This window comes from Pezoporus occidentalis, unplaced genomic scaffold (genome assembly GCF_034315485.1).
Source record: "Pezoporus occidentalis ecotype Australia unplaced genomic scaffold, CSIRO_AGI_Poc_V1 ctg20, whole genome shotgun sequence".
Classification (NCBI taxonomy): domain Eukaryota; kingdom Metazoa; phylum Chordata; class Aves; order Psittaciformes; family Psittacidae; genus Pezoporus; species Pezoporus occidentalis.
In genome coordinates, this window is record NW_026913856.1 from 3675007 (window position 1) to 3819185 (window position 144179).

Consider the following 144179-nt stretch of genomic DNA (forward strand, 5'->3'; position numbering starts at 1 on the left):
ATTATTTGGCTGCTGTGCTGGAGTAGCATTTAGGCACTGAAATACCAGCTTGTGTTTGGTGGTAACTGCAGCATAACCTTTTACTGAAGAAAAGATGCTGGAGTTGCACTCAGCTGACAGAAGGGGACCAAACCAAATTGAGACTAAAATCAATGCAGATCTTGTAAGGACTGAATTTCACTTTGCCTCCTCTCCCTGCTACAACTGTGTGAGTGGTAGGTATTTTGCCTGAAACGCTCTTCATGCTGTGGCAACATCTGCAGTAGGATTGAGTGTACCCTCAGCAAGTTTGTCAACAATACTGAGCTGTGTGGTGCAGTCAAGATGGAGGAGGTAAGAGACCTTGACAAGCTTGGAGGGGTTGGCCAGTGCAAACCTCAAGAATTTCAACAAGGCTAAGTGCAAGGTCCTACATCTGGGTCAGGGAAATCCCAAGCACAAATATAGACTGGGCGGAGATTGGACTGAGAGCAGGCCTGAGGAGAAGTATTTGGGGGTATTTGTTAATGGGAAACTCAACATGACCCAGCAGTGTGCCCTTGCAGCCCAGGAACACCCTGTGTCATGGGCTGCATCCCCAGCAGCATGAGCAGCAGGTTGAAGTAGGGAATTTTCCCCCTCTACTGTGCTTTTATGAGACCCTGCCCCTCCAGTCCTGCACCCAGATCTGGCACCCCCAGCGTAAGAAATGTAGGGACCTGTTGGAGCAAGCCCAGAGAAGGGCCTGCAGGGGCAGGACAAGGAGGAGTGGCTTTAAACTGACAGAGGGGAGATTTAGCTTAGACATTAGGCAGAAGAAGTTCTTCCCTGTGAAAGTGCTGAGGCACTGGCGCAGGTTGCCCAGAAAAGCTGAGGCTGCCCCATCCCTGCCAGTGTTCAAGGCCAGGCTGGACAGAGCTTGGAGCAACCTGCTCTAGTGGAAGGTGTCCCTGCCCATGGCAGGGGGTTGGAACTGGATGAGCTTTAAGCTCCCTTCCAACCCAAATCATCATTCTGTGATGATTCTAGAAAGTACAGGATTGGCAATCAGAATACTAAGTTGGAAAAACCCTCAAAAGTTAGCCTAATGTCTTGCCACGTAAAGATGGAACCAGGTACATGATAGTCTGATAAGTACAAGTTTTTTTCCTTAAGTTTCCCTGGGCAATCTGTTGTAGTCCTTTAGCCATGCTTTAGAGCAAAAGGGGGAGCAGCTGTTTTTCCCTGTTACTTTCTGCGCTTCTGGAAACTACATCACTGTGCCTTCCTCAGGCATTTTTAGACTTCATGATCAGGTTTTTTACGTCAGTCACATTTTCCATACGCATCTTGTCATTCTAGTTGCTTTCCAAAATCTTCAGTGAACCTTCCTCCTCCAATTCCACCCAAAACCCCAACAAGTATGTGATAACTAAACCAAGCCTGGTCATAGTTTTCTAGTAAGCATTTGTTTGCGTTGGATAGGACAGGATTACTCCAGAGCTCCTTTTTGCATAACCCATTGTTATTGCTCTTTGTGAAGCAGCATAATAGTATTGACTCATATTCTACTTCTTCCATTAAAGCTGCCTTACCCTTTTCTGAAAATGCTGCCAATTGTTCCTATATTTATTGCATTCTTTATTTGAACAACTGATTATTCCTACCAAATGTAGCATTTTGCGTTTGTCCTGATTGAATTACATCCTGATTAAAAAAAAAAAAAAAGAAATAAAATTGTAATGATCTACTGCTGTTTTTCAGACATTTCCATTTTGCTGTTATCCTCACGTTTAATGAATATATTTTCTGTTTCATTTACAACTTAGAGTAAGCTCACCCAGAACAGGCCTCTGCAGAATCCCAATTGATAACTTGCCATTTTGACAATGAGCTACTATGTAGTTTTCTAATCAGTTGCATAACATACTAATATTAGTTCTATGTAGACCAGCCCTTCTTAGGTTGCACACAGGAACATTGGGCAGGGCTCTATCCAAAACATGAGGATTTCTACTTCTCCCCTATACACCACGCCTGTTACCTGGGCCACAGAGCGAGTAAATACAGTCGTCAAAACCAGTTCATAGAAAAAAGACGAACAGTTGCTGCACATGTCCTTGTTAATGAAAGCACTTACATAAAGGTTACTTCTCCGGATACCTTACAGGAATTAGTGGTTTTTCAGTTCTTTCACAGGACACTGTTTGCCTTTTCCCAGCCTCTGTTAGGGAAGAAGATACAGCTCTGAGTTTCAAACACAATTGCTAATAACATTGAGATCAGTTCTTAAGAGAGTGGCTGTCACATTGGGACGTTTCAAAGATGCACCCAGTTTGAACATTTTAGCATATCTGACTGCTATCAAACCTGTCATTTTCTCACATTAGCTCTTTTTGTGCCTGTGTTAATTATATTTGGTATATGTTGACTTTTTAAGTTAAAAGAAAAAAAGACTTTTTTTTGATTTTTTTCGCTGAGATGAAATCCTTGGAGAAGTAGTAGCCACACTGATGAAGAACAGCTTTGTTTTTCATTATTAAACACTTACGAAATTGTTAAAAGCTTAACTTTAAACTCTTCATCATATTATGCATATCCTCAGTGGCTTCTCTCAATGATAATGTATGCAAGAAAAGTAACTAATTAAAATAAGTACATTGTTAATTAAAATAAAGCATAGCAATTAGACCTTTGATTAGTAAACAAAACAGGTACCAAGAGACATAATTACTAAGTTACCATCGTCTTCTGTTCCCAGCAGACTATTTTCTCCTTCATCTCTCAGCCAGATCTGGCACAGAAATTGTACAAATTGTACAAATCCAAACCTTAGTTTGTTTTTATTTCTCTTGTTTTAAACATCATTGTGTGGAGCTGCAAGGACAGCAACAGCACTTACAGCTGTTGCTCCTTTTAGCAAATGCAAATTTTTTTGATTTTTGATTCGAATCAGCCAGTTGAGCTAGTTGAATAACAAAAGAAGTATAACCAAAAATCCTTGAGTGATTTGCAGTAAAACCACTGGGGCTTCATGCTTCACATTAAGCATCCTACAAAATTTTACTGACATTTGTTTTGAAATTCAGGAAGTAGTTTCTTACTGCAAGACTCATTCTTTATTTAGTTATCCATCTGGGATTTGAGAGCCTGAAGAGCTCCTTTGAGCATAGAAGAAAATTTAACTGCTTGTTACTAAAACTGCAGTTCTGCCAGTCCCACATTTACTACTGAGAAATTGTTTCCTTGGGCTATCTTCGGATAAAATTCTTCCACAGTTTTTGATGCAGAAAGTACAACATTAGTCCCTCCAACCTTGGCAGCCCTCCTAACTGATCCATGTCGTATTCACAGTCTCAGCCCCTTCCAGATCTGTCTTTAAAGCCATGTAACAAAGCACTCATCAAGATCTGGGTGTCCCAGTGGTCTCTCTGACTGGTCCTGTGTAATACCCGAATACTATTAAAACAGATTTGTATCTACTTTTGTTTTGAATGTAGTAATTGTAAAGAACTCCTTTACTTTGAATTAAAGATAGCAAATGCATTTATGCCTTGGGATTTTTTAAGCATGGTATTTTAATATAGCTTCCAGTCTGAAAAGGTGTTTCATACATATATATTTATATATTTATGCTTTGCACTTTTTCTTAGAAACCAAAGCCATTGCTCAGTTGTAAAAAGGTATGAAAAATATATTCCAAATTACATTCTCTAGCTATGAAATATGTAATGTTAGCATGAAAGCAGGAGTTCCAAGGCTTGTATGAGAACATGAGCATTACTGAAATGATATAAAATCAACTAAAGTGGCATACAGTTTAGTGTGAGTTGTTAGTCATTCTTTTAATTCATGTGCAGTGATTCAGCATTTAACATTTCTACATTTTTGAATGCTCAAATAATCAGACTTTTGGTATTTAACATTTATGTGAACATTTAACATTTATATATTTTTGATGTATAAATTGATATTTAACAATTATAACCATACCAAAAAAAAAATTAAAACTCCTTTAAAAAGGGTATGGTATCTATACTTGTTTACAGCAATGCTGTGTGAGGGAAAACATAAAATGCTCACTTCATTTGCAGAAGGTCAGTGTGTACTGCTCAGTTAAATTGAATGTCACTTTCTCGTAGCTAGAGTTTCTGCAGGGTTAAGGCAGTTATAGTTAGATGAGAATGTAAATATTCAAGAAAGGAATTATTTATATTCAGCCTGTGCCTAAATCACATATATGAAATAGAAAATCTGGAGATGTTTTTGTCATTGAAGAAAACCCTCACGTGAGTGCTAACATGTCAATACGTATGTGATGTACCTACAGTGATTCTATTTTTTTAGTAGGTTGCCATAGCAATGTGGTTTTCACAACAGTACATGTTAAACCATCTCCAGTTAAATAAAAAATAGTTATAGTAAAAGGGATTATTAGGTAATCCCGCTGTCCCTCAAACCTTCTATCTTCACCAAATGTAATATAAGAAATAAGGGAGACAGAAAAAGGAAATGCACCTGTTTGTGATCCCTTGCAGAAGGTACATTTCTGCAGTCAGAATGCTCACTTTGTGGATGGGTTTCTGAGTTTCAGCATAAATTTCTTTATGCTTTATAATGTAAATTAAATTTACTGTACTGTTTGGTTGCCTGTTACTTAGTCCTTCATGTTTAAGGTAGGTTTGGTTTGGTTTTCAAAATGAAAAGTGCTAGGAAGAAAAACATCCAAGTAATAATGAACCATTAATGTAGAATAATCATACTGTTTGTTCAAATCTGCCTCAGGGTAAAGATTGTTCACTGTCTAGCAACAGATTTATTATTTTGAGCACATTTACCTCTTCTTATACTGAATTCTGTAATCCTTTAGACTGTCCAGTCGTGACCATTTATTGACCTATGTCTGTCTTGATCTCCATCTATTATAATGTTTAGACATACATTGTATTAAAGATGTACCTCTGTAATTCATCCTGCAGCTCCTGCAGTGCTTGACTGCTAGCACAGCTGTTTTAAAATATGTGCATATCTGTTCTTAATGAAGTGCTGGCATCCCCTTTTATGCCTATAGTAAAGTCCAGAGCTACTAGCAGCAAACAAGAACTATTCCTTAGAGGAAAGCTGAATTTGTCTTGGAGCCCTGTGGTCATAATGCCCCTCCAGAGCACCAGTAAGAGTCAGTTATCCAGTTGTTGAAAGTGAACAATTCCAGGCAAAAGAAGGTTTGAAGGATTAAGGACATAGTTATGTAAATCTGTATCCAGATGGATTTGTATATAGAAACAAACACCAGTAGAAAACGGGTTGACAAATGGGACATTTAAATAGTGTTTATTTCATTCTCTCTTTTGGAGATAATTAATTAAACTATTTTGTTTTTCTAATAGTTTAATTGCTGCAAATCTGTAGTTGGCATAAATTACAGTAATTTCACTGACCTTAGAACAGTTGTGCCAAAGGACAAGCTCTGAGGCTTCAGTTTACACTGCACACCTACTTTAACTGATAATGTAAATTATCTCAACTACATTTTATCTTGCATCTCCAATTCATTATTCATTTCTTAACATTTGCATTCAGGTGCAATCAGTGGTTCTGCTTCATAAATCAGTACTTTTAATGAAGCCTAAGTTCGTTTAGAATATTTGTTAGTTGTTCTTAAAATATTAGGGTGTAATTCTGAATTTAAAAGCAACATCTTTTTAGATCATCTACAGTATTGACTTGCAGATATTTATGTGAAACAAACTGACTAAAATGGGAGTGCTATAGTTCATTGCCATGTTTCATAGCTAAAAATGGAAGTCATACAGAATGCATTATTTGTGGATTTCAGCTATTAACTGTTGATTAAAAATGCAGTAACGAATTAATAACAGATGTAAATGAAGGTCCGCCAATGCTTGGAAAACTGGGAATACTGTTAAAAGAAATGAAGCTGATGTTATACACCTGGCATGAAATTGTTCCTTACTTGAAGAAAAGGTGTGTGCAATGGATAGAGCACATTCTCTGCAATCATCAGGCTGAAAAGGGTTGAAAGACAGCTGATCTGATTGGGACCTTTGTATCTGTGAGAGCCTGTTAACCTGGACAGAGCTCTACAAGGCTGAAAAAAAAAGAAAGATTGAGAAAAAAAAATTAGATTGATTATTTGGATGTAAGAGCATAACAGTTCTGTGATTAAGGAACAGAATCTATCATCTGGTGAGGGGAAATAGCAGAGGCTATGGTTATATGTCCCTTCCAAGAAGGTGAAAAGACCAAAGGATTAGAAACGTGCCTAATGTCAGGGAAGGGATGTGTGTCTGGTGAAAAGAAGGGCTGAGCAGCCTGCAGCTCAGCAGAGCACTGCAGGAGAAGGGCACTACCAGGTGCTCCAGGGCAAGCCTTGCACTGGCTGCTGTGTTTTGTGGGGCTGCTGAATGCGGGCTACCCAAACAGCATGATTTATGGCTCTTTAGAATGAGAGCATATTCAAGTGTCTCCTTAGCACCACACAACTGACCACTTACAGCTTTCTGGTTTGCTCACATTATGGCATCTGGAATGAAGGGCTTACCAAATAATTCTCCTGGAACTTTATCTAAAGTGCTAGAAATAACAGTATTCTTCATTCAGTCTGACTATACATTGATGGCTGAGCAACATAGAAAACACCGTAAGCCTGGATTCATGCTTCTTTTCAAGAGCGAATGAACAGCAGATCTCAAATATCTCTAGCCTGCCTGGTTTACTCTGTCTTGCCAGTCCAGTATGTGGCTGATTAGTGAAGTCATACAAATAGATAATTGGTTTTCTAAGAAATTAGAAAACCTAATTAGAAATTAGCCCTAGAAATGAGCACGAAAAAGTGCTGTGCTAGGAAAAATATCTCAGGTAGAAGGAAAAAATCTCTTTGTTTTGAGAACTGTCTTCCAAACACATTCCTGTTATTTAAAACTGTAATACTGATTTAGTTATTAGAATTTGCAGTGGAGTTTACTCTAACTTTGACTAAAGATAACTAATTAGCACGATAATTTAGGTACTACATAAAAAATTGCTCTGAATTTAAGAGCATCAGTCAACATGAATGCTCCAATAAAACTTAGTACTGAGTAGTGCCGTTGGTTAGATTCTTCCCAGATAGCCCAGATGGGGGCTTGTATCTAATTTTGCTGATCTGCCACATTTTGATACATCCTTCATCTTAACTGTCAGTATAGAGGATTTTTACTGTCCAAGTTGTGTCTTTTATATCTGAACTGGTTATTCACAGATGTCCAAGCTGAAAGGTTTTAGGTGAGCATTTTTACTAGCTTATGAGTGTAACATTAAGAAAAAGAAGTGCATTTAGAATTCAAAGAGACAAGCAGGGAAAGATGGAGGATAGTGAATGGGAACAAAGTGGGAGAAAAGTTTCTTAGTAGCTTGAACTACTGTTACTATTTATTAATACCTACATTTGTGTCCAGAAGCCTTGCTGAAGACACAAGCATCCTTCTGCTGAATAAAATCATAGGGAAACTTCCTGCTCTTGAGGTTTGTTTATTTGCAGTATCTGAAGGGGGCCTACAAGGATGCTGAGGAGGGACTCTTCATTAGGGACTGTAGCGATAGGACAAGGGGTAACAGGTTAAAACTTAAACAGGGGAAGTTTAGATTGGATATAAGGAGGAAATTCTTTACTGTAAGGGTGGTGAGGCACTGGAATGGGTTGCCCAGGGAAGTTGTGAATGCTCCATCCCTGGCAGTGTTGAAGGCCAGGTTGGACAGAGCCTTGGGTGACATGGTTTAGTGTGAGGTGTCCCTGCACATGGGCAGAGGGTTTGGAACTTGATGATCTTGAGGTCCTTTCCAACCCTAATTATTCTATGATTCTATTAAGAAATGTTAAGTTCAGAAAGTATCTGGCATCAGAGGACAACCTCGGCTACATCCACAGAGGCAGAGATGCAGCTGTGTACATTTTGTTGGCCACTTTGCACTTGGCAACTATGCTGCCTGCAGCCTGATTTCTGTAAATATTAAATATTTCATTTACTTATTAAAAATGAAGGCTTATTAAGCAGGACAGACAGATGGTTCACAATTTGGTGTGGTGGGCAGTCGTATGGTTCCTGGAGATGTATTGTGGAGCTCAGGGTATAAAGACATTTCAGTTGCATTTAGGCACTGTGAGTCAGATCTGCAGCTGGTGGAAATTAGTGCAGTTCCAGAGATCCTGTGATTCGTCTGCAGCATGGAGCTGTCCATTAGAAAAGCAGGCATGGTGAATTCTAACCTTATTCAATACAGAAAATGGGCTTTGTTCGAAAGCTTGAAGAAGTTTTCCTTGTGTTCAGTGAGACTGATCAGATAAACAGGACCAGAGCTCTTGCTGAGTTGGTAATCTGAATTTTCTCCAGGGTACCTGTCAGCATGAGGCCTTTTACACTTACACAGAATTCAGTGTCTTTCAGCCATCAGGGACTTGGAGTCATGCACTACCTTGCAAAGGCAGACAAAGCAGATGAGCACCCAATTCTTTCACACCATCCTGTACAGCAAAACTAAAACTTCTCACAATTTCTCTTGTAATGTTTCTGAAATTCTTCAAAATAATCACTGATCTTTTATTTCTCCTCTGTGTAATAAAACCTCCTCTGGGCTGAATTCCTTTACTTTAGCACTTTGTATTGACTCTCAGGTGTACATGCCTGAGAACAACAGGCTGAATCCTTAGGCTTCAAGCTTTCACAGTAGTACAATGGGATGATGCACTTTGAAAACAGTCATAACATATGTCTAATCTCTTAAAGTGAGGGTTGTATCTTAACTAAATGCTTAGTTCATCCATCATTCTCTGCTTGAATCTGACAGCCCAGAAATAAGATACTGAAATGTTATCTTTTGAGATACACTATTGAAACCTTATTTGAGGTTTTGGGGATGATTGTTGCTGGGGTTTTGAGGAAGCAGTTGGCATTTACTCTCTATGTATTTTTAAAGCAGGAGAAATATTGAAGGTAGAATCATTTCCTTTTTAAATGTCTTTAAAACAATTTTTTAAAGCAATGCCATGTAAAACTCAGAGAGCTAGACCGTTCAAACATGTCCTGGTTGAATCAAAGATGACTTGAGAGAAAAAAAAATCTCCATTAAAAAAAAAATAGTGTTTAATTTTAAGCATGAACTTGTATTCCATTAGAAAAAAAACACCAAGGCCAAGAAGGACAAAAGTAAGTGGCTTAAATGCTTTCCTGAATGAAATCCTATATTACATTATTCAGAATTCCTATCACACTATTGGATAAAATTCACCCCAGTGTAAACTGCTTTGCACAGAATAATGCAAACCAGAAAATGTCCACTTAAGTATCTTCTTAAAATTCAAATGCGACTATGCAATGAACATTTCCCTGGGCTAAAAGAGACTTTGTCAGAAATATGATGCTTCTTTCAGGATCAAAAATCAGTCTGGCACTATGATGTGACAGGGGTGAAAATAAGGATAATGGTGCTAAGAGCTAAAGTCTGTAAGATGCTCTGATAAGACTATGGATTGTACCTTTGTGCTTTAGCTTGTTATTTGTCATCCATCTTCCTTCTGGTTTATGCCTTCCTTACCTGGGCTCTATTTATTGCTGTAAGTGCCGCACTATATTTTCTGACAGATAAAATATACAGTAGGTAAAAGAGGAAACATGAAAATAGGTTCTTTCCAACATGAAAAAAAAACAACATTGGTGCTAGGTGTTTGCAGGTGGATGTTATTTATTCTTTACATTGCACTTTGGACCTCAACATGCAGTAACCTCAACAACTTTATAATATGGAACTCTTCTTTTCTATCTGTTCTTTTCCTTTGTGCTTTGCTTTTTGAGGGAGGTTTTGGAATAGTTATTTGTTTAGGAAGCAACATTACATGCCTTTTGTAGTGAAGGCAATTAAAACTTAGTTGTGACCTGAGAATTCACTTAGATAATGTCAATTATTCCAGAGCTCATAGATCTTTGGTGAGTGGGGCTATCCAAGTAATCTAAGTTCCTATACTATGTATTTCTAAAGGAGCATTCATTATCAAAACCTCCTGATTCAAAGACAACATCAGTCTGGCTGTTATATTTGATTGCCCTAGTTCTTTGTGTGAAAACAGATTTTATCGGCAAGCAGGTAATTCACTGCACATTATCCAATCCCTTTTTGCTTTAATTAGAGTAGAACTTGAACCCAGTTCTGGAAAGTTGCCCTCATCAGCCAGCCTCAAGGTGAGAATGGGTAGGAGTGAGAGGAAGGGGAAGATGACAGTGACTTGACTTGGATTTCTGCACTGTCAGAAGCAGCTACACTCCTGTAATGGTGCTGGGTGAGGTGCTCAGAAGTGAGCAGTACTGTGTGGTACCTCACATTCATCATTGCCTAGCTGGAAGGGGAGGAGGAAAGGCAAAGGGCTGGGGACACCTGCATTTGCACATACACTTTGAAAGCTTTGTGCTGGGGTAAAGATGACTCTGCTTCACACAGATATGTTTATTTAGTTGAGTTGTCATGACAACTGCTTCATCTAAACTGCTACAGTGTCACTGGCACCTGATGGCTCTACACAAAGTATTACACTCTCCAACAAAATTGGCAAACTCTATTCAGTCTACTTAGAACTAGTTTCTAAAAATGTAGGTTTAACAGCAAAAAAACCCCAAACAACTACTTACTTAATAATTACTTACTTTATAGGAGGTCACCACAGCTTAATTTTAGTGAGTTCAGCTTCAGGCTGGAAGCAGTCTTCTGGCCCATCCAGAAGAGTTGGTATTTCATCTTGTAACCCATAAAATATGAAAAAAAACAGAATGTTCAGAACCTACAAAATAAGCCAATAAAGAATCATAAGAGAATGATGATGCTCAGAAGAGCCTCTGAGTATATAATGTTGATGACTGACTGTTCAATGTTGAATACACTGTAACCTGAAGGGAAGATAGAGCAGTTTAAATCTGAGTCAAGAAATAAAATCTATCATTTTTTCACATGAAGTGAATATTGTTTCATTTACAGGGAGCTGGGATTCATTGTGATAACGCTTACCACTGAACAAAGCATTTTCCTTTTCCTAGAACAATCTGCCAGGTATTCACAGCTAGAAATCCACATTCCTTGGCACAACTGGCACATCTTCAGTTAGAGTCCAGAGCTAGATAGCATGCAAAAAGGGGTGCTCATGGGGATGCTCCTTTTGTTAAGCAAAGTGGCACAAGTCACAGTGGTGATTTTCAACTTTAGAGTATCCTTGTCTTCGGGAATGCTCCTTACTGAAGCCTGTTTCCTTGAGTTTGAAATCTCAGTATTGATAGATGGACAACTGTCTGGAAGGTAGAGGAAGAGCTGCAGCATCAGGCCCAGTCCTGGCTGAAGAGTATCTTTGTAACTGCAGGGAGAGTGAAAGTATTTAACAGCAAAGAATCCTGTACCTTCGCTTGTCCTCAGTTTAGCACATAAGGTGATGCTTTATGGAAGATGGTCTGTGGTATCATATAGGAAATGAAAAGGTCTGGGTAAGAGACCATTGAGTGAAAAAATATGGAAATTGTTCTTCTAAGTTGTTCTTGCACTTTTTCTTGCAAACAAATCCACTCTTTCTGGACTAATAATGTGCTCTTTTCCTACCCAGCTGTGAGGTTCAGTGTGTTAGGCTGGTTGAAAAAGAGTACCTCACAGTTTGGGTGATCTGTGGATGTGCAAAATCCATTACAGCAGCTCAGATGGTAGGAAGGAACTCAGCAAGGCATGATATCAGTCACAGGGATAAATCAGTAAGAGAAGGACTGGAAGTTGTGACTTAGGGGTTGTTTTAAACACTGTCACTGGTCAGCAGCATACACATACAGGCATCATGAAAACACTGGATAGTGTATTACAAGATATACAGCACAAGCACTTTCTTCTTAGATGGCATAATTCAAACAACGAGAGCAATGATAAAGGGCAGTTACTATCAGAATGTGTCATTAAGCATATCCTGTCATTCTGCCAAGGAGCAGATACGTTCAGGGTAAGGATATGCTGGTATTAGGCTGGACCAACCCTCTAAGAATGGCTTTTTCCTGATGAGGGAATCTCCTGCTCTCCATTCTAGGAAAGTAAACCCAGGTCCTGGATGAGGTGCTCGAGCCTGGCAGGAGCCTATGCCCCCAGGCTATTCTATTTCCTGCACAACAATACCATAACATATGGCTAATGTACTGTCAGTGTTTTTGACATTGACATGTCTATGTCACAGTTTCCCAATCAAAAGCCTCTTAATTTCTTCTTGTTTTAATGATTAAAGTGATATCTTCCCTTTTAAATGCAGTCATTCAATTTCTGATGTTGCCCACCAGCAGCATGGGTTGTGATCCCTGTAACTGTCCATCAGAATCTTTGCTAAAATTCTTGGCGCTTCCTTCCAAAACTTGACAAAACCTGGCTCTGTATTTTCATATGAGTACGGCTTTGGTGACAAACCCCACAGCTGCCTGGTGACCCAGGAAGCTTGCTGGTAGACGTTCTGTGCAATTGGTTCTGTACAACTTCTGTAAGTCTCCTGCAGAGGTCAGTCTTGGGAGCTGTGGAGCAGGAGCATCACTAAAAGAAGTATTGTTACGTGTGCCTGACGGTCCTCCCTGAAGTACCGCTGTTCAGACCACTGAACACCCCTCCTGCTACATAAAATATTTCTTGCCTATCTAAAAGGATAGGGTGTGCATTTTCAAAAGTCACCCATGAACACCCATGAACCTGTTTTTCAACAGGTTCATATGGATTTCTCTTTTGATGTCCTTGCTTCCCATGAAATGATACCAGACTCATTAACTTAGGTTTGTCTGTAGGGCGCTGCCTTCTCTCTTCATTCCTTCATGTTCTTACCCAGGCTTCTCTCAAAATACGGAAAGTTCAACACCCACCCCACCACCACCTTGTTAAATATATTGTTATAAGAGGAAAATCCTACAATGTTTACTTTCTGGAGCACTGTTCATCTTTTCTGAACCTAGCTAATAATTGTAGATAGGTTCTTGCTCCTCTTTCAACTTGATTAATTCAAACATAGCTTTATTTTTTTCTAAAATGGAGAAATTAAACCCTTTAGTTAAAGACCTGAAAGAAGTTTAGGCCTCTTCCATCTTACTAATAAGGAGGTGACTTCAAGGTAACAAGAGGTCAGGTCTCATATTGGAAAAATTCTTTTTTTCATAGTTTTTGGTGACTGCACATGCCTGACAAGCCAAATCCAAGGTCCAGGGGAAATTTGGGTGACATTCAGGAGAAATAATTCTGATGCTGCAGCTTAACTATGATAGTATTGGTATTTGGATCTGATTTAGTAACACAATCTCCCTTCTCCTCTACCTGAGATTCCAGATACTAGTCAGCATCTCCGCATTTAAAGACAGATGCTGGCTGGTTGCTTACCATGAAAGTACATTGCTTAGCTCATGGTTAAAATATCAAACAGAAAAGTTTCTGATTATTTTTCATACGCAACAAGGAAAAAAAAAAGTGCTTTTACATTTGCACAGTACAAAATACACATTTCCCTAGAAATCTCAATTTTTTTTTTCTCCTGACTTCATCCTCCATGTTAGCCCTTCCTGATTTTTATTTTGAACTGAAGATGTAGGCTGCATTTTGAATTATTTCTTTAAAGAGTAAGGTAAATGCCAGTACTTTTGTAGTCCACCTTGTGCTGTGATTTCACAGAGGGACTCTAAGCTGCTTTCCAAACTCCTGCCTAAAATGGTTTCCAATTTTAATTTAAATCATCTGACATACCGACCAACAAGACTTTAGATATAAAGTCATCCCAGAGTGAGGGGGAATCAAACTGCACGTTCAGGAGTTAGTTGTGGTCCTTCCATTTTACCATGAAAGAAAAATATTTATCCAGAGTGCACAAAATTTCTTGCTTTTTTTTATTAGCCTAAACAAAAGATCAAGCAAATGGTTGTTTACTTGGATATCTAACTGTGTTAGCTCATACAGGAAGACAGCCGGTATGGTTTAAAGCTTCCACATGCAAAACCATTTTGTCAGGACTTTGAAGCCCTTTAACAATGTCTCAAGAAGACAGAAATATTTGAAATGGAGAGTGATCACAATCACACCATGTTGGGACTTCAAAGTCTAAGATCTACTGTGGCCAAGTCCTACAATTCACGTTTTCAATACTTTCTCTGAATACTGATACCAAGTTATCAAAATTAGAATCCATCTGCACAGCTTCTAGAGGGAGAACAATATTTCTAGAGGGAGCAACAATATGTTGTTTCCCTTATGCAACAAGATATGTTGTCTGCCTTGAGTCTACAACCACATCCCACCCTGATACTAAGTGTGTCTATTACTGCACAGACCTAGTGACAGTGTAAGAAGTGTGAGAAAGCTCTATGAGCACTCTGCTCCTCATCTTTCCTTCCCCAAAAAGGTTCCAAATGCATTTAAAAAACATGGAGTCTGTTGGACCATATCTGATTTCTCAGAGGACTGAAGCACTGATGAATCATTTATCTCAGTTGCTATGAAGGTTTGCTATGCGAGATTTACATTAATTTAGTCTCCAGAAATCACTTTTGCCTAACATTTAGATGATTACTATTGAAAAACACATTCAAAATTAAGCCAATACTTCTTCAAAGCCCTAAGAAACAGAATGGCACAGTGAGTCCTCTTCTGTAGTAACACGGGTGTCAGAAAATAGTCCCATTTCAGACTACAACACTTGTTTTTCAGTTATCTTCCAGTACAATGAAATGCAGCTGCAGACATAATAAGTCATAAAACTAGAACACTTTGTCTAGTGCTATTGTAAATATGGTGTACAGGGCTCTTATCACTATTACAAGCTTACCTAAAGTACTTCACTAGTATGCTTAACTGTAGTCTAAGGAACTACTTCCTAGGTGGAAAAAGCATTAAGATTTTTCAGGTCTGTTTCCTAATTTACCAGCTGACCTGCTAAAATGACTATAAAAAGAAGAGAGCTGTCTTTTTGATTGTGTTGTGTGTTAACTCCAACAGGCAAATAAGCTGCATACAGCTGCTCAATCTCTCCCCTGCTGTGTGGCAGGGGTGGGAATCTGAGGGTCAAAACGGAGAACTCAAGGTTTGAGATAAAGACATTTTTATAAGTGAAGCAAAGCTTTGAATGCAAGCAAAGCAAAATAAGGAATTCATCCACTGACTCCCAGGCAGGCAGATGTTTAGCTATTTCTGGTAAAGCAGGGCCTCATCCGTAACCCTGGATGTAGCCCTTCTCTCCTTTCCCCCTACTTTTATTGCTCAGCACTGTCATACAGAATAGGATACCCCTTCCATTAGCTGGGGGCAGCTTCCCCACCTATGTCCCCTCCCAGGTTCTTATGCCCCCGCCCCCCCCCAAGCCTACTTGCTGCTGGGTCAGCATGGGAAACATAGGAGGCCTTGAGGCTGTGTAAGCACTGCTCCGCAACAGCTAAACCACCTGTGTGTCATCACCACTGTTGTGGTCACAAATCCAAAACAGCTGCTGTGAAGAAAATTACCTCAATTCCAGCAAAAACGAATACAAGTTCTAAACCTTGCCTGCAAACTCATATGTTTTTATTCAGAGAAAATCCATGTTTCTGCTACCCCAGGTGAGATCCAACCTAGCAGCTTTGTAATGAACAGTTCCATTAGCATCTTAGGAGCGCTCAGAGAAAAACAATCTCCTAATAAACTGGCATTAGTAGTTTTTGTTATGGGCATATTTTTTCTCCAGAAGGAAAGTAGAAGAGAATACAGCAGCACAGTCGGTTTATTAAAATCAGTGAGTTAGAACACAGTAACTAGCTATGGAACTGACAAGAAGAGACCATTAATAGCCAATGATAAAGCACCCCATAGGAAATGCAATTATGCTAAAGGGCATTCTGTTCCTTTCTTCAAAAGGCCCATCACAGAGGGCACAGCCAGAGTGGTACTGAACGCTGCACCAAGAGTTTGGGGGGGAAAAAGAGAACTCTTTGTATTGTAAGCCCTACAGAAATTCTGTGCTGTGACAGAGCTCTTCAAGAGCTGCAAACTAATATCATGCCTTTAAATTTAAATTCAAGCTGGAAGCATCGCTGCTTACAGAGCACAACGTTGATGTTGCATGCTCTTGGACTGCAGCTTCAGAAATATGCAAAACAGAGCTCAGCTTAGTAAACCTAAAAGCTCACTTTTGTTTTCTTGAGCAGATTCAGAAGCTACCTATATTATGCATATAAATACTTAATGAGAAAAAAAGAGTCACAAAAAAGGTAAAATAGGTTGTAATTAGGTATAAGGCAACTTTGTTCAAGGCCACAAATGCATTATTTGATGTAATTAGTCTGGAATATAACATTCACAGACAAATGTTCCTGATGATACTGTGTGCTGTATAGCAGCAGTGGATAACAGCTGGAGATAACCAGAATAACTACTGGATATATCCAGTATAACAACTGGCTATGCTTTTCAAACTTATTCTCAGTATTTAATTCATTGAATTCTTATTCTTCTGTACACCAGCTCTGCTGTAAAGTTCAGAGACATTTTTTTCAGAAGCTTCTAACAAGTTACTCTGGATCTGTAATTACTGAGACCAAATTGAGTCAAAATGCCAAGTGGGATTACTCTTTCTCAATGCCTGGAGTCACACAGAATGAGTAAGTACATAAAGCATCATGGGTATCCCCAGATATATAACAGTCTAGTTATGGACCACAGTACTTTCAACAGGACATTTAACATGTGCAATAGTTTTCTGCATGTTGCATGAATTGCATGAATTGCCTTAAAGAACAAGGTAAGAATAATATCTTGAACCTGTTGGAATTCAGGGATGGCATTTTAATATCCTAAAAAAGTCTAAGGGTACTTTGCGCTTGCACAGTACTATAAGTGCACTCTTAAGTAATATGCTCATCTCCTGTAACTGCTCACTGTGATTTACTATCTATCTCTGTAACCATTTTCTGGCCTTCTTTTTCTTCATTTCTCAGAATTGAGTCCAGAAAGACCATACAGCTTCAATTTTATGATCAAAAATGATATAAAAGTGGTTTTTTTTCCAATGCAAAAAATACCTAGAGCTTTCAGAAAACACATGATAAGTGTTAGAATGTGCAGAGAGCAGGTAAAGATGCGGAACAGAATTCTTTTTTTTAATTATATTGTTAGCAGAACAAATGGATAGTAAGGCTCTGAAAATAAATATATAAATGAAGCTTTGTTAAGGGGACTTATTTTGGTCTTCCCATTTTTATTGATGACTATCATCAGCATGATGTAAAGATTTCAAATCCATTTAAATTCTCCTGAATTGTATTATTTCTTGATCAACAACAATGTGATCCATTTATTTAATTCCTATTGTAACCATCACTAAATTATCTGAGCACAATTTCCATGCAAGACAAACAGTAAGTAATGAAGTAACACAGTAAATGGGCAGTCAGTAGGATAACTCATATTGGCATCTATTGGCTTAGCCAAATCCTCTGTGAATGCTTTGATTTCTTTTCCCCTTTAGTTTAAAACGCAACACATTTTCATTACTCCTGATGATTCTGAGGAGCTTTAAACTGCTTCTGTCTACTGAAGGGAAATGTACAGTTCTTTTCAGTGTGACAATAAATAGAGAATTGCTTCACTGCTGCTGTAATTCTTATGTAGCTCCCCTAGTAGGAGAAAGCCCCTGGCTAAAATAAAATAAAATAAAATAAAACAAAACAATTATCTCAATGTGAATTAACCTTAGGAAATAGAGGTCTCCTTTGTTTTTTGAAAAGCCCAAATAGATCCAGCATCCTATTCTCTCAGAGATTCCTTTGGAAATGCCTTTCTTTGTTAATACATTCTACACATGGGTACAAAAGGGGAAAGTCACTAAAATCATTTTCCTATTGTTAAGAGACGTTGTGTACTATAGGTTATAACAGAGTCTGAAATGGGAATTCTGAACATGATCTCAAAACATAATACATAAAATGCATCTTCTGTCAAGCAATAGGGATGTTTTATAGCACACAAATCTGTAGGGGGAAGATGTTGAATAAGATTGAAAAGTTAAGAGAGTCCTGAGGATTTTTCTGTCCCTGCACTAAACAGAATTTCATAATAGTAGACTGTAAAGAAAGCAACATTTTGGAGCTGAATGTATTAAAAGCTGTCCCATTTACGCGTTAAAACAGAAAGAACATATATCCTGTGATGTTACTAATGTAATTTGTAACTATTAGAAACATACATCATTTAGCTTAAAAATTTTTTTAATACTTTATTCTCTAAGGCAAAATGTGATTTATGCCCCAGAGATTAAGAAAAAAAAAAAAAAAAGGCAAAATTCTCCATTCTAAGGGCTTGGTTTTGCCATTTACATGCCACTTCCTTTGAGCAGAGTGATTTACCATTATTCAGGGTCTCAAATGTTGTTCCTGCTAAGAAGGAAAACTGATGATACAGTAAGTCCTTCTTGAACACAAACCTCATTTTTCTTCTTCCAAACCCCTTCTGGTACAGAGTACATAATAAGTATCTAAGGAAGGATAGTTCTTTTCCACGAGGGTCCCAAGCTGGTTTGGTTTGGGTTCTTTTTTTCACCCTTGCACAGGTTAAAACTTTGCATTTAACTCATCTACTTTAGGTTTTGATTGACCTTGCCCAAGGTCCATGTTTCCAGTAACAACTTCAATTTCTTCAGCTATCATACTCCAAAAGAATGGCAATGCTACAATTCGATTTACCTTGAATGGCTGCTCCCTCCATGAAGTTCAGGCATGAACCCTCGAAACAGTATCTGTGAAAGATGACTGTTTTGTCCCTGATGTAGTCATAGATAGGTTCTTTTGCTGAACAAATTATTATGTTCTGAAAATAAAGGATCTGAATCAGGGAGAGAGATTTTCTGTAAGTGCCAGCATTTATCCATGAGCACACTGTTCCATTTACCTTCTTTTCTACATAGCATTTTTAAAAATTGCTGTTGCAAAGAACAGCTGCCACCTACTTGACCCTCAGATAAAGATGGTGACCAAAGAACTCTTCATTCCCTTTTGTTCAGGTTCTCACAGCATGTTCTTTAATATTATCGGTACTCAACTACACCCATCTACTTGAGTCCTAGCCCTTCACTTTTGCAATCTAATCCACTAGCATGGAAGTCAGTGGAAAGCCAACAGTAAGATGTTTTTACTGTAGTCTTAAGTTATATGAATGGCCACCCCACAGCCTATTGCTAGAGTGGTTAAATTTGCAGCCAACTGTTAGAATAAATCCTGCTTTTACATCTTAGTGTAAGCTTCTGTACTGCATCATCTAATATTCTTAGAGAAGTGGTTATGAATTGAATCAAAATAATGGAATCAGGATTATGCAAAAATACCTGCTACATGTTACTCCAGCTGCCACAACAGATGTATGTAAGTACTGGCTCTGCCATAAGCAAGACATTATGTTCCTACAAAATGGCCATCCTTCAGTCATTTTGGCTTGCCAACAGTACATGGTTGAATCACTTGGGATAAATTATTTCTGGTTCAGGAGGATTAGAGACAGCTTTAAATCTTTACAGGTAGGGTCAATCACAAGTCTCCCAAGGCATTAGCATAAACCAGCATGACAGTAGCAGACAAACCAACATAAAATCAATGCAGCATAGAGATCCGAATTCACTTCTTTGGGTTCGCCAGTCTGCTGGAGCGATGGAGTGAGCTGCCCCCCAGCTTCTTCATTACTCTGGATGTCACACAGGTGACACACTCTGTCGGCTTCACTTTCCCCCACCCCTCCACACTTTACCAGTCATTTGAGTTAGAACTATAATAAGACGCTAGCTGAGTGAATCATTTGGAGTCAAACGCATGTTACTCTTTATTCAGCTGCTGCCTGCCTGGTCCTGCATTCAAATGGCCACATCTAAAGCGACAGAACTTTGTATTCCCCATTGCAGCACTGAATTAGCCAAGGACACGGAACAGGGAAGAGAATATTTGTAGTATTACCAGGGGAGCAAGGGAAGAAAAAAGTTTCCTGACCTTTAAAACAGTTAGATACCTCCGCAAGCTGTTACATAGAATGAAGTGGATGGCATCACTTTAACACATCGCACAGAAAATTCTCAGTGGTGCTTAAGAGCTGGTTTTGAATCTGTGTCCAAAACATACTTTAAGAGCAATGTAAGAGGCATCAGACTTCACTTCTGATAAAATCAGTTTGAATTTCTGGAGATGATGAAGCTAGTGGAGCTTCCCTATGGCTAGTACTCCTCCTCTACTCCCAACCTGTGTTTGTTCACTGCTTCATTTATGATGGGCTTAGATGAAAAATTCTCAGAAACAGGCTTTAGAAAATACTAAAAATACAGCCTAGACAGAAAATCCCCCAAAGTATTACATACAAAGTGCAAAGAAATAGGAAAGCTCTACCCAGTCCTCTATCTCGCTTTGTTAGTGTGAACGAAAATGTTCTACCCCATTACTTATCATAGCTAAGGCATTTCCAAGGTTTTTTGCTTCCTCTAAATACAATGCACTGAATACATAGCCCAATATGAAATAAACACATATTGTAGATGAAATAAATGCATATTGTGAGATTAAGGACTATCAATGGACTTAGACCGCAACAAATCCACAGCCCAAGGAGGTGGTGGTGATAATCTCTACCGTAAGTCAGAAAGGTCCTGGAACTTCTTAACCTGATGCAGGGGGGTTGGTGGAGGAACTGCATTCACAAAGAGGTCTTCAGGAGTGCTCACTAGGTGCAAGAAATCCTGCAACAAGTTTTGAAACTCCAAATATAGGTGCATAGGCTTGCAGGAAGGGGATTTATTTAGACCAAGGGGCCATCAACAAACCGATGCAGGCACCTAATGCTGAAGTCAACAGATAAAAGTTTAAACACCCATAGAACCACAACCAGCGATCCCCCAAAATCCATGTTCAGCTGCCTGGCTCCTATCACCATGAAGAGAGCTACTGTATAAAGCCTTAGGTGTGCGTTACAGCAGTTTCAAACTTGGGTCTCTTGCGCACAACTCATTCCCACTGTGATCATCCTGATGCTGAAAGCATTCACTTAGTTGGCCCTAAGAACAGCTTCAGGACCAGGAATGATCAAGCCCTGATGGCACCTTAATGAGACGATTTAAGTCGCGATGCCATCAGCTGTGGGGCATGGAGGGGACCAGGGTGTGTGAGGGAGGCCAGCCCAACGTGACAGCCTTTCAGGCGTTCCAGAGTGCACACCAGCTCCTCGAGGGCTTCGGGCTGTGCCTATGGTGACAGTGCGTGAGGACTGTCCGGCTGTGCCCCGGCCCTAGGGAAGGTTTCAGCACAGCCCTGGCCCCCGTGGCTCCCTCCGCGAGGGGCGGCGCGGTGCCGGTGCGGCCGCGGCGGATGGTGCTGCGCAGCTAGTCGGTGCATTGCGGCGGTGGCGGCCGGGGAGCGCTGTACCGCTCCGCGCCTGCGGCCATTGCACACCGCGCCTCGCACCGGAGCGGCGGCGGGAGTCAGCGGCGCAACTCGCCATGGCCAAGGAGGGAGCGCAGCGTGCGGAGGAGACGGAGCAGATGATCGAGAAGGAAGGCGGCAAGGAAGCGGGCGAAGGCAGCGCTGCCGGCAGCCTGCGGGCTGCGGACACGAAGGAGATGAGAGCCGTAGTGCTGTCCGCCTTCGGGGGGCTCAACAAGCTCCGCGTGTCCAAAAAAGCCATGCCGGAGCCGCAGGACGGGGAGCTGAAGATCCGCGTCAAAGCCTGGTCCAGTATCACCCCTTGCCCTCTCCTTGGCGCTAGGGACGGGCGGGGCCGGGGGCTTCTCTCCCTGTGCTGGGGTTCGGAGGGGCCGGGTGCGGGGTGATCGCGGGCGGGCGGCTGCTGCTCTAGCACCAACTTCCCTCACTCGTGGCTTCCTCTCGGCGGGGAGCCCCGCTCCGAGCTGCCGCCGCGGCTCCTGCCCCGGGCCGCCAAGCGCCCGGGTACCGGCTGATGCCCGGGCAGCGACTTGATGCTCAGCGGTGGGCTCCGAGCCGCTTGGGCATGGGGTGAAGCCGGGGTTTGGGTGCTGTCAGTAGCGGCTGAGGAGGGAAAGAAATGTAATTGATGTTCACGGTACCAATAGGGGTAAATGGGGAAAACCTGTTTAACTGCGCTTCAGGGTTTGTTATTTTCTCTCTGAGAAATGTGGGAGCCAGCTTGCATGTGGTACTCAGCACCCGTCCCTTCCCCTTCTCATACAGGCTGTTATTTTTCTCCTGGGGATCACTCACTTTACTTATCATAATTTTTCTTCAGCGCTGGTGTGGTGGAGCAGTGGAGCTGGGGGTAACTCTCCAGTGTTGGATGTCTGTGCCTGGTTGACAAGTGGTTAGCGATCTGGTAGCATCTTGCAATAAGCTTTCCTAGAAGGCTTATTTTTGTTTCCCCCAGACAATTGGAGCAGACTGTGCTTCCTCGATAGCTGGTTCTCACTGCACTTGTTTCTCATGAAAATGGGGTTGTTTTCACAACTCAGTATGTACCAAAACCCAAATTAATTTAGCCTAGGCGGGGATTTGCCTTTTGTTGTCCTTTTATGCTACATGAAAACGTGGTGCTTCTGAAAGACAAATTTCAAGGTGAAGGCCAAGTTGTTTATTTTGGAAGTAACTTTAGTTAAAAACGATACTGGTATGGGGCAGTGAGCTTGTTTTGAGGTGCATATCTAGTGGATCTTGGAACATCCTGGTAGGTTAATGCAGCCAAATATCTTGGCCTGTTCAGACACTGCACTTTCCGTCCTGTACTTAACAGGAATCATAATACTTACACAAGTCACAAATGACCTGTGCAAGTATTTCCCCCCACCCTGAGGTGTTGTCTATAAAAAATGGTGATATCCATGACTCTAAATGAGGAATAATAGAGCTGAGGTGTTTTGCATTCTCATTTGATTATTTTTTTCTTTACTAAGTCCAAATGGGAAATGCAAGAAATTCCATGCTAAGTGAGTATAAGCAATAATGGTAACACAGTAGCTGCTGGGTAGCTCGTTTTTCTTTCAGACAGGGCTGTAATTCTGTTTGAGAATAGGCTATGTTGTTTTCAATGATTTTTTTTTCCCCAGCTATTGAATTAATATGCAAAATTAAAATGTTCTGAGCACATGGACATATTCCTTTAAACACGTGGGGGTTTCACAGCACTGTCTAGTACCAGTGTGACTCTCCAGTACCAGTATGAATTACAGTTTCATCAAAGCAGTAGATAATGTTTGTACCACAAATGGCAAGTTACCTGCAAAAGAACACTTGGCTGTAAAATAGGAACAGTTAGCTCTGGTACAAATATAGTTGCTTTCCCAGGTTGCATTATCACTAGTGAGCTGTGCAAGTTGCGCACTTGCTGTTTAATGCCAGCAGACCTGCTTGACTGCTTCATAGTTACTGCCAGGTTGCAAGATGCCATGTGTGTTTTGGAAGCTCCCCTTCATGCCAGAAGAGCCCGTGGGCTGTATAGCATCTGTTTGCCATTCTATCTGCTTGGCAGTCTGGGCTGGAAACAGCCATAGGGCTGAAATGTGATCAGGTCACCAAAGCGTGCTTCCAAATAAGGCAAAATCAATTTGCCGATCTTCTTGATGTGAGTCTGTAAATACAGAAGATTGACCAGGATGATGATGGACTTGCAGTCTGGTCTGGGAGACTGAGCAAGAAAAACGACTGTTGTCTCTGCCCAGTGTAGTATGCAGTACACATGTAGTTCATATGTATGCACGTGCTGAACATGCAGAGCTGGGCTCTGCTAAGCCATTTTGACGACAAATAATGTTTTAGTTGAATCAGCTGTGTAGTTGACAGTCATTATAGATAATGATTATTTTTCTCCATTAACTTGTGGGGAAGAATAATCCTAAGTAAAATATGTTCATCTGTGATAAATAGTATATATAAATGACTAAAGCCCAAGTTCTGTGTGGTCTCTGCATCCACTGGAGGGTGAAACCAGTTGAATCATATGTATACATTTTGTAGTGCGGTACTGTAGATGGAGGAGAGGGAGGCCTTGTTGCTATTCACGCTAAGACATGCAATGAATAATTCTTTTGAAGGTCTGGAATATCAATGATCCAACTGAAAATGTGTCAGCTGAGATGAGTCATGTGTTAGCCTCATTCAGTGACTAAGAAATGGAACAGCCATCAATGTCCAAGCTGAGTCACAGCTTCTGCATATCTCCTGAAATAATTTTTGATTGATAATGATGAAGTAGTCAAAATTGCTGTATTTGTTTGTGTGGTAATTTGCAATCTGCAGAACACTGTGCATAGTTTAAAATATTAAACAAGTAGCTAGAACAAACCACAGTATATTTCAGGTAGGGTGTGTGAGTAAGGACTGGTGTCCTGTGAGTAAGGAATGGTGTCCTGTAATTAACTCCCTATAATTTATTTTCACTGTTCTGATAGTTTCTTACTTGTGATACTGTATGTGTACATCATGAGGAATGAGGCAGAAGTGACCCTGCTGGCTGTGAGATACAGCACTTTAAAAAACTGGTAGTAAATAAAAGAAATCCTAGGTATACTAGAGTAGCGGACAGATAGTGTATCGATTTTGTTCTTAAAAGCAATCTTGTTCATATACTGTTAGTGTTTCTGGATGAAAAGCATGAGATCTGATAATTTTAAACTTTTCCATTTATCTATCTATCATCTATCTATCAATCAAAAGATTGGTAGGCAATTTGCTGGCCGGGGTAAGAGGAAGGATTATAAGAATGTAAAACTCAGTGGTCCTCTTACTTGCTCTGTTGTATTTCATTAACTTCAGTAACTCATTTCATTGGACTCTTGTGGTGAAATAGAAGAGACTGATCAAAAGCAGCACCTTTCCAAAGCAAAGTGTAGAGAATGGTCTGCCTGATATGGTAGTTTGCAGTGGAAGATACTGGGCATCCTTGAGTGTGTGGGACAGAGCAAGTTGGACCAAGCTGACTGTTGCTGGTCTGATGACGAAACAAGCCTAGAATACAGCTTTCTATCCACAGAACTTTTCGCATTTAAAGAAAATAAAAATACGGCAAAGCTAAACCACAAATACAGAAAAATGACACTCAAGATCCTCAAAATTGGTGTTAGGGTGGAACATTGCAGATTTTGACAGTCAGATGTAAAGATACTTCCATGTTTGATAAACTCTGCCTCCAGAGATGCGCAGATAATTCAGTCTGTGCAGTTCACACTAATATTTGTGCTCTTTCACAGACGGGTTTTTGCAGAACCCCAGTGTCAGTGTATTAATCTTGATAATTCGCATGCTTCCGTATCTTCATTTGCATCTAGCTTTTTATTTCAGATTAAAAACACAACTGCAAGAAATTGTGCACTTTTTGTCACTGGATCTCTTTGCATTTACACTCCTACATATACCCTTACTTAAAGTTCAACCAGTTTTTCTGGCTACCCACCAGAACAGGGTACTCTGTTTTGTACTGATACAAGAAATAAATTGTGCTTATTCTCTGAAACCATCACTCTTCATGAGGTGCATTTTCTTGTGATGTTCTGTCCATCTAGACTTCCCTTTTCCTGTGTCAGCTGCAGGTTAAATCTCAGTGGGTGACTGGGTAAGGTTAGGTGTCTTGGAGATAATTACTAAAGTAGCCATCCATCTTTGAATAACCTCCAGATTATTCAAAGGGAAAAAAAATAAAATGCTGGGTTTACTATGCAATGTAATTGTGCTTTCAGGTCTATTGGTGTTGATAAGGCTTGTTCAAATTTGGAAGGTAAAATAAAACAACTTATTTCTGTCCTTATTTGAAAGGGGAAAAGAATGGAAATAAATACATGTATGAGAGAAATAGGTATATGCAACATATAAACATATAGGAGATAAAAGATGAATCAAATGAGGAAGAAACTCCCAGAAAAGTTGCTAGAAATGATTTGAAATGCTGATCAACACTCTATGTTCCAGCTGGTAATTAAAATGATAAAAAGATGTGATTAGGTACATACCTTGTGCAGTGTCTTTTCTTCCCTTATCACACCTGTTCTAGTATCTAGTCTTGTAAGTTCATTCTAATAGAGATGAGCTCTCTATTTTGTTTAACACTGCTGCCTTTTATTGAGGATAAAGACAGATGAAAGAGAAATGGAACTAGAATAGAGCAGAATTGCTAGTATTATGTCGTGAGGTGCAAAACTGAGTATGTGCCCTTTCAAAAATTGTCTGACAAGTTATTTTGCAAGAATGAATATTTCTAGGAAGAGCATCAGTAATGTATTTGTAATCAAATGTCATTATCAAATGGCTATAGTCTTTTCCATATCCATCTGTCTGCTTGTTTTCTGCTTGTTACAACGTCATGGTTTGTGTTCCTGCACAGGTTTTCACATCACGGTTCTGCCTTTGGCTGCCCTTTCTTGCAGGAGTGTAGGAAAAGTTAACTGTAAAATGTGTGCGCTGTGAAAAGACGTATTAAAAAGGTCATCACTGAAATTAATGTACACAGGTAGCGGTTGCACCATGTATGGTGTGGGGTTTTTGGTTTTGTGCTGTGTTTTCTTTTTTTTTCTCTTCCCAAATGATGACTGCCTAGCAGGCATTTTGTTATTTGGGATTTCTCTTTTATTATGAACATTACAGTGGTAATGTAGGAGGTGGTCTTAGCCACTGGATAAGAAGTGACCTTCCTAAAATCATTCCAGAATTCCCACCTTAATTGTGCCAAAGACCTCCTAACCTCTCATGTGGTTAATGTTATGAGCTCTGTGTATGAGCATGTTGGGCTTGGTTTTTTTTTTGTTCGTTTTATTTTTCCTTTTTTGACTGAGTTTGTCAAGCTAGACTGCGAAAATCATCTTTTTCAAATATAATCCATAATCTTGCTTTTACAGAGCTTAGAGTTGTGAGCTCAGGTTGCTCTTAAACCCTCCACCACAATTACAAATATTTACATTTGGTGGAATTTCCTTCCCCCCTCAGTGACCTACATGTTATGAATGCTGTCTTGTCTCTGGGCTTACGTCCGTACTCTGTCTTTTTGTTTGTTGAGTCTGTTCAATCTGTTTGCTTCATTAGTATCTGACTAAAGCTCTGTGCACATCAGTAATTTCATGCATCCAAGCAGTTGCCGGTATCATATGCATGAGTAGGACTAGCTGTGTGCATAGCTTTAGAGAGTCGGGGGAGTTAGTATGCGGCAATTTTGGCTAACAATAAATACAGGGCTGTGTTTTGCAACAATGGATTCATGCTGAAGCATTGGCTAGTTAGGAGTTTGAGGAGTTTTAGCTACGTATGGCATTTGTGCCAGTAATCGGTACATATATATGTATATAGAGAGTAGATAATGGTACCTTTTTTGGTTGTGTTTTTTTGTGGCTTCCTAGAGAACAACACAATTTTACATAATAAAGTTGGATGGTATGCATAAGACAAAGCAAAGATGCTTCAAGATTTTTGCAAAACGGAGGCTACAGGGAAAGACCTGTTTTTTTTCTGAGCAGGAACTCTGAGGCTCCAAAGACCTAAATAACCTTTGCAAAACTCTGTAAAAGTGATCCAGGAGGAAAATGTTTTAAACAACAGCCTATCTAATACTTGTTCATGTCAAAGTGTGGGCTCCTGCCTGGAATGAGCACAAAATTCATTCCTGGAGTCATACCAGAGGTTAGAGGAGTTGCATCAGGTTGCTCTTGGCTCAAAACATCTATAATGCTTGATGTTTGGGGTTTTCTTAAGTTGCACTGTGTTTACTTGCCAAGTAGTAATGCATTCATAGAAATCATAATGTTTCACTGTATTGACTTTTGAAATGCCCTTTGTGAATCTCTTCAGGTGACTTCTAAACAGTCTTGTAAACTTTGGAGCTAACGTATGTGTGTTTTTCTTTCCAAGGCCTGTACAGCACAGTGTAAAGTCAGACTGTTCCACACATGAAGAATGTGAATGTCTGCTGAGTCCCTCTTATGCGGTGGAGCCCAGCTTTTTAATGATGGGCTTAAGTCTTCTGTCTTTCCCATCACTCAGGTCAAGTTTTCCTCCTTATATTATCTATAATAATAGTGCTGATTTTGTTTTTTCTTGTATTTTACAGTGGTTTGAACTTTATTGATTTGATGGTGAGACAGGGCAATATTGACAACCCTCCAAAGACGCCACTTATTCCTGGGTTTGAATGTTCTGGAATTGTAGAAGCTCTTGGAGATAGCGTGAAAGGATTTGAGGTAATAATTTCTTTCATTTCAGAGCAAGGAGACTAAATAATCACTGGTTCACTGTGTATGTTGTCTCTAATCCCTTCTGGTCTACCAGTGACAGCAGCCTTCACCACCCTGTTGAGATTTGAAAGGGCAATTTTTCCTTGCTGCTTCCCAAGCATGAGAATTGCCTCTTGATTTAGTTTCTAAAGCTACCACTGTCATTTCCATCAAACAGTTCCTGAAAAATCACTTGTGCCATGTGTATATCTTGATGGAATGGGAAAGCATGACTTAAATGCTTCGCGAAAGTAAAAGAAATTGAGTTAACTTGTTTTCTCGGCCATGTTTGCTGTCACTATTGCTCTGTCCCTCAAAGCCCGTGTGCTGCTGATTGTAGTTCCAGCTTTTGATCTCGAGTTAACAAGACCACAGTTTAAAATAAGCTTGGGTTCTTACAACCATGTGCGTTCATGAAACACAGATAGCACCGGGACTCTGATTCTGGGTGTATGACTTACAAAGCAAAAGGGTCTGTTTCACCTAGCAGAATAGCAATAAATGACAAAGAGTTAATTTATATAATAAAGCTTTCATAACTGGTTGGCATTATGTACTCTTTTGTATCTCTTACTACATATAAACAGTATTCTGTCATCTCTGCTCTTCAATCATTGATGTTAAACATCCCTATTTCCCCCCAGTCTAGCATTTTATTTCCTAAGTAGATAGAAAAATAGTGAAATAGAAACTGCATGTCAATCCAATCTTATTTATAGAATCATAGAATAGTTAGGGTTGGAAAGGACCTTAAGATCATCTAGTTCCACCCCCCCTGACATGGGCAGGGACACCTCTCACTAAACCATGTGACCCAAGGCCTTGTCCAACCTGGCCTTGAACATCACCAGGAATGGAGCATTCACAACTTCCCTGGGCAACCCATTCCAGTGCCTCACCACCCTCACATTAAAGAACTTCCTCCTTATATCCAATCTAAACTTCCCCTGTTTAAGTTTTAACCCGTTACCCCTTGTCCTGTCACTACAGTCCCTAATGAAGAGTCCCTCCCCAGCATCCCTATAGGCCCCCTTCAGATACTGGAAGGCTGCTATGAGGTCTCCACGCAGCCTTCTCTTCTCCAGGCTGAACAGCCCCAACTTTCCCAGCCTGTCTTCATACGGGAGGTGCTCCAGTCCCCTGATCATCCTCGTGCCCTCCTCTGGACTTGTTCCAACAGTTCCATGTCCTTTTTATGTTGAGGACACCAGAACTGCACACAATACTCCAAGTGAGGTCTCACAAGAGCAGAGTAGAGGGGCAGGATCACCTCCTTCGACCTGCTGGTCACGCTCCTTTTGATGCAGCCCAGGATACGGTTGCTTTCTGGGCTGCGAGCGCACACTGAAGCCGGCTCATGTTCGTTTTCTCATCAACCAACACCCCCAAGTCCTTCTCCGCAGGGCTGCTTTGAATCTCTTCTCTGCCCAACCTGTAGCTGTGCCTGGGATTGCTCAGACCCAGGTGTAGGATCTTGCACTTGGCATGGTTAAACTTCATGAGGCTGGCATCAGCCCACCTCACAAGCGTGTCGAGGTCCCTCTGGATGGCATTCCTTCCCTCCAGCGTATCAACCGAACCACACAGCTTGGTGTCATCGGCAAACTTGCTGAGGGCGCACTCAATCCCATGTCCATGTCAGCGACAAAGATGTTGAACAAGACCGGTCCCAACCCCGATCCCTGAGGGACACCACTTGTTACTGGTCTCCGGATGGACATTGAGCCATTGACCACAACTCTTTGTGTGCGGCCATCCAGCCAGTTCTTTGTCCACCGAGTGGTCCATCCATCAAATCGATGTCTCTCCAATTTAGAGACAAGGATGTCGTGTGGGACGGTGTCGACCGCTTTGCACATGTCCAGGTAGATGACATCAACTGCTCTAACTCTGTCCATCAGTTCCGTAGCCTCATCATAGAAGGCCACCAAATTGGTCAGGCAGGATTTCCCCTTAGTGAAGCCATGCTGGCTGTCACCAAGCACCTTGCTGTTTTTCATGTGCCTTAGCATGCCTTCCAGGAGAATCTGCTCCAAGGTTTTGCCAGGCACAGAGGTGAGACTGACTGGTCTGTAATTCCCTGGGTCATCTGTTTTCCCTTCTTGAAAATGGGGGTTATATTTCCCTTTTTCCAGTCATCGGGAACTTCACCTGACTGCCATGATTTTTCAAATATGATGGCCAGTGGCTTAGCAACTTCATTCTCCAGCTCCTTCAGGACCCATGGATGGATTTCATCAGGGCCCATGGACTTGTGCACATTCAGGTTCTTAAGATGGTCTTGAACCAAATCCTCTCCTACAGTTGGCTTAGGGTCTTCATTCTCACAGTCCCTGCATCTGCCTTCCAAGACTTGGGTGGTGTGGTCAGAGCATTTGCCAGTGAAGACTGAGGGAAAGAAGTCATTCAGAACCTCAGCCTTCTCCAAATCCAGGGATCTGGATTATTTTAGTCATGTCATTAAGCAGTTGCATTTTCTTAGTTCTTACTGCATCTTAAGTAAGGCAGTTGCTTAAAATATTTTTATTTAAAGGTAACATTTTTGCTCTTCTGGAAAAGATGTGACGTTTCTCAGTTGAGTGAAGATAATGGCCTGTTTAGTTTCTGGTAGGAACTCAGTGATGAGACATTTCTCTGCCTTCCCCCTCTTGCCTCATCTCTGCCTCAAAACAAGTCATAATCTTCCAATGTTTTTTGTGACAAACAATAACTGAACAGTAACTTTGCTGCTTTAGAAACTCTACTGCTTCAGTTGTTCCACTCTAGTATCTGTGCTTCATAGTTACACTCCATATCAAAGAATTTTCTATGAAAGGAGCACAGTCTCTTCTCTAGATCAGCAGTCTCAGTTTAAAAGTCCCATCTATTTTTAAAGGGCATTGTGAGGCTATAGCATATGGTGCTTTTATGAATAACGTTGCACCTGACTGAATATAGTGGATCTCTTTTCAAGTTAGGTCTTTGTTCTGACTGCAGAATGCATTTGTGCTATGGAGTACTCCCTGAAACTGAAACAAGAGTGGTATTTAATTTTTTTGCATGTAACCTGCATACCCCATGGTAGTGTTTGAGTGACCTAGAGGAAGGATCAACACTCAGAATAATTCTGCAGTGATATAAGCCCGTAAGCAGGAGGAAGTGCCACGAAGAAGATACAAAAATGTTCTGTCAGTTTCTTTATGGATTTATTGCATGGAATAGGAGCACGCCCAATGCTTGTTGTCTCCTTGACCTAAGCTGTTTTCACTGTCAAGAGCAGTGACAGGAATGACAAAGATTGTGCCCTACGTCTTCTGACTTCCTTTCCCTTTGAAGATCTCTTTCAGTTGAAGCCACATTGAAGTGGGCATTTCATGCTCTGGAAAAATGTGCCTTACAGGCCCTTAGCTTGTATTACCTGAAATAGCCTGTAATACCTGAGATATTACCTAAGAGGTTGCCAGCCATTTCTTGTCTTCGTTTGCTGTGATTGTGTTATTGTATGAGAAATGTCATCATTGAATGGCAGTCCATTTTGACAGTGAAAACATACCTTACAATGAAATAAAGCCTTTTTTTGTGGAATAATGGTGTAATGCCTATTCCTTCTCCCATTAAAAGGAAAAGCTGATTTCTGCTGAGCTCAACTGTATCAGGCCTTGTATCTCTAGTTGTGGGGACGATTCTCAGGAGCTAAGGCCTAATCTCAGATGATGACTAAGCTCTGTATAGTGTTTGTGGTAAAATAAAGTATTTAATGTTACTAAGAAATCCCTCAGGAATCACCAAGAGGGACTTCTCTACATTCTTTTTGGTAACCATTCATATTTGTTTGCAAGGATATAGGATGTATTAACATCTTCACTAATAAATCCTAGCAGACTTTAGATTTTAGGTGCTTCTCTAAGAGCAAAAGGCAACCACAGAGTGGTTACCAGTGAGGCACTACTAATGTGAATGTCTTTTTCAAAAGGAGGAGGCATTTTGGTGAAAACTGGAATGTCATTTCTGTTTCGGCATCCTCACTCTGAACCTTTCAAATCAGCAGCACCTTAGTTTTCAGCAAACCTGCAATAACCCAAACTGATGACAGGTACCTGGGAGACTAAAATGAGCTTGTGCTATAAATGTGTCCCTGAAGGTAAAAGTGTTGAGCTTTAATCCATTGCTGTGGAATATAGCTGAAGTAGTCCAAGAACAACCTATAATATTTCTAAAACATTAGTGGGTATTAGTGGAATGTAAGATGCAGAATATCAGGCAGATAAGGTATTTTAGAGGGACAGCTGCTGTTAGTTTTACTTAAAACATTAAATACTGCTATGTGTGATGCTATTCCTGCGTTATTACTTACACTGTGGCCCCAGTGAAGAGCTCCTTTCATGGTTAAGGATGCTATTTTTGTTGGTGTGTTACAGAAAGGCAAAGAAGTCTAAAATAAGGTAAAAGGTGTGCAGGGGCTGCTGGTGACAAGCAGTTATTGAGAGCTTTGCCTGTGAAGGTTTACACACTGTAGCTCTCCCTAGTAGTGCCAGCAGACCAATTTCTGCTTTTACATGAGTTGCTTTCCAAGTCTGATTGTGCCTCTGCAGGAGCCTCACAGCTCCAATTGCTTTGTTATTATTCTTGCCCATCTGTGGGGAGTCACTATCTGCAGTTTAAAAACCTGGTGCTGCAATGAAGGCCATTATACAGACGTATAGATTTGATGTGCCTGGAGGTTCTGAGAGGTTCCTAGGAGCAACCAACCATATCTAATATTAACATAAAATCTTTATTTCTCCATAGTGAAATACCCTTTCACTACTATGTATTTTCCAAAGGAACTGAGTAATGTTTCAAAGGAAGTATTTCATTGCTCCTTTAAATCCTGTCAAATTAATTTTGTAGGCTTAGTAGTGCCTTGGAATCCAGAGGTATATTTTTTGACCTTTAAGATGGCTTATTTGAAGTTGCAGGATCAAATTCTGGTCTGACGTGACTGGAGAAATTATAGTCATGGAAATGTATTGCTAGAATCAGTTATTAAGGTAATAAAAGTAGAGAGTAGCTACAGATGGTGTTATCTTCTAACTGAGTGGTGTCTGAACCCTTTCATGTACCTGAGTGCAAGGCCTCCCCTTCTCGATCCATGGAGAGCAAAAGTAGGTCTAAATTACTGTGAAGACTGAGAAAGCAGAGTGAAAAATATCTGTGGTGTACTTTTGTTTATTCCATGTATTTAATAGGTTATATATAACCCTTTTTTTCCTGGTTTTGGGGGTCTTTTTTCTGTAAGCAAATTTCCTGGTTATTAGTAAGAATGCTCTTTTCATTGTTTACAGCCCCATTTGTTATTTAGGGTCTCTGCTAGAAAAAGATAATCTGTGTTTGTGATGATGAAAGTCTGCTCATAGAAGCAGTGTAGGAAAAGACGAGGTGGCTTTATTTGGATATTTTTGTTAAATCCAGACTTTTAAATAAATACAATTAAAACTTGGTAAAAACCCAGAGCTGAGCTTAACTGCTGTTTTGCAAAGATGGGGAGCACTATTAACTTCACAGTCAGTGACCCACAACTTGAGCAGGAGAGTTGCAGATCTCACAAGCTGCTCTCTACAGTCTCACTCGCAGCCATATCCTCAACCTTTTCTTCCTTGTTTGTAGATTGGAGACCGAGTCATGGCTTTCATAAACTACAGTGCATGGGCTGAAGTAGTTTGTACCCCAGTCGAATTTGTCTACAAGATCCCAGATGACATGAGCTTTTCTGAAGCTGCTGCGTTTCCCATGAACTTTGTAACTGCCTACATGATGCTCTTTGAAGTTGCTAACCTAAGAGAAGGCATGTCTGTGCTGGTCCACTCTGCAGGGGGTGGAGTGGTAAGTTGGAACTTTTCTTACTTTTCTGTCACCAAGTAACTGGAAAGTCTGATGCATTTCTGAAATGAGCCAGGCCCTATAGTTTGATTCGAGATCAGACTTCCCTGTGGGAGGGATTGCAGTGAAACTACATCTGTTTTCCCTTCAAAACACTGATGCAAATGGTTGGCAGGAGCTTTGGGTGAAATAAAAGTGTTATGACAGTAAATTTTACCCCAAAACCCCTCCCAAACCCCCTGACTGGTTGTCAAAGATCAAGGAGCAAGTGCTGTCCCAAACATCTCACTCCTGAACCTTTATGAAGCACCTTGTACTCCTGTGTAAAAGAAGGCTGAAAGGAATGAAGAAGTAATGAATGCAATAGTGAAAGGAATAAATAAGTCAATGTCCTGAACACAGTAGTTGTAGGTAACCATTATCCTCTTTGCAGTAAATGACCCTCTTGGAATACTCCTGCAAATGCTGTGTGTGTGAGAGAGATGCTTTTTGTGTGAAGTTCTTCCCCTTTGTTGTAGAAGGATGGAAAGCAGTGAGAAGCAGCATTGTGGCAATCAATATACAAAAAATATACAGACGCTGAATCTCGTCAGTGGTGGCTGCTACATGTCATAGTTTGGATCATTAGTAAGGGATTGCTGTGTTACGTGGGCAAAGAAATAGTAGGATGAGTTTGGTGGAATGCCTGGCCATGCAATGAAATAAGAAGTCAGCATTTTGTGTTACCAGTTCATCGAACTATCTTTTACTAAAATCTCTCTCCTTTGAAAAGTACTTAAGCTTGTGCAGACTATCAAGATACTGTCAGGGGAGTTTGTTTGAAATTATGCAGTGCTTTTCCATAAAGCAGCTTTCACAACCTGAGAACACTATCAGATCTCAGCCTTCCAAACTGCAATACCTCTTCTCTTTTCCTGTTATGCCTTATTTACGCTGCATTAATATTCTGTTGTCTGTTGAGGTCTGGTGAGCAGCCCAAACACCGTATCCCTACTTGTATGCCCTTAGACCTTTTTCAGGTTCTCATGTAAAAGAAGGCTGTAATCAAAGGAATAAATTCATGAGTTCCCTGTACAAAGTATTTTTAGCTAACAGTAATCCTACTTGCAGTAAATGGTCCTCTTGGAATACTTCTGTAAATGAATGGAATTTATAATCGTATTATGCTTTGGCACAGTACAACCTAGAGCATTATGGCTGACTATCGTTCTTTAATATTAAATCTTCTTATGTGGAATTTAGGACTGTTGAAACAAGAGGCCACACAATCCTTGCTTTTGGCTGTTTTGTAGATATATATATATGCATGTATCCACAGAAAATGAACTCCTCCTTATTGAGATAAAGTGTCCTTGCTAAATGTCTTTATTTCTTTCTCTCTTCCTCCTTCTAACATAGCCACCTCTGTTATTTCTTCCTTCTCTTCCCTGAGTGCTGTTAATGCTCTACCAACTCTCATGTAGGTGTCTTCGCTAGTGCTCAGCCTCTGTGCTGGGCTGTGTCTGTAAGGAGCAGCTGGCTTCCTCTCTTCTATCACAGATGCTTAATGAACAGTTTTTGACTGGTCCTCTGCTGTGACTGCTTGTGGATATTCTCTAAAAGAAGATGCAGAAGGATGAAGGATGGGTCCTGCGTGGCTGCCAGGAGAACAAGGAGAAACCAGATCCATCACATGCTAAATAGCTAAATAAAACAGAGTTTCCAAGGGAAAAGTACAGGAAGAACAGCCAAGTTGGCCAATATCTGATAAAGGTCTGTGTACAATCCATCAAAGGGAGACAGGGCTGGCTCGCCTCAGGATGCCATGGTGGAGAGTGCCTCATGCAGGCTGTTGTTCCTTTTAAGGGAAGAGCATGTATAGCTAGAATTGGGAAGGAAAAACTTTGCCCATTGCTTGACAGGTCTAACATGTAAAATATCACTCTGGAGATGCATGGAATGCTTTCCTTTCTGCTAACGAGACATAAAGATTTCAGAGGGGTCTGTGTTGCTCTTTAAACCTGTCTAATAATCTGTCTGCTAATCCTTTGAAAAATCTAACAGCCTCAGCTGAACAATTCACTCTCACAAAGTTCTTAGTTAATAAAACAGAAAACTGGCACTGAAATTTCTATGGGAAGAGGTAGTTTTTGTGCTATTGCTTTTAGTAGATTGAAGGCCCATTCCTACTTTCAGCAAGTGGGAAACCTGTCCAGTTTGTTTCTAAATGTCATAGAAATTCCAGAACACTTTCAAGAAACGATAGGCTTGCTGTGGGACTAGAAGTTTGTAACTGTTCCTTTCTCATTATGCAAGATCATTATTTTAGCTGCTTCAGGCAGTTTATGAAAAAGAACTTGTTGCTTCAAAAGTGTTTGTGAGGTTCTTTGTCCTGGCTCATTCTCCTCTTCAGGAAGATCCTGCAGCTTTTTCAGTAGGTCAGGGAAAATTCTCTAGGACCTTTACTTACGTCTTGCCTCGGTTTATTTTTCTGGCTTTATTTTTTGTTTTAAGTATTTTTAGTACTGAAGTAACAGTTGTCTTCCCATCTGTGCCTGGGGTATGGTTAGCATGTGATGGTAATCCTTAATGTCTGACAGGATGCTTTAGATAAGTCAGTTTGCTTACTTACAGAGAAGTTCCAGGGGACATCAGAAAATGACATAGAGAAGAAGGAAATGTACCAAAATAACTTATCTTGATAAAAGTTTTACGTATCTGTCTCTCTTACAGAAACTTGAATCTGGCTCTGTAAACCAAATGAGAACCACTCAGCTGAAAGGTCAGGGCATCATGTAGTCTTCCCTCTTCATGGTAGGAAATGTGGCTGGCTGTAGGGAAGCACCTTGTCTCTCTGAACCAGGAGGTGGATGCTCATAGACTCTTCTTTCTGGCACTGTTGGTATATTGTAGCCTTCCATCTGAAGAGGAGGACTAGCTTCAGTGCTTAGAAGGGGGTTTGAAAAGAGAGATTGTATTTGCTTTTGTTTGTTAGGGCTTCCTTGTTGATTTGGATTGTTTGGAAAGGGGGCTGCTTTGGAGGTCTGTTTGGTTTTCATGTCTCTCTTTCCCTCTTGAGACAGGGGCAGTTAATAAAGACTGACTTGTGAAGTAGGATGGAGAAATTCTAGGGGCCTTCTAGGAAAGCAAGGTGCAGGCTCACAGTTGCATTGCATGGTTCAGTCAGATTTTGACAAGACGTTAATACCTTGCAAAGCATTCTGTTGTTATTTCTTGAGCTGCTACTGACCAGGATCGTACAAGGATGGTAGTTGTCATGCACTCCTTCTACTTGGCAGAGTGCTTAACAGATCTCTTTAATCCATTACATGGAGATGCAGGGCAGTTTGATAATTAACAAAAGATATAATTATGTAATACAGATAGAGTTTAAATACTTAACGGTACAGAAATGTTCTTCTGAACTGATACCTAAAATATGGAGAAAGTCAGCTAATGCTGAACTTCAGACACTTCCTATTATACATACATAGAAATTAATGCTTAGAAATACGATTTTTGCAAAAACATATGACTTACTGTAGCACATACATTGGCCTATCTTCACTGTGAAACCCTGCAATTAGTGTTTGAAATGACTGTAAATTGTGGAGTAACTCCCTTCACAATATACTCCTAGGTCTTTCTTTTCAAATGAAGCAAAGCGGCAACTGAAGAAAATACACTGAGAAGACTGAGCAGTAACGTGCACCCCGCTGGCACTGATCTGCTCTATGAAGCAATTAGTTATTTAAAATGTTTTAAATCAGTACATTCAGTGAAGGTCACAGCAGAGGCTTGTATGAGATTATAAAGTTGTTCTTAAAGTTTTTAATGTAAACTTGTAAACTGTATCCTGGATTAGTTATTGAATTAGTATAAATACAGGATTGTGGTATCAAAAAAACCGCAAACAACCAAAAGACCCAAAACCCCAAACAACAACAACAAAAAAAAAACAAAGCAGAAAGAATCTTTAGGCTCTTCTTTTCTGGATTTAACAAATCTAGTCTCTATCTCTGATATCTACCTGGAAAATTAATTCTTTCAGGGATTTTGATTTGTGAAAGACAGCCATTATGCTCATTTGCTTATTTGTTTTCTCTTTATGTACTTCCTATTCTGAATATTTAGAGCACAAAACTTTGGTCATTTACCAAGGTTGTGTAAATGCTTCAATTTCATCACATAATCCCTCTGATGCAAGGCAGAATTATTAGCCAGTTCTTTAGCATTTTGATCTCACAGATGCTAAAATTAAGCTGCTTTAATGCAGAAGCATCAATTACTCTGCTGAAGCTGTGACTTGACCTTCCCTTTCAGGCTTAGCAGCCAAGGAAGTGCAAGCAGAGTAAGTTACAGATGCAGTTCTCAGGTGTGAATTTGAAGGGTAAATCTGACTTGGCAACAGATTTAGGTCATCCTGGCAGGACTGGTTACTGCTTGGCAGGAACATTCTTTTTTATTGTGTTTCCCCTGCATAAATTGCAAATATTTGAGGACGTGTTCCAAACTGAATCTCTGAAGTGGTGATATTTTATCTGACAAAAATCTGGTACTTCTTAATAAATCTAGTCACCCGCTGTCACAGGCAGCATATAGGAACCCTTTCAAGAGAATTATCAAATTTCTCCTTAAAAAAAAACCCGTATGTTTATCCCTTCAGATCGTCTCTGCTCTTTCTTGCTCTGTGAGAACTCTTTCTCAATGTCCAGACTTTATTTGTGGGCAGTTAATGTGTCTTTATGGTGCTATTAGTTAAAATCAGCTATACTTTGCTCTTGCGGCGCTTCTTTCAAACGTTTCTGGTAAGGCTGTGTATGTGTTTATGGCTAGAACAAGCTCAGAATCAAATCTCTTTTATTAGCCTGTATTTTTCAGGCTGAAAGTAAATTTGTTTGTTCATACTCTTCTTTTGAAAGGTCAGATGTCTGTTTCCTTGGTCATCCTACAGACACTGGTTCAGGCAGATACGTGGTTGGGAGTAAAACAGAAGTAAGCTAGCATGAAAGCCAGAGCCTTTTCATACAGGAATCACAGCATCCCTGATGCTTTTAAACATTGTATGAGCAGATTGTATTAGGTCTGTCTGCACCTAGCAGGTAGGAGCACATTAAATAGCACTCTGGTATTTGAGTCAGTCCTTCTTGAATGTGAATAGTTAGAATTTAGTCCTCTCTTCTGATGACACTAGCCAGCACACTGTACACTGGCATTAGTGCTTTCTGCTTTGCTGCAGTCTTTACCCAGTACCTCTCAGGACTTCACCTGCTATTTTCATATTTGCAGTTCATAGCATCTGATGAAGTGCTTTCCTCTTATTTCATCTCCAGCCGCAAGGAAGGGAATAAATCAGCTCACACAGAGCTCTCTCTAACCATGTCTAGGCTGCTTTAAGTAACCAAGCTATCTCACCTAAAGCCAGACAGGGTATCTCAACACTGAGGCTCCCTGCACCGCTGAATGCCTCTGAAGCAATGGATATGCTCTCTCAGCAGCTCAGGAGAGTCCCGGTGCCATGTCTGAGTCTATTTCGAGACACTACCTCAGAGCATGATGTGTTAATCAAACTCAAAAGCCTGCCAGTCATACACAAAAACCAATTTCCCTGACCAAAGCAGGCTGCAGGCTCTGAAGGCCTTTCTTGTTGCCTCTGAAGACCTGTGTTCCCCAGAGGACATGTGTCCTTTCTCTGAATCACTGGCTGGGTCAGGTCACAGACAGGCAGTGCTTAACTCTTCCTTGTCTGTTTTACCTTTTCAGACAGAGTTTATACCTTCTGGACAAGGATCATGGCTGGGATGTGTTGTATCTCCACTAAACTGAAGCGGATTTACACCTGGTGGAGGTTCAGCACTGGGTTTGGGATGCACCTCAGCTGCATGGTTTTGTATAAGGGAGTAAGAAGAAACCCAGACCCTGCTAATTGTTGTAGAACATAAGAGATTCTGAGGGTAAAAGGGGTCATTATCTGATGGTGACTCTCTTTCCCCTCCTTCTACTCCAAAACTTACTTGTGGTGCACTGAGTGTAGCAAGTGCTGCCTTAGGCTTGTTCAAGAGTCACGTTTCAGTTTATTCACTCTGCAGTGTTCGCCTTAGCGTTTGGTTTCCAATTTCCTTGGCTGTAATTGGAAAAACGACACCTTCAGGAGATGGAATGTTGTAAATCTGACTTCTGACACCAGATTAAAGTTTTCCTTGATGCCAGGAGATCAGTAGATGTCTTCTCTTGCGATTTTCTTACTATACTTGTGTATTTTGTACCACCCTCAGATATGGTTATGTTGCATCCAAGCATTCTGGAAATGTAAATTCTCCTCATGCTCAGTTCCAGACCAGTTTCTTGCACAAGATTAAGTCTGAATAATTTTTTTTTTAAATGCTGTAACATTTTTTGGGCTGCAAAATATATCATAGAAGTGATAATTTCTGGCTGGTTCTAATAGATGTATTTCTGCAGGGTGGTGTCTTTTAGATGGTTTGTTCTCTCTTGCTATAAAGCTGGCCTCAGTTTATATAACAGCACAAAAGATACTTTACTGAAAGTATACGGATGTTTAACTACTGTAATTCAGTGCACAGTTTGCACATCAGGCTGAGGTCTGGCTGGTGCCATTAGGTCAGGTACCTTTCAGAGGTCCACTCCTTTATTTCTATTTCATCCAGCATTAATTCAGTATTATTAAGATAATTAGATTAGGAAGTTTTCTTATTTTCATGCTTTCTACGTTGACTTTTAAATGTCAATGACATTCTTTTAATATTTTGAAATTATTTAAATGGACAGAACAGCTATTACAGTTTTACTTCTTAAGAATCTACCTTTTTGTTCTTTTATGTGATTATCTCAGTAGGAGAAGTTTCCAGTCCTGCAGGTTTAAAGTTTGGTTTTAAAGCAAAGGACTGTAAAGGAATCTCAATCTTTTTACTGGATCTAAAACTAACGTAAGGATATCCATTTATAATAAATTCTGTAATAATAATATGTGTAGATTAGGTTCGTCACACTGGTTTTATAAATTGCCAGGACACCTTGAAAAGGAATCCATCAAACAGACTTTGAAGCTGAAGAGACACAAGACTTCTATGCCAAATCCAGTATTAGGAGATGTGCTTCGTTTCCGCAGAACACTTAAATCCAAGTCGTTCATTTCTTTGAAGTCTCACCATGTAGAGTTCTGCATTATAAGTAGTATATAAATTATGCATATTTTAAAAGAAATTAATTCAATTTTAAGGGAATATTTTGTAACCATATCTGTTCCTTCAGTGAAGCAATTAATAATTTTTTTCAAGACTGCTAAATGCTTCTAAACGTAAAATTAATTGTCCAAGTGAGAATTATTTTTTGCTACTTACTTATTTTCTAAGGTTCACAAAGCAAGAATCCAGTCAGTATGTACATGTAGAAATTTGCATCCTACATGAAAATTGGATGGGAGAAGAGTATTCATTTTTCAAAGCATGAAGAATGCTTTCAGAGTTCCTACACTTTCTGATTTCAGAGTTCAGGTGCTATTTCTGATAACATGGTGCTTGCTTCTATATCTGTGTGGTCTCCACAGTGAAAGCTGGTAGCTTGATGATATGGTTTTCTCTGGGCAGGGAGAAGGCAAAAGCCCTCTTTTCTGTGTCTGCCACAAAGCAGATTTTAGGAGGGGAAGGGCTTTGGAAACCAAAAGACAGGACAAGGCTTGTGTGCCCCTGTGACCAAAGGGTGCTGGCTGATGAGTGAGTGTGCTGGGGACAGGAACCGGCATGGATACCTTGCCTGCCCCTCCACCACCCTTGGAAAAAGGACATTCTTCCTTCTAGCTGCAACCCTCTTTGTGCATACTTCATTTGTGAACTATGGCCATTCTGAACACTGGGGCCTCACATACTTGCAATTAGAATGTATAGCCCTCTAAACAGTAGCTGCTAATCCAGAGATAGCTAAATGATTTGAGGGATTAGAAAAGAGATTTAAGTGTGACTTGTGTAGCCACAGTACTCTTTTGAAGCTTAGCCGAATTCCACAGAAATTAGTGAAATGTTTGGGTTCATAGGTTGAGTTCAGTTCCCCTATTTTAATGCGGAAAGCATAAAATGTCCAATATGAGCCTTTATGCCCAGATTTCTGAGATACAAATCCTAAGAATACTTTGCACAAAAATAAGTACGAATCAATGTCAAATTAAGATCTTCAGAAAGCTGTTGAAGAATGTTTTGTGGAATAGCCTCGAAATACTTCAGCGATGTTTTTCATCCAATTATAAAAGTACTGGTCATATGAGTCAGTTTTAGGCTTTAAATATCTACAGAAAGCTGGGAAGAATTCTAATCTGGGATTTTAGATAATCTTATCTCTGTGGTGGGAGCAAGGGGTGTACTAACAAATTCGAGTTAGGAGGAAAATAGGTTAGGTGCATCCTGGGGTTTTTGTGCATTTCTCCTATTCACCTGACTGTCAGTTTATTAAATGTTAATCGTCTTCTGCAGGATAAAAATCAAAGTGTTTTCTACTCCAATATTTGACCTTTTAAATATTCAGTGTTCCCATTCTCATCTTCCCAAGTTAGATTGAAAATGCAGAAAACTAATTAGAGAATAGATCAATAATGTCAGAATTCCACTAGCATACATTATAACATCCTGACTTACCTATATCACTGTTGGTGATGGTGATGGCTTTCTGGGAGACATAGTAAGTGAGAAAAGAGGATTGTTAGTGAAAATGACTGAGAAAAGGAGAGATACAAAATCCAGATTACTTTTTTTTTATTGTGATTTTATGTCACAATATTTGCGGAGGCTAAAACCTGGGCTTCAGAATGAGACAGTAAGTAACAGAGAAATGAAGTGTGAGAAGAGTGAAATGCTTGCTGCTCACTGAAGACATTACATCTTGGGAGATGAGGCCCCTCAGGAATAGAGTTTCCTGTGAATTCTAAGAGATTAGGGATGCCAACGCAAGAAAATGTTGGAGGATTTTAAACAGAAAAGGTCACTTGTGTTTGGTATTGGATTACCATGCTATGAATCAGGTTGCATACCTGGGTCCTGTTATAAGTTTCTCTGAGCTGTTGGCCAGGTTGTTCAATTTGCTGTACTAGTCCATTCCTCATCTGTAAAGTAAGAATGAGAATGCATCCCTTCTCCTGCTGTCCTTTCCACGTCTGTTGATACCTGTCCAAAGGATCACATACTTGCTGTGTAGTTGTTTGCTGACTATCCAGTAGGAAACCAATCTGACACTCCTGGATGCCACCGTATATAAATAATAATGTCCTCTCTTGCCATGTTCAGCTCAGAGGATTGTCACTGCCAATTATATTCAGCATTACATGTGAGGATGTCAGAGCCCCCAGGGTATGCAGGGTTATGTAATTATTATGTAAATAAAACCCAAGCACTTATTGCTGGTATTTACATGCTGATAATAAGGATTTCTGGTTGACATGAACAGAAATGTGTCTATTCATGGATGATCATACTGGTCAGGCATACAGTTTACAAATGGCAATCTTTTGGCTGTAAATGTAAGTAAGAATCTGCTGAATGTCAGGCATTTTTAGAATGATAGTGCCATATCTGGCTTCTGGGCATATCCATGTAACTGTGCTAGCTCCAGTGGAATAATGTGGTTAGAACAGGAGGCAGAATGTGACTACCAAATGCCTGTCTTCCAGTTCTTAGTGTGTTAAGAGTAAAATAAAACCCAGGGTTGTAAAAGGACGACCTGTTAGGATTTTTTTGAAATCTGGGTGGCTCAATATTTATGCAGTGCTTCTCTTCTTCTCTCAGCCTCATGAAATTAGAGGTTAAAACTTAGAGAAGTTAAAGCCTTCTGGGACCTAAAGCCAGAAAGTAAACCTCTCTGGGCTTTTATCCTTTGCCAGGGATTGATACCGGAAAGTAGAAGTACAGACATTTGAAGGCACAAATTCTCTAATGCTCCAAGTCCTGCCTAAACACCGACATAGCATCTGATTGACTTCACAGGATTTCTGCCCACATGCGGGAGGGATGCACTAAGAAAATGATTTTCCTATAAATGCTCTAGGCCATTTTGACTCATTTGCTGCTTGCATTCTGTATTCATTTACCCCAGAGCAGACATTACCTAAGGGACTCAGGGGGAGATGCACATAGGGTACAAACAGCAAATGAGAAACATTTCTCTAGCACTCTGTAAGTAATTTTTGGTTGTCCTTGTAGATTAATGCCATTTTGCTTAAATTACACTGCCTTTGTTAAAAGATCAAGAACTCTTCTCCACTCCATTTTTTGATACATTAAATTACTTTTATCCCAGCAGTTGCTTTGTCTTCAACATAACCTTTTGGTTTAAAAATGTATTTTTCTTGTGGCTGAACTGCATTGCACTTTCAAGAAATTGGTTTGGGAAGTCCTTGCACATGTCTTGGATTTTGCTGTGTCATAAGTGCATTGCTGCTACGAAGTCTGTCAACCAGTTTCCATGTCAGTGAATTAACATAAGGATATGTTTGCAGGGTCAAGCTGTTGCTCAGCTATGTTCAACTGTTCCCAATGTCACTGTTTTCGGAACAGCTTCATCTTTCAAACATGAAGCAATCAAAGACTCAGTAACTCACCTGTTTGACAGAAATGCGGATTATGTTCAAGAAGTAAAAAGGTAACCTCTTCTTTTCCTGAGTAAGGGTTGTATAGTACTGTGAGGGACACGAGGCTGGTCATACTTATGGGAAAAGATTACATTTGTGAGTTTGGGAATATATTCCATATATTCCTTCTGTCCACTCTAAGGGCCAAGAAAGTAAGCATCTCCCTATATCTTTATAAACAATGTAAGCTTTGTTAGTCCATGTTCATTCTTGCACAGCTGTTGAAAGCAAAGTAAATTAAGTGAAAAAGAATAAAGATCTTAAGGAAGTACTTTACAGTTATCTGCGTATGTGGTAGCCCACTGTAATGCACAGAGTAAGATATTTTCAGTGGATCTGTAAGTTATCCAGGTTTTGGAGTTCTCTGGTGTGTTTCTATCTGTCCAGGCTTTTATCCTCTGCCAGGGATTGATATCAGAGCACATGATGCCTGTTTTAACTTCAAATCCTTAGATTTTGTTTGTTTGCATTCAGATTAGAATCATCCTGTTGCCTTTTGAAGCCATCATGTGTTTCTATTGAAGCCATCATGTGTTTCTGTTGAAGTCATCACGTGTTTCTGTTTGTATGCTTTCAAATGCTTTTTTTTACAATTTTTCTAGCTGTTTTTGGATATGGATGTTGATACAGGTGGCAAAAATTTAGAATTTATAAAAAAATCTTAGTAAGAAATGTCTTTTTTATTTTACTTGTCAGATAAGAGTAATGTTTTCTCTTCATCTTGTATCTGTCAAAATACTAGATTATGTAGCTGAGCATAAAGCAAGAAATTTCTCAAAGGGGCATGCCAACATAGTACAGTTGACAGGCTTCCTGTCAAACTTACACATTCCTCAGAGTGACGTGCAGAGTCTCAGGTCTCAGAAGTCTCAGAAGCATGAGGGTCACTAGCCCTTAGAGAGCCTTCAGTGCATAGCAGACTTTTGCCTGGGCTGTTGGCAATCCAGACTGGTGTTGGAGGAAGAAGGACGTCTTGCAACTGTTTCTGGACCACTCCCAAGGGCTTATGAAAACATTTGAAATGGTCCATAACAAAAGATGTTTTATATCAAAAGAAATTTTTTTCCATATGGGAAGTTTCACCAAAAAAAAAGATAGAACTCGTCTAGCAGATGACACCCCTACCGCTTCTTTACAGCTCACAATTGCAGCACATTTCTTCAGCCCTTCGATAGCCTTTCTCTTGGGGAAGTGTACATAAATAAGTGTTTTCCAGCCCCTGGAAAATTGCTGTAGTGAGATGAAGACTAAATTATGGCAACCCCTGCTTTGAAGCATTAACTCAGCAACAAAGAACACTTGACAAAATTAATCAGCTTTCAGCACCAACCTTAGTCCTTACCCCTGGTGAGGCAGCAGAGCAGTCCCCTCCCCAAAACTCGAAACAAAATGAACAAACAAAAAAAAAACCACCCAGAGGTGATAGGAACATTTCCACATTCACAGCCAATGTGGAATCAGTTCAACCATAGAAGCCACTGAAAGCTGTTTAGTTGCGAAGTCATTATTTATTTACAGTGAAAGCTCATCCAGTGGCCTAAATATAAGCAATTTATAACCCCATATGTGGCAGCAGTACCAAAAAGTGAAGTTGTCTGATTTTGCTCATGTTTGTAACCAGTGGATGCCTGAGCATCACCTTTGTTTTGTGAGGAAATGGAAAGATTACAAGCCATAAAGCTTTCTCTCTTTGTGACTTCTAATTCAGTTATACTGCAGCAGAAAGCATTCACAAAGCTATTTACTGGAAAATTTTAAATGTGCAAGCTACTGAAATAGTGTAAATACTTTCTTCTTTCTCTAATATGACGTGATTGCATCCTTAGGGCTGGGCTTCTGGTTCTTGATGACTTCTCTTTATGCTTGATTTAACTCTTTTCTGATGTCTAGTTGATACAAAGTTGGAAGCAGAAGGCTTTTTAAATAATTATACAAGGACCTCATTTTATCAGAGAAGAACTAAGATAAGAAGATCTGTTTCGTTATGAATTCAGAAAAGGAGTATAAGATGTGAATAAAAGAAATGTCTTTTTTCTTTATGATATTCATTGACTAAAAAAAAAAGAGACATTTTCTGACATTTACATTCACTTGAGAACTTTACATCTATCACCTATGTTTTGATACATAATTTTACTGAAAGCCCTCAAAAAGGGGAAATAAGATGGTTTTCCACTTTTCGAAGCCTGAAAGGTGTGGGTTGGCTAGTCCAACAAACTCACTTCATTCCGGCACTGAATTAATTTATCTTTTGACGACAAGACAGTTTTCATGTAGTCAAAGCCTCAGCCATAGAGTTCTTTCTAAAGTACCTTGAAAATGTTAGTATTATCTTAACAATCAGCCTGTGTCATCCTGGCTGACCAGTCCTGTGGATCTAATTGCCAACTGAGATTTCTTCCATGCTTTCTAGAATCTCGGCTGATGGAGTAGATATTGTTTTGGACTGTCTTTGTGGAGAAAACACTGGGAAAGGCCTCAGTCTTCTCAAACCGCTTGGGACTTACATTTTATATGGTGAGTGGAAAAAGCCAAGTATGTATTTCAAACCTAAAGCTTTGCAAAGCTTAAAATCCCTTAAAATCATCCATGCCACTCCTTCCAGAACTGAGGCCACCATGTTATGCTTTCTCAATTTGACCATTTCCGATCAAGGAACTTGGTGAAGTTGAGTGTGGACTAAATTATTCAGAAAAAATAGGTAATACAGAGAAACTTTTAAATTAATAAAAAATCCAAAATAAAACTGAATATGTGTTTCAGATCGTTAAACACCATTGGGTAATACAGGAGAAGTGTAGGAGAAAGCTTGGATCTCTCATTCTACACACCATAGGAGTCATAGTGTGGCCAAGGAAACTGTAATATTGTTCTTGTGGGAGGGATGACTGGAGGAAGATTTCAGGAGGAATGCTGTCAGATTTACTTGACATCACTGAGCAATTGAAGCTTAGGCTTCTGTTCACAAATATCCATCTATGTCCATGGACTGCTCTACATACCGAGCAAATGTGTCTTCCCTGCAGTTCTGCCAGGTTGCCATGTTATGTGTTGATAAAACAGGCCAAGCTTTTGTAGGAGGACAGCTGAAGGGATTGCTAAGCTTTTGAAATGAAAAATATATCTGTATGGAAGTGGAAGGTGCAGTGGCATTATGAATGAGCATGACTACTTCCTTGGGCTTTCATCTAGCTGGCAGGGTGGCAATAACAAACCCATTGCCACTTGGGTATCTGCTTGGGCTGTACAAGCCAACCCATTAGTGTTTTCGTAATGAAGTCCCTGTCAGTGAATTGTCATTACATTTGCAAACATGTTGTAGTGTACAACATGTGTATGTTCACACATGTAGTGGTCAGATAAATGTATCTGTAGATACAGAGAAAGGACAAGTGCCTGATGATTGCTGCTAAATAATAGTCTGCCAGAGACAAATGGCATTTAGCTGCAGAGAAGTAGACATAGAAGAGCTTTGGTGTCAAGAGACTTAGTCACATTTAACTTGTTCCTGGTTTTGGATGATAGATTATTTTTGTCATCTCAGAATACCTACAAACTTGTAGGGTTCAGTCACCTTGGCCTCTTTGTTATTTATTCCAAAGTATAATGATGTCTACTAATCCCTTTTAAGCCTGGGAAAATGTTTGGGTTTTTTTTACTTGTATATGAACCATGGAAATGATTTTACATAAATGGTCTTCTTGTCAGCATGTAGTAAGTTGTGTATGAATGTACTTATCTTTTACAGGTTCATCTAACATGGTTACTGGGGAGACCAAAAGCTTCTTCAGTTTTGCAAAATCAGTAAGTGCGCCAGTGCTGCGATTCTTTTTACTCTAACTTTAGTGTTTTCTGTAGCATTTTCATCTTTATAATTCTCATTAACCTCTACTAAGTTACTACATCTGATGTTGCTAAAAAGACTGCTGTCTGTGGTGTGATCTGACATGTTTTCTTCTGATGAGACACCTGGACAGGAACTGGATCTGTGTACAATGCATATTTAAATTGTTAACTATCAGATATATATCTCTTATGTGATGAAGAAGTTCCACTTCATTATTTATTCGGTTCAGGCAAAATATCATATCCATGGTTATGGATAAGTGTACCCTATAGGTTCCTCATACTTGAAAACACTGTCAGGACAGTGCAGTGAATTAAAGGAGGTGCCGAAGGAGATGTATCTTTTAAGATGGGACTTAAGTGTCCAGTCATTTCCAGCTTTTCACAAGTTTCCATACAGAAATGCAGTTCTCCATGTTAGTGTCAAGTGACATCAGAGAGATGTTGCATTTGTTTCCTTATTAATGATGCCAACAAATCCAAAATTCAGATGTTAAATGTTTTTCTTCATCTTACTACAACAACAAAAATCTGCTCAGGAATCGCTGAGATTGGAGAAGGGACAAATGTATCAAATAAACTGCTAGTGAGAAATGAGTTAACCTGGACTGAGAGTGATTTCTTGAGACAAGAAAAACAGAAGGAGAAATCTTGACTGAAGATCTGTTGTATGTTATTTCTGCCAAGGGCTGATTTACAGCTTCCAGTAACAACCCCTTGCCAGGAGAAACTGGCTTCAAAAGTCTTAATGTAGTTAAAAACAAGATAACTCAAAGACCATAGCTTTTCCTTGCCTCCTGCGTTTTTTAAATGGATGCAGTGGCATGATCTTTATTTCTGTCATACAATTATAAACTAAACAAGATAATCCTTACTATGCAGCCTTTTTTACTGTTAATAAAACATCTGCAGTTGCATAGAATTTGTAGGGTAGGTTGGCCCAATGAAATCAATTTCAACTGAAATGTTTTCCAGATAATATTGGTTTATTGACTGGATAAATATGAATAAAATACGTTAATAAAAACCATATCAAATTCTATATGAAAGTGTAACTAGTTTCTTGTAATTATACTGCAAAATTAACTCACCAAAGTGATCTGAAAATTTTAATCAGATATTGACTCATTCAGATAAAACTTGCTAAGAAGTGGGATCTCAGTCTCAAGGATGCTCTTGTGCTAAATGACGTGAGTTGTTATGCTTGCTCAAATATCACGAACATAATAATGGGTGACAAGTAAATGAAGGCTGATAAGCAGCGCATAGTTTCCTCTATTTGAGAGAAGAGTAGTAGTCAAGAGATGCTTGCAAACATTTAGGAAGCTGGCATGGCTCTCTTGAGATAACAGGAGGATAGCAGAAGTAGTAAGGGAGGTCCAGATTCCTTACTTTTAGATCCACTTCCTAAAGCCAGATCTGTTCACTGTTCAAGCACCCTAATCTCGTGCCACACAAGTCTGTTTTATTCCCTCCTTGTCAGTCAGCTTTTGTGCCTTTTCCTTAAATAAAATCCTTCTGGCTTCTCTTGGCTGCTACTTCAGATCTGAGGGATGAGTCGCGTATCACATCTGCCCAGACAGATTTCTTGTGAACTTCCCTGTGCATTTCTTGGAAACTGTTTTTCTAACCCTGCTGTTGTTTATTGCTTTCCAGTGGTGGCAGGTTGAGAAAGTAAATCCTATCAAGCTGTATGAGGAGAACAAAGTCATTGCTGGATTTTCCCTGTTGAATCTGCTTTTCAAACAGAATCGAAGTGGTCTCATCAAGGGTGTGATGGACAAACTCCTAGATCTGTATAACAGGAAGAAGATCAAGCCTGTGGTTGATTCATTATGGGCTTTGGAAGAGGTAGGAGCAAAATTTATTTCCTCATTTTGGTATTTTTGAAATATATGCATTTTTAGATGTAAAATGAATTTTAAATGTGTTTTCTAGTTATAAATGTATTCTGCTTTTTTAGTTTGTGTGCAAGTTGTCTCCAAAGCCCCCATTATTCAGAACTTCATGATCCAGAGTTGTCCACGCATTTCTATAATAAATGTTTCTTCAGTTTCAAATTCTCTGGGGAAAGTTGAAGAGACTATGAAGAAATGTGGTTTTACACTCTCAGAAAATTGTCTTCTAAGTGCATGAAGCATGAAGCTAACAAGTCTGATGTCAAATGCAAACATAATTAAAACCAACTTAAATCTCCTAAATCTATTCTGAGGAAAAGATCTAACATATAAGCTTTGGTTTCAGTGTTACATGTTTGCTAGCAAATGGAAGCTTGGAAGTTTTCAGAAAAATACTGAAAATGTATCACAAGCAGTCAAATGAGAAATCATTTTTAATGTAAGACTCATCTGTGGGGTGTGAGGGTTTTGGTTCTTTTTTTCCTTCTAACTGCTCAGCTCCCCTTAAAGACACGTAAGGAAACCAATCTGATCATAGCCTGCTCAATTATAATCTGCTTGACTATAAACACTGTTTCTGAGACCTGTATACTTAAGATGCTGATAAATGAGCATAAGTATTTTTGGAGGTGTGCACACACATTAACATATAAAGAAAGAGCATGATTATAGTAGTACTGCCACATTAGTATTTGTGGTTTATATGTTTGTGAAGCCACTGAGCCTGGCATATCACTTAAGATGCATGATCTGTAAGAGTTCTGCTGAATGTTGGTTGTGGTTGTGTCTGCGTGGTTGCCGTTCGGAAGGTGCTACGACAAAACTCTGTGTCTGGACCTATCAGCTGATATTACCATGCGTCCATGAGAGAATAGTAACCATGAGACTTAATAAATAAATACTGTTGTATCTTACTAAGATTTTGAGTGCCCTATGGGCAGGGTTTCGTTCCAGCGTGTTGTTCATTATTCCAGTGGCATTACAGCACCACCATTGTCATGGACACAGGTAAGATACCTTGAGTTGTGTCCTGCCTATTTCAGTTCTTCGAGCAGGGTGCACTGAATGCTTGCTGCGGCTGGTATGTGCTGGAGCCAGGTTATATGGCAAGGTATGTACTGCCTTCAGGTTGTGCTAATGTGGGAACTGTATGTCTCTTCATGCCATCACTACATCTGCCCCCATGTACACCAATATGCCACTTTTGTGGTACAGGAGATGCAAAGCAGGATATGGGCTCTGGTCCTCTCCAGCAAAACAGAGAGGAATGGCAGCTTCCCCAGGAATGTTTTCCTGTTTCTCTCAAATGTCTGCCTTGTGCCACACTGACCCTCAGTAGCAGTGGGGGTTAGCAGCATGGGAGTGGCTGATTCTCACCATGGAACTGATTAAGGAAAATCAGATGTTGTGATAAAGAGCTGCTGGCTCAGGCAAGACAAAATCCTCTGCTATTGTCTGAAAGGGAAAGAGAGCCCTTTGAAGAGAAGTGTAAAATAGAAGTGGGATGAGATTCTGGTCTTTGATGTAGGTTTTTAGTTTAATTACTAAATAAGCCTATAAAGTATTTAAAAAATGTAAGTGGCACAAGTGTTTATGCATTCTGTAATTTCTGTGTTCATGTACTTCTCATATATCGGTGAGTAAGAGAGGGATTAAAATAGTAACGATAGCTTAAAAAATCTTCATCGAGAACATGAAAAATTACACGTGGCAGGATTGTAATAGTCAACATGATGGGAATTTGTTGGAAGACTTCTGTTTGATAACATTTCATCTAACATTTGGCAGTCACACACACCATCCCTACCGGTAGATTGTGAAATGTGTAAATACATCTGTTACAAAGCACGATCTAGAAAACTACAGCTCATTTATCACGCCTGCTCACTTTCCACCAGCGATCTGGTAATTTACAAAGGAAATGTCTGGCTAGTATTTTCAGGGATGTTATAGTGCTAGAGGTGTCCTTAGTTGATTGCAAAGTATTACTGAAATATTATTCATATCATTTTTGAGACATATTTTTGTGCATATAAAAATAACTTATGGCTGACTCTCAAGTTAATATGATACACAGAAAAATGTGTCACAGCTGAGGACTAAATGGAACCATACTGAAGAAAGGTTGCTATGTGGTTTTGTTCTGTTTTGGGAGGTTTCTTTTTTTAACTCCATAGCTCTAACGTCTTCCCCCTTCAGAGTATGACTTTTTATTTCTTTTCACTTCCTTTTAAGCTTGATTTTTCTGCCAAGGTCCATTTTCATTTCACCATTCTCAGTAGTCTTCATGAAAGAATAGACCAATTATGACCAGTTTATACCCCATATGTTTCTTGAGGAGGATATTTTCTGACCCATAACAGCGTGTTTTAACTGTGAATGTTATAACTAGATGGTGTCAGAAAGGTTGACTCTGTGCATAGCATTTGAAAATGGATGATTGAATAGGTTTCTATGGAAGAATATCACCCTCTCCAGAGGCTCGTGGGAGAATCTGTCCTCTGACTAGTTATTCTGCTATACAGTTGAGCATGACTTTAGTAAGTTACATTCAAGATGAAAATAATATAAGGAAAAATATTGGAGGAGCCTTAACCGTGGGACAGATGTTCAGTGTTAAATGCCTGAGTGTATTATCTGGATGGAAACTTAGAAGTTACTTCAGTGCATTGGATTATTGCTGACATAAGGGAGATCAGGATCTAGAGTATTGATTACTGTTATGGACCACAACTGCTTGCTTATCTGTTGGTGTTGGCTTGGAAAGGGTAATTTTTATCTCAAATTTACCTCCATAAATCCTAGTAAAGTCAAAACTGTTCTCAAGTAGGCCATTAGAGCCATTTTATGATATTAATGTAAGAAAGATTAACTGAGACTAACAAAATCCATAGATCCTTTAAAATGGAACTCTAACTGAGGAATTACTCATCATGAGATGAGTGAATTCATACAATAAATTAGCTGCTGTTGAGATGTCTCACTCTTTTGCAGCTATTTATTTATGCATTCAAGTGTTTAGAAGACGAGATAATTTGTAGGTGGTGCATGCTTAAAAATCTTCTGTAGTAAAAAGCTGATTGGTAAGATGGCATTTCATTACAAATGATAGAGAATTATTATTCAGTGAATATTTGTTGAGCTTTCTGGTTGTTTCTTTGTTACTACTTGTTTAATCCTTAATTTGCAGTTACTCTTCTTCATTCTGATTAATTTGCAGTGTGCATTTATGCATTAGCATTCTCCTGAGGGTCTGTGAAACTTTGGCTTTACATAGTAGACAATTCTAGATTATTAAGCAGGATGAAAACTGAAGGTTCTCAGAAGATAGTGTGTTGAATAAAAATGTACATGTTGCACTTTTCAGTGAAAATTCTGCTTTCTTCAGCTTATTATAATTGCAGAAGAAAATGCACACTCCAGGTAGGAAGGACACAGAAATCATATGCACCTTCTTTGGTGATTCACAGCAGCTGAAAGTAGCATTGATGGCGTGTAAACCAAAACTCGGAAATTCTTGCCCATGAATTGCCAGTCAGTAAAATGACAGTGCAAAATATGGTCACATCATTAAACTATCTATAGGCCCTTTTCACTCAGGCTCTACCTGTTCCAAAGCCATGGCTTTAACATCTCAGTGTGTCAAAGTTTTCAGATTTGGGCTGTGTTGGTCCGTATGTGTGATCAGTGAGATTAGGGAAAAAACATCCTGACTACAGATCTGTGTTGTGTACCAAGAGATTCGTTGCATTCTTGTCTCTCAAATGATTTAAAGGAGTGCACTGTTAGATAGTAGATGGTATTAAAGACCTGTACTGCGCTAGGGCCAGTAAGAATGATGAAGATACTGAAACCTGTGGAATAGAATTGCCGCTTAACTCTTAAAAAGTGAAAGGGTAATCCCATAACATTAAAAGATCAGACCTTATAGCAGGCACTGAATGTCACCCCATGTCATTGTTTTGTGGTGATAATGCAATAATGTCTTTAGTAACTCCTTACTTAGGAAATAGTAATGCAACAACTGTATGTAGCCCAGATCCGGGAATATACGGTGGCACTCAGCTGTGATTGAAATCACTGGAATCAAGACATTAAATGCACTTACGAATCAAGCCCTGTGGATCTTGATATGAGTATCAGAGGACTCAACAATTGTATGTCATGGGCAGTGCATAGAATATTTCTGACTGGAAAGAGCCATGCACCTTAATTTGGTTTGTTAACTATCAGTTACTCTTTTTTTTTTTTTTCTGAATAATTTTGAGAGATGCTGCAGGTGTAGTTGTAAGTACAATTTTTGTATATGAGGTTTCCTTGGCTTGAAGCCAGAGCCTTTCTCCATAGTAAATTGCTGAGGAAAACCCAAGAACCTTAGTATAAAGGAGTGTGGTGCAACTGATCACATTACAGTAACATTATAGAATACCTGCTGACACAGTAATGTCCTTTAAAAGAAACATTTTCTCCTATGTTGCTGTTCTCCCAAACTTTCTGATCTCTGCCTTAGCTTTCAGTGTTAACAGTTACGAAGGAAAACAGTAGAAACATAAGATCACAGCCTTATCAAACAGCAGTTCAGTGATGAGAACTGGACAAAAGAAGACCCTCCATACAGAATTTGTACCATGCTTTGGGGAGAGCAAAGCCATCATAATGTGCCTGGTTTTAGCACTGCTTTGTGACTGCAAAGGGTGCAGGTACTATAAACCATCAAATGCATCCTCTCGTATAAATTACCATCTCAATGCATGCTTTTAGATATCAATGATAGGAACATTATTCAGGACAGGGGAGATGGGAAATCTCAAACTCATGATAGCAGAATTATAAGTGAACCCCCTAAAGCAGAGGGGGTTTAATTTCTTCAGAAGATGTTTATGCCCATCACTGATTTTAGCTTCAGGGCAAAAGGCCTTTCGTGTATCACTATAGTGAGACACACAGAAAATTGACCCATTAGTTACTTTTAACATAGTAAGAGGGCAATCTAATAATACCAGATCAGGCTGGTACCTTCTTATGAATACTAAATGCCATCTCATGCTTGTCCGGGTGTTTTGGGGTTGGTTTTTTTTGCTGATAATATAATAATGACATGTGCAGGTTTTTGTCTTTGCTGCTTGATGAAAACAGATTCTTCAGCTGAGCAAACTACACCTGTTTTTTGAAGTCAAGGACTTTTGTAGCATTTTGTAGCATCTGTAGTTGTTCTTCAAGGTATGCAGAACTATCTAGAGTAAAATATTAAAAGTGGAAGTTCATTTATAACCAAAGTAATAACCCACCCTGAAAAACAGAAGACAATTACTTTATTCACATTAGCATAAAACAATTTACAGCATTATATTGTATAAAGAGAGAAATACAACTCATTCTCTGAAATCTCCCATGGCATATTGGTGTTTCCTTTGCTATGGTTGCTCATACAGCACTATGGTGCAGAGCTTGCTTGTTTTGATGCTGTGAATGTTTCTCTGACAGTACTTCATTTGCAGTTGTTCATAAACTGCTTTCCTGATTCACAGGTCTTAGCTATGCATACATACTGAACTGTGATACTGCCTTAGAACTCTTTGCTCTTCCTGTGTGTGAGATTCTGTTGCCTTTGAACTACAGTGCTTATTTTATACAAAGTAAATTTAAATGTTTTATCTGTTCCTCACTCTTGTTTCTTTGCATACAAACAATCCTAACACAACTTTAATACAAGATTCATGCAGATATCAAAGCATATAAAAATGCAAGGAGCTATGGCTTACTGAGGTAACAGGTTTCAAAACGGAGATAAAGCAGACTGAGAAGCAAAACCCACGTAACTCAGGCTAGCTTGCTTCTGCATTCACGGTCAGATTATAAGAGTTGAAGGCCAAAATATCTATCAAAACTTGGGGAAAATAAGGGGGAAGCTGTTCCACTTCAGTTCTACTTCACTCACATTAGATATAATGAATTCAAGTTCTAAATGGATGAAAACTGAGGCATTAGGAGACTTTAAATAAAGACTTTTCAGTAGTGTTTTCCCAAGATGCTTAGCTGAAGTAAATATGAATTAAAACTCCAAATTATTTCAATGCTATGTGCTTAGAGGAATAAAACATACCTTGAAAGTACAAAAGATTAATCAAGTATTGCAATTTTTTTCTCTCTAAAACTTGTGTATACCTGATTATGTGATCCTCCCTGCTCTTATATGAATTAATATACTACCAAATGCCTATGTAGTTTCATTTATACTTCTTCTCCATTTAAGGCTGCTTAACATGACTTCATATTACTTCATAATTCATTCTACCCTTCCTACCTGTATCAGCAAGTGATGGTGTAACCCAGTTGTCTTTTTTTAGGGAACTCAGACTTCATTTGTTAAGTCTGCTAAGTATGTGAGCAAAACTCAATTATTTTCCATTGCTATATATTATTCATTGACACTGCATGAAATTCAAGCTACACAAATAGAATTTAATTAAACAAGTAATTTATTTCATCTCTGTGCTTTCATTTTCTTTACAGCTTCTGAAATGTAGCTTGTTTTGTCTAGCCTGCCAGTTGAATATGTGCTTAAACAGTTTTGCCATCTAGAGTCTTCAGAATGTTCCTTTGTGCATGCCGAGAATATTCATGCTACAACAGTCATTTAATAGATGAATAACAAAGGAGACAGCAGATATCTTCACTCGCTCAGTGCCATACAGCATCTTAGTGAAAAGATGGTGGTTCAGCCTAAAAACCTCTAATTTTGAGTTCTGGCCTCTAACAGCCAAGCCCCTGGGCTGTATCTCAGCATCTCTGTGAGCTTTTGTGACTCAGTCCATTTACTAGGAGCTCTAATCTCAGAATGGTATGTGTTCTATCAAATTTCAATAAGCTGTTTCTTTTTAGGGGAATGGTATCTTAATGTTTTCAAATCAAGTATCAGACATGGGAAAGTATTTTGGCAATATATCTGATGAACATTGATTCTCTGTTCAAATGTTGCTGTTACAAAGGTTAGAAGCTGACTAGTGTGAAACTAAACCTCTCAATTAACATAAATGCAGCCCGCAGCTACAGCACTTTTCTGATCTACTTAGTAAGCACTCTGCTAAGAATTAATTAGTTATGGAGATACACAGGCAGAAAATACTTTTCTAGAAGACATGAGACATTGGAAGTTGAAAGTGCAGTGGTGAGTCATGATACATGTTTCTGGGTCAGGACACACTGTCATTTCTGTTTGCCCTTCCGTGCCACAGAGATAATAGCTTTCTGTAACTGCAGGCCAAAGGAAAATAACATGTAGGCTTGGTTCCGGATGATGAGGGCAGGGGAAAAGTAGGCAGAAAAATAATACAGGAAGCATTGGTAGATTCCACTCAAACGTGCACTATTAAAGATAAGCTAGTCACTGCTTCCAGTTAATTAAATTAAGGACAAGAGATTGGATATGGGAAAAACTGGTTTGTCACTTATTAGAAAAAATAAGAACAAAGCTATTATATGGAATGAGCTGGTTATTAATGACTGTGAAGAAGCCGTATTTTACAGGAGTAGTCTGCTTACTGAAATATATTAGTTAGGTTTTAAGTAATGGATTGACACACATTCCTTATGTATTAAACCGATATGGTGATACGGTATCCATGCAAGAAAATAACCAGTTAGGGAAAGCTTTGCCAAAGCAGAAGGGATATACTTTCGACTTCAAGGACACCTTTAGAAACACCAATGTGTATGCATAACTCCAGGAGTATATTTGTTCTATGTTTATCTTGAATGTTTGACTCAACACATTTGCATTACACTTCATTTTCACAGTTTGTCTCATAGAATTTAAGCTGTTCTCGAGAGTCAGGAAAACAGGATTGCAGGGAGTCATTTGCCTATTCAAAAACAATTTACAAATTCTTCATGAAGTATTAGAGAACAAAAGATACTTGCTTTTATACTCTAGATCCAAACGTGTCAATCTGTTCCTTTTTATTTCTACCTGCTAATGCCATCAAACATCTGCCTTTTCTTCTCCCAGTCTTGCATGCAGGTTGATTAAATATATGCCAATACACTACATCAACCAGCAGAAATTTTAAATGGATTCTAGCAGAAAGATTACTTCTATCTCCTGTTTCACAGAGTTGTTAGTACCACTGACTGGCAAGGAGCTCTTTTAAGATTTGGAACAGTGAGTGTTTTCTGTCACTCAGAGAAGTAATTATTGAATGCCATAAATGAAAACAACTAGATACGTAGCAGGTACTAAAGGAAAAACATTAGAAGTAAAGTTTTTCAAAGATACATTTAGATGCTATTTGATTGTTGTCCCGCGTGCTGTTAGTGTGTGTGCTTCAAGTCACAGAGCCTGTTAATGGAGCCTAGGATTTTCATCTCTGTCAGAAAATTCCACTCACGCTTCTTTGTTAATTAGTTGACTGGCTTGGAAAGAAAACTTTCAATTGTTCAAGTTGAACTGGCAGGGGCTGCAAATGTGACAAATTCAGCTTTTCTCCCAGGGTATCATGAAGGAGAATTCTGAGGTTTGTGTTAAAACACTTCTTAGGGATTTTCATTCTCTCAGAAACCTTTTAGTCTCAGTTCCCATTTAAAAAGACCTATTTTCCCAGGTGCTAAACATCTAAAAAATACCTGAGACAGAATTAATGAAGTCTACCTGGTGATGCTGTGAGAGCTGATATGTCATCCTTGTATGTGTGGAACAATACAGAATGCAAATAATTGCTTCATCCTGTCTTTGAAACCTTCTTATTTTCAGACTGGGAAGAGATCCCTAATGATTTGGGATGACATTTTGGTCTCTGATTTGCAAAAAAATCTGACTAGTTATTTTGGCTGGGTATAATTTATGAGTTCATTAATAAATGAATGCCTAGAAAGCCATGTGTGTGAAAAGAATCAAAAAAGAGTGGGAGACGAGAATAAGGAAAATATCTCTCCCTATTTAAGTGTGGTAAGTCTATTTTGTCTAAATGATGCTTCATTGGCAACATTGGTACCTGTGGTTGTCTTCCATGACTGACAGTGACCAGAGAGGTTCATAGAGCAGAAGGGAATGAGATGCTTTTTTCAGAGACTGAAAAGTGAGAAATATCAGTAGATGTTTTGCCTTGAGCATTTCTGCTCTGTATTCTAGATCACAGTTTTCTGCTTCTGGGGATTTTATGTTCTTGGTCTATAAAGAAATAAAGTTGACATAAGCTTTTAGCTATATTAGAAACATGTTTAGTTGTTAGTGATAAGTAACATCTGACAGAAAACTCTGGTAAATGAAATTAATTGGGTCTTTTTGGTTTTAGAAATGCCTTTTTAGAGTGGACATTCTAGTTCTTCTCCTGGGATGTGCTTATCAGTGTATCTGTGTAACAGTAGCCAAAGAAAAAGTGAATTATTAGTTCTGGCAGCAAAACCGAGTTTGTGTCTCAGTAACTAATTGTGTTGATGGCTAGTTTTGGCAGACTAATACAATTTTTGAAATCTCATGAGCAGTAGCACAAAATTTATCTCCTGGGTTGTTTTTTTCATAATTTTTCTTTTCATTTTCATAGTGATAGTCTGATTAGGTTACTAGATTCTCTCTATTGTAAAGAAGGCACACATTTTGTGTTCTATTTCAACCAGCTTTGCTGATATCCCCCAAAAAAGGACTTATTACTGTCTTACCTGCAAGATTTGTTGAGAAGATAATTTTGTGCATGTAATATGTAGATAATCTTCTACATATTAACCATGTGATCCGTTGCTGATATTTATTGTAATTAGGAAAGACAGTTAATATTAAACTTCATAAGTCAGTGTATTCCAGTGCTTGAATCCTTACACACCTAGAGATTCATCATGAATAGACTGATTCATTATGCCCTAGAGGGCAAGAGAATAAATATCCCAGTCAGTGTAAACAAGCATCTTCCAGGTTGTGCTTTCAGCCCACTCGTGGGGTTCACCAGGAGCCTTAAGCAGGTTCCCCAAAAGCTGTGAAAGTTGGTCATGGGCACTTACTCAGCAGTAGTAGCAGCAACACACACTATATACAGTTCTAATGCCATCTAATTATTAGACTGCTCTTATTTGTGTTTTTTTTTAATTATTATTATGCAGAATCCCCTGTCACGTGATTTTTGAAGTCTTAAAGCTTTAAGATTTTGTAACATCTTATAACATTGATGTACTATGTTTAAATTTTCCTGTTCTAACTATAGTGGGGAACTAGTTGGAAGCAAGGGTTTATATAATTTTACCCTGAACAAAATGGAGTGATTGTATCCGAAATTACACTTTATCTTAGTGCATAACAATCATCAATCAAGGTAAATGTTCTCACCTAATGAAAATGGCTCATATATTCTTTCCAATCATTTTAAACACAGATGAGTTTTAAAAGCAAAATTACTCTTGGGCATAAAGACCTCTCTTAGCATCATGTAATCCAAATTTAATGTGATAATGGAATTTTAGGTAGTATTGCAGTTTAATAATAATAGTATACTCATTACAGATAATATAAATTAACACCAGGGCAGCAGAGCAGATAAATCATCAACACTAAAAGGTTCTTACATGTACTAGCCTGCTGTGAATGATTGAACATGAAGATATTTTGTAGGGCAATTTTTTGTTATGATCACTGATTTAGAGAAAACTATACCAAAAGGAAGCAACATAATTTTTAAGATTTTCAAGTGAGCAACTGATTTTTCGGTATTTTGATTTTACTGACTGTGCTAGTTTGAATTTCAAAGTTCAGGCTTTGAATGTGGTATTGAAATGCACACAATCTGAAAATGTGGACAGTATCTCTAAGAAATAAAGCCTCACACATCAGACAGCTCCAAATATGTGTTCAGTTTAGTAGAATAAAGGTTGTGTAAAAGTGAATTCCTTACCACCACCAAATACCAACAGCCTTGAGAATAACCTAAGTTCTTTTCTATTGTATGCTGTGGTTAGGTCCTGGGTAAAATAACTTCAAGATCTTAAACCTTCCTGAGGAAAAAGGTTTGAATTATTTAGCAGGAATAACACAATGCTGTATTTTTTCCTTCAATTTAAGAGAAACATCCAGCATAGTTCTAGGAGTCCCTCTAGTTAAGTCTGCATTAACATAGAACTAGCAAAATGTGTTATTAAAGTTCTTGCCTATTTTCCTGAATTATTGTAGCTAGTATATGTGCGGTTTCCTTTATTTTTGGTACATCTACACATGCAAGTTTAATTGAATTAGATTAGAAACTGTCATGTGGTGACATTCTACCACATGAACACTTCTGCTTTGGCTCCCTGCTACCAATTACAGAGCAATTTGATTTCAGTCGATACAGTGTAATGCTGAGATGAATGAGAATTCATATATGAGCATTAAACTTCTTGTAAACTCAACCAATTTTTATAGCAATCACGTTCGTACAATATTTATGTGGAGTTAAGATCTTTAATATAGGCTTAGAATGAGACATTTTTTAACAGTGCCAGGAGAAATACTAAGTAATAAAGCAAATAGACTGCAAAATATATTGTAAAAATGTCAACTGGCTAGCAAGATAAATTCAGGTATCTCTCCTCTCACCTAGATAAATGATTTCAATCCTACTGATGTAAACTCATGTAGGTCAAAGTGAGGATAAGCATGAATCCTCTCTAACATTATAATTGTATTACAATTTAATATATCAGTGGATTTTGGTTTTGTTTAAATATGGCTTTAATGAAGTTATGGAGTGGCACCCAGTGGTAGACTCTGACTTAGAGAGCTTTTGGAATAATCTAAAAACACAATGATGACTTACGAATAATTAGATTTGCAATCCTCATGGGACCACTTTCTGAAACAAACAAAACAAAATATACCAGAAATCAAAGGAGAAATATTTTCTCATTCAGATCTTTACAGACCTTTGGGATTTACCTTGATGAGTTTCAAAAATTTACATAATTGGCTTACTGATTAGGGATGGAGGCGAGGGGGAAGGAAACCACTGTCATGCAGGTTGCAATGCTTTAAGTCTAGGTTTAAAAGTGTTGGTGAGAAATACTGCAGTTAAACTATGTAAGTATTACATGTTTTCATAAAGACAAAGAAACCAAAGTGTGTAATCCAGATGTTTTTCACGCAGCTATACAGTGGAGCAGTGTTAAATCCACAAGTAATATCCACAGGTGCTATCAGTGCAGAGGTTCAACACTGTTATTAATGTCAAATCTGCTCTGCCTGGAACCTCAGCAATCAGGACCCTATAGTCCCAAATGTCGCACAGATGAAGCAGAGTCCCTGCAGAAAAGAGCAGAGTCTTTGGTATTCCATTTATATTCTGGTGTAACTGCACACATGTACAAAATGTGGTAGAGTTGGCATTGGTTCTTGATAAATGCAGGTTCAGCAATCCCCTAACATTTTGCAAGATGGTTTGCTGGGTTCCCCCTGACCCCCCAAGTGACAGTGTTTGTGCCATTTGCCCATAGGCAGAGCTAAGACATGGATTGACTTGACTTGGAGCACCTTGAGGCTAGTTAGTTCAGAGGCAATTCAGAACATGGTGTCAAAGCAGAAATTCTTGTGTCTTTAAGTAGTGTCCTGCAAGTGTCTAGACAGTCTGTATGAAAAGCCATGGTCCTGGAAGTATTTCAGATTTGAGTTCTTGTGTGGCTGTGAAACAGCATAGTTCCAGAAGGGCTGTCTGATCTTTCACTTGTGTGTGAAGAGGGATCTCTGTTTGCCAGATTTCTCCAGAGGAGTAACCAGACAGGACTGCTGCTGCAGAGGAGATCTGCAGCATTCACCTTCTACAGCCTAGGCATTGTAATTCGAAAGGCAACAATACAACACTATATGAAGTAGTATAATTAAATGCTTATAATTATGCTTATAATTAAATCCTGCCTGACCAATTTGGTGGCCTTCTATGATGGGGCTACAGAACTGATAGACAGGGGTAGAGCAGTTGATGTCATCTACCTGGACTTGTGCAAAGCATTTGAGAATGTCCCGTATGACATCCTTGTCTCTAAATTGGAGAGACATCAATTTGATGGATGGACCACTCAGTGGATAAAGAACTGGCTGGATGGCCACATGCAAAGAGTTGTGGTCAATGGCTCAATGTCCAGCTGGAGACCAGTAACGAGCGGTGTCCCTCAGGGATCGGTGTTGGGACCGGTCTTGTTCAACATCTTTGTCGCTGACATGGACATGGGATTGAGTGCACCCTCAGCAAGTTTGCCGATGACACCAAGCTGTGTGGTTCGGTTGATACCCTGGAGGGAAGGAATGCCATCCAGAGGGACCTCGACACGCTTGTGAGGTGGGCTGATGCCAACCTCATGGAGTTTAACCACAACAAGTGCAAGGTCCTACACCTGGGTCTGAGCAATCCCAGGCCCAGCTACAGGTTGGGCAGAGAAGAGATTCAGAGCAGCCATGTGGAGAAGGACTTGGGGGTGTTGGTTGATGAGAAAATGAACATGAGCCAGCTTCAGTGTGCACTTGCAGCCCGGAAAGCAACCGTATCCTGGGCTGCATCCAAAGAAGCGTGACTAGCAGGTCGAAGGAGGTGATCCTGCCCCTCTGCTCTGCTCTCATGAGGCCTCACTTGGAGTATTGTGTGCAGTTCTGGTGTCCTCAACATAAAAAGGACACGAAACTGTTGGAACAAGTCCAGAGGAGGCCATGAGGATGATCAGGGGACTGGAGCACCTCCTGTATGAAGACAGGCTGAGAAAGTTGGGGCTGTTCAGTGTGGAGAAGAGAAGGCTGCATGGAGACCTCATAGCAGCCTTCCAGTATCTGAAGGGGGCCTATAGGGATGCGGGGGAGGGACTCTTCATTAGGGACTGTAGGACAAGGGGTAACGGGTTAAAACTTAAACAGAGGAAGTTTAGATTGGATATAAGGAGGAAGTTCTTTAATGTGATGGTGGTGAGGCACTGGAATGGGTTGCCCAGGGAAGTTGTGAATGCTCCATCCCTGGCAGTGTTCAAGGTTAGGTTGGACGAGGCCTTGGATGATATGGTTTAGTGAGAGGTGTCCCTGCCCACGGCAGGGGGGTTTGAACTAGATGATCTTAAGGTCCTTTCCAACCCTAAGTATTCTATGATTCTATGTTCTGGGGTGTAAGAGGGGGAAAGTTTAATGACCCTAAACTATTAGAGCATGCTCATATGAAAGAGAACAGATGAGACATACTTGTGGGTTATTGCAGTTTTTTCTCCAAATGTTTTTTTCAAGGAGATCACAAGGCAACATTGCTGAGGCAAGAGTTTAAAAAATTGATGTCATGGAGCTCGATAGTCAGTAACAACATAAAATTTTTTTTTCTTTTTAATTGCATAGTGTTGAATGTAATAAACTTTATTTCCTGACATAAATTGTTACAACAGATTATGATGGGATACAGGAATACACCAAACTGAACGTTATATATGAATTCAATTTAGACAGGAGATTGCTGCATCCTAACCAAATACAGAGGGCCTGTTTCTTTTGCCTGTGACTGCCAAAACTCCTTTGCAGCCAAAGGAATTTTGCCCAGTCTAAGGACTGATGGTCTGGATGAAACCAGGCTTACTAGGGTGGGATCTGAACCACTACACTTTTAAATACTCTAAGGTTCTGGAGTGTTTGGATATCCCTGTGTGCACAGTGGGCTGCAACTCACTATAAGATGCATTATTGCTTAGAATGGAGAAAAGTGCTATGAATGTTCTGACCTCTTCTACTCGTGGCTTTAATACAGAAGAAGAAAATTCCTCTTTTTCTTTAAGCTTATGTTAATAACAAATGATAATGGAAAAAGCTGTGCTGTGCCAGTGAAGATCAAAAATAGCTTTGCCTCTCTGTGAAGTTTTTTCTGAGATAATACACAGTCTTTATAGAGATGTTCTTTCTATAGCACTTCTTTGCACCCAAAACACTAGTCTTTAACTGTGAAAGTACTGAATCTCCCTGAGCTGTCCTAACTTGCTGGAATTCCCTGTATTGATGGATCAGTTTGGAAGGCCTCTTCTCTTTTACTGTGTAGGAAAGCTCCCACCAAACTGGTAATCGAGGCACTACTGTTTAGTACTCCTAAATATTTAATTTGATGTTGGTTCTGCCTTTTTTCTGCTTTACCCATGTTGACTCCGCAAGTAAAAGCTGCCAAGATTTGGCTCAGTTATTTTGTAATTACAAGGCTTTAAATCTCTTTTTTTCTTTGAATTTATTGAGGCAAAACAAGTACACATTGACGTCAGCAGGAGCTTATAGGAATAAGGAAAGAGTGAAAACAGCACAGTGCTGCAGCTGTAGCTCTCCATCTAGAAGATGTATAACTTAATAGATATCTTCAGTAGTCGAGGGGGGACTCAGAGTCAGAATTCGCTTTTGGCGTCAGATTTTATTCCTTTGACATTTTTCTTATCCAGGGTCTGGTTTTAGTCTTGCTGCTATGGCAACATACAGTGAGGCTAAAAGGTATTCCAGAGAAAAGGTCTCTCTTCACTGACAGGCAGCAAAAAGGAATAGAGGCCAGAGCTGATGTTTGCAGCTGTGAATAGCCCTAGAGGAATGAAAGGGATTTAAAAGTACTTTATATTTACAGGTACGCAGGAAAAACACTTGGTGCAAAAGTTGTATAACAGAGCATTAACAGGTGAGTCAAATTAAATTGGTTTTGATTTCAGATGGGTACGAGCAGGATGACATGACATGTTAGCTTCCCAGCAAGGGGACTCCATGACCCCTTATGCTGCTGTTCATAGCCAGGCCTGCTACATACTCCTCATGCCCTAAAGCCCTGGCAAAATCTGTGCAGAATAGTTCCCCAGACAACTTCCCCTAGAACTGCCAGCAAGTTAAGAAACTGTTATCCTTGGTTTCTTGAGTTTCCTCCCTTCCACAGACCAAAGCTAAACAGACATAATCCAGAAGACAGACTACATGATTTTCCTTTGTATGGGGTTCTGTGTTCAGTTTCTTGGCTGTATATGCCAATGACATGAAAGAAAACTGTTCTCGTGGTCTGAGAATTACAATGCAGCTCAGAAGTCCTATTACATAGCTTTGTAATAGACCACAGCAGTGAGTCTGATAGTAAAAATCATGTTGCCTTTTAGTGCTAATGACAGCTTTAGTATTAAAGTATTGCTTATGCAGTATGTCAGCTAGAATAAACTGCAGTATGCATCTTTTTCTTCATTACGGCATAAAAATGATGCTTAAATATGTTTGTAATCCTAATAGGGATGGCTTTGGGCTCACTGAAATAGTGTCTGGTATGAACAGCAACAGAACAGAACCAGCCCTACAATGAGAAATGGTCAAGTTTTTCAATCAGAGTATTCTTTCATAAACCTGAACAAGATCTGGATCATTACCTGTGGCACTTGGTACTGTTGCCAAAGTAACCTTGACTTGCCAGCTGATGTTTGCATACCACATGACACTATCACCATGGAGATCCTGTCCATGTGATTTTGCAGACATGATGCAGTTGCAGGCTTCTCAGACACACGACAGTGAGAAAGAGAAGAATTAATTATTGGTAAGGAATTCTTTTGCAGATAGCTCTTATGTTAGAGAGAGCCTGCATGGAAGTAATGCAGAAGCTGAAGTTCTTTTTATAGCTGAGCATAGAGGACTAGTGCTGGGGTAATAGGAGGAAGCTCTCTCAGCTTTCAGAAGTAAAATACTGAGTCCTGCTAATGGAAAGTTCATGCTCTGCCAAGACTGGAGGAGTACTCAAAGTGCTGACCTGCCTGAAAACCATGTTTGAAGAATAATATTCCATTACAGAACATATGTTCAAGTAATTGAAGCCTGTTGAACACTACCATTATTCCTTTATCAACTGAGATTTTTATCCTCTCCCAGTACCTGTTTCTGTCATTCACATGCAACTTAGTGATGTCAGGGAAGTTACAGCAGTAGAACAGAGAGTGACATTTGTTCATATACACAGAATATTTCAGATTCTCCTCAAAGAGTAGCTGTCATACTGTGTGCTTTCCTTTCCAGCCTCTACTGAACCTCACAGTAGCACTATGACATAGATTTTGGAGCTGTTTTGCACAGCACAAGCAAAAGATGATGCTGTTAGATCCCATGAGATAATCTGATTTACTCTTTTTTTTCTTTTCCAACCTATTTGTGAACCAAGGCTTCTAACTTTGAGTTCTAGCACATGCTAGGAGGGACATAGCTGTAAAAGGAAGACTTTGGGGTGATCTTTACAGTGCAGTTTATGATGGATGAGGGGATCATTTCATGACTAGAGGGGAACAGTCTTGACATGTTGGCAGGCTTGGATATTTTCAGTGTGTAAATGGGACAAAAGGGGATTCTTTGAGATGATGTGTGAAAATAAACAGTAATATTGAACTTAAAAGTGTAGAACTAATGGGGGGGGGGGGGGAATTACAGTTGTAGATCAAAAAGTAAATTGATGCTCTGTTCCACTGTGACCATCTGGAGGTGAGGAACGTCTGCTTTATTTGGGTACTGATCACCTTTTTGACAGCACATGATGATACATCATTAGAACAATGGGTGAGTTTGACATATTACACTGAGATAATTGAACTAATTTTGCTTCTGGCTTGGATTAAATTTGTAACTTGTCATAAGATTCTTCAGCCTCTCATACTACAGCCTAATTCACCAGACAGGTGAATGAGATACCTTTATTGTAAAGACAAAACTTTTCATATACCTCAGGGAAATGAAGATAAACCTCATTATCACCAGAGGGACCCAAGAAAAGAAAGTACAAGTCCTCAGCCACTGTCCAATAAACCTGTCTTAGCTGACAGTGGGGAATAAAGAAGTCATCTACAAAAATGGAACTCTACTCTGTAGATGACACTTTGTGCAATAAACTGCATTCAACCTCATGAAATTAACAGCTACTCTTCTAGTGCACCAGTGTCTTTTTTTTTTTCTGAAATAAATGTAAGATTTTACTAAAAAGATAAAATTCTGAGCTGAAAGATGAAACAAAAGATAAAATACTGAGCTGAACAGCTTCATGTCTGATGATGAAAGCATTAGGTTTTGACATTTCTACTAGGATGTTTTTCCATGGCATGTTGCCTTCATTGTTTCTCTCTACTAAATATTCATATTACTAACATGGGCCTAAAGCCCCTAATGTGTTATATTGGCTTAGCAAGCAGTTTAGTGTTCCAGCTGCACAGTCTCTTTATTTTCCTCCTGAGGTGGGCTCCTTATAAGAGCCAAGTACAGAAATGGATCATTATGTTTAAAATAATATCCAAAGGCTTGAAAATAGCATCCATTTCTTAGGCAGGCAGCATTTATCTTTCACACTGTGGAATGGTGCAACAGATAATTTTGCATTTGAATTTTACTGTATTTATAAAGCAGTAGACTACTTTTGCTATATTCTAACAACAGAATGAACTTCCAGAGACAACTGAATGTCAGCAAGCATTTATGAATGCCTCAGTAGAGATTACTCTTGGCTCTTAGTTTCAAATGCAGAACAGCCAACAAATTAGTTTGAAGTAAAATGAGGAAACAGTTGGAGGCTTGACTATAGCAATACAAAGTTGGAGTGTAATTGTTTCAGGCATACATTATTTATAAAGGGTCAGACTTATGTCCAGGAAAACATCTCTGTTCAGAGGCTTCCCTTGTTCCTGTTTAGGAGCTCATCTTGTTCTGTAATGGCGATCCAAGGTTAAATCATAAGGTATCTTCTTTAAGGCACTGTTCTCCTCCTTTGTCTCACTTCAGTTGCAGGCTACAGCAAATTGAAGGATCCGTGCCAGTGCTAGCAAGACACTAGAGGTGGGGACCTGAAATGAATGACTTCAGATGAAAAGCCAGACAACAAATCTGTCCCAGTTACTCATTTCACCTGGGGAAAACACAGGGCTAAAAACAAACAAGAAAAATCCAAGAACATAGGAAAAACTCTAGTACTAAGGCAGGCGTACAAGGTGCATTTCAGGGAAAAAAAAAAACCAAAGTCTTTTAGTCAATTTAAAATGGACTGGTTTTACACACTTCCATCAAAAGCTGTGGAAAACCAATGTAATCATAAACTAGCTACAGATAATTCAAATATAATCTGATAGCATATTATGTTACTTGCTGTATTTGGAATATAGCTGGCTTTCATGATTTTAGATTTGCAGAAACCATTTGAGTAAAAAAATGTGGCTGCAATTTTTAATTTCAGTATGAAAATATTTTTCCCAGTCTGAGTGGTTAAAGGTAATAGCATGCTTAATTTTGTGCCTTTTTACATAGTTTTCTCATATAGAAATATATTGCAAATTAGTCAGGAGTGCTGACACAGCACTTTGTTAAATTTATTAAGTAATTTAATATAATATAATGTAATTCCTAAAAGGCGGTTTCTTAGTTGCAGTATTAGTACATTAATAATAGTACCTTGCTATTACTGGTTCTTTACTATTGTAGAAATGCTAGTAAGAAAACAAAATAATTTTTGCTTCTCTCTTTTTTTTCTTTTATACAAGCTTGCACTTGCTTAATGGATCTTAAAAGAGGGTAAAATAGCCAAACTTCCTGATACTTTTGTGGAATACCTCAGGAGAGACACTATGGCAGTGTTGGAGAGGATTCAGTACAGCTATCAAAATTTATACATTCAGAGAACACAGCTGTTGTGAAACCTCTTTTAGAACATTGACTGGTAACATGAAGGCATTTCTGCCCTTACTGTCCTTTCAAGGTCTGTTGACACTAATTGTTGCTCTTCCCAGCGTGATGCACAATACAGATGGACAGAAATGGCTTGGATCCAAGGGAAGCTCCAAAATCCCAACCGTAACATCCCCTTAGGAAAATACACTTAAATAGGTCTTTTTACAACAGGCCAGCTTTGTGATTTTTTTTTTAATCCTGTGTTTGTATCAAGGCTTCTGCAAAGAATTCTGTTGGTAGCATTGGTAGCATAACAACTTTCTAAAAGTACAAATGTGTGTTAATAGACTAAAATTTTCCTAGTAATGCTAAAGCTGCTAAATTTTGCTCATAATACTAACACAGTGTGATGGGTCTGTTCATTCCCAAATGAGCTGTATATATTTTATGTTCCTTGCCTCTCTGCCTGGGTCCAGCAGAGTGGTGTGAGGAAAGAGCTCATTGAAGGCTCAGAAGGCTCAGTACTTGGGGAATTATGATGAAAAATAAGTATTTGACTGTTTCTGACAGGGTAAACATGACTTGTAAAGGACCTAGAGGTTCATTGCTTCTTTCTTTCTAAGATCATATGGTTTTGTTTTACAGATGACCTCATTATTGCATAGGCCATCTTAATTTCCAGATTCACTATTGTTGAAAAACATTTGAATGAGGATATGTGATAAAATATCCTTGACTGTACAGTTTGCAGAGCTGAAAGGGATGGGAGAAATACACTTGTTCAAAATCTTCAGTTATAAAAGCATATTCCCTAGAGCAAACACAGATTCTTTCAAACTGAATTAGAAAGGTCCTTTGCCTGTGTTTGTTACCATTTTCCACTAGGCTGAGCAGATAGATGATTCTGCTCTAGAGTACGATTAAAAGCAGTATGTCACACTAAAATACGAATTAATATAAGTGGGCTTGAGGGAAAGGGCAAACTTGGGATTCCTTTTCTTTCTCCTTTGCTATTGATTGTTTTCCTCCACTGCTGCCTAGAAGTGCCTATGATGGATTCATGAGACAGTGCATGGCTGTACAGCTTTCTGGGTTGGTCTTGTTTTTCCATAACTGGTCTGCCAACTTTCCTTGCATAAATAACATGGAAAGTGGAAGAATTTTCCAATTGTCCACTGACATATAAAAATCTGAATCCAGTACAGGGCTCTGTGATACATAATTGTGCCAATTCTGTGCCTCTCAAGCTAAAATCTGTAGTTCAGTGTTAATTTAGACAGAAGCCCTCTACGGGCTGAGCTATACTGAAAGCAAGCAAAAGCCAACAAATTTTTTTGTCCTTTATTCCAGTGGAAACTATATTAGTAAACATACTTTGCACTATTTACAGTGCAAGAGCTTTCTGCTGATGATACTGCAGAATATGAAATTCAGTTAACTCGTTCATATAAACAAAAGTACATTGGGTCCATTTTCTTGGATTTGAGCTGAGAAATGCAAAAAAGCAACCAATATAGAATAATTGGGGAAAAGTACTATTCTGTAATAGGAGGGAAACCCTTTTGATCCTTGCTACTGGAAGGGATATTCATTTTGAATCAAACTTCAACCGATTCTGAGAAGCCTCAAATCTCACTGTACTACCAGTTAAGCCTGGTTCTGATTTTAACCAACTGCACAGTGATTCACTGTCTTCATTCATAACGTGCAAACGCTTGGGCAGAGTCTCAGCAGAAGCTCCATACAACGCTCACTGAGAGCAGAATATATGCAGCACTTAAATGTTTGCATGAAAAGGAAATAATTTTATGTAGTCTGCATAGGACAACTTAAACCTTAACCATACTTGCATAGCAAAGAAGGTTTTTAGTGCTCTCTGCTCTCTATAGCATAAGAGGAAATGGTTTTAATATTCAGGTGCCTTGGGAAACAAGTAGTTGCAGTCTTGGTTGAATGAGTGGACTGTTAGCAGCCATAAACATAAAAATTACTCATTTATGAAATGGTCTCTTAACTCAGAATGGCATTGCACTAGTACAGAATTTGACTAACTGGCAAATAACACTAAAATATACAGATGTGTCCTGGGTTCAGCAGTAGCAGTCATTTTTCTCCTTCTTAGTAGCAGTGTTGTGCAGTGCTGTGGTTTTGACTGTCAGCCTGGGAACAGCGCTGATAACACCGATGTTTTTAGTTGTTGCTCAGTAATGTTTACTCTGACCAAGGACTTTCTGAGTCTCATGCTTTGCCAGGGAGTGGGGGAAGCTGGGTGGAAGCAGAGACAGGACACCTGACCGAAACTAGCCAAAGAGGTATTCCATACCACAGCACATCATGCCCCGTATATAAACTGGGGGCAGTTACCCGGAAGGGCTAGGTCACTGCTGGGGTCAGGCTGCGTATCAATCGGCAGGTGGTGAGCGGTTGTATTCTCTTACCTTATTATTTCCCTTATCATTATTATTATTGGTGGTAGCAGCAGTGATTTTGTGTTATACCTTAGTTACTGGACTGTGTTTTTATCTCAGCCTGTGGGAGTTACATTCTTTCCGTTCTCCTCTCCATCCCTCTGGGAGGGGCAGAAGGAAAGGGTTTAGGGGGGTGAGCGAGCGACTGTGTGGTTCTGAGTTACTGGCTGGGCTTAAACCACGACAGTTGTTTGTGGCGCCCAACATACGGCACAAAGGGTTGAGATAATGACAGATCTGACCAGATCATATTTGTGATACGCATTCATTGTTTTGGATTAATAGTCACTTGTCACAATGCTGATTTATTGGCCCTCAAGTCAAGTTGTTGCTCTTGACCTCAGAGTTTCAGAATGTTGTACCTCACTTACAGTTGGTATTTGCTGTGATAGTGTTTATTGGCTAGTTGCCTTGGGCTAAGGTTCTTGTTTCACTGTACTTCCTGGTAGTGATTTGTAATACAATAGACTCATTGATCATGAAACTGGCTTGCGTTCCCAGTGTGGTCATCACCTCTGTACTTTGGAAGGTATCTAATGGAAGTGTTTAGCACTTACACATCTTTTAAAAGACAGACTATGGACAACGTGGGCCCTCTCCAGAAGCTGGCTACCCTGGACTTGGAGAAGGCTGAGGTTCTTAATGACTTCTTTGCCTCAGTTTTCACTGGCAAAGGCCCTGACCACACCACCCAAGTCTTGGAAGGCAGACGCAGGGACTGTGAGAATGAAGACCTTGGGCCCACTGTAGGAGAGGATCTGGTTCAAGACTGTCTTGAGAACCTGAACGTGCACAAGTCCATGGGACCTGATAAAATCCATCCACGGGTCCTGAAGGAGCTGGTGAATGAAGTTGCTAAGCCGCTGGCCATCATATGTGAAAAATCATGGCAGTCAGGTGAAGTTCCCAATGACTGGAAAAAGGGAAATATAACCCCCGTTTTCAAGAAGAGGAAAACAGATGACCCGGGGAATTACAGGCCAGTCAGTCTCACCTCCGTGCCGGGCAAAATCTTGGAGCAGATTCTCCTGGAAGGCATGCTAAGGCACATGAAAAACAACAAGGTGCTTGGTGACAGCCAGCATGGCTTCACTAAGGGGAAATCCTGCCTGACCCATTTGGTGGCCTTCTATGATGGGGCTACAGAACTGATGGACAGGGGTAGAGCAGTTGATGTCATCTACCTGGACTTGTGCAAAGCGTTCAACACTGTACCACACGACATCCTTGTCTCTAAATTGGAGAGACATCAATTTGATGGATGGACCACTCAGTGGATAAAGAACTGGCTGGATGGCCACACACAAAGAGTTGTGGTCAGTGGCTCAATGTCCGGCTGGAGACCAGTAATGAATAGTGTCCCTTAGGGATCGGTGTTGGGACCGGTCTTGTTCAACATCTTTGTCGCTGACATGGAGAGTGGGATTGAGTGTGCCCTCAGCAAGTTTGCCGATGACACCAAGCTGTGTGGTTCGGTTGATACCCTGGAGGGAAGGAATGCCATCCAGAGGGACCTTGACACACTTGTGAGGTGGGCTGATGCAAACCTGATGGCGTTTAACCATGCCAGGTGCAAGGTCCTACACCTGGGTGGGAGCAATCCCAGGCCCAGCTACAGGTTGGGCAGAGAAGAGATTCAGAGCAGCCGTGTGGAGAAGGACTTGGGGGTGTTGGTTGATGAGAAAATGAACATGAGCCAGCTTCAGTGTGTGCTCACAGCCCGGAAAGCCAACCGTATCCTGGGCTGCATCCAAAGGAGTGTGACCAGCAGGTGGAAGGAGGTGATCCTGCCCCTCTGCTCTGCTCTCGTGAGACCTCACTTGGAGTATTGTGTGCAGTTCTGGTGTCCTCAACATAAAAAGGACATGGAACTGTTTGAACAAGTCCAGAGGAGGGCACGAGGATGATCAGGGGACTGGAGCACCTCCCGTATGAAGACAGGCTGAAAAAGTTGGGGCTGTTCAGCGTGGAGAAGAGAAGGCTGCATGGAGATGTCATAGCAGCCTTCCAGTATCTGAAGGGGGCCTATAGGGATGCTGGGGAGGGACTCTTCACTAGAGGCTGTAGTGATAGGACAAGGGGTAACGGGTTAAAACTTAAACAGGGGAAGTTTAGATTAGATATAATGAAGAAATTCTTTCCTGTAAGGGTGGTGAGGCACTGGAATGGGTTGCCCAGGGAGGTTTTGAATGCTCCATCCCTTGCGGTGTTCAAAGTTCGATTGGATAGAGCCTTTGATGACAGGGTTTAGTGAGAGGTGTCCCTATCACTAGATTGGAACTAGATCATCTTAAGGTCCTTTCCAACCCTAACTATTTTATGATTCTATGACCTTTTGTTTTCTCCTCAGGTGGTCAACCTATGAAGAAGACATTCCCTTACATTCCTAGCTCCCCCACCAGACTATTTACAGCATCATTTGAGAGTTCTGAGGGTTTTGAATGGCCTTTGGGTACCCTTGAGAGCTGCCTGTTGATTGTGGTGGGGATCACCATGTTGTAACACACACAGAGTGTGTTTTACCAATGCCCATTTTATTTGATCTCGAAAGTTAAGCAGAGTTGGGTTTGGGTCTTGTCTAGGGTTAGACGATGATATAGGAGGACCAAGAGATTTTCTCCGAGGCTGGACAGTCATGAGTGGCAGGGTGTGTGGGATAGTATAGGCAAGTATCTAGGCCAGTGGGCCCTTCCAGTGCTTTGGAACTTCACCACTAAACAAGTGCAAAATTCAGAAAAATTAGTAAAACACTTAAATGAGGTGCGTTGTCATTCTGGTCATACCAGAGATGTACAAATCATGGCAATGTGCTGGGGCTTGTCCTATGCTTACAGAGCCCTGTTCAACACTATCCAGCACCTTCAAAAGGAAAAAAAATGTCTCAGACAATGTCAACAGACAACACAGCTACTTCAAGTATACCAACACCAACCCCAGGGACAAGTACAGCAGCTACTCAAACTCTGATCGCAACAGACAGCACAGCTGCTGGTGCTACTCAAGCCCCAAGCGCAGCAGCTGCACCAACCCTGACAACAGATGCTGCAGGCACTCCAACCACAGTGATAATCACTGCAGCTAAACCAAAGGACCAATTTGTGCCACTTGTCGGTTGCTCCTGTACGCAAGGAGAAAAGCAAAAAGAGGCACAAAAAGCAACTTGTGCAGTGAAGAAGGATGCGCTTACTATACGGGACAGCATCTGATCAGGAGTTAGAATTACATGAATCAGAGGAAGAAGAAGAAGAAGAAGAGGTGACTTCTTGACCCCGGGCCTCAACCAAGCTACGGAATATGTGAAAAGATTTTACCTGTCAACCAGGGGAGCACATCATCACCTGGTTGCTTCGATGCTGGGCCAAGCAGCTTACGGTCACAATCTAGAAGGTAGGGAAGCCAAGCAGCTGGGATCACTTGCTAGGGTAGGGGGAATTGACAAAGCAATTGCAAAAGAGAAATGGTCCCTCAGCCTTTGGAGATGGCTCTTGGCAGCTGTGAAAGAAAGGTTTCCATACAAGGACAATGTTATAAGTTGTTTGGCCAAGTGGACTACTCTAGAAAAAGGCATCCAGTCTCTGGGGGAATCAGCCATTGTAGAGATGATCTATTGCAGGCCAGATGCTAGGAATGCACCCATGGATCCAGATGAAGTCAAATGCACACGACCCATGTGGTGGATATTTACACAGAGTGCACCATTATCATATGCCCGCTCATTGGCAGCAATAACCTGTAATGACGTAGCACCACCAACAGTGGATGAAATGATTCATAAACTCCAAGAGTTCAAAGACAATCTCACCCCTTTCATCATTTCAGCTGTGGAAAACTCCCAGGAGTTCAGACAATTGAGAGATGATCTATCTGATCTATCCAGCTTCTCATGTGTACCAACACACATCTCAGCTATTAACAAAAGGCGTCCTACTGCTCGACAGAGAAGATATAGGACGTATATGCCACAGGCCACCCTATGGTTTTACCTGTGGGATCATGGAGAACACATGATGAAATGGGATGGAAAACCTGCCTCAGCTCTGGAGGAACAGGTGCATGAATTGGAGAACAAAGGTCAAGTCTGATCATCCCATGAAAGCTGTGGCTTCAGTCTCTTCTGAGCAGGTTCCCAGATGGAGTGGAAGAGCTGATTTTAGTCCAGCTCCTGTGATAAAAGAAGGCTAATCCCTGTCTACAAGATGTAAGTGACCAATATTGTGATGACTATTAGAGGGGCCCTGCCTCCAGCCAGATGGAGGTAGGGGACAATTGGATATACTGGGCTGTGTGAATAAGATGGCCTGACATATCAGTCCCACAGAAGTATAAGGCTCTAGTAGATACAGGTGCACAGTGTACCCTGATGCCATCAAGCTGTCAAGGGGTGGAACCCATCTATATTTCTGGAGTGACAGGACGATCCCAAGAGTTGACTGTGCTGGAGGCTGAAATCAGCCTGACTGGGAGGGAATGGCAAAAGCACCCTATTGTGACTGGTCCAGAGGCTACATACATCCTCGGCATAGACTACCTCAGGAGAGGGTATTCAAAGACCCAAAAAAGTACCGGTGGGCTTTTGGTATTGCTGCTTTGGAGACTGAGGAAATTGAGCAGCTGTCCACCTTGCCTGGTCTCTCAGAAGATCCCTCTGCTGTGGGGTTGCTGAAAGTTGAAGAGCAACAAGTGCCAATTGCGACCACAACAGTGCACCGGCGGCAATATCGCACCAACCGAGACTCCCTGATTCCCATCCATCAGCTGATCCGTAGACTGGAGAGTCAGGGGGTGATCAGCAGGACCCGCTCACCCTTTAATAGCCCCATATGGCCAGTGCGAAAATCTAATGGAGAATGGAGACTAACAGTAGACTATCGTGGCCTGAATGAAGTCACACCACCATTGAGTGCTGCCGTACCGGACATGCTAGAACTTCAGTATGAACTAGAGTCAAAGGCAGCCAAGTGGTATGCCACGATTGATATTGCCAATGCATTTTTCTCAATTCCTTTGGCAGCAGAGTGCAGGCCACAGTTTGCTTTTACTTGGAGGGGTGTCCAGTTCACTTGGAACCGACTGCCCCAGGGGTGGAAACACAGCCCTACCATTTGCCATGGACTGATCCAGAATGCACTGGAACAGGGGCAAGCTCCAGAACACCTGCAATACATTAATGACATTATGGTGTGGGGTGATACAGCGGAAGAAGTTTTTGAGAAAGGGAGGAAAATAATCCAAGTCCTGCTGAAAGCCGGTTTTGCCATAAAACGGAGTAAGGTCAAGGGACCTGCACAGGAGATTCAATTTTGGGGAATGAAATGGCAAGATGAATGTCACCAGATCTCCACAGATGTGATCAATAAGATAACAGCAATGTCTCCACCAACCAATAAGAAAGAAACACAAACTTTCTTGGGTGCTGTGGGGTTCTGGAGAATGCACATCCCAAATTACAGTTCAATTGTAAGCCCTCTCTATCATGTGACCCAGAAGAAGAATGATTTTGACCGCTGGATGGCTGGAAACATACGCGGTGCCCCACGCCACTGCCCGGAACACTATCCTGGGCCTTCAGAAACAAATCTTGTGGTGACGCGGCACCCTAGAGAGAACTGAGTCAGACAATGGGACTCATTTCCAGAGCAACCTTATAGACACTTGGGCCAAGGAGCATGGCATTGAGTGGGTATATCACATCCGCTACCATGCACCAGTCTCTGGGAAAATCTACACTGAGAGCAATGGGTGACGGGACTTTCAGACATCGGGATGCACATTTACCAAAGGCCACCTGGTTGGTCAACACCAGAGGATCTGCCAACAGGGCTGGCCCAGCCCAGTCAGAACTTTTACATACTGTAGAGGGGGATAAAGTTCCTGTGGTGCACATAAAGAATTTGCTGGGAAAGACAGTCTGGGTTATTCCTGCTTCAGGTAAAGGCAAACCCACTCGTGGGATTGCTTGTGCTCAGGGACCTGGATATACTTGGGTAATGGGGGAAAATGGGGAAGTCCGATGTGTACTTCAAGGGGATTTGATTTGGGGGGAAAACAGCCAATGAACTCAATTGTATGCCGTTGCCTGCTGTGTAGCACTTTTATAGCCCACCAGGTAGATATCATCAGGCCACCAGCGCCTGGCCCTGACTTCCCTCTGACTATCATCCCAACAGAGAATGACGAAACCAGACAATCTCAGCAGTGACCTGACAAATTCCATGGGGTCAGCGGCAGGCACCAATCCAACACTGCACACAGCCTCTCCTGCTCTGAAAGACTGTTACCAAGAGATGGAGCCTGATATCATGGACCGAATGAACTCAGCAGCTTTATAGGGATTAGTCCATGCACTAAGGAATGATATCTCTCTTTGTGAGTGTGTGGATGTACATATATATATATATATATGAGATGAGAGTGATGGCATATTGAAAAAATGTGGGATCTGAGCATGACATGGATGGTATGGAATAAGGGGTGGATACTGTCCTGGGTTCAGCAGTAGCACTCATTTTTCTCCTTCTTAGTAGCTGGTGCAGTGCTGTGGTTTTGACTTTCAGCCTGGGAACAGCGCTGATAACACCAGTGTTTTTAGTTGTTGCTCAGTAATGTTTACCCTGACCAAGGACTATCTGAGTCTCATGCTCTGCCAGGGAGGAGGGGAAGCTGTGAGGAAGCAGAGACAAGACACCTGACCCAAACTAACCAAAGAAGTATTCCATACCACAGCACGTCATGCCCAGTATAGAAACTGGGGGCAGTTACCCGGAAGGCCTAGATCACTGCTCGAGTTTCGCTGGGTATCGGTCAGTGAGTGGTGAGCGGTTTTATTCTCTCCCCTTGTTATTTCCCTTATCATTATTATTATTGGTGGTAGCAGCAGTGATTTGTGTTATACCTTAGTTACTGGACTGTTCTTACCTCAGCCTGTGGGAGTTACATTCTTTCCATTCTCCTCCCCATCCTCTGGGAGGGGGAGAAGGAAGGGGTTGGGGAAGTGAGCGAGCAGCTGCGTTGTTCTGAGTTACCAGCTGGGCTTAAACTGTGACAAGATGTTATATCAGCTCTTCAAACCTTTTTTTCAGAATTTTAATATATTTTGCATTTACAAGCTACTTACAAGTGTCCTGGAAACACCTCCTGAACCTTTCTCCAGAGTCTTACATTTGGTACTGTGCATGTAAAATGCAGGGAAAGCACATTTTCTCAAATTTGCGTTGCTTAATGTGATATGATGCAAATTAAAATGAAAGTTGCATCCACTGCTTTCCACATGAAGTTCTGGTAATAACTTTCAGTGGACAGGCAAGTGTGTTCGCTGATTTCTCCAATTATGCCACATACAGGTTGGTTATGCTGTGCTCTAGACTCCTAAAACCTTGATTTTGGCTAATAAGAGTAATAAAAAGTAATAGAGCTGCTGCTTCTTCAGGGTCTTTTTTGGATATTCTTAAAAGAATATTGTCCATTGTGCAGAACAAGTCTTACAGAATAGTTAGGTATTGTTTATACTGTAAGGGAAATTCATAAATTAGAGGTCAACATTCTATCCAGTGTCAGACTGTGTTTTCTGAGGTTAATTTGCAATAATGCCCTAACTTAGGTAGTCACTGTGGTTTCCAATCCATTTTCTCGTCTGTTCTAACGTTTTTTTAACTCAAGTCTGGTGTTTACTAATTGAAGGAACCACTTTGCAAAATTAAGGTTGTAATACTGAGTTCACTGCAGTCGGCTTTCAAAATAAGGCTAACAGATGGTAAAGACATTTTGTGCACAGCATCCATTAAATTTAATTGGAAGTTAAAATCTGTGTTTACTTAGTATCTTTAAAAATCTCATACCTCCTTCTGTGTTAGACATTCAGTAATTGTCTTAGGTGTCTGGACCCCAATTCAGGCTTTTAAATATATTGTGGGACCCACTTGTTCCCAAGTCAGCATATAGTTTCAAACTTCTGTACCATTATTCTTAAAATATTCAATAGAACTATGTCACAGATGGTAGATCCTGTTAACATAAAACTGTTTCTTGTCTCAACAAACCCTGTTATGCCAGCAAAAATTAGTGATCTGAGACAGTACTTTTTCAGTTCCTGAAGTTTCCCACCATGAAAGTGAGGGAAGTCTTGACATCTTCCAGTTTTCAGTGATTTAATGCTGGTCTGCATGCTGCACCCTGAACGTTCATTGCAATGCACACACTATTTCAATTCATCAACACTGAGCTCTCATGAGTTTTGAAATGTCATACATCAAAATAAATTCATCTCCAGTGCACTAGTAAGAAGTTTTTGTTCCTTTCTTGCATGTGCTAATTGCAGCCAGCTGTTAAATGTCTAGTCTTAGTGGTATCTGTAGGACACTACTTATTTAAAATGAAACAAAAAGGTGGAAAAAAGAAGGAAAGAAATGCGCCATTGCATTGCATTAATCACAGCCACTGCCTGGGTATGACATTCCCTCTATAGGAATGAAAAAGTAATGAATGGGAAATTATCAAAGGTCAATTAGAGAAACATTTCATACTTTCAGTGAAAGTAGTATTTGTGGATAAATACTGTGCAAGGAGAAAATCTAATGAGCAACCTCTAAGGATTAACTCCCTGAGCCTGTATTTCTCTCTTCACCTCAACTAATCATTACTTTTGTACTCCATTAACATTATATATGTATTATGCTATTCAGAAACTGTCATCAAGACTCATATCCCATTTTGACAAATACAATGCAAAAATCAGGCCTTACAAATTGTCTGAAAAATGTGTAACTATTAATTTTGTTTCAAGCAGCTGTTTGAATGACTTTGCACATAACATGCCTTAAATATTGCTGGTTTTGGAAGGAAGGAGTTCAGGATTCTCTTAGTCTGTACCTGAAAATTATCAATAGCTTATCTGTCTTTCAGGTGAAGGAAGCCATGCAGAGAATCCATGACCGAGGAAACATAGGGAAACTAATTCTGGATGTGGAGAAAACACCCACTCCTCTGGTGAGAGCAAAGCACTATGTACACGGTGTACAGTCACAGAGGTTAAAACATGGTGGGGACTTTTGGAGACATGTCCCGTATGATTTTGGTTGTATACTGTTTTCTTCTAAATCCACAGCACCTAAATACAACCAATATTAATAATTTGTATACTTAACACAAAGTGAAATGCAACTGTCATTCCTAGAGTCCCAGAAGTCACTTTTCTGTACTGAATGGCTATCTGCCTCTGTGAAACATGTCAACAAGTGTTAGATCAGGATGAAACCACTACATCTATTTCTGTCCCTGTGATAGGAAACAAATAGACATTTCACGTAGTGCAAAATTCCTGTATTGATAAGTGAATTGAACAGAAAAAAGACACAGTCAGCATTACTGCAGTATACAAACGCAGAAGTGCTGAGTCCCTCACATAAGTCAGAGTATAGTTTTGGTAGAAATGTCTTGTAATTTTTTATAATATATGAAGAAGCACAATATATAAGTACTCCCTTCTAGAAATGGTCTGAAGGAAGATAGTTGTGCTGGAGCTCTGATCCACTGCATTTGGAGCACTTGACATGGCACTGAAACATTAGAGAGCAGTAGTAAAAGGAAGTCAGACTCATGCCTACATGTTCACTGATGATGTAGGGAAGAACAGTAAAGGAGATAATGAAAATCTGATTTCAGATCTATACTGATGTCTCGAGTTTGCTTTCAGACTTGGGATAGCTTCTGTTTCAAAGGAACAGAAAAGAACCTGGAATTACAGTTAAGCTCTTAGTTGTGCTTCCTCTGAAACTGGCCCCAGAAATCGTACAAAATCATTGCAAGGGAAAAGAAAGCTTCTGGGACCTCACATGCGGAAACTGGGCATTATTTTGCAGCTGAATTGTATCTGGAAACTGTAAACAAGAATCCGTAACACAACATTAACACATTTATTCCACATGTTCTCTTGATACTGTATATTCACAATAGCCATTGGTTAAAAGGTGAGAACAAATTTGATGCACTTTCACTCAAGTGTGTTGATTCAAATATGTGGGTAACTTCAGACCATTGCTTTTCCCCATTAAAATCAGGTTCTGTTTATTTCCAGCAGAGACTAGTAACCAAACAGGAAACATACAATGTCACTGCATTTCTCTTTAAAAAGTAAATGGGCCATTTGCTTAGTTGGTTTTGAAACAGTTATAAGCTAATACAGGAGTCTTATTGTGTCCTAAAAGAGGTAATGTTGGTGTATAAGAGAATTCAGTCATACTAATCTATGCTGTTAAACATTACCACCTGTCCAATTTACACTTTGGTTGTGCCTCCAGAGACAGCATGAAGTACAGGAGAGTTTTGCACCTTTACACAGCTTATAATAAATATTCATCACATGTGAAAAAACACAATGCTCTCCTTAAATACTGTCCTGAACTACAAGTTTCTGCAACTGCTTAGTACCTGTACAGGCATCTTCAATAAAACCACAGACATGCAGTTTCTACCTACTCCCATACGATCCAAAATTTGCACTGCCATGAGTATATTGTGCCAGCATCTACAGATCCACTGCTCTGGGTTTTCATGACACTGTGCCTTCATATGGGGCTAGATCCCATCCATTAGCTGGCATTAAAGAGCAGTGTTACTGAAAGAGTGGATGCAGGCATTGAAACCAGAGGTCTGACACATTCTGTGAACTTCCTACACAGTTGTATTTCCTATGCCAGACCCTCAATATCAGTACAAGTGCACAGATCTACTTGTGCAATTGTCCTGCAGAGCAGCTTTCTGTTACATAAATTCAGCTGTGAGCAGTGGGGGAATAGCTTACAATTATAGCTGGAAGTGGTGTAGTGGCCAAGAAAAGTTTTACACAAGCAGAATGTTTATTTTCATGTTGCAGCCGTAGCTTCTTTCATTTTTAAAGTCACTCTTTCAAATGAATCAAACTGAAATGAGAATGAATGAACCAGTGTGAAAAGTACTCAGATGTCTGTCATCTTTCATCCTACAGATGGCCAATGACAGCACAGAGACAAGTGAGGCTGGAGAAGAAGAAGAAGACCATGAAGGGGATAATGAGAACAAAGAGCGCATGCCATTCATCCAGTAACAGCCAGAGGTGGTGGAAGCAGACAGATTGGGGAAGTAGAAGGGAACAAGTCTGGGAAATTATTCTGTGCATCAGTGAACAAATGCTGTAGTACAGTATGTGTTGTATTTGTCTGCAGTCAGCTGAGCTATGAGCTGTTGATCATTGTTGTTTTGAACTCAAGTGCCATTCTCATCCAGTGCAGTATTATGACATTCCTGTGTGATACCAATTTCCCTGTAGGAGTCCCATGGATTTTTCTGTTCTGGTTTAAAAGTCTTATTAACTTACTGTGTAATTTTAGATGGGCATCCTTCTCATGCAAATTCCAATGTTTTGTGTACGGTTATTTGGGAAGTTTTGGCTTTTTTTCCGCAAGTTGGAAAAAAGAAATTACCCACTTGCTGTCTGGGAGATTATAGTAACTGGAGGGAGGATTTTATGTTTGAGGATTTTCAGTGTTAAAATAGTTTTCCTTTTATGAACCACAGATGAAAGTTGCAAAGAAGAGGTTTCATTTTCCTCAGTCATGCTTTATCATGTCTTAAGCAATCCTATCTTCATTTTCAAAAATATCTCATTTAGAATTGTGGAATCTGAAATTGGGCAAGAAACCATTAATTGAGAGACTTTAATTCATATTGTATAATCACGTTAGTCATCAGCACTAGTAATTAAATACTTCATTCTGAGTGCCAACTTGTCATGCTTTCCTGTTGATCTGAGCCATCACCCCGTATGTTACAGGCAAAGAAAAAGGACAGTGAGCCACTATTTTTAGACCCAGAACGTTAATTGCTTGTAGCGGTTGGTATTGTTATTGACAGATCAACATCTTTTGCCAAGGGCACGCTGACTCTTCTGTGCCCAAAATACAAACCAATTTTAAATCTCATTTTTAAATCATACTGGTAAGGATTACTCATCAGTATGGGGAAAGAACTGCTCTGAAATTGCTAATGTGTTGATTAACTATCAAGCTGGAGCTGAGCTCCTACAGAATTAGGAGCTGTTAAAAATGAGTTTTAGGCCTTAATCCCATCAGAAATTATGCACAGGGATAACCTTATCTAGATAAGTAATTCCATCAGAAGCTCTGCTCCATATGTAAGTTATGTTTGTAATTATTTGCAGGATCAAGTATTCAAAGACCAGCTAGTCTTATCTACCTCCCACTAGTGGAAACTATATATCATGACAAAAGTAAATCTTTTTTCCATGTCTTTCACCTATCAAAGCAGCAGCTACTTAGGTCCTCAATTGTTTTGTTAAAACAATTCTAAAATGACTGCAGTCACCTACAATAGAAACAGGAATGTCAGAGATCTTATTTAATGCCATGTATCTTTCTTTGAATTATTTGTTTTCTTCTTCTTCTTTCAAAAGAAAGTATTTTCCCAGGCACGGTTAGTTATTCACCTAAATCTAGAAGTGTCCTGTAGTGATAGAAGTTAAAAACTAATACAGAAAAGTGGAGCAGGAGGGCTCCTGAGGCTTTTCTTAAAGTGAAAAGACTTGTGGGTCTGGATGACTTTTAGGTGTGATTTAAGAAGGGTCTTGTTTTTTCTGTTTGTTTCATCTTCTTGAGTATTAATGTCCATCTCCTTACACTGTACTCATAAAGTTGCTGTTCTAATACCAGATAATTGTGCAGAATGTTTGTCCAGAAGGATTTTCCCTTGGGTTAAACTCAGAAATATTGAGAAGAAATAACTGTGGAGAAAAATGACAAAAGAGCTTTTGAAATATTAACTGAACCAGAACTTTAGTTTTCTCTAGATGTTGATACAGAACTTCACTATAATTGATTTCTTTTCAACTTGAACTTGCTTGCACTTCCAGTGCCATATCAGGCCCAAACAGGACTTTTATTCACAGAAAAAAATGCATATTCGGTGAGAGTTTCCATGTGTTGGGCTTGACAGTTGGGCTTTTAAGAAAGACCATTAAGTTTTCACGACTCATAAGCTAACAATGGTAGGAAACATGGCCAGTTTTGTTTTGCAGCTAGTGTAATTATGTCCTGCAACAAACCTTAACATAACTAGAAATTTTGATTTGACGCCAAAGTGAGCAATATTGCTGGTGACCTTAGAGCTGGCAGTAAAGTGGCATTCTCAAGGCCTTAAATTAGTAGGGCAAGCAGAATAGCAAATCCATTCTTCTGTTGTAAACTGTGTTATAGTTGGCTCTACACTTACATTACCCTTTGAGAGAAATAAAGATGGGTGATCTTGGACATGGCCACAGACATCATAGAGACAACAATCAGGTGAAATCATTTTTGCTAGTTCTTTCTGGTTTTGTTAGCAAGGCAAGAATACTCTTCATGCTGTTCCATACCAATGATAGGGCCATTTTCTGATCAGTAGAATGTCAGGTAATTGCAGTGAGTACAAAGGAATACTTCTGGATCTACCCAAGTGCAACACAGATAAGCACTACCATCATCAACCTAAACTCTACTCTGTCTTTTACTGGTATAAACATGGCATATGTGAAGGTTACTACTGAAATGAATGGAAATTTTCCAGGTGTCTGTTCTAGAAGCAGGATTTGTGCTAGCAGAATTTGGCCCACAAGTCCTAAGTACCTTTTAGAATACCACAAACAGTAGTATCGCATCTGAAGTGATAGAGGGCACACTATCCAAAATGATGATGCTGAGACTTGTTACTGAGACAGCAAATGAAGGTTTGTGCTTACTACTGACAGTGTTTTTCAACAACTTGTAAGACAATTGGATCATTTCTTCAAGTGAAACAAATTATTTACAATTTGCCTTAAAGGAACTGTGAAAGCTTTTCTTTAACTTAAGCCTGATTGAAGTGAACTGAAACACTGTTTAATTGTATTTGTTGCTTTAGAGCTTCTGTTATATTGTGCCTACAAAGCAAATTATGTTTACATAAAAATATAAATAAAATATGGAGCATAGCATTACCCTTGTCTTACGTGTTTTATTCTAATATTATGGTCACATTAGGGAGCTCACTTGGAATTGGTTGAGAGGAAAATTTGAGGTCTTATTTTCCATTTTTGTCATTGAGGAATATACACATTTTTAGTTGCTTTTTGTTACAGAGTACATCAAGGTTAATAAAATGGCTGAGTGTGCTACTTTAAAGAACATTATAGATATAAAATGATAAAAAAATGGTGGATGTTACAGTCTAAGAAATTGAAAACATTGTATAAGCACCATTCATGAAGTGTTCAGAGAGGTGCACTTTTTACAGATAGAAACTGTTTTCCAGAATTAGAGCACTCAGATTGTACTGGGAGATGAGTTGACTCACAAGTTACCCTCAGAGAGGCAGTTCCTTGCCGAAATGAAGACACTTTAAGGGAATAATCTTAAAATAGGATCCAAAACAGCCACCATCAAATTAGCTAATAATAGAAAGCAGGAGGACATGACTGAATAAAATCCCACTTTCCCTAGGCCTTGATCTTAACTCAAGGATGCAAGGAGGCTTGCCCCTTTTCTGTCAAAGAACTGCTTCCAGCTACCAAACCTTACAGTTCATCTCAAGCCTGTATTTGAGTACATGGCTTTAGAGGTCTCCCTGCATGAAGGAAGAAATTATTCAAGGCACTTTAGTTTAATATCTAAACAAAGAGGAAATATTTGTTTTGGCTCATTCTAGTTAAGCAGGACTTGTTCTAAAGCCTGCAATGTCCCTGGAAAATGTCACTTCAGTAGTCACAGCATCAGCTCTATAATCTAAAAGCTCATATGAACAGTAGGCTGATTGTGAAGAGGAGAAGAGTAAATTTCTGCCCTCTGTTTTCAAGTCTTAATAAACAAATAATGATCAGTGCATTGCTAATCACAAGGTCAGGATAAGGCTGAAAGGAAATAGCCATAGCCTTTTGCAAACTCTCTGTGATTACAAGTAAAGCTTTGTTTTTTGTCAGCTTTCCCACTGGGCCATTTACACTCTACTGTCATACCATCTCACACACAGAGGCTGCTACCAGGCAAGCAGTGATGCTGAAGGATGCCTTTCTGTGTCATCTGACCAGATAAAATACAAAATCATCCTAGGATTGAAAGTAAACCCGAGTCTCATCTCATCCTCCATTTAGTGCTTCCCCTCTCACTTTCTATGAGCTTAGTGATTAATCTTAGTTGTTTTCTGTCAGGAAAGATTCTTTTAGTATGTCCATGATTGCCAGCACACAATATGCTTCAAACCTCCATCTCCTAGAGAACCATGCAGTTTATCCCCCTGGCAGCACCCAAGTCCCTTAGTGTGAGCTAGTGTTTTGTTTCACTGCAGAAAGAACCAGAGCAATCAGCACACTATAATTGCTGCCTGAATCAAAGCACCTTTTTTCCAAGTAATTTGTAACATCTAGGCAAACAACCTGATGTTCTCCTTGGAGAGAACAGGTTAGAGTATAAATGCAAATGTAGCTTTATCTCCTCAGACTGAGCTGTTGTGCTGATTGATTATGCTCGATTGATCCTAAGCCATTCCTTTCATGTTTACCTGGCCTATGTCTGTCACATACTCTAGCAGCAAATGGCATGGTTTTCTATACATTGCCTTAGTCTTTGATGTTTGTAATAATGCCACGTTGGGCGCTGCACCACCAGTATGCTGTGCAGGAACTAGAAACTGGTGTTGAGAACAGTTCAGATGATGAGGAGCTGGAGGACGAATGTATGAAAAGAAATGATTCATATCTCTGTCCAAGGGTAACAAGTGAGTAGAATTTGCAGCATGTTATCTGTTGATTTATTTCTACGCTTGAAGGGGAAGGTGTGGGGTGGTTTGGGGTTTATTCGCTGCCCAGTCTGTTGCACTCCTGTGCAACATGACTGCCTGTCATAGCTTGAGCCCAGCTGGCAGCTATGTACCACACAGCTACTCTCTCATTCCCCTCTCCAGGGGGATGGGGAGGAGACTCAGAAAAAAAAGGCAAAAACCCATGAGCTGAGATAAGAAAACTTAAATAATTGAAATAAAAGTAAGATATAATAATTATTACTATTATTATTACTATTATTATTATTATTGGAAAGAGATACCTTTCCTATATTATTATAGGAAACAAACTCCTTTTATTATTATAGGAAAGAGATCACCTAAGTGATGCACAGTACAACTGCTCAACACTCACTGATCAATACCCAATCCCAAACAGTAATCATCCCCCCGCCCCGCCCCAGTCAACTTCCCCCAGTTTCTATACAGGACATGACATGCTGTGGTATAGAATACCCCTTTGGCTAGTTTGGGTCAGCTGTGCCCCCTCCTCACTGACAAGGCATGAGAGACTGAAAAGTCCTTGATCAGGGTAAGCATTACTTAGCAACAAGTAAAACTTTGGTGTGTTATCAGCATCATTCTTAAGCTAAATCCAAAACACAGCACTGCACCAGCTACTAGGAGGAAAACTAACTCCATCCCAGGCGAAACCAGGGCACAAGCCTAGCTATATGACACTTAAAGCCAGTTCCATATAAAACCATTAATATAACTTGCACTTTTTAAAAATAAATTAACACAAAGAATTAAAAAGATTGTGTTTGTGTACTTTTATAGGCAAAATTCAAAGTTTAGGAACAGCAGCTGCCAGCTACACAAAGGGGAAGAGGGTGGGGTTTGGGTGGATGAGGTCTGTGACTGAGGGTGTGCTGCAGGGGTGAGGGCCTGCTTGTTTTTCCTTCTGAGACTATGAGGGATTTGATCTGTCCGGAAAAGCTTTTCTTGCTTAGTGACCGTGCTGAAGTACTGCAATTAGTACAAAAGATCTAGGAAAAACAGCGAAGGAAAACCTGTTCTGCTGAGGGGCTGGGGAATAGGAGTTGAGCGCACCTCTGGGGGCAGGTTTGCTCTTACAGCTGCAGCTGTGACGTATTTGTGCCATCCATACCCACAGCTTCTGCAAGCTGCTATGCCCACCAGGCACAGGGGCTCTCTGCTGGTCCTGGGTCCAAGCCCTGGCTGTCATCAATCAGCCTCCTGCTACCTGCAGCTCTGCTGGAAGCAGCTCTGCCTCTCCATGTGCCAGAACTGGAAACGTGCTGCGTTCTGCCAGACGTTAGCTGTGTCCCTGCCAAACGTCATTTTCCTGATAAGCCACAGGTTCCTCTACAAATCATTTTGTGCTCTTCTGCTGGGTAATCTTTGTAAATGCATTTCCCACATGGGGAGATGTGTTTCACTATATAGTGCAGCAGTAAATGATGCAGCACCTTAGCTGACCTAAAAGAACAGAGTGAGACAGCAAAGACGTTAGGTGCATTATTTATAAGGATTGTTGTACTTTCCTGGAACAGCTAGCCCTTGGGCTGGCCAGGTGATAAGCTAACATCCAAACGATACTTGTAAAGGCCGGTGGCTGAAGTTAGCTGTGTGTGATACAGGAATCATGTGGCCTGGGGGATGTGTCAGGTAAGTGATGCTTTCCCAAGGCTTCTAGGAGAAAACATTTCTTTTGTTGCCAACACAGAAGAAAGATGATGACAAGTGAAGTGTTTTTCTTCTCTAAATTGGTTTGCCTTGGCAGATTATTTTTCTCTTTCTCTGCTACTGTTTTTTCCCTTCTAGTGTCTGCATTTTAGATTAGGATTATTTTCCCATAGTAAAAAAAAAAACACCCAAACAAAACAACAAGAGCAACAAAAAAAAAACACAAAAAACAAACAAACAAACAACAACCCCAAGTCTCCTGTGACTTGCAGAATATCTCACTGGTTGCATAAACACATCCCTTTGAGTTCTTGGACCATTTTTATTGGAGACAGGAAAAATGAAATTGAGTGACTTGCCATAATACTGCCAATTGGTTTAAGGACTAACAGTTCCCTGGCATTTAATTCTCCACTTACTGAAGGAATCCTGATTAAACTTAGCAGCTGAGCTGGAAGTTCTGTCTCTCAAATCATATTTGCTCCAAAGCAAAGGAGATGCACAAAACCTTATGCTGAATGCCCTCAGCAGAGACCCTGTCAGCAAAGACCCATAGAAATATATGCAGTTGAGAGACAATAGTCTGGAGTTTTCCTTGCTTTCTCATCAGACGGGGTAGCTCAGAGCCTGAACCAACATTGTATTTGGCCATTATAAGCATTTTCTACATTTTCTTGATTACCCTCTCCATGCATATCTGAGTAATTGCCTCAGTGCTGTTCCCAGGCTGAAAGTCAAAACACAGCACTACACCAGCTACTAAGAAGAGGAAAAATGACTGCTACTGCTGAACCCAGGTAATAGGGCATCACAGGAAAAAGAGCAACCTGGATCCCCAAACCCAGCCTTTTCCAGCAAGCAGTGCCAGGATTCAAATGAGACTGCAGATCCAGATGTTCTGGCTCATCCTCACCTCATGGATGGAAGTGGGATTGCTCCATCTGAGGATCAGATGGGAAAGGGTTTGCAAACTAGGCTGTAAAAATAAAGGCCATAATAATGTCTGATTGCCAAGTGGCGTTGGACCTGTACATCAGCGGTGTATGCATGCAGTGTGTCACGAGAGAGAGGCAGTACTCAGGGACTCAGAACAGGCATGTGACAGGATTTGCAGAGGGAGTTATTCTTAATGTCTCACTTGACTAATATGTCTGCAACTGCACACCTAAGCATATGAGACACCATCGACTGTGCTGTGAGGTGCTTGCTGTAACCGATTCTCACTGTTCACATATTACATGTTAGTCTCATTTCAGTATTGACTTTCTTGCAGCACATTCCCTGGCATTGTAGGTTAATTTAATAAAGCATACATAATATGATTCATATGAGATTTTTGATCTGCATTTTGTTCAACATGTCAGAGATGTCTGAAGATATTATATGGTGTTCTGTTTGCTAATCATCAAGAAAAACAGGATAATAAAAGGATAATTGTTGCAAGCTTCCTTCCTTATTCCCATTAAGATGGTAAAACTCAGACTGGAATCTCACAGGATGTTTACCACTGGCTTTGATAGGGATAACATGAAACTGATTGGTCCTCTAAATGAAACTAATCTTAGCTGCAGTATTAAAAATTCAGGCAGTAATATTTATATCCATGTAGTAGCTTATTTGGTGGGGAAAAACACGCAGGATACTTATTGGGTTATGCTGGTTTTATGGAGCTACCGGAGCAAGTAAACGAAGTACAAAATGGGAAATCCTTGCACAGAGCATAGAGCTACTCCTTTGCATTTGCAGCTGTGCTGCTTCTGATGCTGCAGGGGACTCTGCCCCTGGAAGCATGCAAAGGCCAGCCAAACTCCTGCACTGAGTGACAGATTGTATAACCTTGGATCTGCAAAACAAACACTTGCCTTACAGGCTCTGCACTGACAGATGAATTTGCTAGCTTTTCTTTAAAACAGCTGCTTTGTTTCCTGGTCATACCAGATCTCTTGCAAAGGGACTGCCTATTCATTGCTTGCAACCTGGAGAGCAGCTATCTCAAGAATCAGTGTGCAGCATCTAATTCCTCAAACTAATGGAGACCCATGCTGTTAAGTCTCTCTAACAGCACGAGGCACTGTGCAAACCTGACAGCGCATATCGGGAAGCAGTCATGCCACCTCAGCAGGCTGACCTCAGATCCACTGCTGCACAAGTATTACTGGCTCACTTGTGTATGTCCAGCTTTCGTGACCTGGTATCAATTTTCCTCTGCACGGGGAGATGGTCCCAGACTGTTTTGCCATTAGTTATCAAAGAAAGAGCAAAGACTGTTTGCCTTCTGCAGGCAAAAGTCTTGGCTTTAGGCAAGGATTTAACTCACAGAAACTTCCCCTTCCCCATTTCTGTGGGCTGAGAGCCTTCAGAAACATGCAAGTCAGTTGAGGAAGGGAGAACACAGGGCTTGATAAAGCCGTAAAAAAGGAGCTCTCTCCATTATTTGACTGCTCAGCATTTGTGAGAGGGCAGAAACCATGGCACAGGCCTGCAAACAGCCTGAGCTTGCCAGCACTGCACTGCATTGCAGCTATGGAGGAGAAGCACAGGGCAAGGAGCAAAGTAAAGCCTAAGACTTGGCAGGTCCACATTAGCAACCAGCCTCCACATCAGTGTGGAACTTGGCACTACAGGAATGGGTATGACAGCTGCGAACAAGATTTGTCCTGTGACTGCAGAGGCACCAAACATGAACATGGGCAGTGAACGTCAAAGCCAGGCAAACCTAACCTGTTCATTCTCTGACTGCAATAAGGTGGTATCAAACACATGTGCTTCTGAGATTTAAAGATCTTAAAGATTAATCAGACAATCTAATCAGTCAAATGCCCATGTAACTTGTGAAAACATGTTATATGAAGCTGATTTAATCCAGGCAGAGCCCATAGCATTATTTTAGGACATAAAATTGACAAAGCCAGGACAAAAATAATCTCCCATTTTTTTTGAAACCTCAATTGTACAAAAATATTTGACCTGGTGGATGTGCATCTGCAACTGTTCTTCCTACAATAATGCATCATCTAGAAAATGTATAATCGGACTGAACCTGATCCTCTACTGGGTAACACTGGTGTAAGACCATACAGTAGAGTGGATTTACTGTCCTGGGTTCAGCAGTAGCAGTCATTTTTCTCCTTCTTAGTAGCTGGTGCAGCGCTGTGTTTTTGACTGTCAGCCTGGAAACAGCGCTGATAACAGGGATGTTTTTAATTGTTGCTAAGTAATGTTTACCCCAATCAAGGACTTTACAGCCTCATGCTCTGCCAGGGAGGACGGGAAGCCAGGAGGAAGCAGAGACAGGACACCTGACCTAAACTGACCAAAGAGGTATTCCATACCACACCACATCATGCCCAGTATAGAAACTGGGGGTGCATGACAATTTACCCTGAGTATTAAGCAAACAGAGAGCCTTGTCTTTTCCCTTTTACTTTGGTGGATAAACAATATAAAATCAAAGTTCTCCTAATCATTCCTAGGGCACTTAAGACATCTGCTGGAAATGAGAATAAACTGCAGGAAGAACGCACATGACAGAATGAATAATGAAATAAAGACAAATTCTCTGAAGTTTATGTTTACAGTGTCTAAATTACTTGGCGAATGCCAGAATATTTTCCATTTGAAAGCATTATTTGAAAATATTTGAATAAATAGCCTGTTTATTCCTGCTAGTCTAGTTGCCAGGAATCAAATTTGAGTCCCAAAAAACTTCAAGTCTGAATGCAGCCTTTGAACTCTCTTCCCCCCTGGTGTGTAACATCACGCAACAGACATACATGCACAATATGTAGCATCATGAGCTGGGACAGGTTTCAGGCTTTGCATGAATGTAAGCATCAGCTGCCTTTGTAGCTGGGTACAGGGGATCACACAAATCTCTCCCTCCTTCCCTTACAAATCTTGTTTACAAATGTCTTGTTTACCAACCACTTTGTGGCTCTCTGTCCTCCTAAAAGACCTTACCAGAACACTGTGTATTTTGTCACTGCATGTGGCCCTGCCACTTGCAATTCCCCAACTGCTTAATCCCACACTATAAACCCATGGCTCAGGTTCTCTGGCTGCACCTGGCTTGTGGGGTTGTGGAACAGGAAGAAGATGCTGCTCTGGCTGGAAACACATGGAAGGTATGGGCAGTGATCCAAGAGTGTGACATGAGGTTCACACATAGCCCAAGCACTACACAGAGAGGTGCAACATGCAAGCATATCCCCTAACTGTACCAGAGGAATCTCATTTTTCAGAAGGAAAAGAAATTGGGGAAATTTGGGGATTTATATCCCCCTTTTCATGACCGATAGCTACTTTTAGCTATTAGAATGTTGCAACATGAATTCCTCCAGTTCTGAAGGGTGCTATGTCCAGATCCATAATCCCTACTTCTGAAATCTCTCTAAAATGCAGATAAACTCACTCTCTCAGATTTAACTTCAGCCACTTTCTTGCTGACTCCTTCAGCTTTTCATTTAAAACCTCTGGGGTTCTCTCACACATGTAGAGCAGGAGCTGGAAAGACCTGCAGTTTCTGAAACGGATTAATCCTGCTCATTAAATATTGCCAGGATCTCAGCCAAGGTCTGTCTGCACTGTAGACAGTGCAGTGAATACAGTTTATAGACAATGACAAGCTGTAATTATACTAGATAGCTTGAGTGCTAACAGCAAACAAACTATAGAGCATATCAGAAAAGATAGGTGACTGTACGTTTTGGTGCTCTGCACTGGAGGCCATGCTAGTCTGGCTACAACACCCACCCATTACGTGCAGGAGGATTTCAAATCCTTACAGGTACCAGCTATGAGGGAAGGCAGATGCTCTGCTACCTTCCATGGTTCTTCTGCCAAAGCTAGAATTCAGTAGGGAAAAGGGTCCAAGAGTTCAAAAAAGCCCTCACAGATTCCAGTGTTGCAATCGGGAAAATTCTGGGGACAGTGTTTGAAGCAACGTCTAATACAGTAACAGCATGTAACTCACCTGTGTATCATCAACACACAGCCTTAAGGGTAGGAGAGCTGATGGGAGAGCATGTTATACCACTGATCTTTCACAAGAGAGCAACATGCCCAGAGGCTAGCATTGTTTCTCAATTGGCAAGTTGGGTTGTTAGTGAAAATTGCACTGAAATAGGTTATGTTTTCTTTTCTGCTCTTGACATCCCTGTGTGAGCATCTCCCAGCTGGTGATGGGTGATTTGCACTTCCATCCCATCATGGGGCAAGGAAATGCATGCTATACAGTGTAGGGCTTGTTGCAATATATGTTTGCCCCTAACAGCCCCTTCCCCACCCTCCAGCAAGACAGGATCACTTCTCACTCCTCACTGCTCCAGTGTGCCTGCAGAGACAAACAGACCTCTCCCAAGCATTTAGGTATTATTTTTCCTTCCTGACCAGGCAGCTAAAAACTTCCATTTTAAAGAATGGTGTTTTATTTGGACTACATCACATGTTTTCCAACCCCGGGGCCTGGTGCATGAGTTGATTATGCCTGTGCATGGGGTCGTGCTGCTTCTAAGACACAGTAAAGCAGGGTCAGCTGTTTACAGATCCTGTGACAGCCTTGAACTGCAGAGCTGTGGTTTGGCTTCTTGCCTTGAGCCAGGCTGGCAGCCCCCAGCTGAAGCATCTCCTTGTCAATGGGCAGCCACACTGGCTGGGTGGGAGCAGCAGCACAGGGACTGCCTCTGAGAGCACCTCTGTGGAAGGGCTGTGGTATAGGATTTAGGGACCTCAAAAGTCATATGGCCCCACATGAGGTGGGAGCTCGAGTTCCTGGATTGTCAAAGCAGTTGGCTTCAGCCCTTGAGCAGAGCCTTCAAGTCCTCAGTGAAGCAGACACCAAAGAGAGACATGAGCACACTCCTGAGAAGGTTTGATTTTCCATCCGGTATAGGAAAATCCTACAAACATCTACACAAGCCAAAACATAATCCTCACTCTGACTGGCCCTACTGGCAGTGTGCAAAGCAGCTCTGTTGGTAACCTGCTATGAACCTGTGAATGTCTAATTCAGGCTGTCTGGAGAGCTAAACCAAGGCTTTGTCTAAATTGTTTTGTGTGACACACATAAAGATGAGCAGAACCTATTAAGTTCATGCTAATGTGAAGCTGGAAAACCTCATTTTAGGGAAACTGTGATGATCAAAAATAAAATATTTAAAGGGAGAAATTAAATTCTCAGGATGCTTTCAGATCATTTCCAGGGAGGAAAAAAGGAACATTACAGGAGAAAAATTAACACAACAGGTAATTTGTGTTTGCAAAAGAGAAAGAGAAACACATTCTCACACACATCCCAAAGGGCTAAACAAGCTGAGCTGCTGCCAGTAATTCCCAACATGGAATGTTTGCCAAGTCCCCAGGAGTAGCCTTTTAAAAGACCCCATTCAACTCTATTTTCATCCAGACTGCACAGAAACTTTGCAGTTTCTTGGCTTTAGATTTTTCTCCTGAAGTCCCTTATCATTAGAGATGACACAGAATCAGTCACTCTGTAAAAAGTCTCTGTTTTGAGGGGGATTACTATTTGCTGTCTTTGCACATTTTACATAGCCATCAAAACATTCATCTCTAAACAATCAGCCATTTCTTTGGGGTCCTTTTTGCCTAAAGAAATAGGCAATGACAGCTATCAAAACACTCAGCACCTACTTATTTTTGCATCTAAAGGCATGCAATAAAAAGGATTTGGCAACTGCCATCCCTTGTTGATATCTGAACACTGTAAGAAAGCAACTGTTATCAGTGAAGAGTAGCATGGGATAGGTAACCATGAAGAGAGTGCAACGGCCTTGATAACATTACTTCTTATATTTGGTGAATCTCTTCTGGATTCTGAACCTGTTCTGACTTTGATAATTAGTATTTTCTCAGCTTTACAACCTATCAACTATATTCACAAAATTACAAGAGAATGAAAGGAGTGCAGGTGAGATAGTTTGGTCACATTGACAAGATAATGATATTTACCTTAAATATGAACAACAGATGGAAGACAAGTCTTTCTGCTGCCTCTTGCAAGTTGTTTACTCTCCTCTCTGCTTGCAAAGACCCAGCTGTGAGATGTTGTGTGACAAAGACCCTAAATAAGAGATACAAAATGCACTCATTCAGGAAGCTCAAAATGCTGCCCTGATTCATCTTTTCAGTACACACACATTATTTACATCTCAAGTGTCTTAATTTTTTGAAGCTTTTATTTGCAGCATAGGAAAGTGAAAAGCAGCAGACCTGTAAGTAGGAAGAGCTAGCTTTGGAACTAGAAAATACCACATCGAGAAGCCTATATATTGATCCCCTTAGCAGTGTCACAGTGCCAAAGTAAGGCATGATGATAGCAGCATCACATGGCTAAAATAGACATGAATGTCCTCATCTGAACACTTCTTGTCATTCAGTGCAGGTCATTAGTGGGCGTCCTGGCTTTGCAATAAGCCTGAAACCTCATTTAATTCTAACAGAGAGAGCAGATCACTTGTAGCCAGAACATTTCCTTTCAAAACAGCAAATTAGTGTGACAGGAAAAAGCTTGAACTGATTGCAAAAGTCCAAAATATCATTAGTAAGTTTCACAAAACTTCACATACCATAAGGTTATCTCTTCCCTTTTCTAATTGCACAGTGTGTCTGTACAGATCTCCTGAAAATAACTTTGTGTTTGGGATGTCAACCATAATCCTGCCTCATTCCTGGTTGGATGGAGATCAAATCCTTAAGAAAGAGTTTGCAAGGCCAAAGGAACCAAGTATACGGTAATTTTCCAAGCACGACATAATCCATGACTAGCAGAATTTGAAATATTTGTTACACTAAATTGAAACAAATGAAAATCAACCAGTGGATCCCATTTACCACTGAGACAAACATAAACTGCCATGGGAGGTGATAAACCTTTCACTGATTTTTGTGTTATCTATTTTTGTTGTCTATACTGGCTCTTTGGATTGCCCCACTTGAAATTCCTTAGCCTGGCAACATCCCTGATCAGTTTTCAGTTTCCCTTCACACTCTGAGTAGAAGGGGCAAATAATTGCCACCATACAAGCTTCTTACCCACTCCCCAAATCCTATGCTGAGCTGAATTTTTTGCACCTGAAATGCTGAAAAAAACAAACAGCAATTTTGCTATGATTTCAACAGATACAGCACATCAATTTTGCAAACATGCCACAACACAATTAGCTGTGAAGCACGGAGGGGACTGTAGATCTCAGTAAAATAAAGCCAGTCTACCAGCAATATGCGAGCACTTAATTTTTCAACATCTTGTAGCATGAATTTTCTTTAAAGTTATGTTTTATGAGTAGTGTTTTAATTGTAGTTCTACTGCCTCAGGACATAAGTAAAGGACCATGATACCCATACATAGAATCTTACTTCACACAACAGGAAACGGCTGCTGTAGCCAGACCTTTTTCAGGACCCTAGCCCAGCATCCAGTCCTCATCTCACACCAACTTCTCATATTCTTGCCCAATTGCATGTTCTTTCCACAGACCTAGTGATGCCTGAGAATGGAGAGGAAAAAACAGCTGTATGAAGAGTTTTTCTGAGCCAGTTTGCTGAAGCATATAAAGGTATAACTGTCTCTGAGGGGAATAGACTTTTTACCTTGAAGAACCTCTGTGGAGAAACTGAAATAAACCTTTTACCAAAGGATGCTTAAGCTCTGAATGGTTTAGTTGTCTGAAAGTGAACAGAATGAGCTGGGCAGACAGGAGCCAAAACCTCAGGTGCTTGTGTAGTACAGCATCTGTGTCTTTTGCAAGATGTTTCTTATCAAAGAGAGTACTTCAAGACTTCTTTGAAGTGAACTAAGCATTTCAAGAGAGACTACGATTTCATCTGTATAGAGAATTTCTACTATACTGGTGTAAATTAAAAAAATGCAATCTCATCCTAGTCTGGCTCAGCTTTATAAAGCTATGGGGCTATTTATATTTGTATAGCACATTCTGTTATGGAAAGAGGAATAACTTGTCCCAGGAAATATTACTTCTATACATACATAACTGTGTTCACTCTCTGGGCTGTATTATATTACTATAACTATGCTAGTAAAAGAAAAATTACAACTGTAAATTACATTGTAATGCTGGTTTCAAGACCATACATGCACGAGGTACTACTTCAATGAGGCTCTAGACCTCCTATGTGGTTCCATTTCCTGATTCCTCACAGTAGCAGTGGGAATTTACATCATCTCAGCAACATCTTTTGACTTTTCTCTTTGTCTCCTGTCCATATACTGTGTACAAGAAGTTCAACTTGTTTCCTTGTTTTCTATAGATTAGTCATAAGTGTGAAATCTATTTCTCAGGTACTTTACACAAATCCTAGACAAATGAGCCCCTATATACCCCTGTGCAAAGACAGCCTGGTAATTCAGGTTTTAGGAGCTAAGTCCAGCTGAGCTACTTGCAGAATGGTAAAGCAGTCAGAGAGACTACTGAACCAGAGGGATGAAGCTTTCAAAACAGAGTTTCAGTCTGTTTTTAAAAGGACATGACATAACATACTCAAAAAAAGCACAGGTTTTCACTCAGGCACCTGGCCAAGGACTCTCAGAATACCAAATCTGTATCTTCTTTATACCCCCATTTCTAGTGATTTGTGTGCTTGCCTCAGTAGAGTACAAATCTTTTTCTGTCAGACTCATTTCAGAGAAAGAAAAGAAAAGAAAAGAAAGCTTGTGTTAGAAAACTCAAGTTCCTAGGTGCAGGAATAAGCACATTCTGTTACTGAGTCATGAAACACACAGGCTAAAGTGCTTGCTGACCCCAGCTATTGGTCCTGCCTCTCTCAAAGCCTGTGAGACAGCTTAGCTCCACATAAAAGAGCTCCAGGGGTTTACAGCTCCTTTATCAAGGTAACCCCAAACTAGCACCAGTTTAATATGTCAGGCTACAAACTGCAGTGGTTAAGGATCAGCTTCATGTGCAATTCCAGAACTTCTGAGAAGGCACCAAGTGAAAAACTAACTGGAGGCAGTTATTGATTCAGCTGTCTGCCCTTAATTAACTTATATTGATGCCCCAACATCACTGGGATAAAATATGGATCAACCCTGAACCCAGGGTTAGTTCTAAATGACAGATTAAATCTTGAACTAGACCCTTGCAAAGCTCCCTGTTTTCCTCTCTAACAGCTCACATTTCAGTTTCTGGTGTGCTGGTTGGAATGACATTTAACTTCACTGAAACGTGAAGCTGTGTGAGGGATTTTTTAGACAGTTCTGAACGAGTGGGGCCCTGTAAGAGCCATCTCTGGTGTGCGATGTTCCATAATAGCACTGAGGACATAGCAGTGCTGATCCAAAGGTTTCCCCACACCGTGTAACATACTTCAATATTTTGAAGCAGGACCACTGAAACTAAGTTTTATCATATCAGGATGCATTTATGAAAATTTTATTAATGATTAAAAGATGCTTCCTAGTAACACATTATTAGAATACAGCTAGCTGTTTGAAGGCATCTAAAACAGATGTTGGAGGTGTGGTTTACATTATAAGTACGAAGTGCTTTTAGACTGTACATGGGGATTGGAACAAGCCAGTATGCACTCATGTAGTATAACAGCATGCTTTTAAATCTCAGCTTTCACTTAATAAAGTAATAAGTTTCTTGCACTTACAGTTATGAAAAAAATAAACTGGCAATATGAGCAGAATGTAACCAAGGCAGAGGTGGCAAAGAGATGTCTGGAACAACAGCCCTGCAGGGCAGTAACTGCACCTGCCAGCATCCCATCACCCAGTAATGGCTTTAGTTCAACAGTTTAAGAAAGAGCGTGATGGATAGACAGATTACTGTGACAATTTAATTTCTTCAGCAAAGTCAGTGAGAAGTTCTATTACTTACAGCAATCCCAGTTAAAAAGCAGCCCCCCAAAACTCAAAGCCCAACAGCAAATAAAAGAGATCCAAATGCAGAGAGCCCTCCAAAGTCCACAGAGACACTGTCCTGCTTCAAGCATCTTGTGCTTTACTCTTCCTCTGACCATACAGTCAGGACGTGGAAACCTTTGGAAGAGTACCACTGTCTTTTTTTCCCCCAGCTTAGAACACATACTGTTCTTAATCAGAAATGCAGTCATATCTACTAGACACTTATTAACTCTTCATGAAATAACAAGTGCACTCCTCACATAATGTGATCTTAATGTATATATACTCTGTATGTGTGTAGCTGCAGTGTTTGTATTTACTCAGGGCTCAGTGTTCTTTTTTCGTTTTGGTGGAAATAAGATCATGATCATTGTCATGACTTAACCAGCCTGGGACCATGTTACATTTGTAGAGGTTGTCTACCCTTCCTTGAGGCTGGCATTGCACAAGGTGCAGGCTGTTTTCCATGCATTTTAGCTTCAAAGTTAAAACAGGAGATAGGGTGCTTATTAGTGGCAATCAGTGCACTGTTCAGTGCTGGTACAGCCTCTGTAGAAGCAACCTGTCCCAGCTGAACTCAAAATGGAATTAGGAATTTCAGATGAGATGTGAGAACAAGGGAGTGCCTTATGCTACAGCCAGCTTAAGTATTAAACACATTTCGTAAGCAAGGAGTACAGCCAACCCTATCACCACACTTTTATAAAGCTGACCTCAGTCAGTCCCTACTGAGATGGGTCTATGTGATTTTCTCTCGTAGCTGCTGAAGAGAATCTCTTGAAGCTTCTTGTTAAGCTCTTTTAAAGAGACATGGCACAAACTGGACTTAGGATTCTTCTACTCATAAGCATACTGCTGCTGGATCAGACCATCAGCCAAGCTTCCAAATTCAAAGCCAGGAAGCACAGCAAACGTAGAGTGAAAGGTACTGGGTTTTAACTGGGAGGAGGGATAGAAGCTTACAGACTGTGCAACTTTACTATATACTTCAATACCATTGCATGAACTATAAACTAATGTTATACAAATGCTTACCAGCAAAGGACATTTGAGTCTATCTTATATCAGTCTTAAAATATTTTTATATGAGTTAGCAAAGCCAAAAATAGGGTTCAAGAAAGAGTTATGGAAATTGAGCTGTATAACAGTTGTAAGTATCATGCTCTGTTATGCCTATTCATCTCTGCCAACATTATTTAGGACTCACAGGTACAGCTCAGAGAGGACTCTGGATGATCATTTTTAGTTACATAGTTATAGAGACTAAGATCAGAAGAATGGAAATTCATATACATATGGTAGAAAAGAACAGAATAAAATATTCAGTCTCCAGTTATTGTTCAGATTTTTGTACCCTTGCCTAATTTTAACAGAATGTGTCTCTAATATTTGTGGAATATAACTTTACCTGAGTGAAAAGTACTGTGAAATGGCAAGTCAAACTAATGAAAAAGAATTAGCAGAAAACAATAAAGCATAAATTCCCAAAGCAAAGCTTACAGAGCAAATACAATACCGCTGAATGTTGTTTGAAACTGTGTATTTAATTTAAAGACTTATTTCTAATAAAAGTGGGTATGATGGAAGTTACACCAATGGCAAATATTTAAGCTCCTACTCAATGAAAAAACCCACAGCTTTGATAAAGCCATTGTACAATGTACAACATGATTACAGAGCTCTGGATTTGTACAGTTACATACACCTCTCCTGTTGAATCTCTATGCTTTTAAGTTTGGTGTCCTAAGGACAGGCTGTTTATACATTTGTTTTGCCAGCACATTTAACCTTCCACTAAGAAGTTTTGATCTGGAAGCAATTTGACAAAAGAATGGAGGTCCTGAGGATAAGTTTCCCAGTAACTGGGGGGGGGGGGGGTGTTGAGAAGAGGTCTGCATTAGTGTCCCACTGTGAAACCTTTGCACCAGGAGCTCACCTTGTTCTGGTTTTGCCTCTTTTCAAACAGAAGAACATGGAAGGGCTCTGGAACTGGGAGTTGTAGGGAGTATCATGGGCTGAGGAACTGGGAGTCCTGCCTTGGGGAACCAAGGAATCATGAAGGACAGCTGGGGTTATCACCAAAGGCAGTAGGGAGTATGGATATGAGCTTTCTGGGGTGCAGCTGGACGGGTTAGATGATGTAACACAGATCTGTAGGAGCTGTGGTTTTGTTAGTTCTGCTATGTGTGAAAGAGCTTATTTATTCATGTTCATTACTGTGGCTTCTGAAAGGTCTGGTTACTGCTGCAATCAAATTGTCATCTTGTGCAATGGGAACATGCCTGCTAGTTGTTTGATGGTGCTAGAAAATTATAATGATTAAGAAAAAAGAATGGAAAAGATGACATGAAAATAGAGTTATGTGCAAATTAGCTTCTTTTCTTGTCTCCCCATCTTCCTGATGCTTTTGTAAGTGCTACAAAATGGTGATTCAGACTACATTTGTGTGACTTAAGTCACCAAGCCCTCTCTGTACTCATGGAGAGAGAAAGGCTCCTCCTGGGAAGGAGAAATTGCAGCTCAGCAAGCTTGTCTGCATACATTCGGACTGTGAAATTTGGTTATATTAGCTGTTCACTGTGTTGAAACAAGAGTTGTGTGAAACTTTCATCCTTTCAGAATAACATTTCTTTGAATAAAGACAACTTGTGTCCTGCTATGATTTGTGTCATATATATACACCATGGGGTACAGGTTCAAATTTAAATAGGCAAATTTTACCGTAAATTACATATTGGCATACTAAATAACAATTAGCTGCAAAAATCCATGGTTTTCAAACAGGTACAAGGGTAAAGTTCAGCTGAAAATGAGATTCAAATTATGAGGGTAAAACATGAATGTGAGGTCCTCCTGTTTTTTGATAGGAACCCTACAGGAATAATTTCATTAACAAGAAACCTTTAACAGAAATCAAAACATATCTCAGCAATGCAAAAATATTGTGATTTTACGAAACAGCTTTTAACACACATTTTTTTTTAATATTCTCTGTGTACATATCTGTTCATTTCTCTATATTTCTTTTGTTTAAGAAAAAGATGACCTAAAAACCCAGATTGACAAATTGTGGCGGGAAGTAAATGCTTTGAAAGAAATGCAAGCTCTTCAGACAGGTAAAGCAACTTACATGGTCAATGGCTTCCATAAGTTACCACTGCCTTTCCTCTCTCCTTCACTCCCATCCTTGTCTTTAATGGGGATTTGTGACTGAGAAATATAACTCCTTAAGAGCATGTTGTGCCATAGATGTTATGGTGAGACAAATGTTGAAGGAAGCAGTCAAGTAAAGTCTGACTAAAGGTGTACAAGTGATAATTCTTCACGAAGAGCAAGAATTAATCTGGAGCAAGAACTATGATAATCTTTGCTATGCACAACCCCAAGCTGTGATTTTTAGGTATATCCAGACAAGGATAACACAATGAGGGTTACCAGGTGTGAGATTTTAGATGGTCAGTGAGCTAAGTCCCCTTGGATACAAGTACAGGCTAACCAGCAAGGCAAAAATATTCATGGAGATGGCTGAGAATACCCCCAAAAGGAAGCTAAAAGGACTGAACCTTTTTAAAGTGTGGAGTTTGCAACATTCGAATCTGAATGTTACCATAAAACTTCACAGTAATACCCACTGTGAGTTCAGAAATATCCTGTATCAATGTGCAGACTCCTTTGAGTATTTAAATAGCCAGATGGAAATTTCCAAACAAAATAAGAAGGGTAAATACACATGCACCTACTGGACAGTTGTGCTTTTTTACAGCTGTTGACACAGAACTTGGCAATTAAGCATGTACAGGAGGACACTACAGAGGAAATGACATAATTCACATGAAACAGAACATATTTTCCTTAAGGATGGTAATATCTGGGTTGTTCTGTTTCACATCTTGGGTTACATAAAGCTTTTTGAACTTTACAAAATATTTGTTCTTTAAATGCCTTATAAGAACATTTCAGAAGTGTCTTAAAAGAGGGAGCCTGTGCTAGACAAGTAACTCTTGTTTAAAAGTAATTCTTGTATTGCTTCCAGAAGGAGCTTGAGAGTAAGCATGCAGTGGCTTAGAAATTAAACCAGAGGCAGTAGATTTTCTATCCTCAAAACTTATTTTGAGCTATATGCTAAATTCAGAACCCACACTGTTCAACTGGATTCCAAATCTGGCAAAAAGAGATCTATCACCCCTCTAGCTCTGACTGTGTTTATTAATGGCTTTATGATACTTGAAAAAGGAGGTGCTTTTTCAGCTTATGGACATTTCCAAGACACACATTACAATCTGATTTCTTCTTTGCTCAAATTTCCTAGGTCTCCTTTCTATGTTCCATGAAATGTTGCCATACACCAATTAGAAACACATACTTTCACCATTTAGAAGCACATACTTTCTCCCTAAAAAGGGCCAGTCTCCATTATTACTGCAGTTGCTGAAGTAGATAAAGTCTTTCTGATCTTTCCCAAGAATATAAATTTGTTAAAGAACTCGACATTTAGCAAATATGTTTGTTACTTTTCTTTGGCCATTAGCAGTTGGAAAGGTTAAAATTTGAAAGATAAGCCCTAGCATAAAATGGTGACCCTGAAAACAGAGCTAAGGAGCTCAATGAATATTACAACTGGAAGTACTAAAAAACTCAGACATAGGATATGACCCAAAGTAGATTTCCATATCCTGTTGATCATATACATAATTACTTTTTTTTTACAAGAACAGATGACAGGAATTAGAAACAGATTATAGAAGACATCAGGACAGAAGATGTTCATTTTTTTTTTCACGACATTTCTAATATAAGAACAAGATGAGTTTAAGCAATAAATGAAATAATCTGGAAGTAGTCACATGCAGGAGTCTAAAAATAATCGTTGCAGGAGTGTATTCAAGGCTTTTGCTAACTTTCTCAGCTCAGAAGGAACACTCCTTCAAGGAAGAGTCTCTTCTCCTGTTTTATTTTGTAAAATCAGTTTTTCAGATTGTGTATTAGGATAGCAGGAAAGCAAAGTTTAAGGACTCGCTCCTGCAAGTCTGCTCACACAGACCCTGGGCTGGAACAACTTTGACAACAGTTCTGCAAGGCAATTCCAGTTACAGGGTGTATGCCAAATTAATGTTCTAGTATATTTGGACTTTACATAAAGACTTCCCTGATATGTTCCAGTAGAACTAAAAGCAAACAGATTTATAAATGCAGATGTTTAGATTATTAAGTTCAGATTGTCACGCAAGCTCAGTAATAAGTGTACATTTTTCAAAAGTGTTTATAAATTTAAGTCACTTTACCTCATTTTGTGTTTGAAGGGACAGACTCTGCTGGAAAGACCAGACTTTAAGAACTAAAGATGTGAATGTGTACTCTTTTACAGGTGGAAATACATGTTTATCAATCACCCAGAGATTTACATTATGAATTTTAAATCAAAATTTATTATTTCTGGTGAGCAAGACACATTTTTGTGTCCTGCCTGTGTTTGCTAGGATCTAAGCTTCGTTAATGCACAAAACTTTATTTTTCTTTGGCACCTATATGTAAATATAAAAAGATCATTAGATCTGTCGCTTTACTATTAAGTCAAGTATAGATTTCATGATGACCAATTTGTACCTGGCAACAACGCAAACATCCATGCCTCATCCATTCCATCAGTTTTAAGACTGAGGGATTAAGGTGAAAATGTGTGAAAGCAGGACTATTTGATAAAAAAAAGACATAAAACACACCTACAACAGGCCTGGGTTATATTTTAGTGTTCTGAAACAGCAATATAGAAAATCCTTGAGAGACTTCTATTGTTGGAGAGAATTCTGGGGCTCAAGATCATGCCTGAGGTTTTCCAGAATAAATATGGGAAAGATTCTCCAAAGCACATTATGGTGTTAAGATGGCAGCTATGTCTGTCCTTCCTCTTAAGTACTTCTTCTCTGGAGCAGCTTTCGGACACCACTTGTAGTCCAAGGTACTTTGCAGATCACCTGTGAGCAGTCTGTTCAGACGTCCCAACAGCATGCTAACATGCTGGCTGCATACAAGGTCTTACATGAACAAAAGGAAGAGCAGGTAAGTCCAATCTTGCTACCACTTCTTGGACCACTCTGCGGTGGCAAGAGCCTTTCACTTGCTGAGCTACTTGTCTGCTTAATTCTCAACACACCTTTATGAAGATTATCGCTTATAAGAAACATTATTCAAAGCTATAGCCCAAGCTTTTACTGAACATGCAAACCAATATCTATTCACAGTCTGTCTTCGTGGGACAAAGGCCCATAAGAAGTGCTACCTTGTGTCAGAAAGCACCAAGTATTTTCATGAAGCCAATGAAGACTGCATAGCCAAGGGAGGGACACTGGCTATCCCACGGAATAATGATGAAACAAACACTCTTCGAGATTATGGCAAGAAAAGTATGCCTAGAGTGTCTGAGTTTTGGTTGGGTATCAATGACTTGATAAATGAAGGGAAATTTGTTGATGTCAATGGCATGGCTCTACAGTACTCCAACTGGGATCGTGCCCAACCAAATGGGGGGAAGCGTGAAAACTGTGTCTTTTTTTCCCAGTCATCACAAGGCAAGTGGGTGGACGAAGTCTGCCGTACTGCCAAAAGATATATTTGTGAATTTCTGATCCCATAATTACATTTACAAATGACCATGACCACAGTTTGGGTTATTAGAATGCAGTTTTGCTTGAGAGCAACCCCTCCCACTTTGACATTGGAGAGTTAAAAATATCCATCCTCTGCATTGTACTCATTCTTTCTTGCAGCAGAAGTTCTCTCTATTAATATATTTTCTATTCAGATGCTAAAAATGTAATTTTTAGCGAGTGCTCTCTTTACGTACAAGAACATATATTGAGTTTTGACCTACATTATATCAAATTTTGGTATATTTTTTTAGCCTGATGTTCTGGTTCCTAGAATTCACCTCCTATTTCTGCACTTTTCATCTACATGGTAGGCTAGCATTTGCTTGAACTCCACACTTCAGTGAATTTATTGAAAGTTTACAAGAGATTGCTGCATGGCAACATGTGCCAGTATGAGATGTAAGGATCCTTTTGGTTCCAGTGTTTAAGAGGGACCTTGGGATTATGTGAGCTCCTGCAAAAATTGCTTTTTTACCCATGGGTTAAAAAAAGCCCAATTAAACAGAAAAATCTGACGCTAATTTTTAAACTACATGTAGTTAAAAGTGATACACTGATAGAAAATGGGAGAAGTGCCTGCTCTAAAACACCAGTTAGTCTAAACATACTTGCTTCTAAATGTCTCAATTATGGTTAAATATTAGATGTCATTTGGAACATTCTCATAGAAGAAACCAGCATGCCACTAGATCCTGCCTCCACTGAGCAATGCCTTAACAAGATCTGCAAAAGCCTTCTCTCCTGCAGGATCAGAAAAAGGCATTGTAATACACACATTAACAGTGCCTGAAAGCACAAGTAGAGAGGAAGGATCCTGTTTCTGGGCATGATAGTGCTCATTCACCTCCCTTTACATGGCAGGCAGCACACTCATTTGGCACAAAAAAGGGAGGCCTAACTGTAACTCATCTGACCACATACAAATTTTCCCAATTTAACACCCAATATTTGAAAATGAAGTAAAATGTGTTAGTTATTCCTTGCTATTCTTAGCCTCACGATAGCGACTTGCCTTCATGTTATAAATAGTAGTTTCTTTCTTGTGTAAAGGAATTTCATTTCAATATTTAAATATATTTCTGCTTGGAGGCTAATTCTTACATTTACCTCTTTTAGTTGCACAATTATCTTAAATTATGCAATAAATTTGTGATTACTGGTATTTAATTGTAGTGGTATTTTTGGCAGCTTGTGCATCCATGTGAAGGCCATTTCTTCCTAGGACTTGAGGATCCAAAAGGGGCACCATCTTTGGTCACATTATGCTATACTTCTTTTTTATTAGTGTACCTACTTGCCACAGGACAAAATTTGGATCCTTGCTTGCCTAACCACTGTATGAAATGCAACTGTTCAATGTACCACTGTCATGTGTTAGATATAATTTCATTGTCCTACACCTAATGTATTTGTAAAACAGGCTTGATTCCGAATTCTCTCGCTTAGCTCCGAGTTTAAGCAAGAAGCAGAAAGTCCTTCCAATTTCCCTTCAAATCCCTCCAATTTCCTTTAAAAATCTCCCAACCTTTGCTAAGGTTGGGATCAATATTTCTTTTACCTACATCTTAACATGACTGAAAGTCTGCAGTGATTTTTTTATGGCTCATTTACCTCTGGCTTGTCTGACATGTCAGTATGCCAGCATATCCCTACAGCTAGTCAGATTGAACATTCACCCAAATTCCAGAACTTATTTACCTTTGAGGACATTATAACTTTATAAACTTTAAAATTTATTAAAAAAAAAAAAAGCAAAAAATTTATATATAAAAAATTTATAAATTGATAAACCCTATTCAATCTATTTCAGCCAAGTTGTAGTCAGGAATGGATAATGTTTGTAGGTACTATTGGTAGATGTTTATCAGCTGGTGGATGCAGAGACCAGAGACAGAAATAACTATTTGTTTAGTAGTTATTTACCACACAAAGACAAAACTCAGTGAAATTGGTAATCAATTTGAAGATTCCCAGAAGAATGCTTAGTTAAGACATAGCAAATGAACATAAACTGAACAGGAAAAATGGAGTGAAAATCAGGTGGGTAGAGTTGGAGAGGAGATGGTAGGAGGATAAAAAACTCCTCCAGAAATGCCTGCAATGCAGGCAAGACAGAGAGAAAACAAAGTAAAAAGATAGCAGGGAGACAAACTTTGTCCTATAAAATTATCTGCCCTTATATTCTCTCTCAATAACTGAATGTACCTGTGTGAAGTGAGCTCAGAGTGAGGGTGAGTAACTGCTGCCTGATGGTCCTGCTCTGCCCTGCAGCTGCAACAGCTCTCCCCAGACCTTTACTCCCTACCTTTCTTCTCTTCTGTTAAGCGTGTGGTATTGCCCATCTTTTCCATTCAAGCAGAACAGGCTCCCTTCTTCGCATCATTCTTCAGAAATTAGTTTCTGAAATCCCCTGCCATCTCCCAGTGACATTTTCCCGTCAAATGCCAACTCTGGGCTCTTTATGTCTGCAAAAGACACACAAAACCGTGAACCAGGGACCCCTGCTTCCCAGTACATGCAACTCATAAAAGAGAAGTAGAAGCCAGAGTTTTTCATTCCCCTAGAGCACTCTTCTCTGAAGACGGGTACTGTGTCATGGAGTGGGCAGTCACTTAGCGATTTCTCATTTGCACACTGCGTAGTCATCACAGTTCAGCTGGAGATTGCTTGGGTGACTGTGAATACAACAGGACACAAGACAGCAGCTTTTGCGCTCATTACAGCAGCACCAGCAGCGAAAAAAGCTCCAACACTCCCACCTAGTGGTACAATAAGAGAATGCAGAGTTGAAGCTACTTGAATGTGGTTACTGTAACAAACACTGCTTCTAGTTGCTCGCTGACGGAGAAAGATCCAATGTAACACGTCCAAACACCTGCAGTACCTTTGACAGAAAACAGGAAATGTAATTTTTTTGAAAGAATTCATACTAATTTTCAAGTGCTTATAATTCCCTGCTCCTCTGTCTCACGCCAAGGGAGATCCCGTTTTTCTACCTTCTTGCCCTAAAGGAAGACAAAGCTGGCTGTGGGTAACTGCCCACAGTGAGCTCCCTCCCTAGCCTTTACAACCTGTTAAAAAAAAAAGATGTTCACAGGCAGATTACCACATAGGGTGGCACAGGATTAGGTTGCTGTTCTCTGCTCCATCCCCACGCAACTCTTCTCTTATTAGACCAAGAGGCTATCCCTTTTAGCATTCATCTCTCTCTGCTTCTGCCCCACTGTGTGTTTCGGCAGCAATTTATTTCTAGTAGAAGAGCTGGTTGTTAACAAGAGGTTGTCAGAAGGAGAAACTCTTTCATCTTCTTCATTAAACATGATACACACCCAGTAACGTTTGGTATGGCTTCAGCTGTGCTACATTTCACAGCAGTTTCAACAACACAGCTCCATTTCTTCCTCTCTCTTTTAGACCACCTCAGCCTTGTGTATATTGAACCAGGCCAATCTTCCTTCTAGTAAGCCTACTGACACTGCCCGACAGAAAGGGGCATCAGAGGTGGAATAAAGACTGCCAGCAGCAACGTCCAGCTGAGAGCTTAGTTGTACTACAGAGCTACCCTTCTTAATAACTGAAGGACAAGCTCTGATATTAGCCAAAAGGTGCTCAGGAGCATTACACAAGCTTTTCAAACTGTACAGCAGAGCCCAGGCTTGCTGATGTGTCCCTGATCTTCATAAGAGAGCTTAAGGGGGAGTATAAAGCTCCACATAGAGCATTTTAGAGTGAAAGGAAGTTAAAGTTCAAAGCCAAGCCCAGAGGTGGCTTTACACACAAGAGTGTATGCACAATGCTTTTAGTTACTGTTATTTTCAGCTTTCTCTATTTTACTCCTTCCATTTATTTTTCTCCAGGTGTTCTTTTCTGTAGCCTTCGTGCATACACATTAACCCCCTGTGAAGGGCAATTTTCTGGCAGCACAGAAATTTGCTTCTGTAGCTAGGTTTAGAATTAAAATACTTTAAAGACCTATTATTGAGTACTCACCCTAGTACCAGTGCAAAATTCAACCCTCTTAAACTCCTCCCTTTCATCAGCAATGCCCTAGTACCTTGTGGGGCACTCAGTATTTCTGAGGCATTGTTGTTGTCCCAATAAGCTCAGACCAGCTGTAAGGTCACCTGTTGCTATGTCACAGGGGCACATGATTTGTCTGAATCATACAGTGCAACTGCCTAAATCTGAAAGACAGAAATTCATTTGTGAATAACATGAAACAACAACAGAGAAACTTACCTTTGAAGGGCAAGGGGAATTCCTTTGTGGAGGCTCTGCTCATACTTAAGCTCAGCCCAAGCTATTGGCATACATCAAGCACCCATCCCAACTTGAATGCTTGGGTTTCAGTGAAAAGTTCTCAGCTGTGCTTGAGGCACAGGTGTTCTGATGGGTTAATGTGTACTGTGGATTTCGGCAGCAGAAGTTTTAAAAATGGAAAATGATCAAATGTTTACTACATAAAAAATAACTAGAAATCCATTAAAATGTTGCAAAATAGTTTCAAAATTCTGCTTTCCTTGTCTTAATTTCCAATTTGATGCTTCTGGGATTAAGCCAGCTCTATAGAGCACAAAAATGTCTGTGCTATTGAGAAAGCTATGTTCTTTTCACTTGTGTTTATAAAAAGAGAAGTCCTTTCAGCCTAGACCCCAAGATAAGGGTTTGGAGGGTGTAATTCCAAATAGAATTTCTGCATCCCAGCTACAAGCATCTTTCTGTGCTCAGTAGATGAGGCATACGTGTACCTAGGTGAGCTCAAAGCCTTCAGTAGGAGCTGCATTAGCCCCCTGGAAGGAGGAGGTAGCTACTCAGCACAGGATACAGATGGGGTTACATGCACAGTCATGACCTGTTCATGAAAAGCCTGTTTACTTGCATCACACACATGTAGTTTCCTGCCTTGAAACCTAAGGAGAAATGTGCTATGCAGAACAAAAGTACTGTAGGGGTTTTGCTCTGCCTCATTTGAACTGCATGAGAATTTTCTTATTAGCACAAACCTTGACCCTCCAGCTTTGGAAAGAGACAAACAATCTGCTTCAAGGAGTCCTAAATCCTCCTCTCTGCTACCAACACATGAAAAAGGAATGACTGCTGTGAATCAGACTAGCCTTACTGGTGACCAAGTAACTGTCTAAAATATGAGCTGTTTCCACTCTGCTTTCGTGCTTTCGTCATGCACTCTGGCAGCACCCACAAACCACCCGACAGCATCTCCCAGGGCACAGGGGTAGCTGTGGGTCCGGCAAAAGCTCCCCAATGGCCAGCCCGATACTGGCTGGTTTCGGCGGTTTATTTCCCAGATGACTTTTCTCGTCCCTCGGGGCCAGCAGCGGTGAAGCCGTGGCCATGCCGGACACTGGCGCTCCGGCTCCCCGTAGCCCCGCGGCCCTACCGGAAAGGCCGTGCTGCACGGGGCGCTGTCCGCCTCCCCTGGTGCTGAAGCGGCCGGCGGCAGCCCCTGGGGGTGAGGAGCGCTTCCCCGGAGAGTCACCCGCTGAGGGCGCCCCTTTCCCCAGTGACTGCTCCAAAGGGGACCCCAAAGCGGGGAAGGGTCCCGCTGCCTGCACTGTAGAGAGTCGGTGGAATTCCCTCCCCAGACCCGGCTCTATGCATCTCCTCTGAGTAAGGGCTGCATCTCCCGCGTGGTACTTGTTGACAGCAGGTCCTCACTTTGTGAAATGCGTAGGTTTTTAAGAAATATTCCCAAAGCTACATTTTGTGGCTATCTTTTAGCATTTTTTTTTATTGAGCTCGGGTTAGTGTGCAATATCAGCAGTATTTCTCTTCTCTGAGATGTTGTTCAAAACATCTAGAAAATTAGTCAAAGTACGGTTTTGATCACACTTTGTCAAGACAAAACATATTAAATATGTTGGTAGGAAAACGTATTCCTGCTAGTCCTGCACTCTACTTTTAGAAGAATGGAGTGCAAAAAGAGTATGAGAAGGAATAAAAAGAGAAATTGTGGGAGTCTTGAGAAAGAAGAGAGGTAAGTATTAAAGAATCGGCCTGTTTTTTTAGGGCAGAATCAGCTTTAATCAGAAGTGCCCAGCAGCTGCAGAACTAGCCTTTTCAAAAGTTGACTGATGTTATTTTTTTATATATGCAATCAGAGTTACTTATTCTAACTTAAAATATTAGCGTGTCCTGTGCTCAGGGTCTTCTTGTTTACACAGAATCAGAGAATCATAGAATGGTTTGGATTGGAAGGGGCCTTAAAGCTCATCTAGTTCCACACTCCTGCCATCAGCAGCGGTATCTTCTGCTGGACCAGGCTGCTTAAAACAACAGCCAACTTGGCCTTGAACACTGACAGCTTCCCCCGGCAACCTATTTCAATGAAGCAGAGCATGTTTCAATGAAAGTGCCAGTTCCTAGAAGTTTACAGTCCAGATAGGCAGAAGAAGCCTACTATTCCCATTTTACTAAGGGGAAGCTGAAGCATCAAGAAACTAAGGATTGAAATAAGGCATTATTGTGCAAGGAACAGAAAATGAAATCTTCTGGACCCAGTAGCTCAGATACTAGGTTATCTTTCTTTCCCAAGAGTCAAATCTGGGGTGTGTGATGAATTACAACACATGTGTACCTCCATCCCAAGTAGAGCTGTTGAGGGCACATGCAAGGAAGTACCACAGGGGCTGACCAGGCTGAAGGATCTGGGTGCCAGGTAACAAAGATGGCAGCTGGGAGAGGGAGGAGGGCAAGGACTGTTCCTGCCAGAACTGCCCTGTCCTCTGACAAAGACCATCAATTTCCCTCCTATGAAAAAGGCAATACCCAATTAACTTTATTTTTGACTCTTGGGACAGGTAACACTATGCCAAGCATTCAATTGATAAATATTATACTTCATATTTACTCCAGTACATCTAGAGTAATAATGTTAGTGTGTTCTACGTGATTAGTGTAGCCAAAAATGAGTTGCTGTTGAACTGCTCTATAAATCTAACGCGTTGTTAAACTAATTACCATCTTATATATTTGGCTGAGCAATCAGTCTAAGCTAGCTAAAGCAATGTGAAAAATATCAAGATTAAAAACATGAAACAAACTGTGGCTAGCATCTAATTAAGCAGGGAACAATATGGTGAAGTACAAATATGGATACTGCAGGCAAATTTGTTTTAGGAAACCTGTCCAAGTTGGAGAAGGCACTACTTCAGTTAATTTCACTATAGTCTGCTGACAACTAAGATATTTGTCCAGGTTCAAATATGTTTTGTATATTGGTAATGCTGCAATTTTAACTTGTTAGAGAAATAGAAGTAAAACTACTTCTGTTCCTATTGTAACTATATTTCATACACGCTGCATGATATTAAACCATTTCCTGTAAAAATATGGCTAAAGCAAAGATTTAAGATGGCGTAATCTGATCTCTAGGCATAATTATGTTGGTATACGAAACAAGAAACAGCTTCCTCTGTTCAGTGCACCAAGGCCAGAGGTTCAAACGTTATCTTCAAAGGTATTTACGCATGCCTAACGTAGTCTTGGCTCTGAAGTTACTGATATTATCAACCCATTCTTACAATAAATCATCATATGAATTACCTACAACCATCATGTTTGCTCTTTTGCTGATTAAAACACAACATTATATGAGAATTTTCCTTACTAGGAATCATGGTAACCATTTTGGAATATTATGAGATATAGTCAAAAGAAATTGTTAAGAAGTACCTTGGCTGCCTTGGCCTGCAAAATGGTTTCTTTCTTTTGAAAGAAAACGGTCTCACATACAATCCTATGCACATGACCAAACCATCAAAGCAAAATAAAATGAGACATGTTAATATGAATGATAAAATATAATAAATTCATATGAGACACATTATGGCAGTGATGCACACATTGCTTCATTTCTACAGGACTAGGCAGTCAGTGTTTTTTTCAGGATAGTAGGTGGCCCTTTGTTTTTAGAAAGGTTGAGGAGTACTCTAAGCACATCAGAAGAGCTTTTGCAGTTACAGGCAATTTATTGGTTTGCTGGTCCATGTAATAGCTGTTTATTAAGGCATACATTAAGCACTGTAACCTTTAACAAATTACTTATAAGTGTTAATTAATGAAAAACATCTTTTTTGTTAGCATGCTGCCAGCATTGTTAATTTGTTCTCAACATCATGAAAGGCAGATACCCCCAACAGTCTCATTGCCATTTCTTGGCAAGTAGGAATAACTAGGAATGAATGAGCAAGGTTACATATGAAACATTGATTAGAAGGAAATGATTACCATATGAATTGGGCAATTCTACTGAACTATTAAGGGAAGGTAGTAAGAACAGAATGTTCTGGAGACTCTGCCAGTTGCACTTCCCATGCATTGCATTAGTAGTATTTGAGTGTTAATCCATTCAGTCACTGGAAGAAAAGAGCCGTTGGTGAATAGGCAGGGAAATGTCAAGTTTTACACAAGATGCAGATGTTCTTCATTATGAAGGGTACAAAAACTCTGAGAAAGGAGTTCATTAGTAGAGCTGGGTGAATAATTGTTTGCCTGGTTTTGTGGTTAAACCAAAAAGACAGAAGGGGAAAAATGATCAAGCTAAGCAGAAAATTTTGAGGTTTTTTCCTTTTTTTTTTTTTTTCTTAAAGGGAAGAAGAAAGAGAAATTGAATGCAGGGAAGGGAGATAGGGAGGAAGGATCCAAAAGAATGAAAACCTGATCTTTGATCAGCTTTATCTGGTAGCAATTATACAAGCTCACCTCTGAAACAGCTGATGAGAACAGGTACTTTTCAGGATAGAATGAACAGGTTATGTCTACAGTCTCAAATCCTCTAAGTTACATGTCCTGAGACAGCTTTCTTTTTTGGAAGCTATGTAGTCACTAAGCAAGGAGCTGAGAAGCTCTGCAGACAAAAGCTGTCTGCTTCAGATTCTACAGGTGTACCTTTCATTTTTAAACTCAATCCTGAGAAAGCAAGAGCAGACCAGCTGCCATAATGTATGACTGTTTCACAGGTCTTCCTTAGCTGCTCTGTCAACAAGGCAGTATTAAAAGATTATTTCAATACTTTTTGTTGATACAGTAAACTTTACTGGAAACATCTTGGTAAGGCAAGAACACCAGCTTCTCTTACTTGTGCTTCTTTCCACCTTCTTGCTCAAGTGGTATGCATACTACATTGTCATCTGTCCTGGGTTTAGCAGTAGCAGTCAATTTTTCTCCTTCTTGGTAGCTGGTGCAGCGTTGTGTTTTGACTTTCAGCCTGGGAACAGTGCTGATAATACTGATGTTTTTAGTTGTTGCTAAGTGATGTTTACCCTGACCAAGGACTTTGTGAGGCTCATGCTCTGCCAGGGAGGAGGGGAAGCCGGGAGGAAGCAGAGGACACCTGACCCAAGCTAGCCAAAGAGGTATTCCATACCACAGCACTTCATACTGGGGGTGTAACTGGGAGTTACCCGGAAGGACACGGGGTCTTCTGGGTCAGACTTGTTTTTCGGGGGGTGGTATCGTATTCTCTTCCCTCGTTATTTTCTCTTATCATTGTTGTCATTGGTGGTAAAGGTGGTGATTTGTGTTGTACATTGGTTGCTGGACTGGTCTTGCCTCAACCCGTGGGAGTTGCATTCTTTCGATTCTCCTCCCCATCCCTCTGGGAGCGGGGAAGGGGGGCAGGGAAGGAAAGAAACAGGGAGGAAAAGGGAGGGGAGTGAGTGAACAAGCTGGCTGGCTGGGTTTAAACCACGACAGCACCTCTGCTCCCCTCCCTTGTGTCAGCAACTGGGACAGGCCCTCGCATTCGCAGAAATGGACCTTAAGGTCATCTAGTTCCAAACCCTGCCGTGGTCAGGTATGCCCAAGGCCCTGTCCATCCTGGTACTGAACACTGCCAGGAATGGAGCATTTACCACTTCTTTGGGCAACCTGTTCTAATGCCTCATCATCCTCACAGTAAAGAACTTCTTCTTCCTTAACCTTAAATTCTTCCTAACCTGAACTTCCCCTCTTTTAGTTTGAACCCCCTACCCCTTGTCTTATCACTACAGTCCCTGATGAAGAATCCCTCTCCAGCATCCATTCTTCTGTGAGATCAAGACATAATTGATTTTTATTAAGGAAAAATTTAAATAGCATGTTATCAAGCTTTGCTCCCAAAGGCATCATACTTGCTATTATAAGCTAATGAATAATGTGAAAAACATTCAGGAATATGATCTTTAGCTGAGGTGACTGAGATCTGCTTTTTAACACTGTCATATGCTGCATTTGAGTATTCCAAACACTTGTTGAATATCTGTAGCAGAAGATCCCCATTAGAATCTTGTGTCTGGCTTACGCATATAAAAGTGTGTGTTTGAAGATTTTTATTAATATATTTGAGGGTTACATTTTACCCTGAAATTGTAATTTGTAATTGTGAAGAGTTTTGTGAGTTTGATCAGAGATTTGAAATGCTGGATTCTCTCCAACTCCAGAATACAGACTCCAGCATAGAAATGTTTCGTGCCAAGAAAAGCAATTTAAACATGAGTAATGAGGGCACATTGTTAACCATTACTCTTTAGAGATGTATTTTTCATTTTTAAAGGCTGTAGAAGCACAGACTATTTTTGGAAGCAACTTTTCCTTTGGTCTCTCTTTAAAACCACAGAACATATATTCTCATTCAGTAAGGAAAGATGAATACCTTAATTCAAACATCTTGTACAGTAAAAGTTAGACTTCCAAGGGAACTCATGACCAGATTTCTAAGAGTACATTCAGACTCAGACCCAAGGTTCAACAGCATTCAGCTCTCAATAACTTAAGCCTTTTTGAAAATCCAGTTACTTGGTGCCAACATGAGATTTTAGCCATTTTAAATTTTTCATCCAATAGGGACATATCATTCAGTGAAATGCACTTGTTTGCCAGGCCAATATGTAATATCTGAAATGGAATCCAATGTGTTCATTCATTTGCACTTCCATAAAAAATGCTTTTGTTCTGATTAGATCATCTTAACACTAAGTTAGTAGATTAAGCAACTGTGACTGCTTTTTTGTTACTGAATTACAGAATCAGTAGATGTCAGGAATATAAATGAATGTACTGCTGGCCCTTTACTGAATTCAAATTGATTTTCAGGCAGAACAAAAACTGGCTGAAGGACCATAAACAGAAGATAATAAACCACTGAGCAGAAATACCCAGTGAAACGCCTTAGGGACGTGCATTAGGCCTCACACTAATTTATTTCATTTAGATGACAAGGCTGACTCTACAGGACACATTTTCAGCTCTGTGAGACTGTAGACCATTTAACTTCAAATAAAGAAACAGGACTAATGATTAATACAAAAGTTTTACAAAACCAAGGTGTTTGTCACTAGTTTGTGCTGCCAGGCTTCTCTCTATCTCTTCTCACACGCATAAGTCTTATACGAGGAGGCTTTTTCTATTGTGTTGAAACCTACTGCCTGGGCTGTCATAACCAGCACTGCCCTAAGAACTGTTTTGTCTTTGTTTTGTTGCTATAGGTGGCCTTACACCAGGATTTGAATGATATAGAAGGTCATGTTGCATAATAAGAACAATTTCTTCATGGAGAGGGTGATCAGGTATTGGAACAGGCTGCCCAAGAAAGTAGTTAAATCATCATCCTTCGAAGTGTTCAAAAACAGAGTAGATGAGGCCCTCAGTGATGGTCTTGGCAGTTTCAGGGTAACGGTTGGACTTGATGATCTTAAAGATTTTTTCCAGCCTAGTTGATTCTGTGATTTAATGATTCTATGTGCAATGTGAGTGAAATCCAACTGTATTTAGACATTTGGTCCCTTTTCCCTGAATTCGTTAATGTTTTTCTGAAAGGTACAGTGTCATTCACACCAAGCAGGATCGCCTGAGCTACCTGATAAAGCACCTTTAAAATCAAGTTTAATCTGACATCTTGAAACGCTGTTACAGTATTGCATGTAACACTCATTGAGGAAGAATTCCCACAGTCTTACCAAGGAAATAGTTATTACCACAAACCAGATGTGACGTGCTTCACTGGTATGACTGGTAGAGATTCAGAAAAAAAAGAAACAAAACCAAGATATTTAAGCAGATAAACAGTGTACAGTCATCCAAAGGTAACTGAGAGGGGGATATAGAAGAACTTACAACACTTCTTCATGAAAATGTATCACACACTAATGTTCCTTTTAAACATAAGTTGGATTCACATCTCCCACAAATGAAATGTCACTATGTCAGTTACCAATAGTTTAAGCAAGATAAATTTACTGCAGTCCATGTTGCACTAACTTCTCTGATAAATAAGTTCTGTTTTGTCTTGACATAATTCAGCAGTCAGCCCATGAAAAAAAAAATCCACTACAATATTTTTTTAAAATTTATCAGAAACGCCATTTTTCTTTGTAGGAGTTCTATTTTTCTCCTAGCACTTTGATATGGATTAGAATGCTTTGGTTAGTGGAGATAAAATCTTTTCTATCTGATCTTCTTGATCCTATATCTAAATAATATCTTTTCTTCCATAGTACTGTAAACTGATTGCATATTATCAGTGCTCAGTACTTATTCTAATGAGTTGCTTTCATAAATAAGGGAGTCACTAGCCTGCCAGATCAAGGAGAGATCATGCAGTTACTTAGTTACCATGGGCTATTGTGCTGAAATAATTTTAGAAGAGAACAGTCTTTCTAAGAAAAATGCTAGAGTTTAATTCAAACAACAACTGTGTTTGAACTGTATTAATTGGGCGTGCACTGCATCGATGGTTATTAGTGTGAGAAAGCTCATTAAAAGTGAGATTAATCAGAAGTGACAGCTAATTTGATTAAGAAAGGGTGCTGGTGATTAATATATATAAAGTTATAATGATTCTTGGATTTTGTTTTAGTCATGCTCCATCTCTTTGAATTCTCTTGAGTAATTATAGACAAAACATCTGAATGGTTTTAAACCTCTCAGAACAAAAACTTTTTCATGTCTGTGGTCAAATATCAACTCTCACCTTTGCTTTAAAATGTACTGGTGATTCCCCTTCTTATTCTACTAATTGTGCATAGGCATAACCCAGCTTTCTCACCATTGCTTCAGACAGGAGATGGACTAACAACAGCAAAATGAACCAGGTATTCTCTTAGACCTTCCAGGTCTGATGCTGCAAACATTACCATGTTTAACCTCAGATGTGTGAGTAGTATCCCTGAACTCAGAGGGAGAATGCAAAACCAAGAGTGGATTAAAGTGTTCATTGCACTGAGGTATAAGAACTCTACCATTAATCTGTTGTCCCACTAATCACTTTCTTGTTTGTGCAAAGTAATTAAAGCCAAATGTTTAAAGGAGTTTAGATAGCTGACTTCCACTTCCTTTTTGACCCCTAGCTTATCAGTGTCCAATTTTGCAGCCTGGAAGAAGAATAATTACTTACTAGGTGTGAGTAAATACTTCTCTGTATGTTCAAATATGGGTTTTGCAACTAGGGAGACTTGACTATTGTTTGTTTATTTTTGTTTTTTTTTTTAACCAGCTTATAAAAAATATTCCATCAATCTTGCAGTGCCTCCAAGATGGATATAGAATCCAGTGTGAATGAACTGACTTTGTGTCAGATCCAATGTAAGAAACTAACTGAGATATGGTATCTCACAGGAGGTTTATAACTGCGATCAATAAGGGGATCAATGTCATTGCAGAAGAAGGTGGCAGAATGGTGAATTTTGACATTGTTAAGTTTTGAATTTATCTTGCAGGCTTTTTTACATGCTAATGTACATATAAAGATATGGGGAAAAAAAGAAGCCTCTTGATCATACAACATGCAAGAAAGGAAATGCTTTATTATCATGTGTTTTTCCTTGTCAGTGCCACAACCGATGGAACCAGAGCACTCAAGGCTAAGGGTACTCAAAGTTTAGACAGAAACAAACAGCATGAAAAATTGTCAATCCATAAGGCAAAAACTTGTAAGTTCTTGAAAAAACACATACATGGGCTGAAAGTCTGTCTGAACTCTGCCTTATCTTTTTCACTATTTGACTTTTATTATTCTGCAGTGGCTAAGGTTTGCTTCTGGAGAGTGACAGAAAGTTCTTTCCCGAATGATGAACAAAGAGGCAAACTCTTGCCCTTCTTGGCATTTTTACCAAAGAGCTTAAATGTAACTTCCTACCATTAGTTTTTTAATCATGTTGAACAAGTTTAATATTTCTATTAATAACATATCAGAATGTGAAAGTGAGGGTATCTAGTATCACCCTACAATTAATTTCCTCAAATGAATATTAAATTAAATATTAAATGTAGACTTTACAATATTCAAATATGGCCTATCTGAGGTTGCTTCAAGGCACAGTTCTATTCCACAGAGTTTTTTTTTCATCTTATTATGTTGTTTTCTTTGGAAATATAACAATAAATAAAAAAAAGGACACAAACATTTACGAATGGGATTCCAATTCTGCAGTTGCTACAGAGGTTTAATAGATAGATTCCATATGCCAGATGTTCTTTATGTTGCTTTCAGAGGAAACAAGAAGATCATCAACAACAAGGCTTATTTGAATCCAATTAACTTTGCAAGTGTGTTGAAAATGATGTTATTATATATAAGGAAGGAGGGTAAAATTCTAGATATTTCTAAAAATAAACTTGGGTAAAAAAATCAGGGATTTAAAGAGTTTAAACAGCTTTCATAAGTTGAAAGAAAGTCAGAAGTGATCTTGTAAACATTTTAATGGAAAGCTGAGTCTAACTCCACCAAAAAAAAAAAAAAAAAGATATTAATTTGTTCACTTGAAGGATATGGCACATTTACACTAGGCAGTAGTTCAAACATTCATTTATCATGTCCCAGTGGATTAAAATCATAGCCTTATAAGACTACACTGCTTGCATCTAATGCTGAGGTAGAAAGGCATGAGTCATGGAGGCAGGATTTTCACCTGAAAAGAATCAGCTGAAGGCTGATCAGATTTTCGTCATATTCCTGAATCATGATTTATAACAAATAGACACGTACTCTATTAAAGGGTCAAATCGACCTTTTGCTGTGTCATCTGAATGCTTTTGCAATATTGCAATTATTTTTCTTTTGTTACATAATTGTTAGTGCCCAAATTCTTGTCAGGTAAATCAGTACTGAGATTGTTGACAGACAGTGGCCATGATTCAGCAAAGCATATAAGCCTGTGACTAATGTTAAAGAAATGTTAAGGTTTTGCTGCCTTAGGCTTGCCAGTATAATTATATGACCAAATTTGTCAATGTTTCTTATGGAGAAGCTAAACAAATACATTTGATTTTGATGGTTTAAAGTACAGCTAACAAAAATTGAGATTAGGATTCTAATTGACATTTATGTTATTGTGAAATCAACAACCATTTCTAAACATCTTCTCATTTCAATTTATCCACTTTCTGGCACCTGTGGAATTAATCTTGGTCTCTGAGGCTTAGAATCATCAGAAGAATTAATTTACAGGATTGCTGCAGCAATGGATTGGAATTATATCTTTGAAACACTATTTGCCAAAATACAACTCTAAAAGGAAGTGACAGAAGATTTTAAGCAGAATGGATTATTTACTACCTTGCCTGAATGAGCGTGATGACTGAGATCCCTGAAATAATACAGAGATCCATTCTTTTTCTGCAGTGCAATAAGATAGTAACTTTACACAACAGCAATTACCAAAAGACTCACCTAAACCCCAAGCAAACCCACACAAACAACCAGAAAAATGCACATACTGTATACCTTAAAGATAAGTGCATACACTAAGTCAGTTTATATATGATTTCTTGCTTTCCTAACAGAAAGCTGATGGGGAAGAAATTATAAGAAGGAAGACTGTGTTAATCCTATAATTTTAGGATCTGAAAAAAGTGCCTTAATTTGTGGCAAAACTGTTACAGGCCTCTGTCTCCTGTCCTAAAGTTACAGTCCTGCTCTTGCAGAAATCATGGCCCTTGCTTTCTGCCATTTAAGAAGCCTAACAGAACTAGTTCTGCAATTTAGTACAACTGGACAGAAATCTGAACTTGTGTAGACCCTCACTGAAATCATACCTAAATTTCTTATGTCCACATGAAGATTCTTGGTTTGGATTAAGTAGGTAAGATACATAGATAATTGATGTAAGAACTTGAAAAGATGGGTAAAGATTTATCTGACCTCTGAAAGAGAATAAGTCTTCCATTTAAAATTGAAATACATGGTTGAACTTTAACATTCCTTGAAACAATTAAGTAAAAAACAGAAGTCACCAAATTGTCAAAAGTTGGGACTTTCCTCCCCTCCTTCCCTCCTCCCCAGTAGAAACTTCTTGAAAAGAAGGAAGTGGTTAAAAGTAGAGGGGAAGAAATATTTGTGAAACTATAGATCATAACTGTTAGAATCTCTGTTGAGTATGAATTTTCAGAGGGAAGTGTGAGACTTCTTAAATATTTTTGTAAAAACTGAAATTGCACTGAAAACCATATAAACCTATAAGACATGTGGTTTCTTATTACTCTAGTACCAAGGACTTGAAGACAGTTTGTTAATATCCATGTTGCTCTGTCAAACAAAGCTGTTGCTTTTCATTCCATAAATATTTGTATGTGGCAGGCAGTGACTCTACCTAATGGGTGTATATACACACATATACTGCACTTTAAGATTCTGTTTTTCTTTCTAAAGTGCACTGTTCACCCTTAGCACTGAAATACGGTAATGCTGCTGTTTACATTTAGGACATAATGCATCCTTCATGCAATACAGATGGTTGGGACTGTGCAACTGTCAGACAAATGATTTCCACATTCCCACTAACTCAAGTCACAGACACGGGAGGCTGAATACTAACAAACTGCAACAGGAAGATAACTAACAACTACCTTCTCCTACAGTATTACTGCTGGATAAATACACCTTTTCTGCACTTCAAATATTGACTTAATCAATTTATTTTCTTGAGACCTGGCACATCTCTCCACTTGGTCAATTATGGAGTATCCCAGCAGCTCTCTGGTCTAGAAATGAGCACGTCACTGAAATCTCCTATACCATATGTTTATCCAGGAGAGTATGGGCACAGCCTTTTTTAAATACTCCCAGTAATACTCTCATGAAAACTGGCTCTTGATGATGCATGAGGTTGTATTTCTAGAAGGAGATAATTTAATAGGTGTAATTCCTCAGGGGAACATGCAAGAGAGATGGGAGCAACAAGGCAGAAAAAAGCACAGGCTGCTTTTTCCAGAGACGGATACTCATGCCATTAGTAGTGAGCGAGTGAGCCGTATAGGTCAGGGTCTCAAACAGCGCGTGAAAACTTTACCCGAAGGAGTCAAAGCACTCTACTGCATTCTTGGGCTCGCACTGCCACCTGGTGTAGTACTCAGTGATTACAGGCTTTATCCAGCACAGCTTAGAACACCTGCAAAAGCACTACGATGGGAAGATGCTATCTATCACAAATGCCGACATCGGGTTTGGTGATATAAATAAATACGAGTATGTTTAGCAAACAGGTACGGTACCAAAAGCACTAAGGTAGGTCCGGTGTATGCCTTGTCAGATGAGTAATGGTAACACACGAGGTGCTTCGTCTGTCACAGTTGCACAGTGGGCTGACCGGGCTTCAGCAGCCAGCACAGGAGTTAGTACAGGTTACTGCAGCTTACTGACCTGGGACACCTCAGTCTTTGTATTTGGTCGTGTTTATGTGTCCAGATGACACAGGTTCTGCCAGGGGCAGGTGAGGCAGCCTGCAGCCTCCCACCGCTGTGAGGTACCTCTCTCTAGTCATGTCTTTCCTCAGCCGGCAAAGTAAACAAGGAGGAGCTCTGTCTGACATGCCTATGGAGGAGAATCTCATCCCAGAGACCAGGAGGTGACAACTAATTGCTTAAAGAACAGTTCATTTCTCATCACTTTCTGGGCCTCATGGTGTTCACAGAGGCTGGGAACACGTAATGCCCCAAAACCTGAGATTCTTGTGCCACTCGTGACGATGTCAACGCAGCCCTGCGCTCGTTAGAGGTTAAAACCTCAGAGATACAGGTAAAACCCGCGGCTACCCTAGCCCGAGACCACGGCCTCAGGCCCCCTTAGGGACTACACTTCCCATCGTGCCCCGGGGCCACCGCGCTGCACCATTGGCTGGACCGACCGGAAGGGGCGGGACGGCACAAGGCCGCGGGACGGTGTGGCTCTGCGCGGGGTACCCGTCCCAATGGCGGCGCTGAAGTACGCGGGGTTGGAGGACACCGACAGCGAGGAGGAGCTGCCGCCGGGCTGGGAGGAGCGCACCACCCGCGACGGTTGGGTCTATTACGCCAAGTAAGGGAGCGGGGCGAGCCGGCCTCAGCCCCCTGACCGCCCGCGCCTTCCCCCTGGAGCAGCATCCGTGCATCCGCCGCAGCTGCCCCCTCAGCGTGGGGGCCGGAGGGGCAGGAGCCGTCATTTTCCGCACAGTACCACCGCGGCGAGCTGGGGCTGAGGCAGGGCCAGGGCTGGGTGGCAGGACCGGTCTCCGTGTGACTCGGTTTCCGCATACGGCGGTCACTCCTGGCTCCGGGGAGAGCTGAGTGTGGGCTGGGCTCTCCCAGCGCCGTCCTCCCGGGCCGAGCCCCACGGGTGCCCGCCGGAGGAGCTGAGGGGAGCGGACAGGCAGGTGTGTTCCGTGCTTACCGCCGCCGGACAGAGCCACAGCATCCCCATCCTCGTGTTGGGAGCGCTGCTGAAGCGGCTCTGGCCTCTCCTGGGTTCAGCGAGCTGTCACATGGCTGCTGCTGTTGCGCTTCGCTAAGTGGTTCCGTGGGTAATCATAGAGTGGTTTCGGTTGAAAGGGACCTTAAGATCATCTATTTCCAACTCCCTGCCACGGGCGGGGACGCCTCACACTAGACCATGCTGCCCAAGACGTCCAACCTGGCCTTGAACACTGCCAGGAATGGGGCATTCACAACTTCCTTGGGCAACCAGTTCCAGTGCCTCACCACCCAGTGAAGAATTTCTTTGTTATCTATGTGAACTTCCCCTGTTTAAATTCCTCGTCCTATCACTGCAGTCCCTGATTGGTGATTCTTTATACATATGGGTGGTTGAGACTTGCTCAATAGTGTAGCTTGCTGAGTTTTTCCTCCTTGTAGGAATAGAGGAGAGACAGGTATGGTGAAAGCTAAAACCTATATATGCTCCCCTGCAGCTCTTCAGTATACCACACCTTTGACAAGAGATAAAAATTTGTATTTAGCGCCATCTGCTGGTGCCATTCTGAAAATGACTGCGTTTCCAGTGGTAACAGAAAGGGACGGGCCATAGGGCTGACTAAATTAGTGGAATATATATGTATATTCTTCTCTCTTGTGGTTTCCATAGCCATGCTGCTCTCGAAATCTGTTTCAGTCTCTTTCAATTTGCAGGATTTATTCCATCCCACAAAAAGGGGGAAAAGTGTAGTGCATTCTCACCTGTGGTGGGTTGGCATCTTCCTCCCAAGTTCTGCTTTACAAGCACTGGACAGAATGTTTTAGCCTGAACTTTGTAAGCACTGCAAATACTCTCTAGAGTTTCATTTTCCTCAGGTCAAACTTCTCTATATTTGCTTGACTTCAAAAGCTCTTTCAGAAAACAATCACTTGTTGAAAGTAACAAACCTACAAAACAATAATGCTACCAAGAGTAATTTTTACAGAAGCAATTAGTTCAATAGGCCTGCTTTTTAACTGTTATGAAACTTATTCAATTTAATGACATGGTGTTAATATGTCTTTACTGCCTGACAATCTTGCCCAATGTGTTTAAAAAATACTTGACACAAAGAGGTGTTATGCTGCTGCTACCTTTAAAATGAGCTCTATATCTTTGATACCTCTGCATATTCTGAAGACTTTTTTTAAATCCTTATCAACAATATGAACTTTAAACCTAGCTGGAATATGGTTACTTTGGCTTAAGACTTTTTGAGGTCTTCAAGTGAAGTGTGCCCACAGTCAAGTACTGAAAGTGGCTGGGAGTGCATTTGTCAAGCTATGGTAGTTTAGTATCTCTCATCAGACAGGAGTAACTTAGGATCTTGAGTCTTTAGCATATGAGTGTCCTGAAGTTCAGGTGCCACTGCAGGTCACACATATGTACTTATTTGACCTCAGCCCATCAGCTGATTCTTGTAATACAGTGTACTGTCATTGTGGGCTAACTATGTGGTTATAATAAGAAAGAAAATTTGCTTATGTTTTGTGCAAATTGTTGGTACTATATCTATAGTTATTCAATAATGCCAGCTTGTATTTCATACTTAGGCGGCTGTTATTTTGGACACTTTCTTAAGTAATCCCTGATTTTTGGTTATTATTTTAAAATATTTAATAAAAGATAATATCCAACCTGATTTCAGCACTTTATTATTTTAAGACCTTGTTTATGTATACATCACTTATTAGCCTGTAGTGCAGAAAACCTTTTGATAGAATGTATTAATTCTCTTAGAGTGATGTAAGTGAATATAATCTCAGAATTATAAGAGATATTATTGCTCATTTTAAATAAATAGTCAAGGCCTTTGGATAAACTTGTTTGTCTAAAGCTGCAGTTGTTCATGTAGAAATCCAGACTTATTTACCTCATAGCTTAGAATTCAGTATTATTTGACAAAAGTCATAAAAAGGTGCTTTTGTGATTTGAAAAATTTCTGATATTTCTACTAATTTCTGATAAATTTTCTTTTTGCTTTTTTCTTCCTTTTTCCTGCCAAGGATCAGCATCTGTTTGAGAAATTTTCTGAGTCTGTTGATGTTATTCTTTGTTGATGCTATTCTTGAATGACTTTTGGGATTCTTTCTTATCAAGCAACAAAACTTACATTGGAAGTCAGATGGCTATTTGAATTTTTATAGACTCCTATGCTCTCTTGTTAGTTATTTTCAGAACTGTGGCAGTATGGAAGCCTGATGACTTCTAACTGCAGTTTTGACCTTTCTTAAATGAGAGATTGTCATGTTTCTTTTTTTTTTTTTTTGTGGCAGACAAGTCAAATATTAAAAAAAAAAAATAGTTACTCTTCACTGTATGAAAATAAAACCTTTGTATTACATCAGAAGAATTATTAGGCAATTTTTTAATATCTTAAACTTTCGTTTTCCTACAGCCATCTGGAAGAAAAGACACAATGGGAACACCCTAAGTCTGGGAAGAGGAAACGTGTTGCAGGAGGTTTGTGTTAAGGTTTTGTAACAAACTGAAATTATGTTACAAACATCAGTTGGAGTTTGTGCGGGAAGTAGATCTCATTTTGATCTTCTAGTTGACACTAATCACCTAGGCAAACTGAGCTTGTAAAATACAGCAAAATTACTTCAGTGAGGTTTTACCTATGTGATAATGTCTGTGTAGAGTGATCATTTTGCAGTTTTATGGCTTTCTTGTATTGCTCCATAAAGCCAAAATACTAATTCCAGGATTGTTTTACTGTAGAGCATTGATTATATGAGGCTGGGATTCTCTGATTCCATTCTGATTTCCTGCTGTCCATGAGGTAATATTTATAGTTGGATTATATAAATCAAAGAATATTCCTGGCACAGAAGAAAGTCACATCAGTTTAATTTTGTTTATTTTCCCTAATTTACCTGAAAGCTTGTGCCAAATCATAAGACAGACAGTGTTGCAGGACACTTCCAAAGGTAAATGACTTCTTAAGGACCTTGGATCAGTGCCTTAAATTAGATCTTCCCAGAAACATTTATATGGCTTACGTAGGTGTACTGTACTGTTGGAAAGCCATACTTCTTTTGGCATTGGTAATGTGACTATAACTGGAATGTTTTCAGTAGATTTTGAGCCAACTGAATTGCAAATGAATACTTTTCAGTCAGGATTAGAAATACTGGGAATGCTATTTGTTAAGTACTTCTGTGGGGTTTTTTATATAAGAATTTATTTTGTAAAGATTTGTCAATTTTTTCTTTTATCTGTCCTTCCAACTTCATAGCATCATAGAATCATTTAGGTTTGATTTAACATATCCCATACCCCCTTGAGAGTTCTGATCTTCCAACTACTAGTATATGTTACACATAACTTTTTCTACACTTAGTTCAGTGTTTTTGCAATTTGCTTTTAGGGATAGCTAAACTGTATGCAGTATAGACATGTGTATGTAGTAGGAAGCAAGCTTACATTTTGCTGGTTTGTGCTGTAACATGGAATAATCTTTATAAATAATTTTTAGATTATCTCTATACTTCATATTCTATTTATTACAGTTTTACCAGACCTCCTGTATGTTGTACTTTTATTAGAGAGCAATTGTGCATGATTAGGGAAGCAATCCTTCTTTCAAGTGGCAATATTCAAGTGCAGCAGGTAGTTGCATTACCTACAGAAATAATGCAGAATTTTGCCACATCTGTCTGAGAAATCACTTCAAATCTGAATATACTTTTAATGAAGTTAGTATTTTATGCTTCCTAGGTCTGCCATATGGATGGGAGCAGGAAACTGATGAAAATGGACAAGTCTATTTTGTAGAGTAAGTATGTCAAAATGTAGAACATGGACAAGTAGCACAACTGTTTCGTGTTGGGTAGCCTTTTTTGAGTTATCACTGACTATCAGCTGGAAAGACAAATAAATTAACAAATATAATTTCATAATCCATATGCAGAAATTACAGTTGTAGCAGTGTCTAAACACTCATTTGTATTTTTATGAATTCTCTCATGTGCATAGAATTACTAATGTGGGGGCTGGAGTGAAGTGACTTGGGTATCCACATCTCAAAATGTGAGCCAGTCACTGTTTATGTGGGCTTATTTTGTTTGTATACCTTTATGGATAAACTCTGTGCTAACTTTAAAAACATATCTAGAACTTCATGGCTGATTATTAACATTGTGGTAGTGCTTTAAAATACAAGATAAAAAAAAATTGCTGCAACTCTGACTCACTTGCAATGTGAACCACGGAAAGGAAGACAGGGATTGAGATAGCAAAGGTGTTTGGAAAGGAACGGTCACAGAAGAAGAAAGAATTCTGGGAATGTTTCCTTCTGTGTCTTTTCAATGGTAGGGTCAAAATGGGGTAGTTATCTTAAACTGGCTTGGCAGAATGAAGAATATTCACAGGCTAAAATAGTAAGCGTAGCCTCTCTGTACTATAATTAAGGGCTGAAAGTTGTGGCTTAGTGGCTTTTTCTGATAATTGTCTAAAGAAAAACAAAAACTCTGTTTTAGAAAGGTGAGCCTGACCTAAATTGTGCCATTTGCTAAGCTGATGTGAAGCTATTTGGTTTTGGTTGCTTGAGGAAGAAGTACTAAGCTACATTTCTCATTGGTATATCTTTTCAAGGGAGTAGTGTAGGCCCCTTTTACAGAGCTCCTAAGAGAACATGATCTTTCCCAATATAATGAGATTTTTCCCTTGACAAAATTTTGCTTTCTGTATCATGGGTTCATATGAAGTTCAGAACAGCGTCGTGAAGTATGTGAATACAATCATTAATGGGCACTGTTATAACTGCGAGAATGTTTGATGATAAAGAAAACAACTGGGATCATTTTAACAAAAGGATTTTTGGGAATTTAAGAAATCCACTGGGATTGTACTGAACAGTGGTTGAAATACATTTAAAATCTCAGTGCAGAGTACAGAAGGGCCCAAGCAGTTGAATTTCTATGTTCTTTTGCAGCCACATAAACAAACGGACTACCTACCTTGACCCAAGACTGGCCTTTACAGTTGAAGACAATCCAGTAAAACCTACTACTAGACAAAAATATGATGGAAACAGCACTGCAATGGAAATACTCCAGGGCCGTGATCTGAGTGGCAAAGTGGTTGTAATCACGGGAGCAAATTCAGGAATAGGTAGGTTAAGATTACATAAGGTAAATATAGCCATCTTTATCTTTCAGGCTACTTTGTTTAGCCATGTACTTTTGGTATTCAAACTTGGTTTGCATCATTTCCATATGAAACATATAGTTAGAAAACTATGTTCAGGTTTGTGTACTGCTTTTTAAGAAAGTGTGGAGAATTTGGAGCTTCGAGGTGAGCTGCAGGGAAGACATCAGGTTCTGAAATGATTGATTCTTATCTCCACAAGTATTGATGGAGGCATTTTACATTACCTAAATATATAGAGGATGCCTGCGAAAGGGACAGGAAGTTTCTTTTTCTTTTTACGGCCTCGATGTGTAGGACAAGGAGTAAAACTTGAATGGTTGCATGGGAATTTAGATAAAGCGTTCATAAAAAACTTTTTAATGCCAGGAAGTAAACTCAGGTAAGAGATTGTCCAAGGAGGCCATAGAATTTTTATCGCTGAAAGTATTTCCAGGTCAACTTGCTGATGAACTTTTGTTAGTGGTCCTTCAGAGCAAAAACATTTGTTTATGACCTTTTGAAATCCCCCTTAGTTGTATCTTCCAGTGTGTTCATGTATCTTTTTAGGTACTCAACTTGTTTAGGTATCTGTTATATAGTATTACTTCTACAGTGGGTGAGAAATTCTACTTAGCTACTTTTGTTATGTTTTATAGTAAAGCTTTGGTGCTTACGGGCTCCACCTTTCTTCTCAGAAGACAGGATTTCTCCTCCAACTTAATTTTCTAGGCTGTTTGAAGTTTTAGTCAGCAACCTGCACAGGATAGGTCTTTTTCTGTGGCTTAGGTTTGTGGAGAAGCCACAAATATCAAAACACTGGTTTGGTGTTAGATTTGATCTTTTTTTTGTAAATGAAGGGATCTACCTAAATCTTAGGTAACTGTTATTCTTGTGTTCCCTTTTGTCTTTGGGTTTTTCTTTGTGATAGGATTATATCAATATTGAACAAGTCCTTTTGCAAAATATTTGGGGTCTCTTTAGTGCCGGATCTTGACGTAAGTGCATTTATAAAGACATAGGAAAACCTTAGAGACATTCTGGAAAAGGGGTTAATAGCAGGACTTGCCACTCCAAATCCTCTTGGTCTTTCTCTCTTGATTATTTTGGGGAGTGTTATTCCACAGGAGTCAGATAAAAAACTTAGAGCTTTATTGTGGCTTGGTATTTAGGCATTAAAAGCATGCGGCCTGCTGTCATTGCATGATATGCTACTACAGATTGGTGTTACAGTTAGGGCAGGAAGTGTTGTACTTATCTATCTCAATGAGGAATTTGTGTTTTCTCGTAAGGTGCACGTTCCAGATTATTGATACAGGATGTCTTTACACTGCATCCAGCAGGACAATTTGCTTTGTATGCAACTGTGTAGTCGCAGCACACATAAGAATTACCTGGACTCAAATGATTTGCCTTCAGCAGGAGAGAGCTGCCATTCAGACTTGCTGAGTGAGCTGAAAGTGTTTCATAAATGGCAAAAGATTATTCCAAGATGTATAATTCTTTTGTCAAGATTCACCTTCCCCCTGTTTCTCCCTTAGTTTATAATCTGGATAGATCATAAGTCAGAAAGCAATGTCCTTGCACCAGATAATCTTTGCTTGTGACATGTATGCCCAGATATATGTATACATGCACATATATACTTTCTTGATTTCTGTTAGTAGGTGAGGGCATGATATCACTTATGGTCAGAAGCATGCTAAGAAGAGTGGGAGCATTAGTGAAATAAAACTTGGGCTTGTGCTGGTATATGAGGTTAAGGCATAAGGAATCCAAAACGATGAAGATGATGTAGTAAATATGTGATGAAGGTGTTATTGCCTATAGTCCCAGGCTTTGTGTCTGATACTAGTTGCCATGGAGTGTGAATTAAGGAGAAGGCAGTCATAGGGTTTATGTTTCTGATAAATGCTATGCCCTTTTTTGTCCTAGCTCAAAGGGTTTCTGACAGAGGGTATAATAAGAGCTGAGCTTGTGCCAGTTGTGACTTCTGATTGACATGTTTGATGGAGAAGAACAAAGTTCAGACTCCTTGGTGTTGTGTGAAGGGAATACTCTCTCTTTGGGGTCGGTTAATAGTCTTCTTGTCCCACTAATTGGCAGAGTTTCAAGTTTTCTTGGAACTCTTGTCGTCTGAGTCCTTAAAATGTATCAGGCTTAGCTTTCTTAACTGTGCTTTGTGACTCTTGGCAAACTGCTTTGAAGATGTCCGTGTCATGTAATGGATTGCAACGTAGAGATCCCTGTGAACTTCAGTATGCCTACACAATTCTTTGGGACACTGTGGAAATACTAATTAACTAGCTTAAGTGGAGTCCTACCAGTTTTGAAGCTTATTCCCCAGTTACTTTAGGGGTGTTCCACTTAGTGTAATTGATAGTCCTTTTAATCAATCTGTATTTTTGAGCTAATAATTCCTTCCCTGAGTATTTTGAGAGGTAAAGAATTACTGTGTTTTCAGAAAACTTAACATGCTTTCTTCAGGAATCATGTGTAAATATTTCCCAGGAAATATTGCTGTCCAGTAAGTAGAATGTGATTGAAAAAGAAAGTATTACTTGTTGAGCATTCGTGCTTAATAATGTAAGAAAAATAATTACCCAACCCTTTAATGGTTTAATAGTTGTCAAAATTGGTTTCAATAACATACTTGAAACTAACTTTATGGTATCGATTTTTTTATCTTTTTTTTTTCCTTGGTTGTTGACAAATTTTTCATTTTGAGATGGGAAGGGCAAAGATCAAAGTGTAAGTTGGTAGACTGTGGTCTATCAAAATGCAGAAATGCTTAAGTTAAAGTTTGGAAAATGCTGAGAATCCCTTGAAAGGTGGATGAACATAGTTTTGCTTTGTTTTGTTTTTTGCTTTTTTTTCAATTCATCTATATACACTGCTTCAAGATAGCAAAGTTCAAACCAGATCAACGAAGATGGAATGATATGTTAATTTACTTCATTTGTGAATCTATGGGAATCCAGCGTATCTTGCCAGTTGAAAAATCTCAACTTCTGAAAAATAGGGATGCTTGCTTAATTTCAGAGGCAATACTTTGAATGACTTCAGCAGTGATAGAGTTCTGGTCGTATCACACCTACTGGCCTCTCCATTGTTACTTCATTGTCATAAATGTCTTTTAACATGTCTGTAGAATGGGGAGACTGTCTGCCATGTGGTGGCTTTTTTTTTTCATTTTTGATTAGGAATATGAACTGCAAGAATCTTTTAGATTATATACCCACTTTCTTAACTCAGTCTTTAAAACTGCTGCAAAAAGCATGTGTGTGAGGAAAGTTAAATACTAAAAAACTCCATATTTATAAACACTTCATTAGTTTTCGTTAGCAACTTGGAAAAGGTTAATGAATTATTCTGTTCTTAAAATGTAAAGAGAGCATAGCAGATCAAGAATGATTCATAACATTTTTCTTTTTTTTTTTTTTTTTTTCTTTTTTTTTGGAAGCTTTTTCTTCTGACAATGCAGCCCAGCTGTTCTTTGGATCTTTTTCTCATCTATTTTTTTAAGCTCAATCAAAATTTTAGTCTGAGAATCGCATTAGAAGTTGAGGTAACTCTCGTTCACAGTAAAGGAGCAACAAAACTGCACAGTTTAGTGGTATTGTGTCAATCCCTGTGGTTTTAAAAACACATTGTTCTATCTGTGTTTAAACATGAATAGTGTAAATTGTCAGTTTGTTCGCTTCAAGTGAGAAAGACTTAGTCCACTATGAGGAGCTGAAGACAGTGTGCAATTCTGTGTGATCGTTGTTTTTCTGTTTTAGAGGTTTCAATGTCAGGTTGAAGTGAAAATACTTTCCTAGCATGCTTGGGTGAATGAAGTCGTATTTTCTAACTTTTCCACTAGAGGGCTGTGTTGCTCTTTGAATATACTAAACAAAAGCGACTTAGTGCTTTTCCTGGTTTTAGTAAATGCTCCTGTAATTTTGTTGTTTGTGTTCTTAATTGTTAGGGCTAGAATTCGAAATTTTTAAAAGCATGTCATCTGTTCATCTAGGTATAATTTTATAAAGAGATGTGGTATTTTCAACTGCGTGTGTAAGCAATCTCCTCAAGTCAAACAATTATAAAAGAATTTATTACTTGTTCTTAATATTAGGGAGACAGATATGTAGCTAATGTGATTTTTCTATGTCTTGTATAAATATTGTTATCTGTTTTTAAGATTCATACATCTATATGACCTTGAAACTACAGTGTGTTCTGTCTTCTGGTGCAGTTGCATCTAACCTATTGTGACTGCTAGACTATGCATGAGTAGCAAAATGTAAGTAGTGTTGCAGTACATTATGGAAGGGCAAAATGTGTACGTTCTGTGCAGCCAGGCAGATTCCACAAAGTAGGCTTTTTTTTAAGGCTTTTCCAAGATTTTATCACAAAAATGTATTGATAATCACAACTAAACCATAGCTAAAACTGGAATTCTAATTTTTATGCTGCATGAAGGTCAAAAGAAATCTGTTAATAGCTTCTATAAGGGATGCCCTGAACAAACAGCTTAATTTTTTTCAGATACTGAATGAAACTCAGAAGCTTCAGCTATAACGTGGCTTTTTATTTTGCTTTTTTTGTTTAGGTTTTTCAGAGTGAATCATGTAATTTTATAATTATGGAAATGTTTCAGATTATTTCTTCAAAATAATTGTTGGTTAATGTTTGGTTAGGTTGAATTCTCTATTTTTTTCCTGGTACTTTTACTGCCATACAAATGAAGAGGTCTTAGCCAGGAGGAAAGTGGAAAATTACGTACTGTTAATCGGTACTTAAAGGACAAGTCACTGCTTCAGTGAGATTTTGGTCTGTTTACTTTTTGATGTGAGAAATTATAGTATTTTTTTATTTCTTGTACAGATCTTCAGTATTAAAACTTCTGTCTTACTGATGCAGAAGGTTGGAAAACATGCTTATAATTTATCATAAACATCTGCTTTATGATTGTAGAAAGTTGCTTTGAATAACTGTCCTTTTAATTTACAAATAATGAACAGAAATTTTCTAGTTTATTCCTCTCATAGCTTTTTCTTTTTTTCTTTTTTGTCTCCTGATGACTCTTAGTATATTGTTTTCAGTGTGGAAAGCTAGCTTGACATAGTAAGAAGAAATGGTGTAAATTAAACTGTAAGGTTTTTAAACTCTGAGAGTCTGATTAAGTTACAGCTAAAAATGATTCGTAAATTTTAGCAGATGGTGACATGTTTTATTAAAATGGGTTTTTACAAAGCAAGGAAATGCAGAGCAACCTACTTTTTTCTTCTTAATTACTAAAATGCAGTTAGCAGCTAATTTTTTTCCTTCTTTCTTTTTGAATCGATTTATACTATGCCCATGGCTGATTTGTAGCCCCTTACACTAATGTAGCCAGTACTTGAGGATCAGGTAAATGAAATCACAGAAAGAGAGCTAAAACTCTGTTTTAAGCTTTTGAAATGCATTGTATATTTAATGAGCTGTATTCCTAGTATCAGATGTCATAGGCGCTTGTGGTGAGGGTTTGTACAAATACAGAAACATAACTGAACATTGCGAAACTGTACAAGGTAACATTTTGACAATGGGTAACTTGATAGTTTGCTTTGTATTAATCATCATGGTAACATGTAGATGATTAGATTTTGTTCACACATGGTGGTGCTTTCGTGATAAATACAAATTATGTAGCTCTGCAATTTATCATGTTCCTTTCACTGGATCATCTGCACCTAATTCAGAAATCTCTCTCATGTGGGACATTTTTTGAAGACTTTACATCTGTGAGCAATGTAGAATGGCTACCCCTCTTAAATCATGCCGTTCTCAAACTACTAGAAAGTACTGTCTTCCTTAATGGAAAAAAACAGTAATGTTTTAGTGATCTGAGTTGTGGGATTAACTGTGTTAATTCTGGGATCATCAGAGATCTGATATCAGGGTGGAGATAGAACTTAAAACTGTTGGAAAACTAGGAATCTCTCTTTTCTGTAACTGTACGGTGCTTACATTAATTCAGAAAGATCCCAAGACTTTTTTTTTTCCTGTCATCATTCTATTATTTTAAAAAATAATTTAGTTTTTTTGTATTTTTTTTCCTTTTTCTCTCTTTCAAAGGAGCATAAAAATATAAGTAAACTTGCACATGAACAGTATAATATATGTGTCCAGACTGCTGTGCTTTGAGTATGTGCTTTTGTACTTCATACTGGCAGAAGCTAGTGAAAAAATGTTTTATTCTGGGTGTATGGAGGGATATTGTGGGATATATTATTGCATAGCTTCGGAATTTTTTAATTCTTGATTTAAGCTATGCTTTCTGTATGATGTGAAGTAGTTTTTGAGCACTTCCTGTATGAGTTTTGTTGTGACTCTTTCTTGCAATTAAAAAGCAGACTCTAGCTTCAGAGCAGGTGTGGTTAGCCTTTATTATATTCCTTATGCCAATTGAGTAATAACTATTTGAGTAATAGCTGCTTAAGCTACTGCCCATAAGGTGAACAAAATTAAACTTTTAAAGATTATCTAAATTCCTTGTGAAGACCATTTAAGGTCTCTAATGGGTGCTGGCTAGCTTTCACCACTATGCCCTAAATCTATTGGCAATAGATGGATAGGAAAAGGATGGCGAAAAAGAACACCTTGACTTCTCAAGAAATCAAAAATCGATTGCTTTGTACCTGCAGAAAAGAGAATTTTGTGAAAATGGGGAACCATTTTAGTTCCAGAAGTTACTGAGATTACTTGTGGGCGACATAGCATTTTTCCTGAGGCTGGCTTTATCGGCCTTCGCAGGGAAGGTAACATTTGCTGAATCCTAATTAGACCAGTGAATGGTCTCATTTAAGTCAAACTCAGATCGTATGGGAGGAATAAAACAGACCCTTACAAATACCATTGAGGTCTCTCATTTTAATAGTATTAGTCTGACTGTCTTAAATATGTTCATTGTCTTTCACTGGATTGCATGGAGTGTGGTGGTCGAAGCCCACAGATGTTTGTCTGAATCTGTCAGTAAGGAATTGTTCAGCTCCATTTTTGAGCTAGATGGCAAATTTTCCTTGAAAAATGTGCTCATTTTTCTTTGAAAGCGTGAAGCTTATTTTCTAATTTCTCTCCACTGTTTTGCGATGAAATTATATTTAAAAGTTATAGGACTGACAGCACTTAAAGAAGTGCTCAAGATAGTCCTCTGTTTCAGATTCACTGTATTATAATCTTGAATGATCTTGGAATTTTTCTTATGCCATAACCCCTGAATTTTGTCAGCCTTGACAAAGAAATCTGTCTGTTTTTGCTGGATAGTTAGTTTTGGAAAAAATAATCTTTAATAGAAAATACATCTGCCTGCTTTTGGTCTGTTTTTTTTTTTTTTTTCCCCTCAATTCTATTAATCTGTTAACTTTTCTCAAAGATTTTAAGTCTAAGCTTCTTTTTGGTGTGTTTTATTGTGGTGAATAAAAACTAACATGTTTGCTTTCCAATAATTGTCTCCTATTTACATCATTTCTTATTATAAGAGCAGAAAAAAGAGATGCGACACAGGCGAGCAAGATTGACAATGCTTCTTGAATAGTCTTTCCCTACTATCTAAGCATTTTCCCCAATTTAGTGAAGAGTTTGTTGTCTGAATCAAAGTTAGTGTTCAAAAATGCATGAATTCCTGGGGATTAATAAGTTGAAACTTTTGCCTGTTGTTTTTAAGAAGAATTTCTGTATGTAATTATGTTGTAGCTCGACGGTGCAGGGAGAGGGGAAATAACTGGGGTTTTGCTAAGGAGATGCATCTTACGTTCTTGCTAAACCAGCATAACTTCTGGTGAACGAACTCTTACAGCCTTTGCATGGTTGTATGTTTTCATGCTGGAAGTGTTTCACATGTGGAGAAGTGAAATGGATATTATTTATGGAGGTTTGGGTTCAAAGCTTATTGTGAGGCAGACAGAAAGATCAGCAGTATATAACCTTGGATTATTTTTCTTGGCCAGGTCCTAGCTGTCCCAGAGATTGTTTTCATGAGATACTTCTGTATTTATTGGGCTTTTAAAAGCATGAAGGAGTTGTTCCTTGATGTATATATATATTTATCTTTTTTTTTTTTTTGTGAGTTCTAGGCTCCATTTAACACGTTTCACTATTATAAGCAGCACAGTGTATTGGCAGAAAAGCACAGCTGGGTTTGATACAGTCAATGTGTCTATGGCTTGCCCTGGTAGAATAAAATAATCTCTCATGACAAAAATAAGTTACCCAATAAAAGCATCATTTTGCAGATGCAAGTTTTACAGCAGGGTCTTCTGCCAGCACAGTTGTGTTGTTTAGGGACTGTTTTCTTGCCATCCTTCACCAGTGAAACAGTGGCAATGAAGGTTTGGTTTTTGATGTGTTGGGAAGGTGAAAGGGGAGAAATGACCATCCTTCAGCTAATACAGTTTGGTATTGTGTATATTCAGCTATGTATTTCAGTTTCATGTTGTTACTTTGGCTTCAACAGACATTTATTCTCCTCAGGGAAAAACTGCTTGCTTGCTGAAGAATTCATGGGAAAAGTAATGTTGAGAAATTAAATGCTGAATTTTTTAATTCCTGTAATGTGCATGCTGTGGACCAAACTTGGCATGCATTGCCTGAAACCACAAGTTGCCCTACCATAAAAGTATTGGTGTCTGTATAGAAGTTTTGTTTGCTTAAAAACACCTTAGAAACCAAACTTCCACTTCACTATTTTTTATCTTTTTTCTCCAGGTATTTTCTTTGTGGAAGTCTAAAACTTTGCGTCAGGCATGAATTTTGTTGTACCAGCGGTTTTGGGGAATTGGGAATACAGAGCTTTTCCAGGAGAGCCTAGATTTCACAGGAAGTATATTTTTGGCCAGGGTACATTATAATTTGTATAGAAAAGCAGTTAGTGGAGGGGAATGTGACTGTGGGGTGGAACTTTTAACTCATTCTGTTGGAGGAGTTTAGTAGCTGTCAGTCAGGGATTAGTTCTGATGTATTTTGAACAATCAGAAAATTACTAAAAGTTATTATTTTCAAACTATGAATAATGTTAATAGAAAATGTTTTTCTTTAATTTTCAGTGCTGTATTCTGAAAATTTATGGTTGGACATAGTGATCGAGTTTTCCATGAATGACATCGCTCTTTTGTAACTTTGGCTTAATACCGTGGAATAGTAATATTGCTCCGCTTTTTAGGCAAGTCTCCACTGTCTACTTGTTACATATTGTAAATATTAAAAGGTCCTTTTGGACTTCTGTAATTTATTTGTCTTACTGAGTAAGCTGAAAATGGTGTCAGATGTTCATACTGCTTTTTCATGTCCATTTTGATGAATCTATTTATTACATCTGTAATGAGTAGTACACATGGTTGGTTAGGCAAGTTATTGAACTTCATCAACCTTGGCTGAAATTCATAATGCATGTGAAACTTGTAACTTGTAAGAAATTACATCTGGGGTAAAAGGTTCAATAATGATTACTACTTATAATGGAATCTTTTCATAAAGGATGGGATTGAGCTGTATGTCTGTATTGTACTTTCTGGTATAGGGAATAATGTATTTGTAGAACAGGAACCTTCATATGTGGTGCTTACTTTCTTGTCTGTTACTTGAAAGTTGAAAAGACTTTCAGTGGACTGCTACATAACTTGGTTGCTTTCTGTCTTTTGAAATATTTAATTTCATAAAGGTTTTTGTTATGTGATACGTATTTCATGGTCCAGAGATGAAAAGACCTGTACAGTCTATCTCACTGCAACACAGAACTTACTGCCATCATCTTGAGTCTTCATGTTTTGAAAGCTAATTGTGCTGGAAGAGTTATATGAGTAGTTTCATCTGTACATTTGTATTGTTTTTTTTTGAATGCTTATTTAATGGTGAGGACAGAAGATTTTGATAAATATATACTGTTTTCTAGTGATAGTATCTTCTATCTACTATCTATCTATCTACTATCAACTCTACTTACAGCCTAAAGATGTGCGGTAATGGCCATGGTGTTTTTGGCTTACCAGCAAAGGAGTTTATAGTGACTATGCCTATGCTAAGCAGTAGGGTCACAAGAAGAAAGTATTTCAGTATCGTGTGTCCCTTTTAAACTCTCCATGCATGATTCTCTCAGGGATTTATAAGGTTTTGATGCTCAAATCTGAACAGTAAATCACTATCAAGACAAAAGTGAAAGGAGGCAGGCAAGAACCTGGAAAGATAAAGATCAAAATCCTGACCTGATTAATAGGAGTCTTGCTACTGTCTTCAGAATTAGTGAGGCCAGAAGTTGGCTGAATTATAGAATAGGAGTAGTACTATGAGAAACAAATTGAATTTATATTCATCCTGAAGTCTAAGATGTGCAAACCTTTTTAAAAGACAGCGTGTGACTTAAGAAAATAAAATACCACATTCTTTTAATAATTCTTAAGGGAAGATCATCAAAAACCAAAGTAGTTTTGTATTACATGACTTATTTTTTTCTTTTAATTAATGATATCTGCAGTTCTTAGCTCTGTTATTGACCGCACACTAAGTCTTATGCCTTCCTGTTGCTTTTATTTTTCTTCTGCCGGTGAAAGATTTGTTTCTTCTTCTTCCTTTTCTTCCATAGGCTTTTCTTCTTAAAATGTGAGATCTTTTTAGCCTCCTATTCAGCAATACAGCCTCAGTTTTTCTGTTCCTGTAACATAGAATCACAGAACCGTAGAATAGTCAGGGTTGGAAAGGACCATAAGGTCATCCAGTTCTAACCCCCCTGCCATGGGCAGGGGCACCTCCCAGTGACCCATGCCACGCAAAGCTCTGTCCTACCTGGCCTTGAACACTGCCAGGGATGGAGCTGTCACAACTTCATTCCGGTGCCTCACCACCCTCACAGTAAAGAGCTTCTTCCTTATATCCAATCTAAACTTCTCCTGTTTAAGTTTTAACCCATTACCCCTTGTCCTATAACTACAGTCCCTAGTGAATAGTCCCTCCCCAGCACTCTTATAGGCCCCCTTCAGACACTGGAAGGCTGCTATGAGGTCTCCACACAGCCTTCTCTTCTCCAAGCTGAACAGCCCCAACTTTTTCAGCCTTGCTGTAGTTCTACATGGTGGCTTTTAGTACTTTTATCTGTTGCTTCAGAAAGTTCCCTACAAAGTGGCTGTCTTCAGATCCGAATGGTTGTGTAGTACTACACATTAAATTTCCACTCCTTCATTTAAGTTTAGTTACCTTGGTCACTGTTTCAAAGTTCCTATTCTTAGTGTCTCCTTCATACTAAAAAACTAGTGAAGTTAGGTTTTCTGGCTGTTATCATAATTTCTTGAGAGTAATAATGTCCGTGTGAACAAGGAATTGCCACAGTTCAGTGTTGGATGTATTTATTTAGATCCTTTGATTGTGTTGTGACTTGAGGCTCAGCAAAAGTGAATGTTGCTCAGAAACTTTTTAGTTTTCCAGGTTATGTTAGCTTTGTAGAAGGTGCGTTTGCCTTATTATTCATTCTTTATATAAGCAGCTTTATCAGCACATTCTCTATTGGCTTTGCTTTATTTCTGATATCTAAATTCAAGTTCATAAAACTTGTGGATCATTTTCCTCTTGTGAATAGTCAAAATGCCTTGGTATAAAAATTAACCTTTTCTTTAAAAGCTTGTGAAGAGGATCCCTAATTCTCCTCTAATGTAACCAAATTGAGGAAAGCAATGTTATATTGTGTATTCAAAGATCCAGGAACTGTGAAACATCCTATGTTGTTCTTTTACCATTAGCAAGCATAGGCAGCATTTCTCACTTCTATACTTTTTCATGTCACAACATTATGCTACTAAAGATTTTGAGAAATTTGTGGGTAGCCTTATTTTGCTTACAGAGCAACATATGATTGTAGTAACTGACCTGAATTTACAGGTTATGTCCATATTCCAGTTTAAAGTGGGAGATGGATTGTACTGTTGCAGGATAAAAACTATAGTCCTCTGAAAGCTATTCTAATTCATTAACAGAAGGAGTAATTAAAATATATTAAGAGCAGAAAATATGGCAACTTAGAAATTTGTAAAGAAAACTTTTCCAAAAAAGTGCTTTATTTGTTTGGGTCTATGTCCAGCTGCAAGCAGTTGCTGGGGTATAAATCTTATTATTTTGGAAGCTTTTGTAACTCTGAAAGTAAATTTGGACTATTTTGTGCCTAGGTAGGCAATGAGTACATAAAAATGTTCATGACCTACTTGGCAGCACAATTTTGGCATCCTGAGTGACTGAAGATTGTGATCTGTGAGAAAGGTCTATTGCTGTATCTGTTTCTGAATCTGATCTGTGGTTACAGGAATAGAGACCTAGACTTCCTGAATCTGTTCTTTTTATCTAGTATTTAAACATTTGTCTCATGCAAAGCAAAAAGTTATGTATCTAGAATGTAAGGCAGAGATAGGCTTCATAATGGTTCATGAAGTAATTTGATGAATTAATAACACTTACTAGACTTCATACACGCAAACTACAATCTGATCTGTAAGTGAGAACTTGTTACACACAAGGCAGACTGAATATGAGATCAGGAGCTGTACAGGCTGATTTATAGAATCATAGAATACTTAGGGTTGGAAAGGACCTTAAGATCATCTAGTTCCAACCCCCCTGCCATGGGCAGGGACACCTCACACTAAACCGTGTCACCCAAGGCCTCGTGCAACCTGGTCTTGAACAGTGCCAGGGATGGAGCATTCACAACCTCCCTGGGCAACCCATTCCAGTGCCTCACCACCCTCACAGTAAAGAATTTCCTCCTTATATCCAATTTAACTTCCCGTTTTAAGTTTTAACCTGTTACCCCTTGTCCTGTCACTACAGTCCCTAATGAAGAGTCCCTCCCCAGCATCCCTATAGGCCCCCTTCAGATACTGGAAGGCT

At 39.6% G+C, this 144179-nt stretch overlaps 3 protein-coding genes across 11 annotated transcripts in view; all 3 read left to right on the forward strand.

Moving 5' to 3' along the window:
• The first annotated feature begins 21330 nt into the window (after positions 1 to 21330).
• VAT1L (vesicle amine transport 1 like) lies at positions 21331 to 86444 on the forward strand. The gene is made up of 9 exons (XM_062618282.1): positions 21331 to 21702; positions 28027 to 28156; positions 33815 to 34030; positions 44505 to 44647; positions 47050 to 47153; positions 48385 to 48440; positions 50139 to 50333; positions 81344 to 81427; positions 83424 to 86444. Exons 1-9 carry the CDS (start codon positions 21473 to 21475, stop codon positions 83520 to 83522), a joined length of 1257 nt encoding a protein of 418 aa, XP_062474266.1. The 5' UTR covers positions 21331 to 21472; the 3' UTR covers positions 83523 to 86444.
• A 14244-nt stretch (positions 86445 to 100688) lies between these two features.
• Positions 100689 to 107445, forward strand: CLEC3A (C-type lectin domain family 3 member A). The gene is made up of 3 exons (XM_062618215.1): positions 100689 to 101739; positions 103850 to 103930; positions 107054 to 107445. Exons 1-3 carry the CDS (start codon positions 101625 to 101627, stop codon positions 107443 to 107445), a joined length of 588 nt encoding a protein of 195 aa, XP_062474199.1. The 5' UTR covers positions 100689 to 101624.
• An 18130-nt stretch (positions 107446 to 125575) lies between these two features.
• The window catches only part of WWOX (WW domain containing oxidoreductase), a 524801-nt gene continuing 506197 nt past the window's right edge, over positions 125576 to 144179 (forward strand). For 4 of the 9 annotated variants that reach the window (XM_062618285.1, XM_062618290.1, XM_062618291.1 and 1 more), the window contains exons 1-4: positions 125577 to 125747; positions 128557 to 128621; positions 129882 to 129939; positions 131098 to 131276. In XM_062618285.1, the coding sequence (XP_062474269.1) occupies positions 125641 to 125747; positions 128557 to 128621; positions 129882 to 129939; positions 131098 to 131276 (409 nt within the window). In that variant the 5' untranslated portion in view covers positions 125577 to 125640. Of the gene's footprint in view, positions 125748 to 128556; positions 128622 to 129881; positions 129940 to 131097; positions 131277 to 144179 lie in introns of all 9 variants that reach the window. The other 5 variants (XM_062618288.1, XM_062618293.1, XM_062618292.1 and 2 more) reach the window with 2 other exon arrangements.

Bases quoted from the DNA above. Each gene is read 5' to 3' on its own strand.
- VAT1L (XM_062618282.1), top strand. From the start codon at position 21,473: ATGGCCAAGGAGGGAGCGCAGCGTGCGGAGGAGACGGAGCAGATGATC. The intron at 34,031-44,504 runs GTAAGTTGGAAC...ATATGTTTGCAG, and splicing joins ACTCTGCAGGGGGTGGAGTG to GGTCAAGCTGTTGCTCAGCT. The intron at 47,154-48,384 runs GTGAGTGGAAAA...TATCTTTTACAG, and splicing joins TGGGACTTACATTTTATATG to GTTCATCTAACATGGTTACT.
- CLEC3A (XM_062618215.1), top strand. From the start codon at position 101,625: ATGGCACAAACTGGACTTAGGATTCTTCTACTCATAAGCATACTGCTG. The intron at 101,740-103,849 runs GTACTGGGTTTT...CTTTTGTTTAAG, and splicing joins CAGCAAACGTAGAGTGAAAG to AAAAAGATGACCTAAAAACC. The intron at 103,931-107,053 runs GTAAAGCAACTT...ATCTATTCACAG, and splicing joins AATGCAAGCTCTTCAGACAG to TCTGTCTTCGTGGGACAAAG.